The sequence below is a fragment of the Liolophura sinensis genome, chromosome 7 (genome assembly GCF_032854445.1).
Source record: "Liolophura sinensis isolate JHLJ2023 chromosome 7, CUHK_Ljap_v2, whole genome shotgun sequence".
NCBI classification, from domain to species: Eukaryota; Metazoa; Mollusca; class Polyplacophora; order Chitonida; family Chitonidae; genus Liolophura; species Liolophura sinensis.
In genome coordinates, this window is record NC_088301.1 from 16,359,103 (window position 1) to 16,503,281 (window position 144,179).

General features: G+C 38.5%; 6 protein-coding genes across 9 annotated transcripts; 3 read left to right on the forward strand and 3 right to left on the reverse strand.

Annotated features, from left to right (window-relative positions):
* The first annotated feature begins 1,313 nt into the window (after positions 1–1,313).
* On the forward strand, positions 1,314–11,840 carry LOC135471140 (very long chain fatty acid elongase 4-like). Of its 2 annotated transcripts, none has more exons than XM_064750229.1 (8): positions 1,314–1,387; positions 3,174–3,249; positions 3,696–3,883; positions 6,665–6,745; positions 7,512–7,568; positions 7,806–7,920; positions 10,816–10,943; positions 11,538–11,840. In XM_064750229.1, exons 2-8 carry the CDS (start codon positions 3,192–3,194, stop codon positions 11,709–11,711), a joined length of 801 nt encoding a protein of 266 aa, XP_064606299.1. In that variant the 5' UTR covers positions 1,314–1,387; positions 3,174–3,191; the 3' UTR covers positions 11,712–11,840. The 2 variants fall into 2 exon arrangements, with proteins under 2 accessions (XP_064606299.1, XP_064606301.1); XM_064750231.1 differs by lacking the exon at positions 1,314–1,387 and adding an exon at positions 2,046–2,157.
* A 6,872-nt stretch (positions 11,841–18,712) lies between these two features.
* Positions 18,713–31,463, forward strand: LOC135470690 (protein LTV1 homolog). The gene is made up of 11 exons (XM_064749724.1): positions 18,713–18,847; positions 21,104–21,238; positions 22,037–22,213; positions 23,107–23,194; positions 24,538–24,697; positions 26,187–26,430; positions 27,128–27,255; positions 27,661–27,794; positions 28,446–28,498; positions 29,402–29,593; positions 31,211–31,463. Exons 1-11 carry the CDS (start codon positions 18,845–18,847, stop codon positions 31,322–31,324), a joined length of 1,428 nt encoding a protein of 475 aa, XP_064605794.1. The 5' UTR covers positions 18,713–18,844; the 3' UTR covers positions 31,325–31,463.
* Positions 31,464–33,245: 1,782 nt separating this feature from the next.
* Positions 33,246–53,513, reverse strand: LOC135470519 (stromal membrane-associated protein 1-like). 2 transcript variants are annotated; one of them, XM_064749511.1, is made up of 11 exons: positions 53,339–53,513; positions 48,826–48,959; positions 48,232–48,317; positions 47,490–47,580; positions 42,923–42,991; positions 42,017–42,158; positions 41,194–41,460; positions 40,470–40,717; positions 39,881–39,952; positions 38,052–38,195; positions 33,246–36,516 (listed from the first exon to the last, which is right to left on the reverse strand). In XM_064749511.1, the coding sequence occupies exons 1-11, from the start codon at positions 53,454–53,456 to the stop codon at positions 36,379–36,381; spliced, it is 1,509 nt and encodes a 502-aa protein (XP_064605581.1). In that variant the 5' UTR covers positions 53,457–53,513; the 3' UTR covers positions 33,246–36,378. The 2 variants fall into 2 exon arrangements, with proteins under 2 accessions (XP_064605581.1, XP_064605582.1); XM_064749512.1 differs by lacking the exon at positions 39,881–39,952.
* Positions 53,514–60,684: 7,171 nt separating this feature from the next.
* Positions 60,685–64,042, reverse strand: LOC135471817 (MRG/MORF4L-binding protein-like). 2 transcript variants are annotated; one of them, XM_064751172.1, is made up of 4 exons: positions 63,958–64,042; positions 63,123–63,244; positions 62,733–62,874; positions 60,685–60,935 (listed from the first exon to the last, which is right to left on the reverse strand). In XM_064751172.1, exons 1-4 carry the CDS (start codon positions 64,040–64,042, stop codon positions 60,739–60,741), a joined length of 546 nt encoding a protein of 181 aa, XP_064607242.1. In that variant the 3' UTR covers positions 60,685–60,738. The 2 variants fall into 2 exon arrangements, with proteins under 2 accessions (XP_064607242.1, XP_064607243.1); XM_064751173.1 differs by having other exon boundaries at positions 63,123–63,224; positions 63,958–64,026.
* Positions 64,043–64,274: 232 nt separating this feature from the next.
* Positions 64,275–85,002, forward strand: LOC135470691 (probable ATP-dependent RNA helicase DDX43). The gene is made up of 20 exons (XM_064749725.1): positions 64,275–64,731; positions 66,626–66,681; positions 67,256–67,385; positions 69,407–69,507; positions 71,682–71,767; positions 72,640–72,740; positions 73,990–74,045; positions 74,484–74,537; positions 75,407–75,471; positions 76,429–76,539; positions 76,968–77,109; positions 78,096–78,196; positions 79,710–79,797; positions 80,174–80,233; positions 80,819–80,886; positions 81,687–81,752; positions 82,348–82,455; positions 83,224–83,298; positions 83,869–83,956; positions 84,751–85,002. The coding sequence occupies exons 1-20, from the start codon at positions 64,341–64,343 to the stop codon at positions 85,000–85,002; spliced, it is 2,199 nt and encodes a 732-aa protein (XP_064605795.1). The 5' UTR covers positions 64,275–64,340.
* Positions 85,003–89,438: 4,436 nt separating this feature from the next.
* Positions 89,439–101,792, reverse strand: LOC135471108 (N-acetyltransferase ESCO2-like). Its single transcript, XM_064750167.1, has 11 exons — positions 101,716–101,792; positions 100,431–100,495; positions 98,114–99,405; positions 97,255–97,351; positions 96,452–96,554; positions 95,270–95,401; positions 94,049–94,144; positions 92,486–92,563; positions 91,757–91,822; positions 90,498–90,670; positions 89,439–90,038 (listed from the first exon to the last, which is right to left on the reverse strand). The coding sequence occupies exons 2-11, from the start codon at positions 100,493–100,495 to the stop codon at positions 89,903–89,905; spliced, it is 2,238 nt and encodes a 745-aa protein (XP_064606237.1). The 5' UTR covers positions 101,716–101,792; the 3' UTR covers positions 89,439–89,902.
* Positions 101,793–144,179: the final 42,387 nt, after the last annotated feature.

The following is a 144,179-nucleotide window of genomic DNA, read 5'->3' on the forward strand; positions in this document are numbered from 1 at the left end:
TTTGTGCGGGATATGTATGCGTGATTCTGCCTACTATTTATTTCACCAAGTCCATGATTGGTGCGGGATATGTTTGTGTGATTCTGCCTACTATTTATTACACCAAGTCTATGATTGGTGCGTGATATGTATGTGTTATTCTGCTTACTATTTATTACACCAAGTCTATGATTGGTGCGGGATATGTATGCGTGATTCTGCTTACTATTTATTACACCAAGTCTATGATTGGTGCAGGATATGTATGCGTGATTCTGCTTACTATTTATTACACCAAGTCCATGATTGGTGCGGGATATGTATGTGTTATTCTGCTTACTCTTTATTACACCAAGATCATAATTGGAGGTCTGTCTGTCTGTCTGTCTGTCTGTCTGTCTGTCTGTCTGACTGTCTGTCTGTCTGTCTGTCTGTCTGTCTGTATGTCTGTCTGTCTGTCTGTATGTATGTATGTATGTATGTATGTATGTATGTATGTATGTATGTATGTATGTATCTATGTATCTATGTATCTATGTATCTATGTATGTGTAATGTATGTTTGCGGGAAGAAATATATGTGATATACATTGTTCATATTATCAGATATCACATATTATTTTTTAAATGAATGACAAATCGAATAAAAAAACATGATTTAAATTCAGTTTTGTATTTTATAGTTTAACCTTTTAGGAAATTATATATAAACTTTGCCTGGGTTTAACACGATATACGTATACATGTACATGTACTTTTTGATGGTTACCGATATTAAAATAAATTCCATGCCTTGAAATTGGGGTATACGGTCCTGCAGTGCTTGGGAACATATATGATGCGTAAAGAAGAAAATTTTAATGCTCACCCAGCGACAAGCCATATATTGCCAAGTTATGGTTAGACTTTCGGAATTTAGCTAGGGCAAGAGTCAGTTTCGGTGGAAACTCGAACAGACACTTTTCGAACACAACTTTTGTCTTTTGATTAACTTATAAAAAGCACAATCTGATGAAAAGTTAATTATATTGATTTACATATTCTGTAGGCCTTCTTGTCATTCAGAGATAGTTTTACAATTTAAGAGGCTGACCACTTCTATTAGGCATCAAACTTAACCATGTATAACTAAATCCACATTTATTAAGACTGTTTTTGATATCTTTTAACCTGATTGAATTACCTTCCAAAAAAGATATTTTATAAACCAGGTGGGACAACTTTGTACCACAAAAGGTCAATTTGCCCCTAAACCATATCAATTTTTCTGACCAGATAAAGATGATGCCGGCTTCAGTTGCGTCCCTTGAGACACTCTCGTTTACGCCGGTATACTTTGGACCCCGATTAGCAGCTTGAGCTCGCTTTTCAGCGTGGTTAGTTACATCTGTGTGGGAATATAAGAAAGGTACTAAATGTAGTTACATTATGTTCAGATTGAGTACATTCTACGTTATTGTTTTTGTGCTACCAAACGGACGAGTTCATTCATTTACGAGTTAATTATTGTCGTGAATTAGATATGTGTTGTTGTTGTTGTTCAGCGTGTTAGTGTGTATTAAAAGAAGTGTTGTTCAATTGAGTTTATCGGGGTCACGAAATATGTGTAACGCGTTCAAGGGCATAGTTATTTGATACTGCCAATGTTTTGATAAGGGATTTGGGTCAGGCTGCAGCTTAGGTTGGAAATCCGCAGTGATAGGTGACAGAATGTTACAGTGTTATATCTATATGTTATTGATGTTGGTGTATATTTGCTGCACGGTTCCACGGGATAGTTTTTAGGACTGAGCTTAGGTCCTTGTATTCGTTCAATGGGCTCGGTCATACTCCTATACCTGTACTGTACTTACAAAGAAGAAGAGGTTTTCTCCACTGTATTTATTTATTTGATTAGTGTTTTACGCCGTACTCAAGAATATTTCACTTATATGACGGTGGCCAGCATTATGGTGGGCGGAAACCAGGCAGAGCCCAGGGAAAACCCATGATCATCTGCAGGCTGCTGGAAGACCTTACTACGTACTTGCCGCTTATAGAAATAAAGTATTCCTCATTAGTTTTACATTCGTTTGTTTTTCATGGTGCCCTGTCAGTCTGTTGTAGCGAGTAGTTTGTTGAAAATATCAACATCGTGGTGAGGACTCGTCAAAATGGCAGCAGTAAAATACTAACAGAGTAATTCTTTATTTCTGAAATTGGTAAAACTTTGTTTACATCATTGTTTTTTTATATACAGTACACTACATATATAGTAGTTGGACCATTATAAGGGCCTCTGAACTAAGAACCGGTAGGCCGATTCAACTGTTCCACTGTGTGGATGTCCTTGCCACAAGTCTTTTCACAACAGCCCTGATTGCCTAAACTTATGCACTGTAGCTCTTGTGACATTAATTGCAAAAAATGTGTTATCGGTTTCCTAAACAATGTTGACGAAACCACTGAAGGCTTCTTCTTGACTCATCAGGACAGCTCAAACTTGTTCAGAAGTTCATGTATTGCATTTTCATGTAGATTAGAAGACACAATTTATGATTTACTTGTTTTATTTTTCTTAGTTTGTTGGAAGGGAGGGTGGGGGTTCTGTGAAATGAATCTGTTTCTTGCATTTTCTCTGTCATCAACTTTTTAAGAATTTTGCAGATTATGATGATCAATGGTTTCTGCTTGAGTCCCTTAATTTAGGACTTTATACACGCTATTAAACTTTCACATGTTAACAGAACAGAAAGAGAGCATGGGGAAAGAGAGACTGAGGGTGGGTGTGAAGGTGGAGGCATTGAAGTTGGAGAGGGGGTGGGGGTCATAGATTTAGCCTGAATTTGTAATCAGGCCATCTCGTTTCCAATTTTCTGTTATTTTCCGTATCACCTCCATGTTAATTCTATCATAATAGGGTCTCTCAAAGACACTGAGTACCCCCCCCCCCTCCCACCCAAGCCTAAAGCTATAGGGGGAGGTGACGGTTTGTGATTTGTCAAAATCAGCCTATCCTGACTTTTACTGGTGCCTTTAGTTTCACTGCATTTATTGCACAGTAAGATAACCAAAAGTGAACATGAAAACTGTAATAAATCTGTGAAACGTTCCCATATACATGTATCAGCAAGATACATTTCTCACTTTGGTTTGGTAATTTATCTGGAAATAATACAGTCATTTCACTCCTTGTTTTGTTCTTCTTCTTTCAGTTTGAGTACTTGTCATAGATGATGGCACTAGTGAAACAGGCTGAAGAGTTCTATGGGTGGATGATTGAAAAGGGGGGTAAGTCAGTTTTTTTTTCGTTTGCGGTTGGAGCTGCTTAGTTTACCCTAGTTTTAAAAAAAAAGGACCAAACTTACAGTATGTCAAAGGTTTTGCCCTATACATGTGTGCTGATAAGGTGTTGTATGAACAAGTCATAAGACAGATACATAGGAAGGAACTACTTCATGGCCTATGTGATAATGTATACCCTTATATGTACATACACAACATAAAACCTTCATTAATTGCCCTGAAGGTGGTTCTAACATGCTGATAATATATCTTGTCTCTCTGCATAGTTTGGAGAAATCAGAGCTGCGTAATCAAAATATTTAATCTTACATATACAAATGAAAAAGTTTGTACATTTTCCTTAAAACAGCATCTAGAGTAGACTTAAGCCGGTGTGTACATAAAATATTGGAGACCGTGATCATGTTGATTTAGGTGAGCTCTCTTTTCAGATCCACGTGTAGATGACTGGCTATTAATGAAAACTCCTTTTCCAATCATCGTTATATTTTTTGCCTACATCGGCCTGGTGATATTCGGACCAAAGATTATGAAGAATCAGAGCCCGTTCAATTTGAAATGGATTCTTGTGCCATACAATTTTTTCTGCGTGGGCTTATCTGCATATATGTTTTATGAGGTAATCATGGGTAAAAACACAATTATTGTACAACATTTAATACTAGCCCCCTGTTGGTGGTAACCGAGGGGACTACATACATATGTTCAGGGCTTGAAATGGGGGCCTGCGAATGGTGAAAAGCAGGCCGAAAATTTGCCATAGCATCCAAACTTAAAACCGGCCTGCCAAAAAAAAAAAAAAAAAAAAAAAAATCAACAAATAAAATCGCAGGTTAAGCATGAGATGTTAATATATGGACAACTGTAAGCTCTGCTGTCTAATTTATGGCGGCGTGATAAAGATACAACGAATTTATTACTGACCAAAAACGTAGGAAACACTGTTCATGGCTGTTGCAAACCACAGAGAGATGTTACAAGAGATAACTCTGCGCTGAAAGCTACTGTGCTTGTGTGCTCATGTGCACTCGTATTGCGGCATGTACTTCAGTTTTTGAGTCAACTAAAAGCGAAACCAGTGTTGACTTCTTGTTTGAATTGAAGATGAAAGGATCCTTTCAGTTACTAGTACACATTTAAATCCATTTCAGACTAGTTATATGCAGAAAATTTGTTAAAGTGTTAGCTTTTCTCTGTTCAAAGTCTGAATTGAATCTAAGGCCATGGCCAGAAAACATGGATAATGAGACCGCTGCGAAGACGATAAGCGATAGCCGCATGCCTTGACTGAAACATTTGGACTTGACCTTGCTCGTTCAACTGACTGAGCAAGTTGTTCTTTCTATTTCTAATCCATGATGACTGATGAAACCATCGCTAAACTGGTCATTGAGGACTACGTTGTCCTGTGAGGTTGATTTCCATGTCTTTTGGCAAACGGTTCTGAAATGTTAGTATACCGGACTTACCATGACTGCAAATAATTATTTCAACAAGTGAGAAGGACATATTTCTGTGGATTGCAAGAACATATCGACTTAGGATTGGATTTACACTTGCAGAAGTGATAATAAAGGTCCTATTCTCTTCTGCTGTAGAGTGAATTTACAAGCCCACTTAGTTATGAACGGACTGGATTTTGGAATTCAATGATTAAACATTGAGTCTGGCAAATATCAGAAAGTTGTTGAAAAGAGACCTCCACGTTTAATTTAATTGAGCTACTATATTGGCAGGCCATGTTTAAAAATTGTAGGTTTTCTGATAGTGTGCCTGCTAAAACTTTATGACTGGGAAAAAGCAACAGGCCAAAGGAGATTTTCTAATTCGAGGCCTGATGTGTTCCCGTCAGGTATCAGTCTATCTCACCTACAGTTTTCTGCATTATTTTGCGTTACCTTTTTGAACATGTTTATTACGACGAGATACAGGACAAGTTTACAGGACAATTTATAAATTTTTGGTCATATTTTTGGTGCTTGGCTTTTTTGGATTTTGTTGGACTTGGTCATTTTCACTTAATATATTACACAATTTGCCACAGTTCTTCTTGTAATCCTGTGATGCATTTCATTTCAAGTTGGTTTCAAGTACATCTTATCATAATAATGCACCTTTATGACGTGTGAGTTTGGTGATTATCTATGACTTTTTGTCAAGTTATACTACCCTAAGTCCTGAGCCTTTTTGCATATGACTTTCAGTGCAATTTATGCACATTTTTTATTAGATTTTGGAGACAAAACAACATTGGTTGGACTGGCCAGTTTCAGGGTTTCATAAAAAGGAAAATTGTATAAGTCTACACAGAATAATGCCTTCAAGATATGCTTGAATAAACAAAAGAGCAAACATGAGAAATGGTTGAAGAATTAGAGAGTAACAAAAACCACTGTTTTTCTTAATATGAGAACTGTTTTTATTAAAGATCCAAGCATTTATATGAAAATCTCCATATACATGTACATTTTAATTTTGGTTGGAAGTACACTACTGTAAGCTGTACTCTATCATTTGGAATAATGCTCCATACTTAGCTGTTACATGGGAACCAATAGGGCGAGTGTGTATTACGCAGTGATACTTTCAGAAAGCTTATTAGAGCAGGCAGTGGTTAAGGGTGTTTGCCCTCCAATTCCGACTCGAGGTGTGGGTCCAAATCTGGCCTCGGACAGAGAATTTGAAGATTACTGTGGTTTCCACCGGCCACTGTGGTTTCCGTTGGCCACTGTGGTTTCTGCCGGCCACTGGTTTATGCCGGCCACTGTGGTTTCCGTTGGCCACTGTGGTTTTCGCCGGCCACTGTGGTTTCCGTTGGCCACTGTGGTTTCCGCTGGCCACTGTGGTTTTCGCCGGCCACTGTGGTATCCCTTAAAACAGACCGCCATTGTATAAGTGAAAAATTCTTGAGCATGTCATTATAAAGAAACAATCAAATAGATTCAAAATGCTTGTTTCTTTATTTATATATTTTCTTATGTAATGGATTAGGGAAGATATCAATGGTTCCAGCGCTTAGTATTATTATTTAAGAAAACTGATGTTGAAATGTGAAAACGGTCACTTTATTTCATGCATTTGTCATATTGTAAGTGACAGTTTCCGCTTTATATTGGGGTGTTCAAGCTAAATGATCTCCCCGTTGGGTTGAAAATATTTACTGTATCTGATAAATCAGAACATTTTGGGATGATCATATACTAAGATCACTTGCTTACAGAATAATTTTAAAATGTGTTGAAATATGAATTTTCTAAGTTTTCCTGTATTCTTTGAAACTCTTGAGAATCACTGGGATGATTTGTGTGGCTTTCAATCCTTCTGATTTTTGTATTTTGTATCTTTACATGTATGTGAAATTTGCGACAGTAAGCCATGCGTATGCTCAATTTGCTTTCAGTTTGTGGTAACATCGGTGATGTCAGGGTACAGCTATATATGTCAACCAGTAGACTACTCACAGAGCCCTCTAGCACTCAGGGTAATATTGTGCACTAACCCAGCTGTTGTCTTCTTTGAAATGAAAGTGGATATACTCAGTGGTTTCTTGCTTAAAAGGCTTAATGCTTAGCTGTTCTGCCATACTAACTTAAAATAAGAAACACTTTTTTCACAATTACTGGATGATTCTAACCAAAGCTTTTTTGAAACTGGCGACCCAGCTTACATGTATGTCTTTACATTATCTATAATTGACTTGAAATTGATTTTTAGAATTTTTGTCTAGAAGTCACACGGTGAAGTGACTGCCATTAAAATGAGAAAAGAGGAATATTCTAATCCTTCAGCCTCTTGAACGGCATCTAAGGCCAATATTTTGAAACATTCAGAGAGAACTAGGTGGATAATGGTAATATGCACAATTTTATAAAGCTTCCATCTTAAATGACATAAAGAAACCATTTTATATAATACATAGTTTTATTTATCAACTTTTCCGTAATAATTGTATGCATAAATTCCAGTGCAAAAAGGTTGAAGATTTACAGTAAATGTAAGAGCTTACTAGAGCTCGTTTTACACAGCACAACTACTAACAGCAATTTGTCGAGGCATAAGTTACTCTAGCCGTAAGTCACTTTGTAAAATGCAAACAAAGCTTTAAATTCTCCTTTCTGCTGGATCCCAGTTTGCATATTGTATAACATTCTAAAAAAAACTAACTGCTTTATAGAAATGAGTTTGAAGTAGACAGATTTATGGAAGCTAAGTTAATTCAAGCTGTTTGTCTTCTTTGATATTTTTAGATGGCCAGTGTGTGTTGGTGGTTTTTCTTTTCCAAAGTAATAGAGCTTCTAGATACGGTAAGTTTCAATAGGTAGCCATTACAGAATCCAGAAACATTGAAAACTAAAACTGAAAGTAGCTTTGTTCTAAATATTTTAAGAGACTATCAGCTGAAATTGACTTTTTTCATTTTTCCACACCTACAGATACTTCGAAGTAAAACTTACCTGGATTTTTTTGGTTAGATGTTTTACTAGATTTTTTAGTTTAACTGGTAGTTTAGTTTTATTTACTATTCTGTTACATGTTTCCAGGCATTCTTTATACTGAGGAAGAAGACAGAGCAGATAAGCTTCTTGCATGTGTACCACCATTGTACAATGATCATGAACTGGTGGTTGGGAGTGAAGTATGTGGCAGGGGGACAGTGTAAGTCATCATAGCTTTTCTCCACTCAAGAATAAAATAGCTCTGGGAGTTAAATTAGAAAACAAAAGAATAATGCAAATATCAGAAAAAAGAGAATGAAACGTTATTTGTAATTATAGCCTTTAATGTTTTTTGGATTTTTTTTTTCGGGGGGAAAAGGGTACTGTAAATGCCTTTTTATTCACGGGCATAAACTTTCGCGGATTTGGTAAGAAGACACATTCGCGGGAATCAACTTTCGCGGATCTTAACAGAATTTTGGGTCAACTGATAAACAAATGTCAAACTTCAATACAGAAAGGTCAAGTAATAAAACATTTCAAGCATTCAAGTAGCAATGTTATCATTTAAACTTGTGTGTACCTGTAAAATATGACACAAATTCTATAGAATACAGTAACTTGATCAGACAAAGGAAGTTAATCCTCCTAAACTTTTAATCTTTTGAAGACAAAGCCCTTAGCTGCTGTGTGAGCAAATATTCGTGTCACTCACTACGGGAGATGACGAAGGATTACATGTGATATAAATAAATCCCACTGTTTAATTCTTATGCATGAGCACTTTGCATGAGTGAAACTTTGAGTGAACTATGTCAGTTGTGAGTAAATTTCTAAGAAGTCATCATTATGAAAAGGAAGTCTGAAGTGCTGAAACCCCCGAGCAATGTATCGGGCGCGTCGGAAAGGTGATCTGACTGGAAGGCAAGTATAGTCGATAAGAAAACAGCCTCTCTCATTGTATGTATATCATATCATGTACACACATCCAGTACAAATTATCAATTTGTTTGTCATTAACTGCGGCAATAAATCGACAACAACATGGCAGTGTGGCGATACTTAGACGGAGCTAAGCCTCCTTAAAAGAAAGCAAGATTAACTGACGATCAGTTCAGGTGGATTTGTGAAAGCCGGAATACATTCTGATTAGGTATTTTTAATTAACGCTTTTGAGAAAGTATTATAACTGTAGTGCTTGTTAACAAATTTATAACTGTAATGCATGCTACATTAATAAATTACTTTCATGTATTTTATATCCGATGGCACTTATTTTCGCGGAAATGTGTTTGCCGCGAAATCAGTGAGCATTAGTACCACGTGAATAAAAAGGCATTTACAGTATTTGAAAATATTTTTATTTGGTGGCTAGTTTGGACCACCTTTTGGTATGTATTGTCTCTGTAATAATGATCTAAGTAAGGATGTGATACATGTCTAATAATTTAACTGGAATGTAAATTTATTGTTAATATTTAAACACATGCATTTAATATGAATTATGGTAATATTTCAGAATGTATTAAAAATGTAAACATAATTAAAATTAAGGTTAAACACATTTGCTAGCTGAAAAGTCCAAATTCTAGCCCAGATATGTTTATTAATCATACCTTGCATCCTCATATAAAACATTAAGTATGTCACTGTTTACCAACAGGCGATCCCAAATATCTGCCAGTACAAAAAATATTTTCAAATGTGCTTTCTCCTAAAATGTGGAAAAATTTTGAAGACCATATTTACAAATAACTTCATACATTTTTTTATCTGAAGTTTACATTATTTTTATATTTTCTTTAAAGAATAGGGATTTGTGGATAAGAATTTATTCTGCTACATGAGTGACATTTTGGTTTGAATTAAATGAAAGCACCTGCAGGATGCAAAATGTTTGCATGTCCACCTGCCATGTACATATAAAATTTGCTTGTGACTGATTGAATGAATGAAATACATGCACAGTTTTCCTGTTGTGAGATAAGGGCATCATTTGAGAGCTAACAAAAGCGGCCAATAAAGGTTTTCTTCAATTTTGCAACTTAGACATACATGTGCGTTTTTTGGGTCGCTGTAGTCTTTTTAGCGAATAGAATAGAAGATGGTCATTAGGGGAAATGAATAATGCATCATTGATGCAAGTCTAAACCTCCAGACACAGCTGGTAATGGCATGATCTGGCGGACAATATTAGGCAAACAAAGACTGTTAATAGTCCAGCCATTTTTATTACGGACCTTACCAATGCTGATGTTTCAGTGATGATTTGCTGTTATTGCAGAGAATTTAAACTAAAGAATAAATTCATGAAAAATTCAAGAGGAGTTTTGCTAAAAACAGGTAAAGGTAACATTTGGGAAAGACAGATGACAGAAAGAAAGTGGAGTGTTAAGATATGGTAAACATCTCTTGTGGGATTAGAATTTAACAGTAAACAAGAGATTAAAGGATAAACCAGGAAAGATGAAAGGTGTGGAGATTTTGCAGAAAGTGAAAGGAATTACGTTTGCAGTCAAAAGAGTCAAAACAAATTGTCTTGCTTTTTCATTTCATAAACTAATATAGTGAGTTTCTTAAGTGGCAACAACTCATGCAGAGTTATCATCATGATTTTGCACATATGCGTGCAGTAGAAATATTGCTGAGCTTGACGAAAATCGTCAAGGGCATATATTTTCAGGTTCACAAATCATTTACATTGCATCAAAGTAGCTTTTTAGGTAAGCTTCATTGTGCAAGGTTAAACTACATCTGTACATGTACCATTGTACAAAGTACGTTGTGAGAAATCAGAAAAATAATATATAGCAGGTCCGTTTCCTTCTGAACACTTTCACGTGTAATTCTTGTGAAATGACCCTTGTGAACTTCATTGTCTCTTTTGTGCATTGGAACACGTTAAGAGAAATATTTTAGTCCTTACCTATTTCTGAAGTATAAGTCCTGAAGCTTTGCATTCATGTGTCTCCTAGAGGTAAGATCTTTGGGAGCCTTTGCCGCCAAATATAAGTTTGCAGAACTGATCACTAGAGTTCTTTTTTCGTGTCAAGACTTATGCAGTACTCTAGTAGACCCACGTTGATTAAGTTGTTTCTGTTGTTTTTTTTCCCAGCATTTTTCGTGGCCATGTTAAACTCTTTTGTTCACATCATCATGTACACATACTACGGCTGTGCCGCCATAGGACCGCACATGCAGAAGTATTTGTGGTGGAAAAGATACCTGACAAGGCTGCAGTTGGTGAGTTGATTACCTGTGCCTGACCGAGGAAATCTACATTAACATGTAATGGTGATTTGAAAGAAATAAAACTTAAAACAGGTAACCGACCTGCGTATAATTTGCAAAATTGCAGGCTTTATTATGAAACATAAATTGGTGCATCAATACTACTTAGGTACTTCATTTCTGGATAAAAAAAGGATAATAAAATGGTAGATCTACCATTTGTAAGCATATTTTTGGAGTTTTATAAAACTTCTGGATGCAAGAACAGTGCTTCCAGTCCTGGTAATGTTCTATCTAGATTCTGACTACATGTAGGCCTACTGTGTAGATCATCTTTCTGTCTAGTAATTTCTGGATTGTTGCTGACATAAGAGTCTACACTGAGTCATTACATACTACCAGCCCTTGACTTCTGACATCAAGAGTTCAAACCCAGCTCTGGCTGGTTCAGCAGGGTGATTATGCAAAAGAGTTATCTGTGAGTGCAGAGTGGTTCTTAGGCCAGCCGTTGTAAAACTTAAACTTTAAGTGAAATACATATTTTTATTTTAAGTACAATACCAATCAGTGAATGGAGTGAAGCAAATGTTACATTTTCTTTTTCAGCTCCAGTTCATCTTGTTCGTGGTACACACCACAACCAATCTACTGGTGGAATGTGACTACCCCCAAGGATACAATATAGCGGTCTTTATTTATGCAATATCTCTCATTATTTTATTTGGAAACTTTTACTACAAGTCCTATGTTGCCAAGAGAACACAGTCAAAGAAAGATTGATGAAGTGCTTTCAAATCTAGCATAATTCCATCAGATAGAACATTTTCTCAACCGCACATTAGTATTCACTTCCATCCTGTGAGTGCCTAACAGTTCAGATGTACATACGTTGTATGTATAGTTAAATGTCCGCCAAATGATGTCTAAATGTGGCATTTTTATTGATGCGTTTTACTTTTTTTAAGTCATTCATCACAACAGCATTTGGTTACTGTACTTGTTGTTGTTGTTGTTGTTTTTTTCTTAGTTGATATGTACTTTTAAGTTAATTTTTTATTTCAGTTGTTAGATTTTTATACTTTTTGGACCGCTCAGCGGGTGGCAGCATGCGGTAGAAGTACGTACCCATTGTCTATGATAAAACTGACATCATAATTTGTACAGAGGATGAATTATAAGGGTTTCTTCCTTGATCAAAGTCCCGTTCCATACTCTTCGTTATTGTCACGTTTGTCAATAGACGTGTAGTTGCATTGACTTTTGATTGACACCTTATTGCGTGTTATCCAGCAATACACTGAATAAAGTTACAGTGTATTCAGAAAAGTTGTAGAAATTTACCTTTGACTGTAAGTATGATACTCCTGTTTCCTTGTGCAATATTCTCCTAACACGTCACTGTGGTTTTTTACAACCACCTAAATTCAGGGGACAGTATTGAAATATGACTTCATAAATCATAGAATATGGGAACCTTTTCTGTCATGAGGTGATTTCTGGGCCCAGTTTTTCAAAACCGTTTGAGCTAATACTGTTATTAAGTCATATGTTAAAAAATTTTAGCAGAACTCTGCTTCGAATACAGTTGTTCAAATCCAAAGTATGACAGCAGCAGTTTTCCCTTAGTTCATGTTTAATATACTCTTACATAATTAATATTGGGCTGCAAATACTTACAAAATTGAATACTTGGCTTTAATCTGGTATTACTTTAATTCTTCAACGTTTTTTCATGTTTGCAATGTGTTTATTCAAGCATATTCTGAAGGCATAATTCTGTGCAGACTGATAAAAATTATACTTTTTTCTGAAGCCCTGAAATTAGCCAATCCAGCCAGTGTAGTTTGGTTTCCAAAGTCAAATTATATATGTGCATAAAATGCACAGAAAGTTGCTCTTTCACGTACAAAAAGGTTGAGGAATTAGGGTAAGTCTTAAGACAACGGGGTCCAGAACATGAAATACATGTTATTGTAAATGAAGTTTTCTAATATCATGTTGACTCTAGCCAAATTCGTGGCTCCCAAGAATTAAGATTTGGACAGAACCAGTTAAGAAGTGTAAAAATCTTCTACATAAACTGTAAGTAAAATGTTTCTCTCTTAAAGTTATGTGTAACATGGATGTCAATCTGTCTTCAGAAAAGTGAGTAGTTTAAGTGTAGCTTAATTAAGCTTCATGCACATGTGTCTTATAACCAATGAAAATTGGCCTTGAAGAACCAGTATTAGTATAAGAATAAAATCCAAATTGAACTTTTGAAAGTTTAATTTGTAGTAACGTTTATGATGGTATCCTGTATCTTCCATGAAATTAATTGCAATTTTATGCCTGAAATGTGCCAAAAACAAAAAAGAAAAAAATTCCAAAAGGTAAAGAGGACCAACCTGTGGAGATGTACAAAGTGGAGCTCTCCAGTGTCAGGAGGGTGGATTTTCCTATAAATTGCCTTCAATTTACACATTCTATCATCTTTTTTTTTTATTTAAAGCCATTTGATGCAGCTAGAAATCATTCAAGTAAATGAGATGTTTACTTTTAACAAACACTTTTTTTTTCTTACCTTTCAATAGAAGTGTAAACATTGTTGTAATTAATAAATATACATATTGTGATGTATTTTGTGGGGAGGGTGGGGGGATTTGGATGCACACATATGTATATTAGTTTGTTGATATTATTCCTGCCAACACCAGTCATAGATCCAGTTTATTTATTTATTTGATGGGCGTTTTACGTTGTACTCAAGAAGACTTTGTTTACACGAAGGCGGCCAGTATTACGGTCGAAGGAAACCAGGCAGAACCCAGGGGCAAGCCACAACCACCTGCAGGTTGCTGACAGACAAGTTAATTAATAGAGAAATTCATATGTATGTTGTACACATATTAAAAAGCAGTTTTGTGTATTTGTCAGTACTTGTGTTGAATTGTACCAAAAGGTTCCTGGGAATATTAACTAGTGCCAGGAATGATATTTGTTATGATCGAGAAACTGCTTGACGCTTTGTTTCAAGAGAAATAATTAATTAATATTATGATATTTTCATTTATGTACAATTTAGGGCGAAACAGTATTTTCTTTAATTGTGCAGCTGGACAAAAATTGTTTTGCACATAATAAAACCCTTTTGTAACAGTATAATGTCTGAAGTCATCACAACTAAGTAAGCTTGATATTTATCAGGTGAACTAGATACACTTTATTAATGGAGAACAAATTATGTACAGTTTATAGTTGAATAGTATTTTCACAACTGAACAAAAATTGTTCTGCACATATTAAAACCTTTTGTAACAGTACAATAGCTGGAGTCGTGGTTACAAGTAAATAAGCGTGTTATTTATTATGTGAACTAGAGACATTTTATTAATGGAGAACAAACTGGTACAATTTACTTCAGTGTGAACATTTTTTGTTTTCAGGAAATTGACATTTCAATAACTGTAGTTTTTGATGTGTATTTAAATGTATGTTTCTGTTTGATAGTCTTAGTCTTGTGCTACTTACTGTAATTCTGTCTTGTGCTACTTACTGTAAGTCTTAGTCTTGTGCTACTTACTGTAAGTCTTAGTCTTGTGCTACTTACTGTAAGTCTTAGTCTTGTGCTACTTACTGTAATTCTTCAACCTTGTCGCATGTTTGTAAGGTGTTTGTTCAAGCTCATTCTGAGGGTATTGTTGTATGTAGACTGATAAAATTACATTTTTTGTGAAAGTCTGAAATTGGTCAACCCAACCATTGTACATTTGTCTCCAAAATCAAATTAAACCATGCATAAATTGAACTGAAATTTCATAGTCAAAAAGGTTGAGGAATGAGGGTAGTTTATTTGGGCGGGGTGGGGGGAAGGAATATTCACAACAGTTCTTTTCGGTAAAATGACTAAGTAGAAAGTATAGTATAGTTGGCGTTGTGATCGTATTCTTTTCTTTGGAAAGTGTACAGGTGTAATATTGTTGTAATAATGTGTATCAAAATTGTGGAACAAAAGTTTACTGTTAAGTAAAAAAAACAATAATCCATGGTGATAATTTACATGCAGGTTCGATGTGAATTGACATGATATGTTCTTGTCTGTCCACCTTCCCTTATGGTTGAGATTTCTGTAGTTGGTTACAAAATGTGCTTTGCAACCAAAATTAAGCTTGGAGAAACTTTTTGTTGCTGACTAAAACGTTCTGCTGGTTGAATGCCTTGAAGTACTGCTGTACATTGAAACACTTGTAAGCCTTAGCCTTGACAAAAGCAGTAAAAATGAAACACATACACTCTGATCTGAGAAATTAAAGTTACAAAAGCTTTAATTTTCTTTTGTTAAGGAAACTCATGGAAAAGTAGAGCATTTGTGATTAAAAATGAATGTTGGCTCAGTGTTAGGCTGATATAACAAATTTATACATGTACAGATCATGTCTGCATGTTTAACGCGGTTGCAACAAAAAAATAGATACCAGTTTTAGTCGGTCTTCAGCACGATTAATTTAACTGCTGAATTTGAAAAATACATGTCTGTATCTGCTGAAAAAGATTCCATTTTATAATGATGACTGTAATTCTTGAACGTTTTCGCATGTTTGCAAGGTGTTTAAGCCTAATCTCAAGGCATGACTCTGTGTTTGATAAAAGTGCACTTTTTGTGAACTCTTGGAATTAACCATTCCAAGCAAAGTAGTCTCCAAATCAAATTTAAAATGTGCATAGATTGCACTGAAAGTTGATCTGTCATGTGCAAAAAAGTTGAGGAATTAGGGTAGCTCTCAAGCCTACTTTTACACCCCTAATTACTCAACCTTTTTGCAAATGGAAAATCAACTTTCAGTACAATTTATGCATACTTATAATTTAATTTTTAAGACAAAAATACATTGGTTGGATTGGCCAGTTTCAGGGCTTTACAAAAATTATAATTTTATCAGTCTACAAAGAATAATGTCTTCAAGTATGCAGGAATAAATACCTTGCAAACATGTGAAAAAGTAGAAGAATCAGAGCATATGTTTAAGAATATACCCGTTCAATTTGTTGAGAAACTGACTGAGAATCCCACTTCTGCATTTTGTTTGGAGAACCTGCTGATGGAGCAGAAGCAGTTTATATCAAAAAAAACTCTGACTGAATATTAAAATTTACCTTAGTAAGGTAAAAACAAAATGTGAAGACTGGTTTAAAGGATACATGAATAGGATCTCTGAAAGAAACATTATGGTTTTAAGGGAAATGAAGAAGGTTATATGTTTGAGTCTTATAATGACAACTCTATTTTACGCATTTTTTCGGAAATTTTTTTTACGCATTTTTTTTGAATTGAAAATCATGTATTTAATTGTCTTACGTTGTCAAATGAACAATAGTGGTTAATTCTTGTAACATATGGCCTACCAACAGCAGAAAATTTCATGTTTTTGAGTGTTCTGTTTATTTGATCAGTGTTTACCACCAAGTTGTTGACTTATATAATGGCTGTCAGGTTTATGGATGTGGGATTAAGATAGAGGTCATCTTAATCCTAGTATGGATATAGGAAACTGGAGTGCCCAGGGTAAACTATCGCCCTTCGGCAGGTAGGCCACTTGATTGACGAATGTTTGATAGGGTAAGGTGATAACACCTTCATGGATTTTAAATATATTTAATCTCGCATTCCTGGGACTGGTCCTAGAGGTTTATAGGAGTAGTATGTATTGAGTAGTAATTTTCTTTCATATTGTATTGTAATGATGTGATGTAATTGATAAACAGATTGCAACTGTCTGTAGCGCAACCTAGCATTATGTTCTAAATGTTAGCTTGTGCTTTTTCTCAGATGTCCACAAAGTTTCATTGTACTTAATTTAGATGTTGTAAAGCAATATTACTGACTCAGATTTACATTACAATATTTGATCACGTGTTAAGTTGTGGATATAAATTGTGCTGTGTATATTCATTTTTTATAACATGTATTTATTTACCAGATATGTTATATTGATGCTATGGCCTTATATCATTACATTTTTCACAGGAGATTTTATGCATATGCAAATGTTAAATATCCACCGTGAATTCCACATAGTATTAAAATGATTCTTATACACCCATGTGCTTGGATTTTGAAGTTTGTTATTTTGTTTATTTGTGTATTTGAATGATGTTTAACACCATCAAATGATTTTCTGTTTTTTTTGAATGAATAGATGAATGTTTAAAGGAGAAGAAAACATAAAAATGATGTCAAACTCAGTTGAAAAAGCATGAAAAGTTATATGCAGATATGGTGTTTCATATTTTTTATATTTTTTCTTTCAGGAGAAAAGGGTGTTTTGAAAATAGTTTTGTATTGGTTGGTATTTGTGACAACCTCTTGGTACACATTGTGTTTGCATAATAGTGTTCTAAATCGGGAGGGGCCTCCGTGGCTTAATCGGTTAACGTGCTAGCGCAGCGTAATGACCCAGGAGTCTCTCACCAATGTGGTCGCTGTGAGTTCAAGTCCAGCTTATGCTGACTTCCTCTCCAGCCGTACGTGGGAAGGTCTCTCAGCAACTTGCGGATGGTCATGGGCTTCCCCCGGGCTGTGCCCGGTTTCCACCCACCATAATGCTGGCCGCCGTCGTATAAGTGAAATATTCTTGAGTACGGCGTAAAACATCAATCAAATAAATAAATAAATAAACTAAATCGGGATATGATGCATGTAAAATTCCTTTGAATGTAAATTGTTTTGTTTATACCAAAACACATGCATTTAATCTAAATTATGATAATATCTTTGAACATATTATCCAAAGTATAAATATAATCAAAATCCAGATTGAACTCATTTGTTATATATTAACAAATATATTTATTGAGCATGTGGTACATCCTCATTTGTAACATTATTATGCATAGACAATGTATACATTATGCCCCAGACACCCACCATACATAAAATTAATTTCAAACATCTTTTCCTCTATAAAGAAGAAATTTGAATCTGAAAATTTTGGTTTTCTCAACTTTTAACGGTTAATAACACTTTTAGTTTGGCAGTATATTTTAGCAGTACTGTGGTGCGAACATGTTAGACCCAAAATCAGAACAAACAGGAAATGCTTACAAAACCAGCTAGAGTAAACAAAAAAAGTTAAAAGTCCCAATCCACATTAAATACAGTTTGTTCTTTATTTATTTTATTCCTTATTTACATATAACCTACCATAAACCTGCATTGTCTTTAGTGTGTTGGCAATTTTCATCTGATGAATGGATTGCTGCCAAATTACAGAGATGCAAATAATTTAAGATAATACACAAGTGAAGTAGGTGGTAAAAGGCCTATGCAGAACCACTAAGACCTGAACAGGCCTACCTTAAATGGCCTAAAATTTCGACCAACAAAATGCATGTTCCGAAGCAAATGAATGTCATGATTTATTACTTTTAGACCTGATACTTTTTCATGATGGGATATTATCCTACCATCCAAACAAACCTTAGAACACCTTTTTAAAATCAATAAAACTCTGAGAATCAGGAAACATGAACGGCATAGTCATGGACGAAATAATAGATCATTTAGGGTAAAAATCTTTTAAGAGATACCGGTACTGGGGTTTGGGTGTATTACTCTAAATTCTCAACCTTTTGGCATATGAAAGAACTTTCAAAGCAGTTTATGCACACTTTTAGTTTGATTTTGGAGACAAAATTTCATTTTTAAGCTTGACCAATTCGTGGGCTTCACAAAAAGTATGATTTTCTTAGTCTACACAGAATAATACCTTCAGAATATGCTCGAATAAACATCTTTCAAACATGCGAAAATTACAGTACTTATCTCCCCTTAAAAAGAGAAGTCTTTAGCTTTGTGAGTGGATTTGTGGATAGCATGTGCGGAGTTGTGACATACGAAAAATAACTGCGATTTTGAGAAGAAGTCCCGTCTTACAATGGTAAATATTGATATGTTGACATTAAATAGGCTTTAATTCCAGTCACCAGTGTTTCAAGAGTGGCCCCGGTTGTTTCTGATGATCAGTTCCGTCACTGTCAGTCTATACATCATCAACAACAACATAACCATTAACGATAACGTGTCACACATGGTTAATCTGCATGTCATTCTCACTTAGGACGTGTAACGCAGAATTTTGGGCGTATCACTGGGAGTGTCTGGCGACGGTTTTACCAGTGGAAGGGTTCTATTGCACGTTTGAGAAGCTATGCAAAGAATATCGTCCAAACACACATCCAAATACGGCCCTGGATGACTATTCATTGCTTTTGACTGTTAAACTCCGAGATGTCGATCATCCCAAAGGTAAATATTCATCCATATTTATTGAAGTTCAGCCTCTCCGCTCACTTCTCATGTATGGAATGGTTGCCATGTATGTGGTGGGCATGCACAGGTAGGCTGCTGGATACGAAACGTCTGACCCGTACTGGCCTCATTTCAAATGTCCTCATGTCAAAACAACAACACTTGCTCTAGTTTGCTTCCCTGTCACCCGAACCTTTATGGAATTTGTACCATTTGAAGCCAAGGGGACTAAAACCAGCCATTGCGTGATCGTATAACAACAAAAAGACATCCTAACCAGTTTGAAGGAAGGGATAGTTTCGTATCTACCTGCCTGGCTGTGCATGCGCGCCGTGTGGGGATGGCAGCCAATTCGTAAACGAGAAGTGAGCAGAGAGGTTGAACTTTAATAAATATGAATGGATATTTACCTTTGGGATGATCGACATATCAGGGCAGTCAGGTGCCCTAGAACCCTAAGCATTGTAAAGGAGTGCACCTGCATGGACTTGGTAAGTTATTTATCAACAGTTTTCCAAAATTTTACAGTTTATCCTTTAACAGTAAAGGGACTGATTCATGACTTTGCGAGCACCATATCAAATGTAAAAGAGCGAAGAAACGTCATCAAGGGCTACCAGAATATAAGCCTACTGGTTAGTTTGGGGTCAGATTGGTCACTCCAACCATATGACTCCTGAGGAGAGAAGTCATGCACAGATGCTTTTGTCTTCCCACAGAAGGAAATACACAGTATTTATCATTGCCTTAATAGTACACAAAATCATTAATCATCCATACACAATTCCTATTTTATTTACGGGGTTATTTTAAGAAATGTCGAATGGCCTGACTGCCTCGTGTTTTCACATTGTTCTCGCCAAGAAAGGGCTGAAATATTGCTGATGTGGCATTAAGCCATAATCCTTCATTCATTAATTCATTCTAGTGGCCTGGTATATTGAGTGATATTGAATGTGAGTTCAAGTTCAGCTCATGCTGGCTTCCTCTCGGGCCGTAAGTGGGAAGGTCTGCCAGCATCCCGCGGATGGTCGTGGGTTTCCCCTGGGCTGTGCCCGGTTTCCTCCCACCATAATGCTGGCCGCAGTCACATAAGTGAAATGTTCTTGAGTATGGCGTAAAACACTAATCAAATAAATAAATATATAATGGCCTGGTATATTGAATGATATTAAATTAAGCCGCATGTCTAACCTGAAATGACCTGCTACCTTTTTCATATGACATGCTGTTTTACCATAACACTCTAATGTCAAAGTGCTATGCGTATGTGTACATGTACATCCCCAAAAACATTACGTAGTGCACCAAGTGAATCGATACATTGCTATAAGCCGGATGGGCATTTCAGGAGTCTCGCGCAGCTTTAGATGAAACAGGGTGAGGGCTCTCACAAACTAATGCGACTAAAATGCATAATTTTACGCTATTTGCTAGACTGAATATACATCTTGCATGGTCAGGTGTGTCAGCTTAGTGGCTTCCTTAGCACGGCACCCTTAGCAGCTACAGTAATGTCTTTTCAGTTGCGTTAGTTTACGAGACCCCCATTCTTATCTCACCTACAACCGTACATTCCCATCTTCTTCGTTGCCCGTCCACATTTTGAATCAATCTCTTTTCCTTGTAAAGCTTCTTCATGATGTGCAGATTTTAGGCACAGGGTTGAATTTTCATTTGTTTGTCTGAACAGCTTCTCTTATAGCTCAGCTTGTATTTACAACTGCGAACACCTCTTTCTATTTATCTGCATGGCAAGATTGAGTAGTTTTGTTACTCTCACATTCTACATAAACACTGATATCTGATAATCTGATATACTTGCTTACTTACAGTATTTTGGATATTAATTTTCACATTTTTGTGTTTCATTTTTCACCCTTAGCCTGGAAGAAGGAAGAAGTTTATTGACAAGCAGAATGCGGTGACCTTTCACCTTGTACACAGAAGTCAGCGGGATCCCCTGCAAGCTGATGATGATGCCTCACAGAGAGTGTTACTGCCGGCCGCAAGCCAGAAGGTAAACCATCGAACAGATACCAGTGAAAGGAACATCATGGATCTGACATAGAAGTTCTCCACTACCCTAATTCCCCTCCGTTTTCGAACATGAAGAAAAGAACTTTCAATATGATTTTATGCACCTTTTTAATTTGATTCTGCATTGGTTAGTTGGCTAATTTCAGAGCAAAAATTCGAAAAAATTTATCTGTCTGCACTGAAAAAATGCTCTCAGATACTTGAATAAACACCTCGCAAACATGTGAAAAGGTTAAAGATGTAGAGTAGCGATGTTGATAAATATAGAGGGGCTTCTGTGGAATGCCAGGAGATGACATCATTTATAGAGTAAACTATCCAAGTCATGGTGTTTATCACGTACTACTCTGAATTGAAACTTGGTACATTGTTTCGCCTTGACAAATTGAAGATCATATTCGAGTGTTTGGTAGTCCATTTTCAACGAAATTTAATGTGTCTACTTTTGCGCTGTTTTGGACATTAACAACTGTCATTGGGTAGATGACATGTATTTTGAAAACAAATCTTTTAGAATGCTTGTTAAACTGCTCCATGTTTACAGTGATTGGAGACAAATGTGGCAAATTATGAAATTAAAATAAAACGTTTCTAAACAGTGAAATTTCTGAATTTCTAAACTGTGTGTTAAACGTGAAATCCAGAGCACAATGCTACAAGTTACACAACAATCAACAATGAGATCAGATATGTAAATAATAACTCTAGATACACATTAGCTATAAGTATAAATTGAGTTTCATCAAGTCAGTAACTTTTGCAGTGCTGTTAATTTCAGGAGCTTGCGGAACGCAAAGAAGAACAAAGAAAGTTTGGGGTATTTTACGATGATGATTACGATTACCTACAGCATTTGAGAGACATCAGTGAAATCAACAAGCTGCAGCCTGGAGAGTACATCCGGGCGAATGATGGAGAGCTTGCTTCAGATTCGGAGGTGGAAATTCCACAAGGAGTGAGTCAATTGAGTAAATCGGCTGTCTTCTTTGTGCTTAGGCCACACCAAATTTTTTTTTCTTGAAAATATTTTTTTCAGTGTTTCAAGTATGAAAATTAAAATTAATCTAAAAAATCGTGTGAAATGTGGACTGCTCCATCAATTGTTCCCGGTAAAGGCATATTTACCTGAATAAAAAAAATAGAAAAATAGAAAAATCACAATAGGTCAGATAAAGTAAAACGGTGGCATTTTTTTGTTTTAAATTTTTAATTTTCTTATTTTTATTTCATTTTTGGATTTTTTTAGTGTCAGCTCACCTGTAAAACACAAAATAAAATTGGTGTGGCCTGTTGAAGTGACGTTACTAAAATGATGACGTATTTGTATTTTGTGCTTTTTGAGTTATGTATTTTCAGCATCTTGTCCTTTCTCCATTTTTGTGAAATAGGGTGACTAGTAGATGTATTACTTCTTAAATATAAAACCAAATGTTAAACTGGGCTTTAATGCATAATTTTAGGTTGTACTCAGGTACCATTTATATGCCCCAAGAAAAAGCTGATACACTTCTTTATAGTTATATATGTTAAGCCACATTATATATTACATTTTGAGAAATAAAAACCCAGCATTTCATGGATCTTCAATGGACACAGCCATTAAATGTGAACCTTGTGTACCTGAAAATTAACTCTTCATGTTCTGCCTGTTGAAAGCTGAACCACGTATTATAAACATTGAAAATTTAAAGAAAACAAAACAAACTCACCACAGGCATAATAGACTCACATGGAGAATGACTTGATCCTTTTATGCTGATAATATGATGAAAATGTTGTGCCTCAGTGAATTTATTTGTTCACTGTATCCAGATAGTGATGATTTTAAACTTATTCTTTTACCTTCAGGAACCCAGTCTTCAGCTACCGTCATCAGTGTTTGCCTCAGAGGTGGAAACTGAAGTGGGTCTTCTCAATAAAGCAGTGGCAGTAAAAGGTGTGCGTGAAGTCAAAAATGGTGGCAGATTATTTTATAAGTGAAATACTCTTTTAGCGTAAAACTCCAATCAAATAAATAAATAAATTTGTCGGCTTTGTCTCAACATGGGAGGTCCTAGGGCGAATGCCTCATACATGTATGTTATGGTATTTCTTTGCGATGAACATACACAGGCGTTTTCCCTTGTAAGATTGTGAATAAACATAATGGTAAATTCAATCTTGGGATAGATCCATCAGTACAGTACAGGTCAGGTACATAATATCCCTGATTCTGTATTGAAATAACATGTATTTTTTTCAAGAATGATTCATAATGGATTCTCCTAATTGTCAGAGCAGGAGTTGTTCCCCTTGTCCATCATACTTTGTGCCATACATCCTAGCTTTGTGCCATACAAACATTTGGATGGAGCTGCATTTGAATGAGACAACTTTTGAGTCGGTCATCATTTGTGGATGAACAAACATTTGGATACGCCAACATTTGGGTGGGTCAGCAATAATGGGTCAAAATTTCAATGTCTCCGACCGTACGTGGGAAGGTCTGCCAGCAACCTGCGGATGGTTGGGGGAATATTCTTGAGTATGGCGTAAACAACACCAATCAGATAAATAAATAAATAAATCAAAATTTGGATGAGGTAACATTTGGGTTGGTCAACACTAGAATGTATCAAAATTTGGATGGGTTAACACTAAGATGGTCCAAAATTTGGATAAGACAACATTGGCATTGGTTAACACTAAGATGGACATAAATTTGGATAAGACAACATTGGCATTGGTTAACACTAAGATGGACATAAATTTGGATGAGACAACATTGGCATTGGTTAACACTAGGATGGGCTAAAATTTGGGTGAGACAGCAGTTGGATAGGTTAGCACTAGGATGGGCTAACATTTGGATAAGACCACATTGGTATTGGTTAACACTAAGATGGACATAAATTTGGATGAGACAGCAGTTGGATAGGTTAGCACTAGGATGGGCTAACATTTGGATAAGACCACATTGGCATTGGTTAACACTAAGATGGACATACATTTGGATGAGACAGCAGTTGGATAGGTTAGCATTAGGACAGGCTAACATTTGGATGAGACAGCAGTTGGATAGGTTAGCACTAGGATGGGCTAACATTTGGATGAGACAAAACTTGGAAGGATCAGCATTTGGAAGAGGAAATATTTAAATATTACATTAGGATGAGAAAACTTTTCAATGGCATGAAATGTGGTCCTTCCTATATTATTTTCCCGTATGGTCAAATTACTCCTTCCCTATGCACTTCTGGACAGGTATTTAGGGTTGTTTTGTTCTGATGTACATGACAGGGCCACAACCAGACTGGGATCCTGACATTGTAGCTGCACTCGATGAAGACTTTGACTACAATGATCCTGACAATCTGCTGGAGGATGACTTCATTCTGCAGGCCAATGCTGGCAGTTTGGATGCTGAGCCAGTGGATGAGAACATGGATGGCAGGAGAAGGTAAATTCATCGAGGAAAAGTCTCACAAACAAGATTGAAAACAGTTGGGTCATCCTTAATTAGTTCTTTCTTGCTGGTAACACAAGCTTGGTAGCAAAAATAGTATCGGTACTCTTTAGTTAAATACTTTTTTTTTTTTTCATTCTTGCTCATAAAACAGATAGAAAATTTAAGAAAGTTAAAGAGAAAAAATAAATGAAGAGTCTATCAAAAGATAAAATTAAAAATTGTTCTAAGAGTCTAAGAGTTGGTCGAGCTACCCCTAACAAACATATTTTTAATGTTGCCCTTGGGAATTGGGAAAATTGACAGATGCAAGAGAAATACAATTCCGTGAAAAATGCAGTCTGTTTGTGTTACTGTAATAGAAGTACATGTGACTCCACACAGAAAATTCTTGAGTAAGCCGGTACAGAGCAATCAAATAAGTTGTGAAATACTGATCAGTGAAAGATATACATGTAATCCTGTTCATTTGATGAAAAAAGTAGCTGTTCCAGTGAAGTGGAGCCCTTTTCATGCGTGTGATTTCAAATCAAGAACTCAATGTTGGGAGACCGGGATCAATCCCGGATCTGGTCATACCAAAGATTTTAAAAATTGTACTTGATGCTGCCTCTCTGGGTGCTCAGCATTGAGAGGTTAGAGCAAGGAAACAAGGACTGGTTGACTATGTTGGTGTCAGTATAATGTGACTGGGTGGGGTGTCATGCCTGGTGTCATCATCAAGATGCTACAGTAGCGCCAGCACTTTGGCGGCATGGACTGGCCCTGTCACAGGAAGACACATTATAAGGACACATACCTAATGATTACTCTTCGTTGTCATGTGACTGAGAAATTATTACGTACAGCATAAAATCCCAAGCATTCATTCATTCATTCATTCAAATCGAGAACCGAAATTTGAGACCTTATGGCTTCCTGTTTTACATCACAATGACTACATTGTTGATGTTGATTTGATGAAGTGTTACAGTTGTGGACCATGTACACAAGGTTCACGGAGATAGGAGCATGAAACAATTTTGCACATTTAATGGCTGTGTCTTAAAAAAGGATCCGTGAAATGCTGGATTTTTATTTGATGTGGCCTAACATATATAACTATAAAAGAAGTGTCTCAGCTTTTTTGGGGGGCATATAAATGGTTTTAAGCCACAGTTTTCAGAAGGCTCCAACGATCAGGCTGGAAATTGAGTACCCTAGTTCCTCAACCTTTTGGCTTATGGTAGAGAAACATTTAGGGGACTTTTTGCACATTTATAGTTTGATATTGGAGACAAAATTACGTGGGTTGGATTAGCCATTTTCAGGGCTACACAAAATGTATAATTTTATCAATCTACATAGAATAATGCCTTAAGAATATGCTTGAATAAACACCTTGCAAAAATGTGAAAAGGTTGAAGAATTACAGCAGCTGAAATGCACTGTACAGTGTAGGTTTTTGGAGATTTGTTTGTTATTGCTTGTGTTTTCTTTGCAGACCCGACTTTGATGATGATCAGTTGTTTGATTCTGATGATGACTACGAGGATGGAGATGGGGATGTGGCTTCTGATGAGGCTGATTTCTCAGGGGATGAGCAGTACAGAGGACCCATGGGGCTTGATGGGGAGGATCCATTCGGTGATATGGAAACGAAGTCACGCTTCACCGATTACTCGCTAAGCTCATCTGTGATGCATCGGAACAAAGGACTGACGTTACTGGATGACAGGTTTGAGAAGGTAAATTAGTATACATTCAAAAAATATATACCTATGTTTGTGTTTGTTCAAAGGATACATGATAAGGTACTACAAATGAAGGTATGGTTTTAAGAAAAATGAAGAAAGATATGCCCAAAAATGAGTTAAACTTTTTCCATCTTTAAGGCATATTTTGTATCTTAAAAACCGCTCAATTTTATGCATATTTTTTGGTCAGTGGTTGTATATATTCGAAAATGGTTCTATCTATGAGCATCCTGGGAACACAGTACCATTTTGGACTCTCCCTCCAACAAAGTTATTTTGACTGCTATCTCCATTTGAAGTCACCACAGCAGTCTTAACTGTTCTTGACTGACTGCTGGGGCGTGAGACAAGCTGTAGCTTGAAATATTTTTGGCCCCAAGAAGAAAGGTGAAAGCCTCATATATGCCATTTTAATGAATTAAAACAAAGAATTTCATGTATCGTTGAAAAACATTCATCATAGTGTTAATACTTAGTTCTGAACTTTTTACCAAGTGTTTTTCCACCTTTTAAAGTACATTTACCTGAAATGACATGTCTCAACTTGAAGACTGTCCCTTGTTGAATTTACAGACCTGTCATCATATCCACTCCTCCAAACAATTGTCTTGCCATTTTTCAAATGTTCTTTTCATATAATGAGGTTGTACGTGTGGTGAGGTCACCAGTGTCATTGTTTGTATTTCAGCTATATGAACAATATGACGACACAGAAATCGGGGCCCTCGATCACGAGGATCTAGAGGGGGGTGTTGACCAGGGGAGTCATCTGCTTAACACTATACTGGATCAGTTTGAAGACCAACAGAAACTTGTGTAAGATTTCTGTTTGTTATTATCAAAAATAAGGAAAATTAAGTTAAATAGTCTTTGATATTTACAGAATAACACTTCTAAAATTGTTCAAGAAAAACTCTTTCAACTTAAGGGATGCTGGTTTTGCCCATTGTGTACAATGTACTTTGAAGTATTTGTTCTTTCTCATTGTGCTTGTGATTCTGTAATCTATGGAACAAATCCTTTCTTAATCTAACATATAGTGTATGTACTATCTTTTACTTAATGTGACAGTTACTCATTTTGACCTTTTCTGAGAGATTTATTAATTATAATAAAGTTATAATATTTTATACCATTGATTTTTCTCAGGGTCTAAGGATGCCTTTTTTTGGGCACATTTTTAACGCATATAATTATGTACATACACCTTCTGTTCATCAGTGCATTAAAAGATGTGGTAGAGCCAGGGGAGACCATCAATGACAGTGGTGAAGACTCAGGCATGGACGATAATGGTCTTGTTACGGTTGTCTTGGAAGAGCCGGACAAAAAATGGGATTGTGAATCAATATTAAGTTAGTTCTCTTGTGTTGTATTTGTAAAAGAGTGAATGGTTGTGTAACATTATTTATTTGCCTGAAAGTTTATTCAAGAAGTGAGGTTTATGGGTGGGTTAAACTGTATTGCCTAGAGTAAAGTATCACATGGGTACAGAAACCTAAAAAGTTTTTAATAATAAAGTGCAGCGTATGTGATTCTTGCGAAAATTGTTGTGAATACAGGCTTCTCATGTTGTCGTACAATTTTCATTGTAAGAATAATTCATGAAGTATTTGTAATACACGTGTATGTGTATTCAATTGTCAAATGTAATATTGTTTAAAAAATATACGTTGCTTTTGTCTGTGTTTTTAGAACATTGCTGTTTCTACTGGGGGGTTTAAGCCAAGAAGTTTCTCGGGTACCTGGAGGGTACTGGTGTGCTCCAAATTTCTCCATCTATAAACCTGATCACCATTGCAGATATATAAATTCTGAATGATAATGATGAGTCATTGATCTGGATAAATTCTACTGGTCATGATTCATGATTTTATCCTGTTTTTACTTTGACTTCTTGTCTCTTTCTTTTCTTGCTTCATGGATTTTACACCCAAACCCGTCCAAATATACTGTACAGTTATATCCTCCTATCATTTGTAGAATTTTCTGTTTTCTTTTTTCAGGTACTTACTCAAATTTGTATAATCACCCCAGGTTGATAGATGAGCCAAAGAAGGTAAAAACTTAACATTTAAGACCTCAAAGAATTGACCCCAAGATAAAGTTCGCTTATTGCACATGAGGCAAACTTTGTTTTAAAAACTAGTTTTCCGGAATTTATTTATTTATTTATTTGATTGGTGTTTTACGCCGTACTCAAGAGAATTTCATGTATACGATGGTGGCCAGAATTATGGTGGGCAGTAAAGGGTAGAGCCCAGCGGAAACCCACAACCATCCACAGGTTGCTGGAAGACCTTATCATGAATGGCCGGAGAGGAAGCCTGCAAGAATTTTCCAGAATTAGTTTCTTCAGTATGATAGTCAACCAGAGTAAAATTTTCATTTCATATATCTTCTGTTTATTAGTTTGTATGTATCTGTTTTGGCATAGAAGCCCTGTAATGAAGAAAATGATGTGCAGAAATATACAGTTAAACGGCTTTTGAAATGCTGTAAATGACCTAAATTTCACCCAGAAAAGTTCACTTAGAGGCAAATAAATGCCATATAATACTACTTTTTGTTTGCTGAAGCTTACATGTCTCTAATACTCTATAATCTACATCCTACAAAAACTTTAAAACACTTTTGTAAGATCAGTAGAACTCTCAGAATCGGGCAAAATGTGCAGTTTTGTAATGGATGAAATAAAATAAGTCACTCACCATAAGTCGCTCATTTTCTATGGTTCTGAATGTTCTGTTAAGCATAGAAAGGTGTTTAGAGGGTGGTTTTTGGATGGTGGGATGACACACCTACTAGAGTCACAACACCAGCTGTAGTATATTATAACATTTATTTGCCCCTAGTTACATGTATGCATTTCTTGAGGCGAAATTTTGATCATTTATGGCATTTCATTTACAAAGTCATTTGCCCACTGAGTTACACATATCATTCCTTTATTATACTGCAGACCAAGATAAATTTGTCCTCCAAGTCTGGTTTACCCCTGGGTGTGTTACAACAACCTGGGTTAACACAGAAACAGATAGAGAAAGACAGGCGACAGGCACTGGTAGCTGATCGGGCGTCTACATACAGACCCAAGGATGAGACCACTGAGGAGAAAAAGTCACGGAAACAGGCGGTGAAAGCTGAGAGGAAGGTCAGTGGATCTTCATGTTGCTAATGTAACGATTCACTTTCAGAAGCACATGAAAACATTAAAATTCTACTTTTGATCCCAACACATGCAATTTTCGGATAAGATACTGATCAAACTTCAGTAAAATCTATTAAGTGGATCATGTGGATAAATAACTACACGCAAATTGTATCATGTTAAAAGTGTTAAAGTTGGGTGAAGTACAGTACTCATACAGTACAGCTCAGATGAAAAGTTGTTTACTGCTCGTATTGGGCTCCAAAATACTGAATAACACTCCACTGGCACATGACAAAACCTCTACTGGGCTGTGTCAGAGACCTGCTGAGGCTCACAGCATTATCGCCCAAAGGTGTGAGTATAGTTCCGTCTACAAACATAAGCCCTATCTTAATTTGCAAGCAAAGATGCAGCCCTCGTGTTTCAGCATATACATAGCCGTGAACAGCGGAAAGTTTATGTTGCGGTATGTAACCTACCCCCCCCCCCCCCCCCCCCACACACCCACCCCCCGCACAACAAATTCAACTTCATTAAGGGAGTAAATATGCGATCAAAAACTCTGATTGGTGTCGCCGGTCTCCGCACTAATTTTGATATACATTTATGTTATGCCCATGCAACAGATATTTTATAATCAACTGGCCAACAAATGTTTGCATAGATTTCACAAACCAACATGACTTTCTGGTGAATAAAGCAGGTGCAATAGCGCTCATAAGTAACCCGAATTGGCTAGTGTATTGTTTTTTCCAATCTGACTGGAGTGTTTATGAAGTTTTCAAGACTAGCCCACATCATTGATTTTCAATACAGACATGCTCAGTTGCTTACTGAATTGTCAACAGTAAAGTTGTACAGAAGAAGAACTTACACAGAAACGCAGAAATGAATCCATCCCCCAGCAGCCAGTTTTGAGATATATATTTATTCCTATTGTTTACGATTTTCAAAACCATACAGTGTGTGTCAGTTAATAAAGTTTGACACTTGTGAGTATTATTTACTTACTCCAGTACAACATGCCTGTTGTTCTTCAACTTTGGCAAAGTGTCACTGCTGGATACTATGTTTGCGTGAGTTCTTCTTCCAGGTCTCTGCACTTTTCGAATATTTCGACAGTTTCGAATATTTTATTTAAGCTTGAGATTAAGACAGATGTCTACCTTAAGCATACAGTAATCCACTCTGCTGTTAGTGCTTATTAAACACCCGTGATATTTTTTCACAAAGTGTAGTGAATACCAAAACATTACTCTCTGAGCTGAACCCCCCCCCCCCCAAAAAAACAAGCAACTCATCACCATATTTTTATTCTTAAACATATAAGGTATTCACATGCACTTTGCCTCAACTTTATTCATTCACCATGCCTGATAGCACAGTTGGTAGAGTGTCCCACAAGGAGTTACAGATTGCGTGCAAATATTTGTTTCATCCATTTTAAAGAAGATGAACCCAATTTTTGTAATGTTTTGGACCGCAAGGGCTTCACGGAAGAAAAGGTATTTTTTGATGGCCAATATTTTTTTCCAAGTAAAATGACACATGAAGTTGAAAATGTTATTTGGAAAAGCATCATCTTTGTAGTTTACAACGAATGTTCTTTTTTTGCAGGAAAGAAGAGCTGAGAAGAAAGCCAACAAAATCGCGTTTAAGGTGGAACAGAAGAGACAAGAGTCTGAAGTGCAGAATTTACAGAAAAATTTGCAAGGAGTGAAAATAACGTGATGCCTGTGAATTGGCAATCCAATGGACAACCGGCAGAGTTATGTAGCTTTACTGTGTATGTTGCAATACATTGACTAGCATGTATCGTTGTGTTACTGTATTGCCATATTTACAAATATATGGATTTGTATTAAATTATGCAGGAAACTTCAATACAAGCATATTGTAATTATTTGGAGAACAATTTTTATTATGTGGTAGGTTGCTTGGACAAGGTAAGCATAACTGTAGGCCCCTTTTATCAAGTCAATCCAAATGATGAGTCGTTTATAATGCTGCCAATGGACAGGAATGCTGTTGGACTCGAATTTAATACTCCACTCTAGAATTCTTCCACATTGACAAGAAGCTCAATTAAATCTGTGAAAATGCCGCACCTTACAAGATGTCAGACAAACCCTCTCGTTTTCATTGCTGTTTTAACGCCATGCTGAAAAATTTTCACTGGTATGATGGCGGTCAGTTTTAGGGATGGTGAAAAACAAGTGCAAAGGGACATTGTTGATGGCTGGGATCCTCAGTATATTTGATTATTGTTTTTAGTCCACACTCAGGAATTTTTCCTTTTAGCAGTGGTCGTCGTTGTTATATTCGGAGAAAACCACCAACCATTGGCAAGATGCTGATGACATTTCCTGCTTATGGTGTACAGATATGCACTCCTCATTGGGGGGTCAGTGAACCCTACACTGGTAAAAACAGCCACACGATTTACTGTCAGCAAAGGCACTACAAACTACTAGTGTGAGCAGAGGAATTCACAATTTCCATATTGAACCCACATCTTGTGTCTCCCTTGAAATATAAAAACAGGCATCTTCACCATCTACCCATAACCCGCTCCTGATTCCCTAGTAGGAGGAGGAGGGGCCGAATTCACGCACATTTCCTGCCAGGAGATACATGTAGCATCAAACAAGCTTTTTAATTGTGCAGTTTTGGAGTTACGTCATTACATCAACAGAAATGACAAGTCAGTGGAAGAAGACGTCTCTGCTTTACAGCCATGTTGGGCTACTATTTTTTTGGCATGTCTTTTACCATGGCAGTATTTGCACTTACAGAAAACAAGACAGCTTTTTTTGTTGCAACATTTGGCGCCCAAACCGACCCAAGATGTTAACATTGGCAGATTGATCGTACCATGCCATAGAGCAACAATGCTCACACTGTTGTTGTAAACTTCATTCTCGTAACCTGCATATTATTTGATTGTAGTTTTACATCATACTCAGTAATATTTCACTTATTGTATGGTGACTAACATTATAATGGGAGGAAACCAGGCACTGCCCTGGGGGAAACACATGACCATTCTCAGGTTGTTGGCAGACATTCCAACGTACCTCCAGAGACAAAGCCAGCATAATCTGGATTTGATCTCACAGCGATTGGTGAGAGGTTCTAGGGTCACTGTGCCACACTAGCACGCTAACCAATAAAATAATGTGAATAAATGGTTATTTTCATGTCGGCCTTGCAATATGTCCAGGGTCTGTCGTATTGGCCTGAGGTGAGCTGTACAGGCAATGCGACAAACCTTGGACCTACAACAAGCCCAATATGAAAACAACCCTTCAAAAACATAATAGTCCAGTATCTGGACCCTTGTTACTCCCACCTCTTCTGACAATATGTACCTGCTGTTGCTTGGACAAGACCTTTATTTTATTTCCACTTATACGATGGCGGCCAGCACTGTGGTGAGAGGAAACCCATGATCATTTGCAGGTTGTTGTCAGACCTTCCCACGTACATCCGGAGAGGAAGCCAGCAGGAGCTGGACTTGAACTCACAGTAACCGAAACCCTTCATACCCCATGCACATCAAAACTTTATCTGTGTATACCTGAACTTTTAAACTTTGCAGGTACATGCACTACATGTACCTTTATCTGCTATGAATGAAAGTACGAAAACCTAATTTAAATCCAATTTATTCTATAATACATTTTACATGAACATTTACATACTGAGACAAAATCATTAGAAACAATTCTTTGTACAAATCTGACTTTACAGACTGAGTTCAATCTGCCACTGCAGAAGCAAGTTTTCATTAGTCCAACTAAACAGTCATCATGAAGAACCATTATTATTTTATAGTGACAAAAGCTGATAACCCGAATTCATAAATATTTACAGGACATCTGGATGAGTCAAAATAACGTACTCTACACAAGTCTTCACATGTCTAAATCTACATTAACAGGATACTGTTATAATGAGTCCGGTTTGTCATTAAAATCAATGCTGACATTTCCTTTAATGACTTTTGCAGTCTATGAAATGACAGTATGATTTACGGCGTGCAAAGGATTTATTAAACCTTTCATTATTATAATAGGCCACAAAATAAAAATACTACACTGAAAATGTTTTACTAAATCGATCATCAAACTTAAATCTGTAATGGCACAGATATGCATACATAAGGATTCAACAAACAATACCAGACTGCAAGCAAGATGTGTAGCTAAGGACACCACCATAAGTACATATGTGTGTTATATTGTTACTTTGCAATAGCATATTGTGAATACGATGAGAAACCTGTACATGTGTTAGTGCGTTATCTGAAATGGACATCAACAGTATCTACAATGCACGCTTTCCATATTACATTGCAACAACAAAATGACGTCACATTATAAATGGACTTCATAACCCACTGGAATTCACAATTTCATAATTTTTCCAATGTGGAAAATTGTGTAATACATCGCCCCATTCTTGTGCGAAAGGGACGTCACTCTGAGGTGGTAATGCAATGGCAAAGGTCACATGCTTAATATGGAATTACAATTCAGTAAATGGGTAATGAAGGAAAATCAAGCATATTTACACACAGAAAGGAGATGACCTCTGTACAAGAAAAATCGAAGTTATCTCCCTTTGTCCAGCAAAGAGAAGGCCAGAAGTCGTAGAGGTCATCTAGTGCAAACAATTCGCAGAACATTGCAAATCATGCCCAGAATTTCATGACTATTTATTACCTGATATTCTTTTTGTAAACATTTGGATATTTTAACACATGCACATATTGCTGACTGTCACCGTGTGCACCTGCAAACACGCTGAAAACATACAAGTAAATGGGTGAGAATAAATACATACTGGTATTTAAATTTAAAGATAACATTGGTACTAACACTCAAACTGACACACCCCATGACTAACTGCTTCCCTGAAAGTGATGGCTTCTTGGGACACTTGCATTCCATGGATATGTACAAGTAAACAACAAAACTTATACAAACTCAACATACCACACTACTTTTCATAAGGTACCTGTGTATGACTAAGAATATTTATACACATAAGAAGCATACAATAATCCCAGCTATTTGGCGGTCTCCTTACAGCGCATGCGCCATTCTCTACATTCACTTTACATCACTGCCACCACTAGCAAACTCAGTACACAAATCTTGAACAATGTCACTGCGACACGTTGATAAGGCCGGAAGTGATGTCAAAAAATACAAGTACTTATTTTCAGCCTGTCTCTATACTTGAAACACATACATTCTCTTTATCTAGAGTATGCACAACAGGATTCCAATGGATACCTACAACAATTTTATCGATGAATATTGGTTACAGAGTGAGTGAGTGCTTGGGGTTTAAGATAGTACTTAACAATTTTTCAGTCATATGACGATGAAGGAGTCCTTAGGGTGCATGTACGTGTAATGTGAATCCTTGTTACAGGATGGATTTCCTCCGCTCTTTTATCTAGTGCTGCTTCACTGAGACGCCTTACCGAAGGCAAGTTAGTCGCCCCGCCCGAGCCATTATACTGATACAGGCCAACCAGTCGTTGCACTATCCCCTTAATGCTGAATGCCAAGCAAGGAAGCTACAAATTCCCCTTCTAAAATCTTAGGTCTTAACCCTGGATCTACCGCTCACTACCGCGAAGTGGGCGCTCTACCAACTGTGCTTTTGGGGCCAGTCATACTAGTTACAGATCAACGGCAACCTTTCAAACTTTTCTGGCTGTGGCGGTGATGAAAAGCGCAATAGAGCTGCACACCTGCTGCAAGGAGTGTGGCCATTTGGCTGATTTGCTCTTCACTCAAGCTTAAATCACGCATTGTTGCAAATTAAAACCATGATATGAACACTGGCACATCTCATAATCACTGGGGACAAATGCCGACAGGGCATCGATGGATGTTAAAACTATGAAATGATGAAGGTACATGGCCTGCCAAACCATTCTCGCATCCACTGACATCATCATAATGGAGATCAACACTAGACAATGACGCCCACTGGCACAAGCCTATCATTCTCTATACCACACTTCACATTCACCCCCACTTGTAAACAAAAAAGTGCACACATGTACTGGCAAATTCCATACATCAAACTATACATCAGTTTCTTGTCTCACCACCTCATGTACATATGTTAGTCACTATAACTATGTATTCTCTACTATCTATCTTGTCTACAGCCTCCCTCCATTTTACTGACATAAGTAGAACATTAGGTGTTGCTTATTCATCAACATAAAAATCGGTTTCTAGTCACGAGGTCAACACAATGACATACAAGACACCCCAAAATTATTCTCAGGGTTTTCACCTAAGGGAGATAGCCCTGGAGACCTCAAAAAGACTGAAGTGAGATATTTCAAATAATGCAACAAGGCTGTAAATCATTACATCATTTTTATCTCACTAGGAAAATTTGGCAACAACCCTGTCACATCGGCCTTGGTAGAAAGACCTGGTTAACAATGATCAAATAAGAAAAGGACCGAGGTTGTTGGGCTCCTGTGCTTTGGTTTGCAACAGTGAATGGCAGCAGTGAGATTATATGGATACATCTGTTAGAATGGAAAGACATATTCAGTTCCCATAAATAAAGCAAGCAAAATCACTTCAGCTATTTACCAGAATACTGAATGTACAAATTATAACATAAATGGTCTTTCCTTCACTGGTGCCATTCTCTCCATATGACATGTCCCCACGAACAAATAAGTTACAGTCCTAAGAATGATTTACTGGTTGTGAATGTGAGTCTAAGAGCTAGATTGGTCATTGCCATAAATTGTTGGAGAGAGTGGATGAGCCTCCACCCCAGTTGGTCATCCCTGAGCCTGAGCTGTTCTGAGCGGTCATGCCCATCCCTGGTGACGGGGTCCCTAGCTTCATCGAGGACATCTGCTGCTGCATCTGTGATAAGAAAACAGTAGATTTTCCCTGGTCACCAGAATCATCATCTATATACAGATAATGTATTTACTTACACATGTATTATATGTGATTGATGGTGTACTACACGTGTTTAAGTGCCCAGAGTAGTACAACTGACCTTTGCCAGGTGCCTGACAGGTTTCTAACATAAAGCTTCGGCCGAAACAAAGAGATCCACATGAAGATTTACACAGGCAGCCTCATTGGTTGATAGGCTGTTCCATTAACAACTCTAGTTTAACTAAGCAACTCTCACAAAACTTTGTAAATCAGTTTTTCAAAAATTTTCACATAATGTCTAATGTGGTGGAGTGTTGAATGTTCCCTGCTAAATAATGGCACATAACCATCAACTTTAAATATCATAATATACTTATTTTAAATGTAAGGTTTGTACATTGACAAATGACACCATAAGTTGCTGTGTATAAGCTGTCAGGAAAGACTGGCTTTATAGGCCAGGGTAGGTCTATACTCCAGCTGGGCCAGCTGGCATGCCAATAGCACCCGCTGTGTGAACTTCATGGGAGACTTTTGTGATTGACTCGCTTACTTTCAGTTTGCCTCAATTAGGGAGTGTCTGTAATTATGGAGAAGGTATGGCAATCCCCTCATGGTCCTAAAACCTAGAGAGTGTCTTTTTCAAGAAAGATACCAGAAATATGACTTTTTTTGGAGGAAGAGGTACTACGGATATGTAATTTTCAGTGACTTGATGAGTATTTTCAGCTGACCAGTCTCTTACTGTTTTTTTCGCCTAATCAGTGTTTTTCCTTGTACTGAAGAACACAGGTATTTTATCTAAACTAAAACAATAGACAGATTTAGGTCTGAATAAAACTTGACACAGACTTGTTGAAATTATTGCGCCCCAATAGGTGATGTTAAATTGTTACGTAACATAGTACACATTACATACAAGGCCACAGGCGACTAAATGACAACAAAAAAAAAAACATGACAAATGGTAAGGTAAATATACACACGTAGCATGCCACAATGGTCAGGGAAGTATCGTGGGATAAATCGCAGCCTTGACAATCCGCCGAATAAACTGAGTGTAGTAGATGTGTATATACACGCAAGGTCAACACAATACCAGCCTTGTTGAAACATTGCCAACTCTAGCACATAAATCATCCCTACAAGACCAGTAATGTACCAGCTCACAAAGCATTCACAGCAATTCACCCACTCATTCCCTCGTGTTAACTAGTGGGAAGGGGAGACTCGAGGATGAGCTACACACAAAGGTTCAAATCTCAGTGAGACACATGGTTTTCTGCTGGAACCTTGCATGTTTGTGTACTGCAAAGCTTTTTTATGAGCACACATACACCCATAATTGTGATGTAATGAGGAAAAGAACAAAAAGAGTTCATAGCTATGGACTGCTCTGTTTATGGCAGGAAGGAGTTTTACTAGTGGTAAATCATTTTGTTTTAATATAGCCCAATACAAACTATGTACGAGCTAGCCTTACATGCGAGTAGGCATTTTCCAACTGGCCTCACCTGTTGGTACTGCTGCATCTGAGGTTGCCCATACATGGCCATGTTGTTTACAGGCCCCATATTACCACCCACCATTCCCATGGCCCCTGGGTTTGTCTGATGCATCATCATCTGGCCACCTCCCATTCCATACATGTTGGCTGGCTGAAACGTACAGATACAATCAGTGGTAGCTTATTCTTCCATGGAATTCCTCATCAACTTCATGGCAAGTACACGAACATACAGTAGAGTACCAAAACACTATACAAACAGTAGAGTACCAAAACACTATACATACAGTAGAGTACCAAAACACTATATATACAGTACACTGGTGATACTAATATCAAATATATACAATGAAACACTTTAAAAACGCATATCTGACAAACAACCTGCGGAACTGAAAAAGGTTTTTATTATAAAAGAAAAACCTTTTTATCTGTGGACCAACCACATAAGAATATTTCACTGACCAGAATATGTCTTTGCCACTAACAAATGTTATATTTGTCCCAATTTTTTTGGTGCACCTGAATTACATTAACTTTCACCAACTGTTATGTTATGCGTTTTCAAGGTGTGTCTGTTTAAATGTACATCAGATGCGGATTGGAAAATCGTACAGACAACCTTTGATACATTAACTATGGAAAGCACATGTACTTGTAAACTATTAAGACGAATACACTCTATCTGTGAACTCTGAAACACATGCATCTGCACATTAGAGACAATGTGCCGCAAGATATGGAGTAAATTTCTACATTTCAGGTGCTTGTGTTGTAGAACAGATTGATAAAAGTGGCCCAGATCTGTGCTGGCTGTGTGTCTACATATACGTATACTAGGATGAGGGTTGGGGTTTCCCTAACCCTGCAGATGCCCATGCTCCAGCAAATCAAAACCTTATGTACTGAAAGTGTGACACCAAGTGCTTATGTGAGTAACTACATGTAGGTGATAATAGGTACTTTCAAATTCACAAAATCATATAAAGACTCTAGGCCAAAGGACAAAACAAAAACAGATGCTAAAATGCACCTTGCCGATGAAATCAAATCACAGGCAAACATTTACCAACACCAGAGCAGCAAACAACCTATATGAACATACACAGCAAAGCAGGAAAGGTGGGAAGATCCATTAACTGGCACTTTTTTACATACACATTTCAGTATTGCATTCAATGACCAATGATCCAGACAGACTAAGACTCATCTTATTAGCTTCATCCAGACATACAATCTGCAGATCGATGCTTTGGTACTAGAGCAAAACTTGCTTGTTGTTCATTAGGCAAAAACCAATTTTAATTGTTGCTTTACAGGCAGAATAAATAATTTTTCATCGTCAGAAGAGGGTATAAATATAAAAACTGGAAAATAATCTAATTTATGGAAAATGTTGATTATCCCGGGTATTTTTTCCTGTTGTGAAGACAACAGGATTTACATGATTTGAAAGCCTAGAAAAACAGGAAAATCATAAAAAATGGAGACTGGACAAAACAAAAAGGAGTAGTTTTAGTTTTACTCCATTTTGGGGATTTTTGAAGTCAACTCGCCCATAACACACAAAATGAAAATGAGTGATGCATTATAATACTGATGAAATTTCGCCACTGTGCTCTTTTGTACAATGTGTGGAGAATTGTACAAGTACAGCCGATTTTACAGAACGTGCCTCAATAGAAAAAATATGAATTGTGGAACACCATGCAGCAGAACCAAATCTGATTCAGGGAGGTAGATAAAAACAAAAAACAAAGACAAAAGGCAAAGAAAAATCAAACTCCACGTCCCCCTCAAAGTTGCTGAATTGAACACCTGACTCTTATACTACACCTGTTCATAGGGGAAATAGTCATAGTATTGGCCTGCCATTGGCTGATACATATAGAGCTGATCAGGGGAAAGCTGTATTCAGACAACAGAACCAGAATAATTACAACTCCTGAGCCGAACAAAATTTCAACAAAACGCTCAAATTCTCACTTGTTTTGCAAGACCAGGTTATAAAAGTAATACATGCCATGTTTATAGTTTTTCTTTTTTACTGAACATTTTGCTCATTATTATGTACTTTTGTACGGGGCAAAGAGACAGCGTTAGTCTATATGTCATTGAATAGTCAAAACACTTGATTAATATGTATGTACATTAACAGTGAGGACGAATGAGATTTACAGTTCATGACCTGTGAAGCATTTAAATGTTAGAAGCACTACTGCAGTTATTTTGTTACATTGAAAACTAAGGTTTAAACAAAAATCAAACTTCAGGATTAATATACTCTAAAGTTTGTTTTTTTTCGTAGGGCTTCTAGTAGTCTAGAATGAAATAAAATTAAATAAAAAAAAAAAAACATCACAGGACATAATAATGTTTATTTCGGGTTATTGACTTGCCGATTACATGTACTACTTCTGCGTACCTGTGCTCCCATCATGCCTGGCTGTCCCATCATCCCCGTTTGCTGTCCCATCATGCCTTGCTGATGCCCCATCATCCCAGCTTGCTGTCCCATCATACCAGGTTGCTGTCCCATCATCCCCGGCTGTTGTCCCATCAATCCCTGCTGATGTCCCATCATGCCTGCTTGCTGTCCCATGCCCATCATTGGCATACCACCATACATGCCCATTTGCTGCTGACCTCCTTGTTGTGGCATGTAAACTCCACCTTTAACAAACCAGAATTGACATTTACATGCTACAGGCAATCTGGTAGTGTTGCTTTTACTATATATGTTCCCTATAGGCTTGAGCTTTCAGAATAATAGCTTCATGTACATGTATGCTAAATTCCAAATTAGAAGAAAAACAATATGGAACAAACCACTGCCATGCAAGGATAAACGGGTCTGTTGAAAGCCTTCATGTAAGACTTTACCAATTCTTTCTTCTGTCTTTTTTTTTTCTGTACGGCAAAAGACCTAAAAATTGTGTGATCTAGACAGGGGTAAAGGTCATTGAGGCAACTACATGTATATCAAAACATAAATCAAGTGCTATTGCTATGGGCTTGACAAAACATCCTGAAAAGTGATTTTGATGGACTGAAAGGCTAAAATTTTATTCCGACAAATCAAACTAAATGTTTCTATATACAAATTAGCTATGAGCAGTGAAGAGATGAGCATCAGCACACCCATTTACCTGGTACACCAAATTGTTGCTGATTACTGCCTGAACCGTACAGAGCTAAGATGGACTCTTTTGTGGATTTGCTCTGGTTCTCGTTCATCAGCGATTCTTCTCCAGTGGTACCATTGGTAGACTGGTCAGGTGTGGTTTGGCCCTGTGGAGTTCCGGATTGCTGCTGGGTAGGGGTTGTGGTAGTAGCTGCTGTGGGCTGCGCAGGTGGAGCCCCACCAAGGAGATCACCCAACAGGTCAGCATTAGAGGAGTTTGGGGTAGGTGTATCTACAACAGAGGGAACATACTGACATATTGGCACAAAACAGAAGGTACACAGTGACATATTGGCACACATGTACAAGCTGGGGAACAAAGTGACATTTTGGCATGGAACAGAGGGAACAAAGTCACATATTCACACAGAGCAGAGGGAACAAAGTCACATATTCACATAGAGCAGAGGGAACAGAGTCACATACAGCAGAGGGAACAAAGTCATATTCATATACAACAGAGGGAACAGAGTGAAGAGGTAAAAATATTCACTTATTTTTCAAGAAATCAAAACAAAACCAATGATCACAAATTTAGTCTACGTCATCAAAATGAGAACTTTGTATCATGCAAATGATCATAATTTCAGGCGCATACGTGATATGCCCCCACAAGACTATGCCACACACTAAAATTGAACGAAGTATACATGAAGAATTGGTCCCTGAAATTTGATAAATAATCAACTGCTTTTCCATTGAAACATGTACTTACTTGGTCATCATGCTTGTTATACAGAGAATAGAGATTAACAATAGTGAAAGTCTCGAGTTTCACAGCACTGTACCTAGTCCCAAGAGATCCATTGCGGCACCACTCTCTTTGGTTTGGGTGGGTGCCGCCAGCTCCTGTTTAGGGGGCTTTGGGGCATCTGGAGAGCGTTTCAATTCACCATTTGTAGCACTGGAGGATGGTTTAGGTTTGGGAGTCTGTCAACAAGAACATATAAATGCATTTAGTTTTAAATTTGAATGCAAACAATATAATACTTTAAAAAAACAGTACAATGTTCCCTTTGAGTTCCACATAAGATACAACACATCATTATGCCAGTACACTGAAACTGTGCCCCTACAACCATGTACATTCCAGAGAAGACCTAACTGAAATGTCACCCAAGAAAACATCCCCTTTACCTGACCAATCATTAACAATCATGGGATGTTCCAGTAGTAAATAGTTACAAATGGGTTTAATACATTGTCATGAAAAGGGTGGTGGGGCATTCAGTGTTGGGGATTCACTGTAGTGATATGACTGAGCCGTAATTTATGACGACAAGCAATCATTAAGTGAGTAGCCAAATACTAAGTCTATGTCAGGGTGAGTCAACTGAAGCGCATGCCTGACAGTAGATATGACACCCACCCAGTCACATTGTACTGATACAGGGTCAACCAGTGTTGTTTCTTTGCTATAACCACTCAGTGCAGAGCACCAAGTGAGGCAGCAACAAGATTAATTTTTTGAAATCTCTGGAATGATTGGGGATATAGAGAACAAAGGGAAGGCAACAAAGAATACACAGAATTCATCTAAAGACCATTAATAAATTCTAAATACAAAGTGGCTGACAGTTTATTGAAACATTAAAGACCATTCCTTAACTATATTTCTTAATAATTATGATATTGTCCTTATCCTGATGAATATCAAATATCTATTTCAACTATTAACAAAGTCTCAAGCTTACCGAATTGAGCTGAATCATACCAGCTTTAGGCCTGGTTCGTTTCTTTTCCTTGGAATCATCCTCTAGAAACTGAAGACATACACACATGCAAATGTTGTCAATAAATGGAAGAAATAATAACACAGCCACACACATAACCTGCTTCTATCAACTGGGTTCCCTTAGATTTGTTCAACTAAATATTTTTAATGTACATAACATTCATGAAGAAAAAGCAGCTTTTCACATTCATAGGATTTCCCACTGCCCACAATAAAGGTATGCTATCGTATATGCAACTAACAACACGTATACATGTACACATAGACTTCTGGCCGTTAATTAAATATAGACGCAGGCATCCATTACTGGCTGTTATTACATGAAAAATTAGGTTCTTTCCTCTTGTTCAAGTTTTCACCACGCACCAAGAAACAATGAAATAAAGCATTCAAGTATGCACACCGTCGCAAACAGTCTTGCATAGGGCTTGTCTGCAAAACTCAGATAAGACTTGTTTCACCATCTCTAATTCAAAAAATGGTTTGTATGTAGATAGCGACATCTGACATACTACTTGGCAATATTTTGATGAACATTTGCTTAACACAAACTCATAAATCACAATTTTGAGTCCATATATAAAAAAACCTACATGGGCTGTTTATACTCTTATTTATACTAACTAAATATCTAATTTCATATAAATGTACATGTACAAATATCTCTATCCAGCAAACCTAACTGACACGGATAGATGTTAAACGTATCAACATATCCAACCATACAACACTGTACAAATACTACACTGTAGTATGAACAATGGCTGGAGAATTAAGGAGGATGTAGTCTGCCTGACACTCTGCTCATACATTTATCTAATTATTTACTTGATTGGTGTTTCACTCCATACTCAAGAATATTTTACTTATACCACGGCAGCCCGTATTACGGTAGGTGGAAACCGAGCAGAGCTCGGGGGAAACCCAAGACCATCCGCAGGTTGCCTCTGCTCATACAAAGCAGTGAATGGACACTATGATGTAGATGTAAAATTCACAACTGTTACAAATATACAGTAGATGTGTGACATATACATGTATAATTTCCATTTGATAAATTTATACATGTACTGGATCACGGGGCTGCAGAACACCATTAAAAAATTCTTTGTTGAGGTAACAGAAATGCCTCAGAAGAAATATGGTTGGTCGACAGGGAAATGATTGCTTTTTTTTTTTTAAACAAACAAGAAGAAATTCACAATGCTAGAAAAAGCAAAAGAGAAATTTCAATCCCAACAACAGACACATTTTCATTGATGGTCCAAAGCCATGCCACCACTGTTTATAATGCTGTGCTCTTTTCAAATAACTACTAACTTGGTAACTCAAATTTTATTACAAGACATTCTCCTAATTACTTACATGTATGTTCTCTACAAGTAAATGTCAAATCATGAAACGTACACATGCGCCAAGAGAGGATAAGTCACTTATCTACACTGATGATATATATAGACATGTAGATGGGACTGACAGACAGAACATGATGACATGCTTGATGTATATGCATGTACTTGTATTATCTAAACTCCACTCATTTTCCACAGAGAAAAGACATTTAATTCACTTCAAGACTTGCACCACATTTGCTCATCAACATTTTTGGTCTTGACCCATTTTTCACAGAGAAAAGACATTTTATTCATTTCAACACTTCCATCACATTTACTCATGAGCATTTTTGGTCAGGGCCAATTTTTCACAGACATAAGACATTCCATTCATTTCAACACATGCATCACATTCACTGATAAGTATATTTGACGAAGACGTAACCATGTGAAAACATGTACACTGTGCAGGTAGATGATCAGTGTAATACTGTCTGTAATCTTAATGCCAAGGACATCATACATGTGGGTTATTGGTGTATGAAACTAACATGCACATTATCTGACAGTTTTGTAACTCTACAGAGGACAATGAGCCCTTCCCATCATGCCCACCACCAACTTCAAGAACACATCAACATACATCACCGGTCACCCATGAGGAGAATTTACAATTCTGGGACAAAACACCAGGCGGAAGTACATGTATGCTTACCAAATTCTCTAACTGCAAATGGTAACAACGGAACAATGTTAGAAAACAGCTGACTGTACTTTTTTGCATGTTAGAAGAGTACAATATGGGCATTTTGTATTTGAGACTGCAGACATCTGGGCATTTGCCGTTATACTCCCACCCACATCCTTACCCACGCACGCACAATGTCAAAATAACATGGGAGGTAATACAAAACTCTGATTCACAGCCTCACAAGTCCAAAACTGATTCCTATATACTGTGCACACTGTTCTGTTGTCTTACATACTATAATTTCTGGTTATTATCAGCCGCACTTCTATGAATATCATCTCATGCTGTTCGTTTCCCTATACCTTCCCAAGTTATTTTTCACCTCGTCCTCTGCTTGCCGCAGCCTTATTTGAGTGAAGTGCCCCGAAGCGCCAGATGTCCGCAGTCTTGAACACTGGCAAAATAAATCTGCTTCAGCTCCTAACTTATTACAGGACTACACTAACATGCTGCAGTACACATGCAAATAACCGACTTACTTAAAGTTTGCTATATTGATTCCAAGGGAAATCTCAAAGTTTAATATTCCCACGAAGATCAAAATGATGTAATCCAAGTACATGTATTACCAATAGCCAAATAATTTTTTTACATGAACATTTTTGTACATTAGCTCAAATAATGATCATTATCACAGATTTTGGGGAAAAAAAGGGGGTGTGTAAGGTTGTTGTGAAAAGGTGCCAAATCAGCAGCCATGTGCATGAGATCAAATTTCTAATGCACAAAGCAAAACCGTCCCTTAAAACACTGCATGAACAGGACTTATATTCCACAGTGTACCTTTTAAAATCTTCATCTGACTGGTGTTTATAGCTGTTCTTAAAAAATACTTTTATGTCTTCTGTGCTCTTTTCCTTGTTAACATGTCAAAGAACTTAGTAAGTTTTGATATAACTTCAGTATTACTTTATTTTTATCTGTTGTGAATTTGTGTACCTAAACATACTTTTATCATATGTTTCAGAATAAATCCTCAATTTAGACAATTGTGAGCTAAAGGAAATACTACAGCACATCTAGAATCCATTGTAAAAACAAAACACATTCCAGCATGCAAATATTGAATTGAATTTCACAATTACACGTGGTATTACAGATGAACTGCAGAACAACACTGAACACGTCAGTAGCAACATACTGATGGAGATACATGTACATGTAATATCACGATCAACTATTCTGACAAAGCCACACAACCATGTACATTAGTGATATCACTTGACATCCTGATGAAGATGCATGTACATGTTATATCATGATCAGCTATCCTCTGACAACTCCACACAAACATGTACATGTACATGTAGTGATATCAGAAGCCATCCTGATGGAGGTACATATTACATACTGAACATGTACATGCAAACACACACCTGGCTTGTGAATAAGGATGGAGGCGTCCATGTGTTCAAGAACAAGGTTACAGAACTTGCCTTGTACTTAACCCAAAGTCCAACGTGTATGAGATCTTGCTTAAGTCATTAAAGTGCGTTGAGTGTTTCTCAGCTGAGCACAAAAGGAGGGCTTGAGCACGATTTCAGACACATTTCAGCTTTGGTGATAATTTATTTTAGTTCTAAGACACACTAATACCTATTTTTTTTTTTTTTTTAATTTTTACAAAAGTCAGAAATGGCTTTGTGGAATCGGCCTTTCAGAAAAACAAATTCCGACATGTTTCAAAATTTGAAACACAATTTCAGAGTTTATTTATGGACCCTGGAAACTAAAATTTTCACCACATCATCAATGTTATCTTGAGACTAATTTCAACTTCCATTACCGAAAAGTAAACACTGTGATGACACTAAGTTTTGATGTAAATCCAGACTTTTCTGGAATGCTGATTCCACAAAGCCATTTCTGACTTAAGTCTTTGTGAGACAATTGCTGAGCATTGTGAAGAGGTTATAAATGTTTGACAGACATGTAAGTCAAAAATAGCTGTTTAAAACGTCTGTTTCAATTAGTCCAAGGTAGTGCATGTGTTTTTCCACTAACCACAGAGTAATTTATTACTTTGCTTGAAAGTTGTGATTTGAATGTCACTTCTCCATGTACAAGCTTCAAACTTCATACTCTAAAACAGTGATGAATTTTTAAACCACCACCACGACTTCGCTAAATCATTTTGCATATTAACATAAATAGTTGTTAAATACACACGTCCAAGCTATAATGTTTAATACATTCAGGAACTTTGCTTGTGCTACAGAAAACATATTTTTTCCTGCAGACGTTGAGAATGAGTTTGTTGCATGAAAAATTGAATTTGATATTGAGGGAAGCCTAACAACCATCCCCACCAGATGACAAGGATGTGCTAATCATGCTCAGCTGCTATCGTGACATCTGATTAAATATACACACGCATACGCACCAGAAACCATGACCAACTGCAGCACACTGTAACCGATTATGACTTCAGAAGTTCTTACCTCTCTGGGAACTTTTGGGGTAGGAGGTATCCATTCTCTGGCTATATACTTCTTCTGCTCATACTTTGCTCTAATAAAAGATTCGAGAGGTCTGCAATATTTGCTAAGGAAGATCAGAATACAGACGGAAACCAATTAACAGCGGACTTTCAAAAATCTGTCACCAGCCTCATGCAATTTTGCATCTCAGAGCTCAACAATTTAAACATTTTCTTCATTCCAATGCTGGCCACAAGAGGTGGATGATCACTGGCTCTCACTTTATTCTTGCCCTAAGCCAAAGTTAATCTACATGTATGGATCTCATTTGTACATGTATGTAAATGTAACTGTAAGCCACTGTATTTACTCTCCTACTTGTCATCTGAAATGGCAAGACGGAGAGTGGAAAACTGTTGTTGGCTAATTCCTCATCACTTTGTCTGGGTTCAACCAATCAGATTGTTGTGGGGCTCCAAAATAAGTAACAAATAAGGCCAACTATTAGGGTCGATTTTGTGTAATGCTTCAGACACTTTTTGTCACATAACCTACTTTAGGTTGTTGGCTAAATGACACTTGACCGACTGACATTAGATAGTGACTGAAGTTTGTGAAACTCCCCCTTGACATGTATCAACTAAATGACAATTAAATCACAAACATTCTGTAAACATCAACCATGGCTGAGTTTGCCCGTCAACACCATATGAACCATTTGGTGGCAAAATAGGAAAACTTTAAGTCTTGAAGAAAAGGATACGAATCTGTCTGAGGTCTTCTGAAATTGTCTGGAATGTTTGCTTCATACACTGCTCTGGCGCGACTATTTCCAATCTCCATCATCATCTATAACAACAATACACAGAAGTCTACATAGTGTCAGGTTGTAGTTTTGAAGCGACGTCATAGCTCCTCTGAGCGAATCATTCAACTTTGGTCATGTGAGGAAACTACTGGAGGTATAAACAAAAGTGAATTTACCCTAGACCTTGATAAAGATTTTACTGCAAACAATGATAATTACAGCTTTCGGGTCAGACACTCTGACCTTCAAGCAGATTTGTCTTAGTGCTCTGTAAATAGTACACTAAAATCTTTAGAAATCTGCAAAAATTAATGTTCCATCCACATACATGTAGGCAAATGCTATTTTTTCACCTCCTGCTGCTTGTCAAGATCCAAGGTGCTCAAAAATATGAAAACCAAAAGTCAAAACCAAAAGCAATGTAATCAACCAACCCAACCAATGTAGTTTTGTCTCCTAAATTGCCCTTTCACAAATGGAAAGGTTGAGGAATTAGGTGTATGGTTTTGGTTGGATACGACAGTACTACATGTAGCTTTTCAAGCTTACACTGATCTGTTCTGGTGTCCAGGTATCAAGGTTAACAGACTTCACTTTACTGATATGAACGCCAAGATTTCTGTGGATACCAGCACATCTTATGCACAGGAAGATACCCAGGTTCCATGATGCCCAGCGGGGTCCTATAACAAAAACGTTTACGTTAAATCATTACATCAAAGAAATCAAAAAATGGTGTAAATATGTAAAATTACTGGACCCAAAACATACAGTTTTAACTAGGTTACAAGGTTTAAGGTCTACATGTATGTATACGTGTAATTTAGCTAATGGCCTTTTGAGATGGGGACAGACCTAGTTTTACTGAGCTACATTTGTCTCACTGAAAAGATGACCATTCTGCCATTTCAAAGTATTACAACAAAAATAAGTATCAGGAATGGAAAAAACATCAACTGAAATTTGGCCAGATGGGTCATCTTTTTTCATGTCTTTTCTTACTCCATCAGCCCCCAAAGTTGCAAGACACATGCACAATGGCAATTCATAATACCAATCCGGCAAACCATTCTTCATACATCTAACATTTGGTTTCTTCATGCCACACATGAAGTTTTGGCAGTTACGACAATGTCTTGAATGGTTTTACTATAGTCATAGGACGCTAATCAAGCTTTCATGCAAAATGCAAGGAAACCAAACAGCTCCTGAACGAAACATTACATGCACATTACACCAGGTAATATCAGTTACATGGTTGCTCAGTGATAAGATACGAAAATATATGGTGTCAGTAACTCTCATACTGGGCAAGGCATCAGTTGAGTACATTAAAAAACAAGCTATGCCAGCTACGAAATATGTCTTCCAATGACATGACATCAAAGTGTGTGCTAAAAATCCAGACACTAAACTTTGTATAAGAATGTGCTGCATGAATCGCAACTGCTGCTCATTGCAGACACAGGCAAGGAAAATACCTGCATCCTGACAGACAATATACATGTAGCTTCTTTAATACAGCCATGGTAGGTGCACAATTTTTTGACCAGTTTACTTGTTAACATGTAGGTGTATTCAATGAGTTCAAATCCAGCTCATGCTGGCTTCCTGTCAATGGTCATGGATTTCACCTGAGGTCTGCCCGGTTTCCTCCCCACCATAATACTGGCTGCTGTCATAATAAACGTGAATGGTTATTGAGTACGACACAAAGCGCTAATCAAATAAATACACAAATAAATCAATGATGTCAGACTGCACTGTGTGTGCACATCTGTCTTCAATTCTAGTCGGCAGCCATCCACACTTCCCTTCAGCCTGCGTAGTAGTCCAGAATGCATTCATTGTGACATTCTAAGTCATAAAGAGTGCCCTTCCAAAGTATCAGTATTTTTCATAAGCAAATGGAGCAATTACATGTAGGATTGTACTTAACAAGACATATGACGTGGAGTCCTCATTGACAGATGTGTGTTTTACGATGACGAGGAGTCATTAGATGTGTGTACATATACCGTATCTTCTTGTCATGCTCGTGGCAGGACGAGTCCATGCTGCCAAAGTACCGACGTCACTGAAGTATCAGACCGAAGACACCAGACATGACACTCCACTAAGTCACATTATACTAACAGAGGGCCAACAAGTCCTATTCCCTAGCTCTAAGATATGACTTTATGGCAACTGCTAATGGAGTTGTTGGGCCAACAGACCCGGTGAGATATAGGCAATATAGCACCCCACACATTTTTCATTAGATTAGTCATGCCTGCGCCCGGTGTCTGTCTCCAGCGCATTTCACTGGATGGTGCGGTGTCCTTTTCTGCAGTATAGACTAGGGTATACACAAAAGAAATGCGCAGTCTATATCATGACCATTAGATGCGAGGTGATTCCAACTCAAACATTCATCAATAGCCTTTCTGTGTGCTATTGTGGATCAAAAAGGGCCACGGCTACTTTTTCGGGGATAAAACTACAAAAGAAATCCACAATCTGTGTGTGTGTGTGTGTGTGTGTGTGTGTGTGTGTGTGTGTGTGTGTGTAAGGGGGGGCTATATCACGACTAATACATGGAAGCTGATTAAGTCTTAACGATGTGTAAGCATTCTGGAAGAGACTTCTTTTTGGGGCAATTGTGGATTGAAAAAGTGGCATGGTACATTTTTTCGAGGGGGAGGGTATGTACAAAAGAAATGCGCAGTTTGTGTGTGTGTGGGGGGGGGGGGGGGCAAAAGGGATTTGGGGGTGCGGGGGCTATTGCGAATCGAAAAAGAAGCATGGTTACCTTTTCAGGGGTAAAAACAAAAGAAATGCGCAGTCTGTGGGGGGCTTTATTACAGCTAATATACAGGTGATTCCCTCTCAATAACGCGCAAACCTTCATCAAAATGGACATTTGGGGGCAACTGTGGATCGAAAAGGGGGCATTAAATTGGATGGGGGGAAAGTGTATATACAAAAGAAATGCCCAATCTGGGGGGGGGGGGGGAATATCACTACTAATATATAGGTGATTCCATTTCACCCACGTGCAAACATTCTTGAAAGGGGTTGGGGGAGGGGGTGGATTGGAAAGGGGGCGTGGTTGATTTCTCAGGGAGAACATACAAAAGAAATGCTCAATCTGCGTGGGGCTATATCACGACTAATATATACCAGGTGATTCCGTCACAATGACATGCACACATTCTTCAAAAGGGTTCTTTTGAGACGGGGGGGGGGGGGGGGGGGTATTGTGGATCAAAAAGGGGGCATGGTTACTTATTCGAGGGCATATACAAAAGAAATGCGCAATCTGTGTTGGGCTATATCACAACTATTATATAGTAAGTGATTCCGTCTCGATGACATGCCCAGATATTTGCTCTTACATGTACAGCAAGTTAACGGGAAATGCCTCAAGTTTTTCACCAACATCCTGACTGACGGCAAGAGCTGTCTGCAAATACAGTGTACAAACAGAGATTTTTAATTTGTGCCCACGAGTGCTTTTCAGAGTTAATTCTTTGTATGGAAAGAAGACACACGCTAATACTAGCTAAAGATATTTTGACGCACAATGAACATTTCTTATGCTCTGGTACTTGAGCTTCGTGGTATGCTACACCACGTAAACGCATTGGTTTCGATACCGCAATTGTTATACATTAAATCTATATAAAACAACTCCAGCCAGGCTCTCCCATTTCGTTAGACCACACTCAGAAGGGGAGATGCAGAAATCTCTAAATGGTTGGCACCTCTTAAATGGTTGGCATCTCCAAAATGATTGTGATTTCTATTGTACAAAAAATGGAACGAACATGAGGCATGTAGGCCTACTTACATCTACTGTGCTTATGATGGAGTTTTGCTTTCCCTATTCAGCCACTTCAGTCCAGTCACAATGAGCACTGTACGTGTAGTACCGATGGCCATATCTGCCTTCATCGAACATTCTATGCAGATATTGGAAATGATGCAGGTCAGGTGTTAACTGCAGAAGTTGTATCCACTCCAGAAAAACAGCTGGATCTGCGTAGTTAATGTATACGAACACAGCTATGTGAAATCGCTGTTAATTTTTCAGCCCTTTCATCCAGAATAGCCTTCTGACATGTCAGATAGCAGGTTGTATAAGTGCTAAGTAGGCCCTTCTACGCAAACCCTACTGTTTTTGTGTGTATGGGTATATACCTGTATATCCGCATGCGTTATACCTGAGGCTAACTTTGTGTTTGCAACAAAAGACTGTTTATGCAATTTTGTACTTGTGTTTGTCGCCCAATGCAATAACCTGATTCCGCACAAGCCTTTCTGGTATATCAATATGCCACCAGCCCACACCATGACAGCATTTATTGACTGGCATGTATTGTGAGTTAGCAACGGAGTACTATTTCGCAAGTAATGCTAGTTCAACGTTATATTAGTCGTGTTATAGCACCTCTAAGCGGGTTTTAATCCACATACATTGTATCTCGAGTAGATTTGGGGTGCTATTTCAAGACTAATATATAACAGTGTAAATGCTCATTTTTCCTTGGGCCAGAGGGAAGGTGTGTGAAGTCTTCGCCATACACACAAGTTGGCCATTCATGTGCGCACACGGGTTTCCTCCTGTTCCTTAGGACACCATACAATATACAATACCAGGCAGAAGTAGTTGATAAAAAACAATGGTGGGGTCCTATAACACGATATTGCCAAGATTTGTATTCAGTTCAGCAAGTACCGTAACATCTCACCTTTTAGCTGTGTTAGTTTGCAAGAACACCCCAACCCTGTCTCGTTCACATCTGCGTGAACTCACCTGACTCATGAAATGCCGACTAGGCTAATTTACCTGCCTCAACGTTTGATATGTTTGATCACTGAACTGAAATATCAGTACATTCCACAAAGCACTTAGAACCCTTGTTTTACTGATTTTGAATATTTTTTTACAACAATACTACAGTTCCCTCTATTCGTAAAACTGTTCCATTTTACAAATGCTGTCACATTCAACATTTAAAGTGAAACCCCATGCTGTCCATTTGACAGGACACATACACGATTTAGATGACAAGCTCACCCTTTGCGTCGCAATCCACACAATATTTGTTGTCTTCGTCTTTGAGTAAAGCTGAAAGAATAGCCTGGGCTTTCTCCTGTGCGGCCTTAAACCGTTCCTTCTCTGCTCTTGTTGACATGTTTGTCTTAAAAGTTGGTATTAAAAACGTCTAAACGTGAAAGCACAATTTCTTGCTTAGTTGTCTTACGAGTCACCGTGCCGCACAACACCAATTATCACTTGACGCGTAGGAACAAATTCTAAACTTCCGCTTCTATAATTCTTTTAGCTAAGAAACTAAAAAATTAATTCGATTGATTTTGGTCATATACTGGCAAAGTTCATGTGAAAGCCGTAGGCTGCATCAAATATTTTTGACTAAACTAAGCAGAATTCTTCACAGAATTTGGAACTACATGGCAAGCGTTCGTACTTCCGACTACTTCTCAAATCCATCCGCAGGTAAATGAAAAGGGGAATTAACTCTGTAGTTCATTGATTCCGGATCCTCCCCTTCAATCAGGATACTGTCACATGACGTGACATGCTGTGCAGTCACACAGTATTATGATATGTTTGTATTGTGGGTGTGATTTAATGAGGCTACAGCGGGGACTTTTGTCAAAAAATCGATCAGCGCAAACCCAAGCGAATTAGTGCTATTCTTTTAGAATAGTCCAATACAAATTTCAGAGCCTGGAGCGGTGTTAGGCCTATACCGTTCAAGTCATTTGAACCCGTAATGCCAGTCGCATTATTTAATAGGCCTATAACTTTTATAAACTTTACAATCATATCAGATTTGAACCTGATATTTACTAAAAGGCAATCATCTGAGCTAATGGCAAATACAGTTGGAAATTAGGTCATATTATATAGAGATATATATACATCGAATATGGATTTTTTTTTCAGTGCTGCCAAAATTCTGAGATATCTAGCCTCACGAGGATCGAATGTGTTATCAAAAATGTCTAAAATTATTTAATTCTTAAGAAGTCATTTTCAAGGCTTTGAAAATACTTTTTTTTTTTTTGACACTTTGAAATTGATTTTAGGCCGGCTTATGAAAGTCTTGAAAATGACGTTTAAAAGCTTTAAAACTGATCTCCACCTATTTTGCAACCTTTTTCAAACATCTGAAAAAGTTCGTAAGGCAGTATATAGAAATATGGATAGGTGTAAATAGTCTGAGCAAAACCATACTATGCGGACTATATGGCCTATAAGCCGAGGCCTACAAGTGCGTAAATGTTTAGCCCTATAGGTAATATATTGGCGCATATGTGCATATGTAAATGTGTTTATTAGGCCTGGCTCAGTTGTAAATGTTGGGGCAGGTATTAGTAGTGTTGAAAGTAGAATATTACATTTGTTTACCAGCCTTTTGTGAAAGTAAAGATATGAGGATGTTGTTCATTAGATGGTCTAACCATGTGAGAAGAAAGAAACTCAATATTCCTGCCAGAATTACATATATATTGGTTAAAATGGGCAGACCAGGTGTCCCAAATTTAAGAAGGGTAGCTTGTACCAACGAGACACGTATCGTTTAATTCAGTTTAATTGTCCTGGGTGACTTAAAACTTCGCTCATAAAAGTGCATATTTACAGGCAAATAAATATCGCCAAATATTATTTTCGGTGCTGATCCTTAAAATTTTCCTCTACAATATCGCCCCATGTTCCAAGCAAACCTCAATACACCTTTCTAATCTTAACAGAAGTCTCAAAATCAGAAAAAATGGACAAGTTCGACATGGATGAAATGTATGGTGATTTAGGATACATTGCTTCTAAAGTACCGTAACTGTATATGTATGTATGTATGTATGTATGTATGTATACGAATAGGTTGACCGTAACGGAAGATCGAATCTTCAACGCTGTCATTATACGGTGCGTTTATATACGAGTGATAAGTGCGGTATTTGTGCATGATAAAAGCGTATAGCGATACACAGGTACCGGTACATGAACGTGGTGTCGATATATGCCTTCACCTAACGAAGATAGATAGGATTTCACAGAGATTCTCAGCAATACGGTACCTATATATTTAACCGCAAGTCTGTATTTTTGCACAATCACGTACAACATCCGTGGACAATAGGCCCATAGACCTAAGCATATAGGCCTATATAGTTGAAGTGATTTTTAATTACACATGCGAGTACATGTATATTATATCGATTTTATTGATGGAATAAAGCTGTGGGCCTAATTAATTAAGTTGAATTAACCTAGATATATGACCGACTATTATGGATATAGCTGATACCAAAAATGCATGCAATACATATGAATCGGTCACCATCATGGTAACAAGGGGATTTGCGACGAAAGTTATAATTGAATACACAGGCATATTTTATGGAAACCCATGCAACGCACGTGCATGTGTATAAAATGTGACATGGATTTGTTTAGTTGATAGCTGATTCTCCCTATAGTATAACTCAAGAAAGTTTTACTTATACCACGGCGCCGTCGATGTGCCATTACTACTCGATTTTTTTATTTCATTGGTATTTTACACCGTAATCAAGAATAACCATAGCTAATATGCATGCATATAGAAAGCAGTCACCACCAAAGCTCCAAACCATGTATACGTTCTACATGCATATTTGTGCTGGCAGAAAACCTTCATCCATGAAGCTTGCCGTCGAAGACGTTAAAGTCCGCTTAGATACGATTGGAGGAACCATTTTTGGAGTACCAGTGTGTATGAGGCCAGTTTTGAAACAAAACCACCTTTAAGCTAAAAAAAAAATGACCACCTGTGAAATAAGTTCCAATTTTTAAATCAAAACAAACCAATTTTGAAACAATCCTGCTTTTGAAATTAAAATTTACCAGTTTTGAAATCAAACGTGCAGTTTTATGAGTGTCGATTTTCTTGTATTTATTTTTTTTTTCTTCAAAATTGATAAATTTTTCAAAAGAACAATAGGTCAACAAGATTATCTTAAATCTGGCCCAAAAACTTTATTTCACAAGAGATTTTTATTTAAAACTGACATTTCACTTGAAAAATGGTGGGTTCTTACACTTGTGTAGTTTTACGCTCGACAATATTTGCGTCCTGCTCAATACGGATCAAACGGCAATTTAAATTACAAGATGGTAACACCATATATATATGCATATCAGGTAATGTACGTGATTTCAGCATGTTCAGTGTACACTACACTCACGGAGCGCTATAGTCTTGTTTAAGTTAAGAAAAATGCCAAACTAATTAAGATTAGGTCGTATAACGATGGAACCAGCGATCTCAGTATCGTATGATCTGATTTTAATTAGTCCAAGGTTTGTAAAACTCGGATCCGCGTGGAGTCTCCAGGGTGAAAAGGTGATAGGGCGTCGGTCTGCATATGTTGGCAAGATACAGCGTATAGGCCTATCTACATGCAGCATGGCGTCCTAAATAAGGCGACAGCACGCAATCCCCACGTATTGAGCTCTCTCGTGAGGGTTGTTTAATAAAAGTTTAAAAAATATTTTAACATTTCATTAAAATATTTTATAAATAAACAATATACATGCAATGTAACTTTCGGATTCTAAATAATTTCTCTTTTATTTGGACTGTTGATTAAAACAAAGCGCCTTAAATGATTCCTTCATGCAATGATTTTGGATATTAGCAAGAATTATTACAGGTATGGATGGAAATTTAATGACACAAATCAAGCTAGTAAAGGCATATATCTGAAAAGCCCTTAAATGACTTGATGAAACAAGACAAAAGTTTAAACCCCAACAATAAACCTTAAACATATATACACATTAACATAAATGTTTCGTTTATGAACCCATTTCAGTTACACTCCCAACACAAAACACGCTGTTACACAGAAATTTGTTCCTAGCTGAAAAATTCTAATTACCAGAGCTTTAAACGAACGTACATTTTTCTTCAGCAGTAACGAGTCATTGGGAACAAATCCATTGCAGACAATACATTTGAGTACACGCTATTAGCATGGATTACCTTTCTAATCCTAAATCACAGTCCTGTATATACATAGCGTTTTACTTTAATTCAGTTGACGATAGTTATATAATTGCCTTGTGCGCTCATTGCCAATTTGTGGACCTCTTACCCATGTTATCAATATATATTCTTCAGATCGGGACTTGACCCATGCATTGTCAAGGAGAAAAGCCCGAAATGTCCCAATTCCCAAAGTTGGAAAAAGCAATGAAGTTGGAAACTACATGTACATGCATGGAAGACTAATTACTCCTTTTCTAACTTTAATAAACAACATTACTGAAAAGTAATGCGTGCATTCACGCAGTCGTGTCGTTTGGTATCCAAAAAACATAATTTTATTTTGTCAACAAATGTGGATTTAGAAGTAGTCATTCTATATACGCTCTATGAAAGTGGCACGTCTCACAAGAAGCTGACCAAGTCTAAGGAAATAAACACTTCAATGTTAAATCTGCCACATCCAAGTAATAACAAATACAATTTTACAAGTTACATTTCTATGACATACAAGATCTATCCCCATCGGGTTTCGCAGATAACTTCCTGAAGGAAGTCAATGCTGCCTTTCTTTCTCTCCCATCATAAGGTATGCCACAGGGCTTCACTCTAGGTCATATACCTTTTCTTTTTATTCGTTAATTTGGCTGGTGTTTTACGCCATACTTTAGAATATTTCACTTACAGGACCACAGCCAACATTATGGTGGGAGGAAACCGGGTAAACTTTTCCTAAAATATATTAACGATATATAGTTTGTTCTCCGCTCTTGGCAGTTCTGTTTTTTACTGACGATGTATCAGCTCCAATTCTTTTTCTTCATGTTGATAAACAATAAACCAAAAATTGTACAAGTGAAGTGATATAGTGAAGAGTTCACGATTAAATGATTGTACGTAAATAAGCTCTTCTTAAATATTGTTTATTTATTTATTTGACTGGAGTTTTATATACTCAAGCATATTTCACTTAAACAACAGGACTAGCATTATGGTTAGAGGAAATCGGACGCAGCCCTTGGGAAGCCTAGGCTGAACAACTCGTCTCTGGATTGTTGTTTGCTTGCTGGCAATGCTCACAGGCAAGTCCAAACATCAAATTTATTGTGAGACAAGATTTCTCTAGTTGGAAACTTTGTGTCTTACAATCCTTCCCACGTACGACTGGAGGGGAAGCCATCATGAGCTGGACTTGAACTCACATCGATCGCACTGGTGAGAGGCACCTGGGTCATAGTGCTGCCCTAGCACACTAACCACTTTGCCCTGGAGGCCCCCAAATTTCCATTTAAGGAGGTATCTCCAAATACTACGGACACAACTGACCAAGGTACTCTTGGTGAACATCTCGCTGAGCGGCTGCTTGGTATATGTTGCCAGCAGATATTAATTTCGACCCAGGAGAGAACCAGCGTGCATATTTCTCCAATTGTGGACGACTGTAAAAGTGGTCGATTTGCTACATACATTGCGGTACACGAATAGAGTAATTTTTTTTTTTTTTTTTTTTGTGACTGATTAGGTTTGACAAACTGACACAACAGCACTGACGTTTATGGGTGGAGGAATCCAGAGCGACTCAAGTACACCACCTCCTTTTAAACAGTCCTTGACAAACCTCCTGACTCAAAGACACTGCCACACGACATGCAGAAAGAACTAGATTCAAGTCTTTGACCATATTACACATGCACAGCTTAATGAGTAAGCATTTGTTTTCACTTTTGTCACAACTGTTCCCAGTTAGTCAGCATATCTCTCCAGATATCTCCACTCATGAATGCATGCTCACGACCATGTACTTCCAATAATGGTTTCATCCAATACTTCACTCACACTGCATGACTACTGGGTGCTAGTTAAAATAATTACTCAACTCAAAAAGATCACACAACAAGGTCAAATGACAGAGCAGTTGTATATATCAATGAAAAATGTTCGCAGATGAATGTACAAACATTATCTAGATCTTCAGTCCAGGCAGAAATGCCAAGTGCAAAAGACGCAAACTTCACCCCACCCCAAAGAGCATTAGTGGCAAGTATATTAATGGTGCGGAAATTTGCATTTTTCCAGCAGGATATGATCCTACCTTCCAAACAAATTACAAAACTTTTCTAAGATCAACAAAACTCTCAGGATAGGGACAAATGAGCAACTTTGCCATGGATGAAATTTAAATAAAATCCAGGTGCTGCAAGACCAGCAGACAAAGGCATGGTTATGGGCCATTATTTATTTATTGATCTGATTGGTGTTTTACGCGTTACTCAAGAGTATATCGCATATACAACGGCAGCCAGCATTATAGTGGGAGGAAACTGAGCAGAGCCTGGAGGAAACCCACGACCATGCGCAGGTTGCTGCCAGACCTTTCCACGGCCATTATTTACTAATCTTTTCAATCGCTTCAGAAGACACTACATGTATACACACCCATGTTTTACTTTTGATTACCATATTTTTTTCTAATTAATGGGATATCTGGTCTGTTCCTTTTAGCCAATGTACATGTAAACTGTAACATGAATATATGGTTTCTCTTTTCTTACATAGTTAATCCATCTAATGAACAACATATACTTATCTTTTATGCTTTTCCCCAAAACTAAGAGAGATATGCCAATGTTTGCTTGGTCACAACATTGCTTGGTCACAATATTGTTTGGTCAGAGTATTGTTTGGTTACAATATTACTTGGCAACATAAGTTCTGGGTAAATTGTATTACAAGTTTCAGTTGATAAAAATAACAAATTTAACATCTGTAGTTTTAAGTCTCAGACTGCTTTTGTTACCTGTACAACAAATATGTCCCAAAAATTGCAGTATTTAAGCAATGCCTCAGAAAGTAATGGTGTCAATGTTGTCAGAATTGCATTGGTCTACCTTCATTTCACTGTTACGCTGTGGCAATCTGAATATAACATGTAATTCTGAAGTCAGGTGGATCAACAAAAAATGCCTATACCACCCACACTGTCTAGCGCTGGGATGCTTTCCAAACTCTTGCATTCACACACTCAACACCCAAATCTATGAATACAATATGTATATTGGGGTCATATACCACCAAAAATGTGAAAACAGGTACATCGGACAGCATGGTGGGCCCTTTAAAAATGAAGAAATCACTCTTATTTCACCACTTTGGCAGCGTTAATTTGTGACAATACGGTTCTCCAGCCCTCTACAAAGGGAAGCAAATCTTGTAACTGATAAAACAGCAGTGCCCTCTACCTACTTAAATAAAAATACCACTGATTTCAATACCAACACCAGTAATCATGAATAATCAAAGCTGACATTGTTTTTCTAACAGGTAGAGGGCACTGCTGTTTTATGAGTTACAAGATTTGCTTCTCTTTGTACAAGGCTGTTGAACCCATTAAAACTCAGTCCCCAACAAAACTGTGGTGTCATCTTCTCCTCTTTGTGGGCGGTGCGTCTGGAGTGGAGTTGGCGGATGATGGAGTGGACTGGGTGTTTCTTGTTCGCTTTCGTTTGGGTGAAGCCTCTGGGGTATTAGTGTTCAAAGATCCAGCCCCTAGTGTGCTTGCTGAGCCGGACTGATTCCCTCCTTTTCCACCCTGTTTCGGAGTAGGTGGGGCTAATTCTGAAACATATTTCAATGAATCATTTATTATTTATATAAAATGTATGAGATGAAATGTCACGAATTCCTTCACCAATAAAAGTAAAATTTAACACACTTAGATATCACATTAGTTATTACATTTCCACTTTTCACACCCATGCACCATCATGCCCATAAGAAATCCATTATTTCATGATGTTCCAATCTGATCTCAGAGAGATGACGTCATATCTGTTAAAGTAAATGTTCACATTCCTACATAACATAACACTGAGACACAGCCTGTCATGTAAGATGTCAGGGTACATATATGTACATACATGAGAGGGGGCCTCCGTGGCTCAGTTGGTTCGCGTTCTTGCGCAGCATAATGACACAGCAGCCCCTCACCATTGGGGTCGCTGTGAGTTCAAGTCAACCTGAAGCTGGCTTCCTCTCTGGCCATATGTGGGAAGGTCCGTCAGCAACCTGCGGATGATTGTGGGTTTGCCCGGGCTCTGCCTGGTTTCCACCCACCATAATGCTGGCAGCCGTCATATAAGTGCAATATTCTTGAGTACGGCGTAAAACACCAATCAAATAAATACATGTGTGTAACCAATACATGCCTACAGCTAAAAGAAAACTTTGCTGAACCTGTTCCAAAACACAAAATCTTGTACAAGATGGAAATGCTAACCCACAAAATGTAAGTGTGTTATCACTTCCACCTCCCATTTGAAAAATGTTCAGGGTATTCAACCTGCACTGTGTAATATGCTTTATGCATTCAACACATTTTACATGGCTACTTGAACATGTTATGTACATCACTTTAGTTACCTTCAAAGTTATACAAAAAATTTATGTGATTCAACAGTGTTTTAATATGGAGATTATTTATAACCAGAGATTACAACTGTAATTGGTTTTATCCACATTTTTAAGAAATAAAATTTATTTTTTTCACTTAAACAAAAACCTCAGGGTATTTCACATATATCCCTGGCTCTTACTATCATGGCTGGAGATTGCCAGAAGTTAACCTGTGGCAAGTTACTGACAACCTATCTGACAGTGATGTACAGACCTTCCTGCTATATTGGTGAAGGGCAAGTGTATTTATTCATTTGACTATTGTGTAATGCCATGCTCAGGAATTTTTCATTTACATGCAAGCTGTCGATTTTAGCAGAAAATGGATTGCCCCACATAAACCATCAACTTTTGGCAAGTTACTGACAACTTTTCCACAGATGACATGTAATATCCGTGGTCTTAAATGAATGTAAGACGTGCAAATGTGCACCAGTCTAGATGACATCTTGTTGTCACCAATGCCCTACAAGCAATGGAATGTTTAAATCCCAAGGCTGAGATTAAACCTGCAAAGCAAAAATAGGTTGATTTTTGATTTTATGTTTATTTCAGTTTTTGGTTTCTTAGTTTTGGCTTACCTGTAAAATGCACAAAAAAAATTGGCCTCACCTAATGTTTGTTTGTTTTATTGTAGTTTTACACATGTGGCCTGATATATAAATATTCCCTAAATGACCTAAGATTTCGTTCATGACTAAGTTGCTCATTTTTGAAGATTCTGGGAGTTCCCTTGATTATAGAAAGGTGCTTTGAGAGGTGTTTGGAAGGTAGGGTGATATCCTACTGGGGAAATGTAAATTTTAGCACCAGAGGTAAAACCTCATGACATTTATTTGCCTCCAAAAATGCTCTTTTGTGGTCAAATTTTTTGGTCATTCAGGGTACATTTTGATCCTGCACATATTACACCAATATGGGCAGGCAAAGACAACCTTGCTCACACTGGTTACCCCATACCTTGTTTTGCACTGTCTGTCGCAGGGCCTAGTGCATTCTTTGACATCCGTGGATAATCTTTCGACATCAGGTCACCAAAGTCTCCTTCTGGTAAACTAAAATCTGTTTTTTTGTTGGGGAATGGAATAATCTCAGACTCATTCTGTAAAGTAAGTATTACATAGTGAACAGTGTTTTAGAGTACCTTTTTTTTTCTTTCAAAGCAATATAACAATGCATTAAAAGTCACAGTGAATCAGAACTGATTCCACGGGACATTCCATTGAATTTCTTCACCAGTCATACATATGACATAAGCAAGCTTCAACTTCGTACGCCAAAAATAAAACACTCTTTACATACATTATATTCTTTAAACTAAATGTGCAGAAAAGCATATCCCTTTCTTACCAATGCTTGCAGGTCATACATTTTTGTTAGCTGTGTCCATATCTGCTGAGACGCTATCTTTTTGCTGAGGGAGCTATTCAGCTTTTCATGGATGAAGACCATCTGGAAAAAGCGGTTCACACCTAAAATAAATAAGAAATGGTCAAAATCAACACACCGGAATAAAGTTTCGATAGCTGAGGCAAACTGCTCTCAAATTGCTGCCTGCTTATTGGTCGGTCAGTCAAAGTTTCGACAAACAAAACTCTGCTTCGTAGTGCTTCAAACACGAAACTGTGTTTTGTCGGTGTCTGGGGCCCAGTTGAGCATATTACTCGTTTCCAATATATTGCAAGCCAAGGTTTCTATTTAAGGACAGGGCATACATATTTATCACGCACAGGTGAGGATTTTCCAATACATTCCCGAAGTAACCTCGATCTTGCTAAACTGAAGAACAGTTGGTGGTACTCAAATGTAATGTAGGCTAAAACTACCAGTGATAGTTGTTAATGAAGTGATCGAAGGCGTCGCGACAAAATCACGCACAAAAATGCCAAAATATCCTTCTCCAGGAACTACAAATGTATTTGAATTGAGGCTGCTGTCACGTGGCTTCATGAAAGAATCCTCAAAGATTTCACAATTAATATCTAAGAGGCGGGTTAGAGAACAACACAAGAATAAATGGTAAAACCACGCTGCTTTGTTGACGCTCACGAAAAGTGGACATTCTGTGACCTTATATATAGCGAGTACATGAATCATCTCACAGAACTACCTGTTGTCAAAACTTTTATTTTTATCTCAATATCTGTCATGTTCACTTCTACACACACAAACGCAAAATACCTACCCACGGGTTTGTGGCCACGCATCGCGTGGAACAAATTCACTTCCATATCGACTTGCCAGTTGTTTTGATCTGTATCTTCCGCCATTTTTATTCTGTAACAACCAGTGCCCATACTTTCGTAAACATCCTATGTTTTAAGTCACTGATTTTTTTTCATGAGGTCTCAGACGGTCACTCCAGACAAAACTGGGGTGTAGAATGAATTAATTTGAATTTCCACATTGTTTGCTGGACGATTAACTCTAGCGGATGAATAACAACGTGCGGCTTAAATAGCTTTGTGAGTGATGGTCGCATGGTGTTCTGCGAAATGGCTGTTGCGGGAAATTAAAATTGCTGAGTGAAGTTTTTTCAGCCTGTCTAACTTTGGCACGTTGAATGTCATGGAGGACTGGGACTTAGAGATCGAAACAGGAATAACACCTGCAAGGAACTATGACCAAACGCCGTACGAATTTCCACAACGGAGTGAAAGAACTGTGACAGCCAGGAGTTTTCAGACAAGTGAAACTGACAGATGGTCAGGAAGTCGGGGGTTTGCGTCCAGGGGCAGAGGGAGAGGGTTTGGGCGCGGGGGAGGAAGGAGGGCTCCAGAGGGTAACTGGAGGAATTCAGATAATGAAAACGATAGAAGGAACAGATCTGAACGTGTTGAAGGGAGCAGAGATAGAGGAGATGGATTTCGTGATAGAAATGGCCCTAGGAGGGGAAATTTCGGTAGTGGTGATTCCACCGAAATAAGTATACCCAGTTCAGATGTGGGGCGGATCATAGGTAATTTTGAGGCAAAGTTGTGAATGTATTGCTATATTTTTGTACAAACGGAAAGCTGTCTTCATTTGCCTAATCATTAGTCCTGTTGGTGTTCGACTCCCACGCCTCCTGCATGGTCATGATGGCCAGCTGCGACAAGTTTACATCTGGAGGTTTGCTGGAAGTTTTGAACTGAAGGTGACATTCCTGTCCAGTCTTTGCCATTGACTCTTCTCTCCGAAGGTCATTTTGAAAAGCAGATTCTTCATACCCTCTGCCAAATAATTTAAATTGCAAACCCTGCCTTGTACAACTCCACTTATTTAAACACTGTACCAGGAGAGATGCAGAAGACTAGTAAAGTTTAGCAGTCCAGGGGAAATTTTCCAGATGGGGTCACCATAAGTTTCCATAAGGTTCTTCACAGATTTTTCAAGTGAAAAATGAGCCTGCAGGCTTCTGCTGGACTTAACTTTCCCTGAGATGTGATAGTTAAATTCTGCAGGCTCTGACCAGTAATCTCCATACCATAAACCTGTAGGTGAAGTGGAATAATTAACACCAGTCATAAGAAATCAGAAGGTCAGTTCATTTACCTGATTACCTGGTTACGTTGCCAGTGCAGCGCAATTACCCAGGTAACCAATGCCGTCACTGTAAGTACAAGTCCAGCTCATGCTGGCAGTCAGATTAATTTAGTGAATGTAGTAAGAGGTTGCAGTACCACACTGACAGTTTAAAAACCAAGGTGCATTATGTTCAGCGTCTTGTAGTTCAAATGGTCATCTATAGTTCTGCATTGTGCTGAGGGAGTACCTACATATATTGAATGCGTTTACTTCAGAGCATTGTGTAGCTAGGACTAAAGATTTGAATAGTTTTCAACATGACTTCCTCACACATTTTTTATCAGCTAGTGCATAGAACTCTGTGTTTTGGGCCTTACTGATGCTTACTCCACAATAAAAAAGGTGTTTGTTAGGAGTAACCCAAACAACACTCCTAAAAAGGACCCACTCTTAACTTTTAATTGGTCCCTGATAGAATTTTTCTTTCTTATTTTTCTCTCTGTGTTAATTTCTTTAAAATCTGTACTTTTTTCCTTAAATCAAAAGAGTGCAAATGATACAACCTGTTATTCAGGAAGAGGGCTAGAAATAGACCTGAACACCCACAGCCATTTTTTTTTTCTGATTTGCCTGATAAGAATTCATGGGATGCACCATGATAAAGCAGGTGGAAACAAGATGTTCCGTGACTCGTACCCACAGGCAAGTGGGATTAACCTAGGCAAACCATGGTTTGTGTGACATAACGGAAAAGGATCTCTGCGTTCTCTGGATATACATGCACATGTAGAGGACCGCTCGCACCTGATTGATCAAAACTGATACATGGGGGTGCTTTTTTTTTTCAATATCTGCGATTTTACTTTGATTGCCCTTGTGTGGGACAGGCTTATACTGTACATGTAATGTCTGACAAAGTGTAATATATTGTTTTTTTTTTTGTTATTATGGTCTCTGGTTAGTTCATTGAAATTAAACTGTGATTTTGGTGATATTGGACAGCGTGATGCCATGTAGTGATTGGCCTCATCAGCGTCTACTATCCAGGGCCAAATTGCTTGAAAGTGTATTAGCTAATACCCATATTAAGTTATATTTTAAATTTTAAAATTTAGCCACACTCAGCTGCTAGTGCAGTGTCCAAATTCCAAGTATAAGAACAGCAGATTACTTCATATTTAATATACACATATGCAGGTATCTGTGAGCCAAGTGCAAAATTGAATTAAATTTGGTATTAATCTTAAAACATTGTTGAACAAACGGGCCCAGATCGTCAAATACATGTATCACCACAGTCAATTACATTGAACAATTCGTAGGTCTAATTTTATTTTGCCTTACAGGTAGAGGAGGATCAAAGATACGAGAACTGGAAGAAAATAGCCAAGCTAGAATAAAGGTACTGTATACAGAGGCCCATTTCCATGGAGCAGTTTTAAGTTTTAGTCTGAAATTGTAAGTCATGAATATATGCATCAAATCAGTTAAAAATATGATTGTTGACTCTATACTGTGGTAGTATAATTTCAGTGAAGCTCAGACATCCAGCTTCAAATATTTTGTTTTGTAAGGAAGTTAGTAAACTATATCCAAGAACTTAGTCCCAGAAAGTGAGGCCATCCTTAAAAAGTTCTTTGTCAGACTTTTCATGTATTTTGGCTTATGGAAAAAAGGTACACATAGGATTTTAAAGAATCTGACAAGGCGAGAAAATTAAACTCCTTCAAAAACCAAATAAAACTTCGTTAACTTATGCCAAAAGAACACCTTGTCGATGGCCTTGTGTGTTGTATACCATCAAGCAGACTCGGCTTCTTAAAACTCCTAATTCATTGTACTGAAAAGTGTTGTGACCTATAGGTTGAATTGCAGAGTTGCCATTTTTTATGTGCGAGTACTAAGCATATCATATGTGTATTATCAAATTCCTGGTTGTCTCGGTTGGTATATATTTATGTATTTTTTGTACTCAGGTGAACTCTGATAATTCCAGTTATGAAGCCACTGTGGTTTTGTCTGGCACGGCAGAGGCCATCAAGAAGGCTCAAGAACTGATAGAGGAGATTATCAATCCAGGGAGCAACCTGTCAGGCTCCTTTAACAGTAAGATTGGCCGCAGGACAGAATCCATTGATCGTTTTCACAAACAGATGATCATTTATATAATAAAAATGTCTACTGGATTTCAGTTTAGCGTTTTTTAAGTGATACATTTTCCCCGGGTTCTCGTCGTTTCATAAACCTTGTAAGGGCCACTTAAAGAAACATAATGGCCACTGGGAAAGAATTGTGCTGTTTTTTTAGGCGTCATCATCATCTACAAAACGTTGAGACTTCCGGTTGTCTAGTGACATGTATCTGACTTAGAGTGAATGATCAAATGGTCACTTTTATCCAGACTTTTCCTTTGACCATCAACTCACTCAAGTTGCTGTATTTCAAAAAACCCATTTTTTTGTGTCTGTTTCCTCCCCAGGTTGTCTAGATGACGTAAGATTTTTCATGAACTTGAAATGTCAGACACGATATTGTGCTGTAATTATGCAGTCTACCATGGAACTTCAGTTCTGCCGTACAAATCGTTGAGAATTACAGATCGATAGAAAGGAAGATCGTATTTGTTTAATATATTTCACTTTCGTTGTATTATTTACGTATGCAATCCGCGAACAAACGTTACATTGTGGTAATTTTTGCATTGCCTCCCTTGCATGTTATATCATAGTTTTTACAGTTTAGACCAGTGACAGATAGACCCAGGAGGTTTAGTTCAGGAGTCCAATTCAGCTCATTTTGTATTTACCTGAACCGACTCAAAAATTCTGAATTTCTTTCGGCCCTTCAAGAGTTTTGAGTGAAGTTTCATCAGTCTCTTAGAAAAACTTCCCATCAAAGGAATCTTTACACTCTAAACTTCATGTGAAATACAGTGTATTTTGTACTGTGTCATTTTATGCTGTGGTCTTTGCTGAGGTACAGTATGATTTATAGTATAATGTCAGTGAATTCTTTAATAGAGCACCGGCCCCGATAGCACAGGTGGTAGAGCATCCGCGTCGGGAGCGGTAGATCCAGAGTCAATCCTGGGTCGAGTCAACTAAGACCTTAAAAAAGGGGAAGTTGTAACTTCCTGGCTTGGCATTCAGCCTTAAGGGGATAGTGCAACGACTGGTTGACCCGTCTCAGTATAATGGCTTGGGTGGGGCAGCTTACTTGCATTCGGTAAGGTGTCTCATTGAAGCAGCACTAGATAAAAGAGCAGTGGAATCTGCCCTGCAACAAGGAGGCACATCACATACCCTCTTAAAACTTCTTCTTCGTCATATGACTGAAAAATTGTTAATCACAACATAAAACCCCAGGCACTCACTGACTCACTCCATAGAGGAAGCAGGTTGTATATTAGGAAGAGAGAATTTTGAACTATTGACCAGAATGTGGGGAAACAGGGTTGGCACACATCGGGGAAATCGGGAACATCAGATGAAACTTCACTTCCTGTGCCATACACTGGGGATGTTAACGAATTTAAGATTTTAATGTTTTTGTCCAGGAATGTCAGGGGATTTAATGTTAAGTCTGCTGTAACAATAAATAAAGTGATGACTGAAATGATGTACATAGCATAAAGAAACCAGTCACCATGTGCAACCATCCTGACTTGCTTGTTCCATCGACTGTATGGACTGCTAACATTCCCACATATTCGGCAATTTGAATTTAACTGTTGAACATCCTGGAATTTTAGTAATAATGGACTGGAAAATCCTGGAATGTCATGGAATTTTATAACCCCATTTCTGTACGAGCGATATTTAGAAATAATTTTTTTTACATATGTGTATCCTGTTATCAGGACTTTTCCCCAAACAAGTGTTGAACAAACAGTTGTCTCATACACATTTAACTATTTTCGATACATTCCTTGTTTACTCTGGTCAGTTTGATGTTCTACGTTTACCCTCGTCAAATATTTGTTTTCTCCCATAAACAAACATATCCCCAGATATGAAAAGTTGCATCTTGATCATTGTATATATGCTTTGGGTTTTATGTCGTACTTAAGAATTTGATCATTGTCATAGTTGAGAAAATGTTGCGAATACTGTTTGTTGTTTTTGTAGAGATGTCGGTGAATTCAACCCCAGCCCAGCCGGAGGCCCCCAAGTTCATTAATTGGGCCCAAATGAGAGCTGACCGTGCAGCCAATGAGGCCAAGAAGTGGAAGGTGAGAAACACTTTGAAGCAATGCTCTTCATGACAATGCTCTTCATGACAATGTTTCTCTTGTGAAGTTGGAAGGTGAGAAATACTGACAACCATTGCTCTTCATGACAATGCTCTTCATGACAATGCTCTTCATGACAATACTCTTCATGACAGTGTTTTTCTTGTGAAGTTGGAAGGTGAGAAACACTGACAACCAGTGCTCTTCATGACAATGCTCTTCATGACAATGCTTTTCATGACAATACTCTTCATGACAGTGTTTTTCTTGTGAAGTTGGAAGGTGAGAAACACTGACAACCAGTGCTCTTCATGACAATGCCCTTCATGACAATGCTTTTCATGACAATCCTCTTCACGACAGTGTTTTTCTTGTGAAGTTGGAAGGTGAGAAACACTGACAACCAGTGCTCTTCATGACAATGCCCTTCATAACAATGCTTTTCATGACAATCCTCTCATGACAGTGTTTTTCTTGTGAAGTTGGAAGGTGAGAAACACTGACAACCAGTGCTCTTCATGACAATGCTCTTCATAACAATGCTTGTCATGACAATGCTCTTCATGACAGTGTTTTTCTTGTGAAGTTGGAAGGTGAGAAACACTGACAACCAGTGCTCTTCATGACAATGCCCTTCATAACAATGCTTTTCATGACAATCCTCTTCACAACAGTGTTTTTCTTGTGAAGTTGGAAGGTGAGAAACACTGACAACCAGTGCTCTTCATGACAATGCTCTTCATGACAATGCTTTTCATGACAATACTCTTCATGACAGTGTTTTTCTTGTGAAGTTGGAAGGTGAGAAACACTGACAACCAGTGCTCTTCATGACAATGCCCTTCATGACAGTGCTTTTCATGACAATCCTCTTCACGACAGTGTTTTTCTTGTGAAGTTGGAAGGTGAGAAACACTGACAACCAGTGCTCTTCATGACAATGCCCTTCATAACAATGCTTTTCATGACAATCCTCTTCATGACAGTGTTTTTCTTGTGAAGTTGGAAGGTGAGAAACACTGACAACCAGTGCTCTTCATGACAATGCTCTTCATAACAATGCTTGTCATGACAATGCTCTTCATGACAGTGTTTTTCTTGTGAAGTTGGAAGGTGAGAAACACTGACAACCAGTGCTCTTCATGACAATGCCCTTCATAACAATGCTTTTCATGACAATCCTCTTCACAACAGTGTTTTTCTTGTGAAGTTGGAAGGTGAGAAACACTGACAACCAGTGCTCTTCATGACAATGCTCTTCATGACAATGCTTTTCATGACAATCCTCTTCACGACAGTGTTTTTCTTGTGAAGTTGGAAGGTGAGAAACACTGACAACCAGTGCTCTTCATGACAATGCCCTTCATAACAGTACTTTTCTTGATAATGTTTTTCTTAATAATGCTTTTCTTAAATACATACATTTACTGTCTTGGCCAAACACACTATCTTGATATGGGCACCCTTTCGTGTCACATCGGTTGGGTTACATGTAGTATAAGATTGGGTTGAAATATATAAATGTATATACCAGTATATGTATTATTTGCACTGTGCTTTGGACAAAATTTACAATCGATGCCGACACTGTTCCATTGATAGAGCTATTATAAATTGAGCAACAGCAACATGCCATTGCCAGTATTCCTGAAATGTCATAAAAGAGTCTTGAATTTTGTAAATTTTTGGAGCAAGTCTTAAAAAATTCATGAATTTTGTCTTTTCTGAGTATTGTAATGTGTACTAAAGTTTGCGTTACATTCATCGCATGAACCGTCATTCATAGATTTTTTTTTTATTCATTACTCCAGTCTCATTGTGCAACATTTGAGCTACATGTAAATTGTTGAATAGTGCAGTTCTTGTCCTCGTGCAGATAGTGCAGTTCTTGTCCTCGTGCAGATTTGGTATTGTACAGGTGATAAATATTTTGTCAAATGTGGACATTAAAGGTCATAAAAAGTTGAAATACACATATACATGTACATGTAACATCCCTGCTAACAGTAATTGAGTGATGTTATGTTATATTTATTCTCGTGTTATATTCTACCCTTTCATGTATTTGCATCAGTATCATATTTGATGTTTCTTCGCAGCATTTGAGTTTTGTTCTGCTCAGTTTCTGCATACATGTAGCTGGGTTCATGTGTATTTATTTGTCTTTTATTGAAGGTCTTCCTAGAATAGAGAAAAACTTTTACATAGAGGATCCTGAGGTTGCTAACATGTACCCAGAAGACGTGGCAAGGTTTAGGTATGTACCAACACTGTGCATCAGCAACGACGATAGGAAAGAGCATGTGACCTTACTACACATTTGCTTTCACACAACCTTTTACATGTAGTGTTTTGTCAAAATTAAGCGAACAACAGTACTGTATTTTTCAAATATGTATGAATGTATCTTTTAGCTGCATCAAATTTCTGTATCTTGTAGTTTGGTGAAATTTTTTGTGTTGAGTGAGTGAGTGCTTGGGGTTTAACAATTTTTCAGTCATATGACGACGAATTTTTGTGTTGAATTTCCTACAAACCTTTACCTGGGATGAATACAAAAGCTATGTTTATAAGTCTTCACACGTTCCTGTTGCAGACTTTAATCGCTTCTGTACACATTTCATCTTCGGTGGCTCTACATTTTGTGCAGTATTTCTTATGGTGACTAGATAAGCATATACCCTAATTCCTCAACCTTTTCGCATACGATAGAACAATTTTCAGTGAAATTTATACACATTTTTAATTTGATTTTGGAGACAAAACTACATAGGCCGGATTTGCCAATTTTAGGGCTTCACAAAAAACATGATTTTGTCGGTCTATACATAATAATGCCTGAGAAATATACGTGAAAAACACCTTGCAAACGTGCGAAAAGGTTGAATAAATACAGTAAGTGTAAAATTCTTAAATAAGGAAGATCAAGTTTTGAATGTTCGCTTGGTATTGCTTTATGAAGAATATTTTTGAAAGCATTTTTCTGCCTAGTTTAAAATTATTATAAGTACTGATGTAACAGCCCAAAAATTAATAATTTCCACAGGGAAAAAATTAATGTACATTGAAATTGTTGTCAATTATGGTAACAGTTGTTCTTTCTGCATAGTCATGTATTTTTGTCTTTAGAAAAGCCAACAACAATATTGTTGTGACAAACATGCACAAAGAAAGTGCAGGCCAGATACCAAATCCGGTGAAAACATTTGCTCAAGCCTTTAGACATTATCGTGAGTTATTGTTCTCTCCAATCTGATTTAGTTTTATTCTTGACATTTAATTTAATGCTTGATGGAAATAGTTAAATTATCCTTCTTGCCATTTATTTCTGTTTTATTATCTATATAAAGGTGAAATGTCAGGATTTCCTTCACTGATAAAGGGATATCTCACTGGCTAGGGTTAGATATCACTTTTATCAGTGAAGCTAATCCTTTTGTTATTGCACACCACGATGCCAACAGCGTCAAAAAGAAAGGTTTTGTTTTTGGACATTCCAAATTTGATCTCAGCGGAATGACAAAGTCATTATACAAGTTCAGTCAAACTGAATTTCTTATATCACGCAACAAGACATGTCATCGCACGAGACGTGGAACGTCACAATATATGCACAAGTCCGTGAAGGCCTACAGCTGAAAACATTGCTTAAACTTTCTCAAATAAAGATAATGACAAAATTGTCAAAATATAAATAATAAATAGAATATTGCCTAGTGAAGGTTGAAGATCATAAATGTTTTTCTTGTGAAAGGTAGAAATGATAAGTCACTCAACATTTTGCGTCTCTTGGGTTATCATTTTCACCTCTCACTCGAAAAATATTTATGACATTCAACCTTCAGTGTGCAGTGTCCTCTACTTATCTTTTCTGAAATCAGTGCACCCAGTTAACAGCACTTGTTTGCTGTGAGGGTTAACAGTCTAGGGTGTAGAAAACTACTGTTTGTCTTCAGTTGTTGTTTGGTGCTTTACATATGTCAAGATTGCGGTGGACTAATGATTAGAGGTGCTAGCCTTTCAAACACCATGTGAAATGCAGGTTTGAAAACAATATAGATTCCCCCGCTTTTAACAATGCTCGGGTGGCCTAGCTTTTGGACAGTCTAACATTTACTAAAGACCACTTGTTTTTTCAATATGGTGTGCATATCTGTATATAAAATTCCTGATCAACAATTATAAAGAAAGAAAAAATAAAATCCAGAATTTTTGCTGAGTACCTGATACTGGTGTTAAACTTTTTGGGTTTCAACAGATAAAGGAAGTAGATAAAGGAATGCTCATCCAAGTGTCTCGATACAAGCACATTACAGCCTGCATTGATGTAGCCTAACTTTCATGTAGCCCACACAGACAGCTGACTGTGTCCGTTTAAAGTCTTGTTCATTTTAACACTGTTTGCATACATGTATATGTTTGCTTAAATTTGCAGATATGGATTGCATGTCATCATGTCTTTTTCGTCTTTGATTTCAGCTGAAATTATGGAGCAGATTGAGAAGCAGGGATTTACATCTCCTAGTCCTATTCAGGTCAGTGGTGACCTGATGATACATTCTCATCTGATTTAAATGATCAAGGGGCTGAGCGGGTTAGCACGCCAGCAGGTCACAATGACCAACCAGTGCAGTAGCTGTGAGTTCAAATCCAGTTCCTGCTGGTTTCCATGTGGGAAGTCTGCCAACGACATGCACATGGTCGTGGGTTTCCCCTGGGCTCTGCTTGGTTTCCCTCCCACCATAATGCTGGTCACCGTCATATAAGTGAAACATTCTTGAGTACAGCGTAAAACACAAATCAAATAAATAAATACGCCAAATAAAGTGATCAAAACATATTTATGACCTATGCTGTATTATCATTATGCTTCGTACCACATCATACTTAATAGTGTAACTCAAATACAAGTAAGACAAATTAGGTAGGAGAAAACGTTGTTCAGCATGATAGTCTTTCATTTCTTTTTGCAGACACAGGCCTGGCCAATCCTACTGCAGGGTTTGGATTTGATTGGTATTGCCCAGGTATGGTGCACCATTGTAACGTATAATTCTTCTAATTTTTGGGACACCTGCACTGCTCTTTTAGCCAATAATATACATGTAATCGTTGCAGCAATATTTAATTTCTATTTTTCACATGGTCAATTGCTCTAATGAACAACATATTCATATCTCTGCTTTTCCCAAAAAAAAAAAAAAAAAAAATTGGAGGAGAAATGTTATTCTTTGCTTTCAGTCTTAGTAATATCTGTTATAAAAAATTAGAAGAATTAGGGTGCTTAAGGTGGTACTTCTTGTAGATTTATTTGTTTGATAACCATACACTTGTACCTTACCAAACACGGTTAGGCCACACCAATTTGTATGTCGTGTTTTACGAGAGAGACAGCATTAAAAAATCAAAAAAAATAGATAATCAAAAAATCAAAAATTTAAATCAACCTTTTTATTTTGTCTGATCTTGATGTTTTAAAGATTTTACTGGTTTTCAAGGCTTTCCAATCATTTATATACTTCATAAACAGGAAAAACTGCAGTGGCAGTCCAAGTTTCCCATGAATTAGGTGATTGTCGAAATCTTATTTATATATGTAATCCCTCTGAAGAAAAAAAATTTAAATCAATGTGGCCTGATGTATAAAACTTTATCAATAAAATTCACTTTATCAGGTATACTCTAAATATTGTCACTCTGCACTGTCATACTCTCTTGTCTCTCATTTCCATGAAACCACGCATCTTGTCATTTTATGGTACCTTTCCATGTATCCTTCAAGACCCTATTAACAATAGTCAGCAGTCAGAAAGTTTCTTTTATTGGTGACATGCTTGAGTTGATTTTGAATGTTTCCTGACGGTACATGCACATATATTTTGCTCAACTTTTGCAGACTGGGACGGGGAAAACATTAGCATTTTTGCTTCCAGCTTTGATACATATTGAAGGGCAACCAACGTAAGTTTCCAGTTTATTTGTCAGATGGAACTGGAAGACAAATCAATACAATACAAGATACTTTCTGAATTTCTTGGATACCATACCTTTTACAGCAGAGTAATAAAGTAAATTAAATAACCTTGGGTATGAATTCTGAAGAATGCTTGTCACCTCAACTTGATCATTTTAACAGCTGTAATTTGATAGAGGGGGTGGGGAGGGGGGCTTTGTGCTCGTGGGTTTGCATGCCAGCGCAGCTCAGTGACCCAGGAGCCTTCCACCATTGTGGCTGCTGTGAGTTCAAGTTTGGCTCATGCTGACTTCCTCTCTGGCCATACATGGGATCTGCCTGGGTACTCTGCTTGGTTTCCTTCCACCCTAATGCCGGCTGCGGTCGTATAAGTGAAATATTCTTGAGTACAGCGTAAACACCAATCAAATAAATAAATAAATTGATAGAAGGGAATAGTGTCCAGGTGATTAAGACACTTCACAAATCACAGTGGCAGAATGGGTGAGGAGTGGTTTCATTCCCTATCGAGGGCTGGAATTTGTGGATTCCCATGCTCTTACTACTTGTTGGTTCTTTTTGACAGCGAGAAATCGACAAAGCTTGTTTAGCAGTGTGCCTCAGTCTAGTGTAATTCTGCAATCTTTTGGCAAAAAAGTTAGCAAGGTGTTGATTTAAGCTTTTTCTGAAGGCATTTTTTCTGTGTGGAATGAAATTATGTTTGTTGTGATGCTCTGAAACTGGCCAACCCAACCAATGTAGTTTTGTGTCCAAAATTAAATTAAAACTGTGCGTAAATTGTGCTGAAAGTTGCTCTTTCGCATGTGAAAAGGTTGAAGAATTAGGGTAATGTTCTGTGAAGACCACCTGTCTTCCACAAATATGGTGTACATATCTGTACATGTATTTCTACAGAAGATGTATCTCTCCATCATATCTTATTTTATTATATGTCTTTCTGACAGCCCTCACTCCGAGAGAGGTGGTCCAAATGTACTGGTATTATCTCCCACTAGAGAACTCGCCTTACAAATTGAGACGGAGGTGAAAAAGTTCAACTACAAAGGGATCAAATGGTAACATGATCTGTTTTATTCTTTTATATTGTTGTTGCAGATAAAATTGGTTTAAAGATTACTCAACCAAGATATTGCCTTCATATGTACAACTGTAAAGGCATTATTTATCTAATTTATAAGTTGGTTGAAATATAATAGCTTTGCATGAAGATAAAGTTGTATTTATTAATTTATTTGATTAGTGTTTTACACCAGATAAAGTTATAAGCCACATGTTCTTTGACTCACTGGTATGTGTAAAGTGGAGCAGCCATGTGCTTACCTTTCAATATGAAATATTAATGAATGAAGAATAGTGAAAAGAATAGTGAACAAATCTGTTCAGATATATAATCTGATTTAAAATAAGAACATTTCTCATGTGACAATTTATGCTCTACCATAAATGTATTTAATGTGTTCCTGTACCCTCTCATTTCTGACAGTGTGTGTGTGTATGGAGGAGGGAACAGACGGGAGCAGATTAAGGTTGTGACGGCTGGGGTAGAGATCATCGTGGCCACCCCGGGACGGCTCAATGACCTGATCATGAACGACATCGTCAATGTGACCAGTGTCACATATCTGGTAGGATCTGAAAGTCAGGTCACGTTGTACATATTCTAGGTCATGATCCTGCAATCATGTGTTCGTAGTTGAACACTTGTCATCCATCAGATGGTGTGCATACGCATTGAACAGATTGTCAGTAACTTGCCAAAGTTTGGTGGTTTACCATGGTGAACTGGCCACCATCGGAAAGTGAGAAATTCTTGAGTATAGTTTTAGCAACAATCAAATAAATTTGAATTATACAGTATATATATGAAGAAGTTAGAAATCATACATTTTCTGTTCAGCCAAGTTCCCACTGCCCTTTTAGCTGTCGTACAATTTTTCTCTGGGATTTCGAACATGTTTTTTTGGTTGTAGTTTAAAGCTATACTCAAGAATTTTTGACATACGATAACGGTTGTAGCAGTAAAGTTACTAGATAAAATATGTAACAGTTTCATGCAAACAGATTGATTGGATGTAAACACCCCTTTATCTGTCTGCTTAACACATCCTTAGATACTTTCTATCTCGCTGTGTTTTGGGCTTTTTGTAAGAATAAGCATCAGCTGAGCTTGTTTGGCTTGTTTGATGGATCCAACACGTCCGATGTTCCATGATCCCTTCTCCTGACAGCGTTACTTTTCACACCACTCACAGGAGAAAGCAATCACAGAAAGATTGAGCATTTGTAACCTTTGTATGGGACATCCAGTTGACCTGTTTGCAACAATACTGCTTATTATTGGTCACTTGCTTGTTCTTGATTGACAGTTTGGAAAGGTCTGTTGACAAGCATGCCTGTGAGAAAGTTCATCTGTTAACACGTCGAGAACCGATGGTTTACCCAGTGCACCCATGTTTTTTTCCACTAACAAAACTGACTGTCATCGTAGAACTAAAAATTGCTCAAGTATGGCATTAAGCAACTGTCAATCATTCACTTAACATTTACCATTGTATGCGGCATATTGTCACTAAGGTTTGATGAGGTCTTGTACATTTATTTTTCTCTGAAGGTTTTGGATGAAGCAGACAGGATGTTAGACATGGGATTTGAACCACAGATAAAGAAGGTCCTACTGGACATCCGGCCTGACAGACAGACAGTCATGACAAGGTATGACATTCAGGCCTGTAGCCAGCATTTCCAGTGAGGGTGTGCATTTCCTTGAGCTACAGTTCAGCTGGTTAGAGCCAAAGACAGTTGACAAAGTGGGTCAAATGTATTAAAGGAGAAGAAAACTTAAAAACATGACACTATAGGCTGAAAAGAGCACATTTTTTCGTATCTGGTGGCACGTGCTGCATAATTTTGCGATTTTTCCTTGCCATGCACATAAAGCCTGAAAATGGCAAAGCTGGTGTAAATTGCGGAGTCCATCGCATCCTCCATCTTTAATACCCTGTAATTTATGCTGGGGGTGTGTTGCCTCTCATTAAAGTCGTTAAAAATACCAGCTTGTTCGTGTAAACTCGGAACCTACGTCCAACATTCCGGTTTCCCAATCGTCAAGCAGAAAACGAACTACTGTTTGCTACCTTCTGGGAAGAAGAGTCCTACTGGAAATGTACAAACTGCACTTCGGCGCCAATTCTCCTCCTAACACAGAAGACTTCAGGATTAGTTCTTAGGCAAAATGGAGTCGCCCACAGCGGATTTTGGCGCTGACTTTATTTATAATTTATCAACTTGAGGTACATATGAGAATTTTTTTTATGGCATGCACCTGCGAGGAAATGTACACTCTTTTCAATGGTATTTGACTGATATTTAAATTTTCTTCTCCTTTAAGTATCAGATGTTTCAGAAAATGGTGGTGACTTTGATATGAAAACATGTAGTGTGAAATATCAGCAATCATTTTTGATTTCTTAATTAAAATATAATATATTTTATTTATTATCTTATTTAGTTATTCCTAAGAATTAACGAATTGCATTAATAAAAAATTTATTATATATTTTATAAATATTTTATGATATCTTTTGTAGTATGCTAGTGGTAAAATTGTTTGTCTTGTACGATGGCGGTAAACTGGGCCTGAATGCTGCTGTATAGCTTTGCCATGTAGATTGACTGATAACTTCTGGTAACTTTGGGGAATGAAATTGGTTCGTGTGGACATCAAGAGGGTTCAATGAATGTTCATAAAAACTGGTGCAATTGGTCCATCTTAATCACTTGCATATTTAAGAGATAACATCAGAAGTAAAGGGAGTAAGAATCATGAATCCGAATCATGGGAGTAAAGCAATCTATCAGGAGCGTATGTCGGGCATAAAGTTATAAGATGTGGACTGGTGGTTAGTGTGCCTGTGCAGCACAAGGACCCAGGGCCCTATCACCAATGTGATTACTCTGAGTTCAAGTCCAGCTCATGCTGGCTTTCTTTCCTGTCATACATACATGTCGACAGGTCTTCCCAGTTTCCTCCCACCACAGTGCTGACCATCGTTGTCTAGTGGGAATGTTGTTGAGTAAAATTAGTCAGTTAAATAAATAAATAAATTTATTAAGACAAGATATTTCATGTAAACCTACCTACCTTCAGAATGTGTCGTTGGGATAATTGTTTTTTTTGTACTTGGCATGAGGAGGTATGATTGTATGTTGATGTGATTGATGATAGTGCTACCTGGCCAGAAAATGTCCGTAGACTGGGAGAATCCTACCTGACAAACCCCATGATGGTGTTCGTGGGAACCTTGGATTTGGCAGTGAGTAAGATTTGCCTCAACAGTGAAACACATCCTGCATTGTTTTCATATATGGTAAAGCTATTATCCCTGCTCTTTTTTGAAGTAACAGTTGAATTCATGGATGATTTTAATGTTATTGATGTCGCCTTAAAACTCATACATCACCAGTGCCATGGCTGTGAGTTCAACTCCAGCTCATACTGGCTTCATCTGAGGTCAGAATGTTGTAAGGCCTGCCATGCAATTGAAATATTTTTGAGTGAATTTAAAACACCAAACTTGTATATGTGTTTAACATTAGAATGAGAAATTTTGTCAGATATGTCTAACTTTTAGCAATTCATCTCTTTATTGATTTATATCTGCTGAAACCCATTTATGTTATGATTTACAGGCTGTACATAGTGTGACACAGCACATTGTGATTGTAGACGATGAGGACAAAAGGTCCTATGTGAGTAATGATCAATTTTCTGCAGTGTGGTTTTATGAGATAATGATGGCTTGTATTGCTGAATTGGGGCTAAGGCATGTTTTGTTACATTCCTGGTAAAGGTCAGTGGTTTGTGTTACAGTGGAACACTTTTATGATGGGGGAACTCTCATTTTGACATGAAGCAACAATCATACAAATAAATAAATGAGAAAGGGAAGATACATAAACCTGCCATCACCAACCCCTTTTCTAATTTTGGAAATAAGGAATTGAGGGTCAGTAGTCTAAGGCAGCTACTTTGCGTAACAGATTTATAAACTGTCTTTGTGACAAGTTCTGCATTTGACGGAAAATTTTGCCCAAAATGTGCTTTTTTTAGAGTTATATTTTTATAAGACCATAAAACACGTCAGAAAACACATTTCTGAGATCAGTAGAACTGCTAGAATTAGGCGAAATGTAGTATCTTTGAAATGAACTAAATTTTAGGTCAAATGTAGTGTATTGGTTATATGTGTGTGCTCTTTTGCATGCATTATTGTGATGTCAGTTCAAGTTAACAGCGTCTTTGTTCATTGATGAATAACATTAACACATTTTCAGTTGTATGACTTCATTGAGAGCATGCAGCCTGGAGAAAAAGTCTTGGTGTTTGTTGGACGGAAGACCATGTAAGTGAAGATGTTTTCTTTCATAATGTGACTAAGTGTTGATCATATGTATATAAGTGACCTCCTTTTTGTACAGCTGTACACAGAGCACTCTAGAAAGTCTGATGGCTTCAACTGAACAGTGAGACAGTGTCACGGTTTCAACTGAACAGTGAGACAGTGTGACAGTTTCAACTGAACAGTGAGACAGTGTGACAGTTTCAACTGAACAGTGAGACAGTGTCACGGTTTCAACTGAACAGTGAGACAGTGTAACGGTTTCAACTGAACAGTGAGACAGTGTCACCATTTCAACTGAACAGTGAGACAGTGTAATGGTTTCAACTGAACAGTGGGATAGTGTCACGGTTTCAACTGAACAGTGAGACAGTGTCACGGTTTCCACTGAACAGTGAGACAGTGTCACGGTTTCAACTGAACAGTGAGACAGTGTCACAGTTTCAACTGAACAGTGAGACAGTGTCACAGTTTAACTCTTGTTCTTGTCACTGCACATGTATGTCACTGTGACCGCCTCGGGTAATGAAACCATTAACAGATAAAACTACATCAACAAAATTGTTTTAAATCAATGAATTCAAGGATTTCGTTGTCTTAAACTTACTTGAGCTGTGTTGATATGTCTCTAGATTGAGCTTGCTTGCAGACGGCAATTAGCCAATCAAAGTTAAGTTGGTTACCTTTTGAAATGTTGCCTATTGCAGTTGTATTTCTTAAGTCTTAAAAGGGTTGTTTTATCAGATTATCTGTTAGAAAGTATGAAGTTTCATATGAGACAAATTTCTGTTTTTTTTTTTCAGGGCCGATGAGATTTCTAGTGAGTTTTCACTGGCCGACATCTCATGCCAGAGTATTCATGGAGACAGGTGAGTTTTGTGATGTCAGGGTATCGATGGAGGCAAGTGTCTGGTGAGTGTTGTATTGTCAGTGTCCATGAAGACACATGTGGGCTAGGTGTGTTGTATTGTCTAACTTAAAGTTTGTTTTAAGTTTGCAGTTTATCAATAACACGAGTGGGATGCGCCATCGTTGATTCCGTGTGGGTATATTAAATACCCTTATATTACAGAAAGTACTGTGTATTGAGCTGAGGTTTTACTTACATGTAATGCACAATGACGTGAGGGGGGTGTTCCCTTGTTGATATGCTGTGTGCATATTATTTGCCATAAATTACAAAATTCATGACTTTTCATAAGTGTGTTGTTGTATTAGAATCAAAGGGAAAGTAAATGATTGGGGTGGAATCTCAAAAAGTAAAGCACTGCCACCACATTAATGTTGTGACTTATGGGAATCTTCTTAGAGGAATTTACACAAATTTATTAGATACCCCTACTTTCTGTTTATGAATGTCATAATGATAATTGGATGACTGGATTCCTGTTTGCCCAGCATTGTCACTCTTGGCTTTGCTGTTGTTGTTGTGACCATTGTGTGATTAGTTTCAATTCTCCGCAGGGAGCAGTATGATAGGGAACAGGCTCTCGATGACTTCAAGACGGGTCGAGTCAGTATTCTAGTAGCTACAGATGTGGCCTCCAGAGGGTTGGATGTCAAAGATATAAGGTTAGCAGCAAAACAAAGAAATAAAAATCGCAAAGAATTTGGGTCAACCAATTAGGCCTCTGAAGATTATGTCTGACGTGGTGTTGTAGAATGTTAATTCTGAACCTGGAAATCCTGTTGGAAAAAAAGTTTTTTTCTTTCAGTTTTCCCTATACACATGTACTAGGGATATATTCCAAACAGATATGTAACTTGATAGTCCACGAAATATATGCTGTAATTCTTCAACCCTTTAACATGCTTGCAAGGTATTTGTTCAAGCATATTCTAAAGGCGTTATTCTGTGTACACTGATGAAGTTGTACTTGTTTGTGTAACCCTGGGATTGGAAATCCAACCAATGTAGTTTTGTCTCCAAACTTGAGTTTTGGAGATTCCTCTCTGGCTGCACGTGTGAAGGTCTGGCAGCAGCCTGCAGATGGTCGTGGGTTACCCCCAGGCTCAGTTTCCTCAAACCACAATGCTGGCCACCATGGTCTAAATGTAATATTCTTGAGTTCAGATTTAAGCACAAATTCAATAAATAAACAAATAAATCAAATTAAAAATGTGCCTAAATTGTACCGAAAGTTGCTCTCTCAAGTGTAAATAGGTTGAAGAATTAGGGTATGATGTTTTGTTCTACATTTTTTCCTGTTATTGATGAGTTCTTAAGCATATCAGTTGTCAAGTATATCAGTTGTCAAGCATATCAGTTCTTAAGAATATGAAAAAGCACTGTTTGTTTCTAAGGAATGTGTGTAAACTATACAAATCTTCCCTTGGCAGTCATGTCTTCAACTATGACTTCCCCCGTAACATGGAGGAGTATGTGCACAGAGTAGGGAGGACTGGCAGAGCTGGGTGAGTCTTTAATGTATTTGACTCACTTTTAGTGGGACTAAGATAAATCTTTTTTTCAGGCTCATTAAGGTCCCAGGCCAAAGAGATTGTGGACTTTGCAGTGATGGACATCTCTCCCATACCTGTTGTACCTCAGATAACAAAAAGAAAAAACAAAAGTGAAAATAGCCATAGGGTGTCATGTCTGGTGTTATTGCATTTCAGCGAAGCACCACTGCTTAAAATGTGTTTTTACTGACCAACAAGCATGTTAAATGGAGAAGATGCCATCCTGGTGTGACAAACGAACAATCACACACACAAAAAAATGATGTTCAGGAGAAAGACAGTTAAGTGAATCAATGTTGGAAATCCTTTGCTGAATTCAGACTGTCCTACACTGTATACCAATTTACCTAGTAAAAATTCTGTCCTTTTTGCTGATTTTTCTTGATTCTTAGGGTTTATTGATTTTAGAAAAGTGCTTGGAGGTTTACTTGGAAGTACATGTAACAAGAAGCATCATACTTGTTTCACATTAAGAATTTTATCAAACCAGCATCGTTACACACAGGTGACTTTTCATTTCAGCCGTACTGGCACGTCAGTGTCCTTGCTGACAAGGGATGATTGGAGGTCAGCGCGAGAACTCATTAACATACTAGCGGAGGCCAATCAGGTGAGAACAATGATGGGGCTAACAAATGAAGGCAATGGACGAGTCTTGTGTTGGGATATGGCAGGGATATGACTTAGGGATGCTTACATATAGCTTAGAGATGCTTACATGTAGCTTAGGGATGCTTACATGTAGCTTGGGGATGCCTACATGTAGCTTAGGGATGCTTATATGTAGCTTAGGGATGCCTACATGCAGCTTAGGGATGCCTACATGCAGCTTAGGGTTGCCTACCTGTAGCTTAGGGATGCTTATATGTAGCTTAGAGATGCTTACATGTAGCTTAGGGATGCTTATATGTAGCTTAGGTATGCCTGCATGTAGCTTAGGGATGCTGACATGTGGCTTAGGGATACTTAACACTAGGTATGCTTCATGAAAGTAACCCATCCGCCCATCGGATGGTGGTTTGCGGTGTGGGGATTAATGAAATATATGAGGCCAACGTGCTAAAATATTTTGCACTTATTATAACTTTGAAGGACTTTTCAATAGGTTGGCTGTTAAGATCAAGGTTTTTATAGAATCCACATATTTCTGCTGTATTTTTTGTAGACTTTCCTGCATATTTAGCATCATCAATCATTTCTGGGTGGAATGAGTTTCCAGTAATTCACTGAAATTACATGTAGATGGAAATTTATTCTGTTCTTCCACAGAAGTGAGCAGCATGTTTTATAATGTTCAGTGTTGGCTTGAGTATTGTTATTTTGAATGTGAGTATATGTACCTTCTTAGAGTTTCTTGTAGATTATTTTTCTGCCATTTTATTACAACCAAAGTTTTGTTCACAGGTAGTACCCGAGGAACTTGTGGAGATGGCAGAGAGATTTGAGGCACACCAGGCGCGGCGTGAGGCTGAAGGGGGTGGCAGGTTTGGTGACAGAAGGGGCGGGCGTGGAGGCCGTGGGCTCGGTGGACGAGGAGGCAGCAGAGATAGAGGATTTGATGACTTTGGGAGTTTTGGGGGTGGCTGGGGCAGTGGGGGAGGACGTAGGAGGAAGGATCGAGGAGGAGTTTTATTCCCAGCAGATGGAGTGGCCTGATGAAAACATACTGTGTAATCAGTAGTGACAGAGACCATGGAGAGTTGCATGCGCAGAACTGTATCAAGGAAATCTCCTCCATGGGTAAAGCTTTGTGAGAGGAAAATGAATCTGGGCCCAGTTTCACCAAGCGGTGGACTACATTTTTATATTGTATATTTGTGGTATGTTATTTTGTACGTCACAATTACCGTGCCAATGCCCTACATGTGCGACTATCACACATGTGCGACTTCTTTGTTAGACTGGGCCCAGTTGTGGGTTGGCGTAGTGGAAAATAATACCTGTATTGGCAAAATTTAGTGAAAAGTGATGTGAGCTGTACAGGAAAACTGAATTCTTTACAGCGTGGGAAAAGTAGTTATAGGTATTTTAAGGCAGAAGTTTTCTGCGTTTGAAGGGAGTTAGAAAGTGTTCACTTGGAAAAGTGAACTCTGATGGCCAAAGTTCTGTGACTGGAGCTGGGAATACACTACTTGAATCAGAAGTTTTCATTCTCTGTATGCGTGGTCTTGTTTAAAGGGAGGTAAAAGGTTCGACAGGAAAAGTGAACTTGATTGGCTAAGTTTTGTGACAGGAGCTGAGAGTACACTACTTGAATCAGAAGTTTTCATTCTCTATATGCATGGTCTTGTTTAAAGGGAGGTAAAAGGTTCAACAGGAAAAGTGAACTTGATTGGCTAAGTTCTGTGACAGGAGTTGTAAAAACTGTACTGCAGAAGTTTTTGGTGTTCAGACATGTGTAAAGGGAGGTGAAAAAAGGCTCGATGAGCACTGTGACAGGAGTTGCATGTACTGTTTAGACTGTGAAGAGAGATAAGATAATGTTCAACTTGAAATGTGAACTCTATGGACAAAGTTTTCTGACAGGAGTTTTGAGTGCACTACTTCAGAAGTTTTGATTCTGTATATGTGCAGACTTGTGTAAAGGGAGGTGAAAAAAGGTCAACAGGAAAAGTGAACTCTATTGACAAATTCTTCTGACAGGAGTTGTTAGTACATTACTTCGGGACTTTTGATTCTCATTGTGTGCAGACTTGTGGAAAGGGAGTTAAAAAAGGTTCAAAAGGGAAAGTGAACTCCATGAGCAAAGAACTGAACTGCAGAAGTTTTCTGTGGATGTTCAGACTTGTGGGAAGAGAGGTTAAAAATGTTCAACAGGAAAAGTGAACTCTGTGTGATCACAATTGTGATGTGTTGTAAAGAGTAGAAAAGTCATTCAGGCATAGTTTGCAAAGAGTAACATGTGAAGAACTGTAGTGGAAAGACTTCTCCCAGTACAAGATTTGCTAGAAGACCTAGTTACAGGCTTTACAAAGGAACACACAATATACAAGTTTGTGAAGAACTGTAGCAGAAAGGAATTTTCCAGAGAATTGCCTGAGTTTGAAAGTATAGCCAGTTGTGTATCAATTCTATCTGAGTGATGCTTTTCGCTGAACAAATGCCGTGCATAATTTTATGAAATTATTTGAGCTCAATCCTGTTAGATGTTTACAATGATGTACAGTTCATCCAGATGGTGTCTCACAAAATGTCACACGACTCATAAAGGCTGTATTAAAAGCAGAGAAAGACAACTGTTTGACAAATGTGGGTACTTTCAACCAAAACATGGTGAACAGTTTGGTATGCTGGGAAGTAGGGGTCAACACTAGTATCCTTGCAGTACACCTCTTGAAATTGTTATTTGTTTACTCCTGGTTATAAAAATGATAAACCATTGATTAGACTGGTCGCCATACGTTAATGTCTTTGTATTGATGCTTTGTGAAAGATTTTTCTTTGTTGATGGGGTCATCACTTGGAACGAGCTGTAAGACACAAATGGTGTAGATTTGCAAATAAGTTTCTGCATACAATATTTAATGAAAGCAGCCACAAAGCATCATCTTCAGGGGTCATTATTAATGTCTTTGACATGTACTTGCCAAAAGCTGTTGATTTTCAAACATTGGCCACCCATGTGTAAATATATCCTAAATAATTATAAATTTCGTCCATGACTGACTTGCCCATTTTTCCTGGCTGTGAGAGTTCTGTTGATTTTAGAACATGTAGATAGGTGTTTTCAGGCTTGTTTGGAACATAGAATGGCATACCAAAAATGCACTTTTGGAACATTTATTTTCCTCTAAAAATGCACTTTTGGGGACGAAATTTTAAGTCATTTAGGGTATTTTCCTGCACGAGCCAATTTGGGTTTCAGGTGAGAACTGATTTCATTCGATTATATCGTTCAGTTCTGTTCTGTGGCTTCAATCATGAAATAACTGTGGATGACTGTGCCTAACCTGGATGGAATGGCAAGTTCTTGGCAATATTTACTTATTTGCTGTTATTGAGAAATATTCTCACTTATTAGTGTTCTTCTTTTAAGACTAGCATGTCGAATAACATAGCTACATTATCATTCTCTGTAAATAAAGTGATAATAAATGTTTTATATTGTATTTTTTACGTACATAGTATGCAATTGTATAGAAATGTAATATTGAATTGAATATATTCATAGCACATTGTTTCAATCTGTTGCAGTTATTTGCTGGACTTTAGAAAATTTAATAGAAGTAAAGCCAAGTATTACTGCATTTCATTTGCATGTAAAGTTTGACCTGTAAAAATGCACATTCATAACCACATAATACCCATGACTGATTGCTTCCTATCGGATGGTCAGTTTTATTGGTTGTTCGTCTGTGTTATAAAACTGAGACACAACCCTATAAGCTGTCACATGGGATAGTGATGACCAGGTTTATGGGTGGAAGGGATTTGGTAGGGGCCAGAGAAAAAGCAGTAACATCTAACCAGGTTAACAAACCCAACTTGTGGGCTGGTCAACAGATATTAAGCTCCCAAGGATAATGCAGTAGACAACTGTCCACCTGGTGTCAGCCACAGCCTTCTTGTATGTGCGAGTTCCTCACCATGCTTATGTGACGTGTGCATTATATTTCATGTGGGCTTACATGTAGGTATGGTTTGCAGCATTACTTGAAACACATGCCTCTAGCAGTATGGAATATGGACTACGTATTAAATGAAATGGAATATGGACTCGCCTGAAGAATTTCGAGTACAGTTTAGCGAATTGTGTAATTCTGCTTAAGCCACGTTGCTAAAAGGGGCATAAAACGCTGTTTGACCAGAATAAATTGACAAGAGGCTGTGTAACCATTTGTCAACTTTCAAGCTGTCGTCGCTGCCCTGATTTTACTCTCCATACTGAAGTGTTTTATACAAGTGTTTGAAGCACCATTCTGCTTTGGGGGTGCAGGACACTGACTGACTAATATGACCTAAAGCATTGGTACACCAACTAATGTCAGCAGAGCTTTACACTTTTTAGTACAACATTATATTTGTTTGACAAAATTAAATCGATTTAAAAAGGAGGGAGGAGGAGCAGGCCCCAGTGAAAATCCTTACAAATCCCATATATGAAAAAACAGGGGCTGGAATTGAACTTGAACTCACTGTTCCAAGGTTTGAAATGAAAGATATCATATGTCAGGGAATGAGTGACTGACTGATAGTACATGAATTACCGTCACACAAAATTCTGAGTTAAGTAAGAGAAAAACAAACAAAAAGTTTAATTTTCAACAATTTATCACAAACCAAAGATCAGCCACTTGAAAAATTATAACTAAGCTATCATTTCCCAAGGATTGCGATAAGCAGCGACTGACTGATAGCACAGGAATTACTGTCACACAAAATTCATACAAACAATGGACAGAAGGTTTCATTTCCAAAGATTTATCATAAACCAAAGATCAGCCACTTGAAAAATTATAACTAAAACTGTCCTGACTGAGATACACGTGGCTAAATCCCAACAAGGCAGAAATGGGTACATAAGACAACCTGATTTTAATTCGAACATGTTTTTTAAGTACAGCATGAAGCAGGAAGTTCTGCTGGCCTAATTTTTGTCCACATACACAACACTGATTGGTCATTTTTTTTTTTTTTGGTGATTTTTGTTGTTGTTGATCTTCCTTATTATCATAATGTGTGGTTAAACATAGGTAAAATACAACCACATAAGGTCCATGTAACATCTTTGTTTTCCACCAGGTAGCCGAGTCCGAACAGGCAAATGAGTGAAACTAATACATGTACATCTAGGCTAAAAAATACATTGATGGATTATGACTAGGTAAACAATAACATCATCTGAGTTTACGTCTCAATATTCATGAACTGATCAACAACAACGTCAAGAATTACTGTACTCACTGTTTCGGAAGTACTGTAGAAACTTACTCGCACATGTTGAAAACATGTTGTTAAGTCTATACAAAGCGAACATTTCACCTATTCTGGAAATCTGAAAAGCCTAATAACACCAAACTTCTTCCATTCTCAACAGAAGTGAAATAACCACACCTGCTTGTACTGTAGACACATGACTGATTTTGTATATTTGCCATGCTGTAATAGCTCATGGACATGATTTCTTTCTGTATGACGAACATGTTACATACAGATAACAAATAAAAAGAAAAAATGCTTTTATTCATAGCTTTTCTTTTCTTCATGCTAATTTATGATTACTTTCAAGCTCAGATGAGCTCTTATTATAAAGGCTATAACCACAAGACTCCACAGGATAATCCACAGCACTTGGTATCTGGTATTATCAAAAAGCTGAACAAATTTAGTATGAATGCTTGAATATATTATATTAACAAGGCTGCTTTCAAATCAATAAGTTTTTCGCATCAAGAGGAGATAATCACTACCCATTCAAAACATACTACATTTGTAGAACTTGTTTCTATCTGCGAGTTGAATGAATGTGAATTTGACAGTCCAATGAAAGGGCATGAATCGTGCAAGACACAGTCCATGTTTTAGATATGGTTCTGAAGTTGTGCTCTGAAGAAACTCAGTTCCCGAGGTATTTGTAGACAAGGAAGGACTCCTTGCCAGTGTACCGCGCTCCAAGCTGTCGGCCATCTGGTGTGGGATCAGAGAAAGCCATCATATCTTTACTAATGATGACACCATACTCGAACCAATGCCTGGACAAAAAAAAAACAAAAAACAAAAAGCAAAGTTTTCAACAGCGTACACTGTATATACATTATAAATTCATTAACAACAAAAGTAGTTTTGGCAAATCAAATTGGTCTGAATGTTTTCATATGTCGCCTTATGGACATATAAACCAGCCAAGGTCATTTATAGAGAAATGTGATTCACAGAGTTTTGTGAAAGTGGATTCGGAATGATAACATTAATTATCCTGTATCACACAAAATACATTGCTTTTCATATATATATTCCTGTATCCTGCTGCCGACGTCACTGTGTCAGCTGACTAGGTCATCCCCCTTTGTTCGGCTGTGAAAACAATGACATCGGGGAAGTCATTCGTCTCCTGCACTAAAGTGATTTGTCTTTTGCAGGATAAATTTGTTACATGGTTACAGTGTAACATGTGTGTACATGTGGTTGTATATGTATGAGGGACTTTTTACCTAACACATTCCAGGAGTTTTGTGGCCACGCCCTGACGCCTCTTCTGACTGTACACCCAGATGCGACTGATGCCCACCATGGCAGGGGAGGGCGTAGTCTCTGAACACCATGGTCGATGCCCCGGCTGGCTGGATGCACTCCCAGGCTGCGAGTCGAGGATAACACGGTAACCCTGAGACGGTGAAAGAAAACAACACATTAGCTGACAGTGTTCATGCTGTGCTCAATACTGTCTTAATATCACATTTAACTTTAAGCCAAGTCTTCAGTTTTGTACTTGGCCCCAAAATACTTGTGTAACACAATATTAAATATGAACTAAATCTGTTGCTGTCCCATTTGGTTCCTGTACAAATGTATTGGTTCCAGGGTTTTGTTAAAATTGTAAATATACAACTGACTTACGACCGATGATAGCTAGTGCACTTCTGAACAACCAGGAAAACTGCCACTGTTTATTTTGGGTATCCTTTTAGTGGGCCAATTTGAGCTAAAATATTTTCAGACATTAAGACACCTTACCTGAACTGTTATATAACAAAATATCGTAACAATATAGGAATGTACTACATGTAATAAATTTGTGATTCTCTCTTCCCTCTAAAAGTTTCTCCTTTATAAGGATCAGTCAGGTTTGCAAACGAAGGAAAACATGAATACCCTGAGTTAAAACCAATGTCTCCTCCGCAGGTATGTAACCACACCTTCTAACTTACAACAGTTATAAAACTAGCAAGATCTGGATTTGAGACTGTGACCTCATAAATTCCATAAAAAGAAAATGATGACCTCAAATTGTGCCCAGGTCATCACAAAGATGACTGAGTCATGCATATTCATAATACTGACACATAAATGATTAATTGTTGTACATTATACACTTCGACTTCTTCGATATATTTCACACCATTGTATGAATTGATCATACCAAATGACCTCAAGTTATGTACAGGTCCCCACAGTGAATAGCCTAAACATTACTGTACCCTTATTCTTCAACCATTTCAACCACCTCTGAATTTTGAAACATTCTGAGAGAACTAAGGCGAGCAGGTGAATAATGTGCACAGTTTTATGAAGCTTGAATCTTTAGTGACACAAACAAAGCATTTTTCGAATCATTTTCATAACAAATGTATGCATAAGTTCCACTGAAAAGAATGCTTTGAAGGTTGAAAAGGTTGGGGATTTACAGTAACCATTTTGACCAATGAGTGCAAGGTAAATCAGACACTGTTGGTACATAACCACTGCTCACCTGGGAAATGGGCTCTGCCACACAACATCCCACCACTCTCTTCTCATCCGATATGTACAGAAATACCTGACAGGGAAAACCATTCCAACATTCATCTAAATTTGCCAGAGGATGCACAAAACTGTCCCTGCTTTTGACCGTATTTTACAATTTCTGATTTAACATGTAATATTTTGGGTTTCACATCACATCATGCTTGCACACTCAAAAAGTAACAATCCCTGGATTTTCGTTAACCTCACAGTACTTTAATCAGAAAATTGGTTCGTGTTAATGGTAAGTTACATCGAAATCAATATTTGACATGAAGTGTGAAAGCTTACTTAGAGTTTTTTTTGTATTATATACACAACCTTTAGCCTTAAACAAAAAATATGTATTTTGTCAAAAAAAATTACCATCTAACTTTTCACCCAATTTTTCAAATTTAACATTTAGCAAGTTATTTCAAAACAAAATCCCATTCATAGTTTTGACATAGGAGGCATGATTTTCAAACAACTAGCAGGCTCCAGACAGTGGTCTATTGCTGCCTTGTCTACAATGGTGGATGAACTTTTAGACAGTGTGACCATGTAACTCAATGTAATAATATGCTATACATGTAGTTAAATTAATTTCAACTGCATACTTCATTGTTCTGACCACCTTCTCTGTTAAATTCTGCCACTTATGTGAATGAGGACCAAGTGCCTAAGGATGCTGGGGTGAATGGAGAGACGTTCTCACCTTATATGAAGGATGTGATGAAATCATTGTATCAGAGAATCCCAATTCTTGAGCCATTATCTGATTGATATCTTCAACCTGACAAAAAATAATATAAACCAATGTAAACAAAGGCGTAAACACAAAGAACAATGTAAACAAAGGTGTAAACACAAAGAACAATGTAAACAAAGGCGTAAACACATAGAAAGAACATAGTGTAAAAGAGCATCTGATACCTTTGGCTTAAGACCTAAAATTTACAGATTCATGTAACAATGAAATTTATTTTAAAAAGTTCAGCATGCGAGGTTTCCCAGGGTAATATGCAAATATTTGAAAGCAACAAAATCTTCCACAAAAAAAAAGCAAAACAAAACAAATAGAGAAACACCTTGATTCTTCAACTTTTTCAACCACTGCTGCGAAAATATTATTAATAATTATTATAATATTTCGAAACCTTCAGAGAGCACTAGGGGTGTAGAGAAACAATCTCCATAGTTTCATAAAGCTTGTCGCATCTTCAGTGACAAATCATTTTTGGTGTCATTTTCATAATAATTGTATGCATATATTCCACTGAATAAAGTGCTCTGGAGGTTAAAAGGGTTGAAGATTTACAGCAATATCACCTACAGGAAGAGTAAAGGATAACTGTATTTCCATAACACAAAATTACACGACTGCTTTTTTGTAGTGTACAAAATGTGTAACATCTTACCTTTTTGTAAAGTAGGGGTTCATGTTATTTATTTATTTTTTTTAGATACATTGTAATCAACACTTACTTAAAACCCCATAATGCTGGGAGGAAATTTAATTTGCAGAGGTAGACAGTCCTACATGTACATGCATTTCTCAGTGAAATCATTATAACTCACAAGTATGACTTACAAAACTTGATTTAAGACTGGCTTTGGTAGGGTGCATCTTTTTCATTTTATATTAGAGTTCTAAAGTTTTAGAGGAATGAGCCAGCTCTCTTTTCATTTGTTCTTTTTTAGAAAATTTCATAAGGTCATAATGCTGGACATTTGTATCAAAAAGAAAATACATTCATGATGACTGATGTGTTAAATCTTTATCTACATATGCGAGTAACATGTTGAGTCAAGTTAAGAGATTCGTCATGCTTCATTAGTGTCTTTTTCATTACTGCCTTACACACAGTGAATTCAGTGTGTCGGCACACAAAATGTCACATTTAGAAATTATGATATTTAAATCTGACAAAAAAAGCTGAAGAGAGTCACACTTATTGAAGCGTAAAATACAGAAACAATCAACTCAGATTCAAAGTTACTAGTTTGCACAAGAATATTTTCCTTCTCATGAATCCAACCTTCATGATAGCAGAGTAAGGACCATTTGTGAACTACAGTGAGTGAACTACAGGTTAGCATGGCAGCATGGTGTATTGACAAAAAAGCCTTTCAGGGCTGCTGTGAGTTCAACTTTAGTTCATGCTGATTTCCTCTCCAGCTCAACATTGAAAGGTCTGCCAGCAACCTTACGGCTGATCGTGCGTAATACCCTAATGCTCGTAATACCCAAAATAAATAAACCAGTGTAATATCTCACCTTTCTCATGGCGTATTTAGGATCACCTGGCAGAACCATCAGCACACGTCCGCCATCATCATCATAGTCCTGTAACACTCGCTCCTTTTTCCAGCCCTGAATACAGGAACAGAACATACTTTCTCTTCTACTTGCTGACTCAGTAGATACCTTACGCTGGCATGGGAATTGACAGTCACAAAAAAGTCTGAAGCTTCTCAAAAAAACGTCTGAAAATACATGTGCTTTACCCACTCCCTCCCTCCAAATTACATTACCAATGTTACAAAATCAGTCACTTTTTGTTTTCAAATTTTATACAAAAAAAAAAAAAAAATTCTGAAATTGGCCAACTGTAGAAAACTCACATGCCTCATGCTAACCTCAGGATTCACCTGGAGTCCTGATTTAATCCAGCTGGAAGACTGTCTAACTCCATAATCTAACTGACTAATCTCTGTATCTAACAGGTCTTCCTTGTGCCTTAAGTCAAATCAGCGAGATTACACGGGGTTAGGCGGGAGAAAGAGGGGGCTCTCGCAAACTCATGTCGATAAAAGACATGATTTTACAAAAGCTGCTAACGTTGCCGTTGAGTGGACAGACAGGGCTCTAAAAGATTATATATATTACTGCAAAATCCCACTTTTTAGCTTGATCAGTTTGCGAGAGCCCCCACCTTGTCTCAACCAAACCTGTGTGAACTGGCAAACTCGGGAAATGCCTATGAGGCTAATAAACTACGCCTTGTTAACACAGTGTGACTTGTTGAACCTATATCTGAATGGCATTAAACAAATGAAAACACCACAAACTCTGTTTTGTATGATTTGCAGAATTCAACAAATGACACATCATTTTAACACTATACATAGTACAGGTGGGAGTCTGATATTTATCGAAAAGTAATAATTTGAACTAATCTTGGGAAATACAGAAAATTGGATTTGAGAAGCAATAACAAATTTTTTTGGCAAAAAATCTTGGGAATTGTAATTCTTCAGCCTTTTCGTACGTTTGCAAGCTGTTTATTCAAGCATATTCTGAAGGCACTGTTTTATGCTGACTGATAAAATTATACTTTTTGTAAAGCCCTGAAATTGGCCAATTCAACCAATGCAGTGTTGTCTCCAAAATGAAATTAAAAAGGTGCATAAATTGCACTGTAAGTTACTCTTTCACATGCGAAAAGGTTGAGGAATTAGGGTACAGCTGTTTTTAAAATCAGCTGGTACGACTTACAGGGAACCTGAGAGCCGTGATTAGGTTCTGGTGGAATTTGGCATGCATGGCTTCATCAGCTGATTCTCCTACTGTGTAAACCATACAGCAAACATCACACTGTGCAGCACCAAGTTTGGACTGACCAGCATCCTGCAAACAGTCACCACAAACATTTGGTACATGTGTCGCTCCAACTGCTGTTTACAAAATCACATAATGACCTCATTGTTGAGATTTACTAGTTTCTAAACCACAATCATAAGAGTTCACTTTTGGAAAGGCTAATTTTACATGTCTATTACAAAAAACATGCAGAATATAACTACTGTGAGAGAATTACAGAAAGCAATTTTCTGATTCATTAATCTGTTATCTAGTTTTTGGTCGCACCTCTTGTGTGTTTTACAGGCGAGTTGAGTCTATGAAATCCAAAAATGGAATACAAATAAAACTGAGAATACAACTTTTTATTTTGTTCAGGATAGTCCAGATTTAAATTAGATGACTTTCAAGTTTATATTCATTTCCTCCTCCAACATTAAAAAAACAAAAAACTGCAGCAATCAGAATTGGTATGGCTTTAACTGTATTTGACTTAAACATGTGTCCGTAAAGTACAGTTTAAATGACAAATAAATGTCATAAGATACAGCTTTTGGTCTCTAAACTTTTTTTCCAGCTGAAGATCACCTTACCTTCTAAACAATCTACAAAACATCTATCTAAGATCAACCGTGCTCTTAGAATCAGGCTAAATGGGTAACTTAGCTATGGAGTGAGTGAGTGCTTGGGGTTTAACGTCGTACTTACTTGCCTTACTGATACGGGTTGCACTCATACGGGTTGCACTATCCCCTTCATGCTGAACGCCAAGCGAAGAAGTTACTTCCTCTTTTAAAGTCTTAGGTGTGACTCGAGCCAGCATTAACCCTGGATCTACTGTTCCCTAAACGGACGCTTTACCATCTGTGCTATCCGGGCCGGTCTTAGCTATGGACAAAATTCTATGTCAAGTACAGTACATACTGTACCTGGATATACATTTAGAAATAATTACTGAAAAGGCTCTGGCAAATGCACGAGGTTCTGCCTAATGCACAAGGTTCTGGCTAGTGCATAAGGTTCTGACGAAAGCATAAGGTTCTTGATATAGGTCAACCAACTTTACACAACACTTATGTGAACTGCAACTTTACTTACTATGACAAGTTGGTCGGAGTTGTCTTTCCCTTTTTTCAATTTGTTCAGTCCTGGAGAGTTCACAGGTGAATGAGATGACCTTTGGGTGGGTGAATCACAGGGTCTACATTATCACAGAAAAAATATTTATTTATTTATTTATTCATCTGATTGGTGTTTTACGCCATACTCAAGAATATTTCTCTTAATACGACAGCGTCCAGCATTATGGTGGGAGGAAACCGGGCAGAGCCCAGTGGAAACCCATACCATCGACAGATTGCTGGCAGACCTTCCCACGTATGGCCGAAGGGCACAGAAAAAATAATAGCAACACATGTTAACAGTTATGATGCCTCTTAAATATTATCTACTGTATTTCGATTAAAGTTTAGCATTTTTTGTTCAGCTTAATAAATCTGTGATCAGAAAAACTAAGGTGTTCTCCTTAAAAGTACACTGTACCAATTTAAGTGATATATGTGCTTCTGAATGCGCATTTTTAATCTACCAAACTTTTGGTGAAATACAGTGCTTACATAACATGGCCTAAAATGTAGCCTAAAAATGGTCTTAAGTCATACTTCATATTAAAAATTTTAACCAAACTCAGCAGCCAATGAAATTGTCAAAGTACAGAGTGTAACAGTCACAGATTTGGTTCATATTCAATATACTGTTACACATTTATTTTGGGCAAAATCGAAGACTTGGCTTGGAGTTAAATCTTGTATTAACTCTTTAAACACTTCTGAACAAACAGGCCCTGGAATCATTTGGCACGTGCATTCAACAAGGATAACAAAATCCTGGCAAATGTTTACTTGAAAATCTTGGTGACTTTGGGCCTTCCGGGAGCAGATGAGCGTGTGAAAATCGGGAAGTACTTCTGATCATCTGATGGGGGCTTCAACCCTCCTCCTGTTAAAAGGCAACAAGTGAATCTGAAAGTTAAACTCCACACTAAAAACGTTTTCCATTTACAATACTGTGATCCCTTTTAGGACTATGGAAAACTGAAGCGGCCAGAGTAAACCTCCAACTTGACATGTCCAGCAAGTTACAGACCAACTTTTCCCACTGTTAATTAGATACATGTACTTATATCATACTTTCTGGATAATATGAAACAGTCTTCAAAGAAGGCTAAGATTGTGGAAGCTTCCATATGAGCATTGAAGGCCAATTATAGTCACAGAGGTCCAATGAACAATTGAATGCGAGGGAATCTAGAAATTCCCTGTCCAAAGCTGGAGTTGAACCCACACCTCATGTGTCTGCGTTTGCGAGACTTTTTAAAAACTTCCTACCCATATCACAGCCACAGCATTCCACATTTTCTAGTGAATAACCTTTCTTCTGAAATACATGTACAAGAGCTTTTATTCTGAAAACAAAATGCTGTTACTGGTAAATGATGCCTATGCAGTGCCCCCAGTACATGCTATGAAGAAATGCTTCTCAGCTTCTTCTTTATTTTCTTTTTTTAAATTAAAATCATGTAAAGAATTGTGCATACCAGTATAGATAAACTTACATGTATATATTCAAAACAGAATACTGTCAGTGGCCAATGATCATGCCTCACGAAGTGTTCGCAAATAAGTACGTTAGATTTAATATTTCTTGGTTAATTTTATCAAATCAAGAATTGTGCTTACTTGTAAGTATAGAAAAACTTACTAAGAGTCGGGCCTGATTTCCCAGAGGATGATGTGCTTTCAGACAATTCAGACAGGCACACACTGATATCCGATGAGACGGATGGGGAATTACGCCCACTGGAGCTGCCATCTTCAAACAGATCAGCAGAGTTGGTGTTGTCAGAATGACAGGCAGAATCTACTAATGGACTGTCCGTCTCAACCTTTCCCACAGCCTCTTGCTGTTTGTTCTTGACATCAGGTACGAGTAATGTGTTTGCCTTTTTCACAAATTGGTTTAATGGCATTAGTGGTTTGGGTGATTGAGAAAACAGATCAGGAGTTTGTTCTGCCGCACTCCCAATACTGTCTGAGACTTTGTTCTCTTTTACTGAAACAGGAGTTGAATTCTCGTCACTGGAGGATGCAAATTCAAACACATTGTCCCTCTTGGACTCGTTCATGAGCTCCTCTCTAAGCTTTCTCATCATGGCATCATCATCATTGTTTCTATTCCTGGAAGAATTCAGAGCCAGGTTCTTCTGTGCAGCAGTTGTTCTTGTCTTGGCTGACATCCACAGTTTTTTCCCTTTGTCAGCACTCCCCTTGCTGGGCATGTCCCCTGCTCTGTGGTGTACAAATTTCCAGCTGAAGCCCTGTTTGACGACTAGCGTTGTACTCTTTTCATTCTGAGCTTTATCAATGTCTGGAAGAGACCGACCCTTGAAGAATCTGTTGCTGTTTTTCTCCACATCCCAAGTTAATGGTTGATCAAACTCGTCCACCACAGCGTATGGGTCACCCTGGGCAGGTTTAGCCAGAACTGGGGAGGAAGACTTTATCCCGAGGTGGAAAACCAGAGCATCTTTCACCAATGGCTTTGCTACTTTACCAACACTTTCATTTTTCTCCTTTGTTTTTTGGAGGTTAGAAGATGAACGCTCTTTCAGAGGAAATCTGTTCCGTTTACTTTTTGTTTTCAGACGTCTGGCTGCGTTTATTTTAACACCTGAGCTATTCTCGCCAGTAATCTTTGGCACCACAGATTTTGACAGCTGTAGATTTATCCTTGGGGAAGCCTGGCTGGCCAGGCCTTTGTCTCGGCGTTGTATGGGAGACAAGTAAGGATGTCTGGTCGGGTTGTAGAAAGAGCGGATTTCAAACACTGGGCTGTCCTCATCCTCATCATTATCACGCTTGGCTGAGACCAGACTTCTGCGAATGGGCGTCATTGATGGCTTGGATTGCTCAGGGGGTTTCTCTTTCGGTACATCCGGCTCAGATAAACGGGGACGTTTGGAGGGACTGTTCTCCAACATGTCCAATACAGAACTGTTAAATGCAGAAGACAGAAAATATGTGACTCTCTTGTGAAACTCTCTTGTTACATATCGCACCACATATTATGTGAAAATTATGCTCATGACTGGGAGCATCAGCACATCTCAAAAAACAAACATGGATGGAATTTTCAATAGCACAATTTCTCCGATCTTTACTAAAAGGAGTACAGAGTCTTTTCTGATTAGCTGGTGTACTAGACAAGCGAGTCCAGACTATGCCGGACTATGTCAGATTTATTCAAGCCTGACCAAAGCTGTAGGGTTTGACCCAGGAAACCTTATCTCAACTGTGAGCCAATGAACGTTGATTCTGTGTCCCAAACAGTATACAATTTGTGTGTAAACAGGCTTTTGAAAAAATGGCAGAAAAAAGTAACAGTTTACTGAATGTGGTGATGCCTTTGGTACTAACAGGTGAAGACGTGATCTGCTGATTCGAACACGGGGAATTACATGTGTAATTTGTTACTTTGATTAAGTGAAAAGTTGACTGTAGCAGGTAACCTGACTGACCTGATAAAATTAGGCCATTTCAAACTTTTTTTTCAGAGTTTCTAAGAATTTTTTTTTGCCACTGTGCTGCTCCAACTTACCGAAATTGGGCACGGCATTACAGGTTTGCTCTCGTAATTTTGCTGCCAACTCAGGACAATGTGAAAGTACACGTAACTGATGGTGTCAGTAACAAGCTTTAAGGTATTTACCCTAATTAATAAAAATAAATGTTAATAAAAAACTAATATAATTGCTGAAAAACTGACCAAACCTTAAAAAAAAACCTTGACATGCTGCAAGAAACAACTTTTTATTGATGGCTTTATTAAACACAACACAAACCTGAAAATGGGCACCTGACATTTTTAAAAACACACCATTGAGGAAAATGTCATGTTACATAATATTGTACCCGGGTCAAACATATCAAGCAACCTTGGCCTAGTATATGTATATAACACAGGCAATTGATTTGGCACCCCTTTTCAGGCTAGCAAAATATCATCACAAGTTATGTACCTTAAAGGGACATTCTTCTTCCGTTTGGATGGAGTAATGCCAGTTGCCATTTTGGTCAGCTGCATCTGAAAACACAAATGTAAGAGCATCCATGATTCTCCTCTAATGCTAGCAGCTTCACTCCTGTATAGTTACATGTAACAAGGTCTAACAATGAGCCCACCTTTTTTTAGTGCAAGCCTGTCTAGAGTCTACATCAATGTTCCTACTGCAGAACATTCCCGTGTATTAAATCTTTTATGAGAAAAATATGCTTTGGCTGGTCATATAACATCCTCAGTAGAGGAGATGTGTGTCAAAATTGGCTGCAGGTTGCCATAGTTAGAGTCCACTCGGCGTAGCTGAGGTGGTGTTTGAAGGGCCAGTGCTTCTAAACTTTCCTTTTTAATATACAGTACAGCATGGCATAAGCAGGTAAGGACCTAATAAAAGTACAATCCCCTAGGCCAGGGATTGGGATTTGCAGACTGAGAAAATGTCATGCAGAAAAAGTTATGGTGGTTCCAAATGCAGATAGGAAAATACACATCGTTTTGGGAGGGGATCTCTGTCACTAGTGTTAGATGTTGGACCATTACCATACGTCTAATTCTTTTGGCTACTTTTCACCGTGGTTCCAGTGTGCACTGGACTAATGATGCCCGAAGGCATATTTTCATACTATAATACAGGCCATTTGGGGGATTCAACTCGCTAAAGAAAACATAACATGGCCAGATCAATGGCGATGTTTTGCAAGAACACAGGACTAAAATCAACCCAAATCGGCACGGTTACTGAGGAGCTAAGACAACAAATCGGGTTGGTATAAAAACTGGGGACAAGTTCCCTTAATTTCTGTTTCAGACACTTCTCAAACTCCGGGTGCTGAAAATTCTGTGCACTTTACTATGGCTTAAAGTAGCAAGTTATCTTTATGCGTCTCTACAATGGCTACATCATTCATCTAGAACCGATGTATGACGAAAACATGCAGTATGATGTACGAAAAACTATATCAACCTGCCAACTTTGGAATAAACATTAATAATTTGGATTCATACCATACTGCCAAGTAGTGTCCTTTCAAAATTATTATAGGTATGTTAAGTTAAATAACGCGAATCACGCTTGGTTGCTAATAGCGTTAAGCAGACGTTGACACATTGATGTTGTTGTTGTTAACAGCGACGTATTAGTTTTACAAGCGACGGACAAAGCAATCAAATCAAGCTTATATAAGCATTTGTCCTTACCATTTTTCATAACCAGAATGTACTTACACACAACCATAAAAGAAACGTACCTCGCAAACAGTGGGAAATGTCACAAAACCCTCAAATTTCCTAATGCTGAGCCAAACATCAATATACCGCCACAAGAAATTTGGCGCCAATTTGTTGACTCGGCTGGAGCGAAACACATTGATTGGTTCTTTATTCAAGGGAAGATAACTCTATCTTATTAACACACTCAGGTATTTACACATTGATAGTGCCCCCCTGAATCGAGTGTTAATCGTTTACCTAAATACCGGTATAAGATTTATATATCTGACTGGTGTTTAAAGCCGTATTGGTACTCAAAAATATTTCACTTATACGACGGCGGCCAGCATTATGGTGGGAGGAAACCAGGTAGAGCTCGGAGGGAAACCCACGACCATCTGCAGGTTGCTGGAAGACTGCCCCATAACCCACGATCAACCACAGATTGTACGTTGGAAGACCTTCTCACGTACAGCCGGAGAGGAAGTCAGGATGAGCTGAAATCAACCTCACAGCGACCGCATTGGTCGCTCGTGGGTCGCTCGCGCTGGGGTGATAACCCCATCCGCTACGGAGCGCCCCAACCAAGAAGATATTTATTTGTATTAAAAGAAAACCATTTATTACAGCATTAAACAACTAACACACACACACATTCAAAATGTTCCAATTTTTCATGTAGTTTGGACATGCTGGAATGAATGGAATATCCACTTTAATATGAACAATTGTTACACGGTGTACGGTGCATATATTGCCATTTCAAACGACGTACATGTAGAGTGTCTCTTTGATAAATAATCTGTATGAGTGTGAAAATACTGAATTTTCTACATCCGAACTATTATACACCCCACCCCCTTCCACCCCAACACATCTTTAACTGCTTATTAATAATATGAGCCTATTGCAAAGATCGTTTTAATATATTCCAAAATTGAATGCGGAACGACTTCAATAAATCCTAAAGCAAGATGAAAATTGTCTGCCTTTGTCTCCAATTGACATCAAGTACATCTCATTTATAATGTGTAAAAACAGTTACAAAAAAGCTTTACTGCTGTTCTGATGACAATTTGGACAGGAAATTGTGTTCAACATATAACTATCTATGCTACTATATATATCGGTAGTGAATAAATTTCCGGATAAATACATGTTCATGCATTTCGAGAACTTCAGCTAAGGCGTTTACAGATTTTATAGATCACACCCATTCTGATAAAAGCATATTTCAAAGATATTAGAAGTGGAGAGCAAGAGCAAATTATTATCAATAAAATCACTCATATATCACATGATTACAATTAGACTTAGATATTAAATGATTATACGTACAGGGGAACCCTTTCTGGTATTCATGGAATATCTTTTGTAGGCCTACATAGGTCTATGCATTCATTTTGAGCAGGGAGCGAGTGGTGCATTTCAACTGACAGGACACACCGGGTTCTGGTTCAAACCCGGTGTTGGACAGGAAATTTGATACACCTTCTCCTACACCAACTCTTTGTAGGACATGTATAATTAGTCCCGAGGAGGGCTGTTGATTAATCCCCAGAGAGGACTGTGTGATTAGTCCACGAGTTGATCGGGCTTTCTGATTGGTTCACGACCAGAGCTGTGTGATTGGTCCGCGAGGAGGATTGTGTGATTGGTCCATGAGGTGAGATTGGGATTGGTCCATGAGGTGGGCTGTGTGATTGGTTCCCAAGGTGAACTGCGTGACTGGCCTAGGAGGAGGGCTTTATATGATTAGTCCACGATGGAGGCTGTGTGACCGGTCTTAAAGTTTTAGCTAGCTAGGCCATTTAACAAATCTTTGTTGTGTAATTTTTTGTAACCTTGCGTGTAAGTTGCATCGCATTACGGCGTTTTACACTTAACAGACAAAATCATTGGAAATTGGATATACGGTACTTATACGATTGATTTGGCGTCTCTCTCCAGTCTGGTTATCAAATCCAATACAGCTCCCTCCCTATCGCCAACTAGATCTCCGGAAATAGGTAAATACTGTACTTCTTCCAGTCCAAGCTACCCCCGATATCACAGTTGGTAGAGTGTCCGCTTCGGAGGCGGTAGATCGAGGACCAGTCCTGGGTCGGCTTACATCTAACACCTTAAAATAAGAAGTTGTAACTTCCTCGCTTGGCGTTCAGCATGAAGGGGATAGTGCAATGACTGGTTGACCCGTCTCAGTATAATGACTCGGGCGGGGCAACTTACTTGCTTTCGGTAAGTCGTCTAAGTGAAGCAGCACTACATAAGTGGTGGAAATCCGTCCTGCAACAAGGAGGCACATTACCTACACTCTAAGGACTCCTTCGTCGTCATATGACTGAAAAATTGTTAAGTACGACGTTAAACCCCAAGCATTCACTCACTCTAAAAAGTATCATACTTTATTATTTTGATGAGATTCCACCAAATAACATGCATAAACAAAATAACACTACTGCACAAATGGCTGGTGTGAGTCGAGGCGGCCATCTTGAGAATTTTTTCAAATCAAACATGTTGCTATCAGATTGCGCGGCCTAAGCTGTGACGTAGCCTTTACCCGCTCATTCCATGAAATGAAATAAGATAACACAGAACTACAGCACAAGACATCATTTTGAGATCGTTTACGTGTGGCCGAGGGGCCATTTCACAAAGTGTGTGGCAAGTGTGTATCATTTACGGACCACTTCACGTAAAATCAGTTGCTTTTCAAGCCTTATAATATTCAACGACGGTATCACAAATTATGTCAAACAGTGGTATACCGTCTCCGCCAAAAAAAACCGCATTCATCTCACCAAATACATTTTTATCGTTCCTTTTAGCGTTTAGTTAGCAGTTTCGACTTAACAAATATCAGAATCAGTGCAAAATTCATCAGGGATGTCCAAGCTGGGAATGAAAAGAGGGCATCTCACCGGATAACGCTTAAAATTAATTAAATCTTAAGATATTGTTTTTTTTATCTCTCTCTGAATTTGATTACAACTTAAGAATTAAAATGTTGTGATGTTTTTTTCTGCTTTATTTTATAAAATACATCAAAATTATTGAAACGTCGTGTTCAAACTGAGGTGATTTCTCGGGCTTACCCGATAACTAGATCAGCACTGCTTTCATCTTAGTAGCGATCGCTACAAAATTGAGCATAAAATCCGGCGACAGTTAAATGCCTAGATCAAACTGAATGGTGCTTACATTTATTTCCATTTGTTTCAGAATTAAACATGAATGTAGCTGTACAAAAATCCTATTGTAATTTTGTAAACATTTAACAGGGGTCAAAATCAGCAGCACAACCTCTCCGGAGGATACGACATGAACCAGGCAGTGCATCTGTAGCTAGGCTATTTAAACTGGGTCGCTGGAGTTCCTAGTAAATGATACAGTAGGCCCTACAGTTCAAACAGTGGAAGAAGTATTTTTCCAGTATGTCCAATTTCCAAGAAAACTATATTTATCGACTGGGCCTTCCTCGCCGAAGTCCACAACTTCTATCTACCATACGCTACTGCTTAGACTATAATACGGAAAATACCTTCGACGTTAGACAGCTAGAGTAAAGGTGGCGTCACCTTGCTCTTGATAATGAAGATGCGCCGAAGCTGTGTCAAGATGAAGTTTCGCTAAACTTCTGGGTTGCGAAAAAAATCTAAAAAAATATTTAATGCCGGTTTAAGATACTTTGAATGGTGGTCTTTCACTTTAAACTTCTAGCATTACACTGTCTCAACTTGACGTCATATATATTCTTTCTTTTCTCATTAGACTTTCCCTCTTGTTGCACACTATTTTATAGAAAATGGAACTACTAATCCTCAATCGTAACATGAGCCATTCCCTGATTACCAAGCAGGGTGGGGTGATGGAGGGTTACCCGAGGTGGTGGGGGTGAGGAGGTACCGGAACAACGTGTCTGAGACTGCGGGGGGTCAAGGCGATGTGTCTACCGTCAGATACCCTCTGGGGACATATTTGAAAGCAACATCAAACGACACATTAATGGAGTTAGGTACACCACAAGATCTCACCGACCTGTATATGCCGTACGAAAAAATTTCAGTTTTGAGTAACAGATTTACTCATAGAACTAAGTGAAATAAATAAAATGTTTCTATATGTTTTTCTCTCTAGACAATCATATTTAGATAGGTACACATCATTTTTAGAGAAAGCTGTCGTTGATTTTCTTTTTCTTTTCTTTTTTTATGCAAAAAGAAGGTAAGTTTATAAATATACCCATGACATATGAAAAACTATTCTTCACGCTAGATAATTGCTCCCTTGGTGAAGCTGGAAAACCGACTCCAATTTTTCTTTTAATGAACTCTTTTCTTGGATGATTTAAACGTACGTACCCAGCATAGTAATCGATGCATCGACGTAAGCCGTATGTGTAATAAATGCTCAGCTGACACAAACTCATTTCACAATGCATTTTTGTCTTCGTCCATTTCAAATCTGAGATGCGAATATGACTTATGTGGCAGTAACTTTAGAGGCTTGTCGGACATTAATTTGCCTGCAGGAGATACATTTTGGAATCATTTCGATAGAAAAAAAATGGCATGACGAAACAGATCTATTATACAGAATTGCTCAGATAAGTCTGGTATATATCTGTGAGCAGCCTTTTACATCAGTGGCAGAAATGAAACCAACATGTATACTTTGCAGTGTATTGAAAGCTTCACAAAACACTCAGAAATGGCTGTTTAAATGGGTTTCGATATTTTTATGGTGCCCAATTTTTAAGCATCAAACGACCACGTGGTCGATTTTATAATCTTTTATGTTCCATGAAAAAATGGTAACAATGAAATATAACACATTTGGGATATGCATGAGGGTTCAATTAACGAATAATCGAGAATTAACAATATCACAAATAATTTCTCTATGGATATCGACAAATAAATTGACCAAATCGATAAACATTTGTCAATATTGGTAAATATTTATTGATATCGAAAATTTGATGAACGAGGTCAACTTTGGGATCCCAACAGCCCAGAAGTAAGTTATAGGCATGAGGCCATTTTTTTTCATTGTTTCCCCTGGACACTGGCCCATTTTCTCTGTTCGCAATGTGGTACACATTTATGATATAGTAATACAAGGCAAGGAGCTATGGTTTCCTCTGGACTCGGCGTTGTCTTTCCTCCGTTTGTAACCCGCTATAGTCATGTATATGGCAAGGGGCTATATTTTCCCCCGAACACTGACCCGTTTCTTCCGTTCGCAATTTGCCATGGCCAGGGAGACCTGCATGACAAGGATATATGACCACTGCTACGTTTTCCCTTTTTGTAAGATACATAGTAAAGAGCAACAGTTTCTCCTGGACATTGCATGATGCGTTCCCTCCGTTCGCAATTTGCTATATTCAGTTACATGTTTTATGGTTTCTTCTGGGGATCGTTGTGTTTCCTCCGTCCGTGTTTTGCTGCTGTTAAGCGCAAAGCAAGGGATTATGGTTTTCCCGGGCATTGTTGCGATTCCTATGTTCGTATAATTTGCTAAAGTCAAATACATGGCAGGAGGCTATTTCTTTACTTGGGATTGTTGCACTTCCTGCGTTAGTAATTTGCCATAGTCATTTGCATAGCAAGTGATAATAGTTTTACCAAGCCCCGACCAACAGGGAACAAGATTCTATCAGTTAGTGTGCAGTCGTCTATTGGGGTGACACGTTATCAAATTTGGCCAGCCCGTGTGATTGTTCATTTGCCTGGGAATCCATGCACCATGAATAATATAAAGGAGCTTGGTTTTATAGTATATGGGCATCAACAAGTACAAACACGTGAGTAGTTGTTATTCTCTTCAAAGATCTCCTCTATTCTGTAACACGATACTGTCAAAGAATAGTTACAACAATACACCGTTATATGTGCTTGTCATTAAGTGCCGTTATAACAATACAACCGAGTTAGGGCCATTTCACCGACACAAGCCGGAATAGAAGTGTGTATAACCATCGCTGCTACCTGGAACACGACTTCATATACGAAGATTTTACGTCCATCTTTTTTCTAGTCTCTGATTACACAGTTTATAGCTTTATATGGTTTTGTTTATCATGTATGGATAAACGTAACCTTTGGCTCAGAGAATTGGATTTCACATAAACCCTGGAGAAACTCATAGAGAGAAGATATTTTATTATACGGTCTTCTTTTCCAGGTTTTACGAAATAACAGTTCTGCAAGCGTTTTAGCTGCACGGCAAATGCTTCCGAAGTAATTCTTCATCAAACGAGAGGAATACACGATAACAAATTAGAGCGCCCTCTTCATTCTGCACGAGCATTGTATTTACATTTAGGCATGACCGTGTCGTTGGATCTTGCGATTCAAATTTTAAATTATGAAGCCCCTGCTTTGATTCCTCAAATTAATTAATTATTTAATCAAGCACAATGGCCATGTAGAATAAACGGATATTAATGTTGACAAAAGCAAAAGGGTTTACCCTATACCATGATTCGTTCGCTCGTATATTGCGGCGTTTTCAGTATGCGAATATTTGGGTCAAACCAGAGATAGAAGAACCTTTCCTTTAATTTGATATGAAGACATATGTACAGGATATCAACGACATATGACGTTATTTACATATATTTACGTTTTATAATTCCAAGGGGCCAGGCCCTAGGGATGCTCAGCCCACCTGTAAAGCCCTGAATTATTCAGGAATGCAATATAAGATACTAAAAGGCACAAGAAAATTTAGACATGATGAAAGTAAATGGTTTTCTACTGTCTCCACCCAAACACGCTCATTGTAGCATTTCCACCCAAATGCGTCAATTCTAGTGCTTCCACCAAAATACGTCAATTCTAGTGCTTGCACCCAAATATATCAATTCTAGTGCTTGCACCCAAATACGTCCGTTCTAGTGCTTCCACCCAAATACGTTAATTCTAGTGCTTTCATCCAAATAAGATATCACTGCACTTTGCAAACGTTGTATTTACTTAGTTTTAGTTCCTCGAGAAATTCTTGTTGCGCAGTAGACGTTCGGATTCATGGTGCATGGAGGAGATAGAAAGCCCGGGGTAACCCACTGACCTTTGGCAAGTTACTGACCACACTGGCTTAAGACGTGGTCCTGAACGAGAGTTATACCAGGGTTTAGTGTTACCAAAACCACGGGAACAATGGATGCGGGATAGTCTAATTTAGTAAAACCAATATTATAGCATACATTTATTCAGATTTTAATATGATGTCTTGTTTTACAATTTGTAGTGATTATGGGTTTCACGACAAAGCTACAAGCCCCAGTCCCATGTATATACGCTGTATACTTTCCTGTAAACTGGTTGGAGCCGAGATTTCTTCCGTCGACCCGTTTAAACTTCTTTGGGAAGATATGCTTTTGAGTGACATTTCTAATGATTAGGCTGATAGAGTAAAAGGCCGTCGAATCTAATACAGTGACTTAGAGAACATATTTTCAATTTGTTCCCGTCTGATACATGGTTAATCACCAAAGATTACAGTAATGGTTCATATTACTGTATATATGCGGGATGTGTTACAATTAGAGACTGGGGAAATCCTATGGCAATCGAGCGCAAAGGTCGATTGACAAGAGTAGAGTAAGCAGTGTCGCTTTAGCTAATAGTACAAACAGACAAAAGATATCCTTTTGTGGACAGGGGATCAGGTCATAATGACGCACACGGTCTATAGGTATGGTTTTCTTTTTATAATGCATTCTCTAGAAATAGTTATTGTAGTTTTGAAAAAGTTTCGATAACTTCGAATATCAAATCACGGACCTTGGGGTCAGATACAAACCATGCAGAGTATACCGAGCCTGAGTCTTAATAATGCTTAATAATGATCGACTTGTGTCCTGCCTTTTGTCTGACGAGTTACTGTTGTAAGAATTCCAGAGTAGAGTTTCAGATTTTACGACTACACGAGGACGCCGAGCAGATCATTTGATTATTTTTTGCCTAATAAACCCTAACAGTTCAATTGTTCTTCACATCGGGTTTCTTTCTGGATAATTAGTTAAATGTTCTCCGGTTTCCAGAGGCACTGTCGACTGCTGAAAGGTGGGTTAACTCCGTGCTAACACCAGAAAAAGCTTACGCGCAGTTTACTTGATGTGCGTAACCCAGAAAGCTCAGCTATTACATTGTCTATACATTTAGAAATATGTAAATATACGTGTCTTTATTATGTTAAAATTGGAGACGGTGATACAAATACATGTACACGTACCCATATAATCTCGAGGCTTGAATTGTCAATTAGTGACATAATATGCGCGATATACAAGCATATCAGATACGCGTAAACTTTCTTTCATGGCAACTCAACTTAAAATGCTGCATCAAATTTTCTTATAATCGATTATGCTTTTATTTTTATTTATTTATTTATTTTTTTTTGCTTTTACCATGGTTCATAAGGGCGTAGCAGGGATAAGGGCTGATACCTAGACAACCAAGGGATTGTACTCATGAGTTAAGGCTTTTATAGTCTTTAGTTTCCTTAAAACAACTTAATTGTATCGCCAGTGCAACTGGTCTGCAGGGAGGGCTCTGTGCTGTTTGGATGGATGCGCATGAAAAGGCCAATTTTGTTCTGGACATTGTCATTGTCTTGTTTGACATCTCTGTACAGCTATGCACAAAATGTATCTGTCACTAGAAAAGCAGTAACTTGCCCAAGGATTCTGGAGAAATCACTTTCCTTGAGTAACTGGATGAGATTCTAAATCCGAACATTGAAAAATAGGATTGAACTAAGCCGTAGTGTTTACGACAGAAATGTAACCATTAAACAGCTGCCCCCCCCCCCCCCCCCCCCGCGCAAAAAAAAACTAATCCTAAAAATCCTCTTAAAATAAATAAGTATCCAACGTGTCTTCTTTAGAGTTATCAACCAAGTTTTTTGTTATCACATGTGTTGCATTTGGCGTTATCAAGCAAGTTTTTTTTGTTATCACATGTGTTGTCTTTGGCGTTATCAAGCAAGTTTTTTGTTATCACATGTGTTGTCTTTGGCGTTATCAAGCAAGTTTTTTGTTGTCACATGTGTTGTCTTTGCCGTTATCAACCAAGTTATTTGTTATCACATGTGTTGTCTTGGCGTTATCAACCTTGATGACGTTGGATTTCTCAGTAACGTTAGCTCGGCGTTTTGTTTCACAACAACGAACTTGGCCTCCCCAAACATTATGTTTCAAACCGCATAGAAGACAGATTTACACCCTCAATCCAGTCAGTCAAGTTTGTATTACTGACTTCCGATAAGGTCGGTAGTCCACTTTGGCTGAAATCAGCTAAGCCAGGATAATTGATAATGTCCGGAAGAGTCAGGGACACTGTTACAAAAACTGTCGACGGAACGTTTCTCCAATCTTCTGATTACATCCGGGCACTAAAGGTTTGGTGTTTGATCGGCTGTGCTGTATGAGTCCAGAATTCAGAGGGAGAAAAGACTAGAGGGGGTTGTGCTCTGAAAACACCATGGAAAATTTCAGCTTGATTTATTTCTTTGTTAAGTCTCATCTGGGGCTTTTCCACATATAGTTTGGCTTTTTAAAGTCTTCTGCAGTTGGACAAAATGAAGCGATAACTGACCCCAGCCACAGAGTGTGATTTGAGTGTATTTCAATCTTTTCATTTAGTGACTGATCATTGAATGTTTTTGCATTGTAAGCAAGAAGTTGGTTTGCATCAGAATGCCATCATAACTTTATCAGTGTCTTAAAGAACACCTCGGACACGTACCGCCAGCAAGAACAGATTTCCAAACACACCATCGTAGTGGACAACGACTAATCGTGTACAAATAACGCATTTTACATGTTTTACTACTCGGCCAAAGAAACTCCTCGTTTCTATATTTATTTACGTTTTCGCTGTTTAACGTCGTACTCAACAATTTTTCAGTTATGTGATGATCATTAGCTTAATTTGTGGAAGAAACTCGAGTGCCCAGAGGAAAACATCGGTATTAGACAAGCTCTCCTACAGAGAATTTCGTCTGTGTGTAGTATTAAAAAAGAATATTCCTACCTTGTAAGCCAAATATCTCAGAATGTGATTTTTATAAAATAAATAAATCACCACACTAATCATTTTTATATGTTCCCAAACGACATATTGTGTTACAAAACACAAGTGTAAAATAATGGAATCAGTTGGGTGTCTCATCGTATAGGTCACATGACGGTAAGCCTTCTGACGGAGGCATATTGCAAGTCCACATATGTCAACTGTAGAAATGAAGAAGCATGTCAAATAATAATATTAAAAACCTCAAATTCCGTTAAAAATGTACCTTACAAATATTCAGCTTAAAATTTCAATCAATTTTGCGGTCGGCTAAATCATTACAAAATGCTCTTCATGTTTCCTCCCATACAGAGATGTCAATAATACATCGACATTTTCAGGATTAAAGAAAGTATGCCTTCCGCAGGAAAAGGTATTTAATATCACGACTTTATACTTTTTATGACAAATAATCTAGATATATCTGCAATATGGCAGTCAAAGTGTGCGTTTGCCACCTAACATCACATTTCTAATACATCTGCGATACTCACATGGAGACTATATAACTTCACTCAACCTGTTAGAATGTATACCAATTTTGAATCAGGCGGACGTGAGTTGAGATATGGTACTGTCTATTCACCCCCTGCAGCATGCCAGTGTCTTCTGTCGAAAGCTGACTACAGATCTGGTTAACGGATGAACCCGGGGTGAAATCCTGGGTATATGTAGACCAGTCCGTGGACGCAGCTGGGCAAGTTCTTACAGACGATATTTTCTCCCGCCAGCTGTCCCCCGAGCGACACACAGACGAGGAGTGTCGGATTGAGTTTCTTCATTTTCCTTGTCGACGCTTCATCATTGTCAGTATTTATATACACATATAATATAACAGCACACGCTCCGGGCATAAAATACACCCAGAGCACATTTAGCTTACTTATTAATCATACAAACACTACTCATACAGGTATTTATCGCTGAAGAAATTTGTTATACTGACTCTAAGATTAATCATCACTCTTGCTGGCTTCTGTCCTAACAGGTTAAACAAATGTGAATATGAATGCGCACATGCGCACATGTGCACACGCGCACATATCTGACCCTAGTATTACAAAATTTACATTTGGATGATTATGTTAGCTTTTCCTATTTTGATCTGAATTGCATGTGTAAGGAACAATTTCTTAAGGAAGAATTATTCCCCTTCCTTAAGCACGTCAACATGTATGAGTGTAAGTGTGTGTAACGTTTGAGAAAATAAAATGAAGAACATCGGCACATTATGCTGCTCACTATAAAGAAGAGTAATATTTCTTCATCCATTATAAATCTCAAATGGGCTCAATGATGAGATTCATCTCGTGGACAGTCCAGTGTCAACCCATTTACTTCTGAAGCTGTTCCATTGCGTATGAAGAGTTCGGCCAGATGCTTGGCAGTCTCAGAAGCTCAGGTGCCCAGGTGCTCAGGTGCTTCTGAATTATCGGATATGTGCGGGATTATATAAACCAGTCTGCATAAAATTCCTTCTATTTTATAGTAGTTTTGTACATTTGGACTACACTATATCACGCATTGAATTTCCAACATTAGCCATCTCCAGAGATACAATGCAAAGCAAAATTTCGTCATCATAACGTTAATGGGAAATGCTCAAATCGGTTTAACAAAACACCGGAAAGGCATTTTACCATCCATCTTGAAAACAATCAATTTTTGGACAACTTTCTCATGTACGTAAATGTAAACATGTATGTAAATGATGCTTATATTTTTAGTTCTCATAAGAAAGAACCCTTACCAGAAGTAATTACTTTATTTAAAAAAAATTTGTTCTAAGCCCAAGCTTATTATGCTACGAGGTTTGTCAAGTACCTGGCAAAGCTCGGTGGCTTACTCCTGGCACTCCGATTTGTGAGGGATTACTCCGGGCACCACGGTTCGTCAGGCACCTGGCGAAGGTTGGTGGTGTACTCAGAGCACTCCGGTTTGTGGTGGTTTACTCAGGGCACACCGGTTTGTTAAGTATCTGGCAAAGGTCGGTGGCATACTCAGGGCACTCCGATTTGTGGTGTTTTAGTCCGGGCACCCCAGTTTGTCAGTGGTTTACTCTGGATTGTAATGGTTTACTCAGGGTACTCCGGTTTGTCGGGTAGTTCGGTGGTTTACTCAGAGTTCTCCGGTTTGTCAGGTAGTTCGGTGGTTTACTCAGTTCACTCAAGATTGAGCGGAAGCTTGCCTAAGAAAACGGTTAACGGCAAATTAACCCGGCAAGCAAGCAGGGAATCCTGACAATTAAATATTTTTCACAGGAATATCAACACCCCCCTCCCCCTCCAGTATACATGCATACATATGAAAATTGCATCTGTTAAACATCCGAAAACTTGCTCTAATGAATATGAGCCACACAATCATTGCCGCTAAAAACTGACTGACAATGCCAAACATCTGCATAAAAATATTTAATAGCTCATACAAGACATGCGTTGAAACGTATGGAAGAAAAATGTATGCTTTTAGGCAGCTTGGATTAAATGTTGAACTGAATCGTCTTTTCCTCCAAAACGCACCATGACATCACACTTCTGTTTGCGTGATGGACAGGCATAAAAATACCGCCTATATTTTCCTCATTCAGGATTTTTTTACAAGACCATATGTGTTGGCGCTGACATTAATGCCCTCACCACCAAATTTTTATCTCTGGCTGCATAGACTCAGAAGTTAACTAGAAGCGTGGATGAAGATCAATGGTTTACTCCAGACACTCTAGTTTGTGGTGTACCTGGCAAAGGTCCGAGGTTTGCTAGGGGTGCTTCTGTTTGTAAGGCACCTGGCGAATGTCGGTGGTTTGCTACGGGCACTCCGATTTGTCAGGTACCTGGCAAAGTTCGGTGGTTTGCTATGGCGACTCTGCTCTGTAAGGCGCCTTTCGAAGGCTGATGGTTTACTCCGGCTTTGACAAGCATCTGGAGAAGGTTGGTGCTTTACTTCAGGCACTCCAGATTGTTAAGTACCTGGCGAAGGTCGTTGGTTTACCCCGGGCATTCTGGTTTGTCAGTTACCCGCCGAAAGTCGATGGTTTACTCAGGGCACTCCAATTTCCTACACCAATAAAGAGGACCATGGACATAATAATTCTTAGGCTTGGCGTTAAACACAATGTAGTTTAACAGAAAAATAAGTCCTTGTCACTCCGTAATCTACATCAGGCGAGCGCATAGTAAGTAAATAGAAAGTTAATTGTGGACTATTGTCAGAGACATTCACGGGTTAGTCAACATGATCGTTCACACAGCGATAAACTTCAAAGAGACATTCTTAACTCAGTGTTATCCTCCCTCAGCAGTGTGCTGTGTCTCCCGATGCTTGGCATATTTTTCTTCCACGCTACCGCCTACCATCCAATCATTGTATTTGTGCTCAACTGCTGCGAATATGTTTACAAAGGTACTGTAAATCCCTAAATGTCTCCATGGCAGACACGCGCTCTGCTCTACAACGCGGCATTTCCATTTTAATGACACCTTGAACTAATTGCGTGTCTTATACGTGTAGTTACTGTCGCAAAACATAAACAATATTTATTTGGAACGAGTCTGTGTAATTCGTAGTAGGAATTCTGGATTTGAACTCTTGAACTAAAGTTTTACGAGGATGAATTAGTGACTAGGATTAAGAACACAAAGTAAGGTAAGGTGGAAGGAAAGACTTTCCGCCCAGTTGGTTACTTTTACCTGGCAGTGATGAGCGCTGGATTTAAGCTGAATTGACCGTTGTTTATTTGTAACAAATACGTCAATCAGTTTAACATCAACAACAGAGTACACAGTTTACGCCCGAATTACTTCACGTGGGAAAAGTGTCCGCCGTTATGTTATTGTATACTGAGTGAGGGTTTAACGTCGTACTTAACAATGTTTCAGCGATATGACGACAAAGGAGTCCTGAGAGAGCTTTTAACTTCTTAGGTGTGACCCGACCCAGGATTGACCTTGGATCTAACACCCCCAAAGCGGACACTCTCATTTACATTTTCTTCTTCAGCGTTTGATGGTTAGACTACAGCTTTGATATGTTCACAATCAGATGTTTGCTTGCTATATTTGTGCTGCTTCCTGACCGGCTTACCTTTGATCTCCTCGGTGAATTAACCTTGGGGTAATCTAAATTTCTCCGTCATTTACTTTGTATTGTAGTGATATTATTGACTGATCATTTGTCGCCGGTCTACGAACTACTATGTCAGTTCTAAAAGTAGAGGAAATGCATCCACTAGCATTCGCACGAGCTATGATAGTACTATTTCTTTCACTTTTGAAGATGCTCTGTCGTGCTGGCAATTTGCTTCCACGAGATAACATGGATTACAGATCTCTGGTAATACAAGGAGCACGATTTTCAAAAATTACTGTAAAATACTTGTCAGAACTGACATAAGGATGATGTATTCCACCTGCTTACATTTATGTTTTAAAGCACTCTGAACCGGACCTCTGAGATGTGGCTATTGCCGTGAAGAGTCCATTTCATTCAGCATTACTGGGCTGACGTTATGCAGTCAACCGCTGACCAGGCATCCCTGGGGTATTTCGAACACATCCAGTCTCTATTTATTTGTCTGGTCACCCGGCTCTTGGGATATATCAGCAGTATTCGTCCACTTAGACTGGCTCATTCTGTATGAACGAAGATACTGTCACAGTCCCATTCTCAGTGTTAAAATATTTATACTAATCCTTCCCGCCTTTGTGACCAAGACATTATTCCACACTCTCCACCCCTCAATCCTGTTGTGCTTCTAACGCCCTCCAAAAGAGGATGTTTGTCTTCAGAGAGCATGGCTCAAATTTTGGTGCCGAGATCAATGCCTTCAAGACAAAATTGTCATCACTGACTGTATAGACTTTGAAGTTAACTAGGAGCGTGGATAAACGGAAGCCAACTCGTCTGCAAGGTGACAAGGGGGGTTTGTGAAGAAAAGCTGGACATCTGACCCTGAGACGACACTAGGTTGACCAATGCCTAGAAGGGCTGGTACAAGAGGCATTAAAGAAACCACATCTTTCCGGCGACACAAACAGATATATAGACTATATTGCCCTCTTAATAAGGGTTAACAACGTGCTAGACAACCCTGTGAGCCAGGCAGCCAGTCCTTTGACGTTATGACCCTAAGAGAAGAAAAAGTTTGTATTCTGGCGACGACACCCCAAGATTTGCTAGTCACAGCTTTTGTTACTCATAACGGACTTCTGCTTTGCGACAACGTCCTTTGTAACTTCCGTTCCCTCGCTCCTTGTAAGAAAGGTCACGTGGAAAAACCGTGATCCTTGAGCAGTACCGGGTGATTACACTCACGCACAACCACTGGTCTCACAGGAAACGATTCGCCTGGAGATAATCCGTAAATGGGTGGTTTCGATCATAACTGGGTACTTTTGTGTGAAAGAAAAATATTGGTCAGCAATGTGTGGTATATTTTTTCAGCATACATGTATACCTGATTATATCTACATCACCTTTTAAGCACACTCTGCCAAGAAATCTAACTTTCTAAGTGTAAATACTTTCCACAGCCATACTGGGGTTGTACAAAAAACAAAAAAACAAAAAAAAAACAAAAAAAAAACAAAAGATACAAAAAAATAACAAAAAAAAAAACAAAGAAGATAATTGGCATCTTGTTACATATGACCAGGAATGTTTCACCATTTATCTTGATTTCCTGAGTCAGTGATGCTGTTTACCACCTGCGCTTTAAAAGAAATCCGCAGCGGATACATGTCTTACGTAGTTGTAACTGGACGTCTTCTTAATAACGGCCGGAAAACGAATTGATGGAATAATAATAGTTCTTTCTCTGAATTGCCCAGGTTTCGTTGTTCTCATTGTTTGTAAATGCACTGCTCGAGTGTGAAGTTAGTTCGTCAGTAACTTGTGAAAGGCCGCAATTTCACTCTTGACACTCCGATTTCCTGCACCCATACAGCCATACTAATCTAGTGGTGGATAAACTGAAAGAAAATTAGGCAGAATGCAACCAACGCATTTATACAAACCAGTGTTTCAAATCAATTGTTATAAATACAGCGACAACATCTGTTCTTCTCATGCTCTACCAAGCCTACATCATCGACAGAGGGGGAACTGCATTTCATAGTCTGGCTAATTTCATAACGGTTTGTTTTGTTTTACACAAGATCATATTTCCATTTTTACAAATTGCTGGCGTCGATCTATACGAACAGCATGAATTATAAACTAGTACAAATGACACCTCCATACAGGCCATTTTCGGTGTCTTTTATTTTCTTGAGTGGAATCGAGAAGCAAGCTTCCAGAGATTCAACTGTGTTTGTACCAAATGTCTAAGTTCTTTATATTTTTTAGGAATTTAGAGATGCATTTCCTTGACAGTGATGAATGAATGCCAAGTGGTCGCACTTGACCAAATGCTAATTTATGCAAAAAGTATTTCGCCCTGGTTGTCAGTTTCGACTGGCGTCATATAAGAGAAATGTTTTTGAGAGCAACGTAAAACAAAGAAAAAACAACAGATAAATAGTGAATATTTGAAGAGTGAGATATTTCTGCGGAGACAGAAAAGTCTTCAGGATGTATAAATCGCTCTGCAAATCTCACAGTGATCACCATATTCATCTGATAAGCTGATTGTAACTACCATGGTTACACATGTAAAAACCATATGTTACTATAGTAGTTACAATTAGTTACTTTGTGCAGGGTCCTGGGTTAAATTTTAAGTCGTATCCACCACTTTGATTGAATGAGTGCTTAGGGTTTATCTTCATACTTAATGTGTCTCTGTGTTGCAGGACGGATTTCCACTGCTCTTTTATCTAGTGCTGCTTCCCAGAGATACTTATACGGGTCAACCAGTCGTAGTATGTTGAACTCGAAGCAAGAAAGCTACAACTTCTTCTTTTAAGGTGTTAGGTGTGACCCCACATAGGAATGACCACGGATCTACAGCTCCGGAAGAGAACACTCTACCAACTTAGCCATCGGGATCAGTCTCCAGCACTTTAAAAGTGATCAATAAATTTTTTAGGTTTTGCCATGCACCGGTTGGCTTGGTGTCGTGCTGTGGTTGAGAGGGCGTCATTTCTAGTGCTTTGGTCATGGTGTGTTCCAGTGAACATCGCTGTAAATATAACGGCAATGTTACGTTCTCCTACAACTGAGCGCCGTCATGAAGAGACCGAAAACCTGTTGATACGTTCATACTGCTCAAAAAAAAATAATAATAAAAGAACAAAATACAAATAAGCAATGAAGGTTGGGATAGAAAGTGAGAGGAGATAAAGTTGTGGGTTGTTCGTTAGTGCTATTGTAAAACATAATGTTTTTAAAAAAAGACCATGTAACAGGGACAGTAAAACACGAAGTGGCTTCGTGGAACCGAGTCTGGTTCGGTATATTTCTGTTTGGGGAATCTGAGAATCGTAACAGATTTTTCCATACCAATCGTGCAGCCTAAAGGACGTTGCCGCTAGCACACGTGCATCGTAGGCGTTAAGGGCAAGATCGTAGCCTTAGCTTACAATCGACACCCTATTGCACAAAGGGGCTATAAGCTACGATAGTTGTGATCTATAATAAAAAAACACAACCTGCTTGACCCTGTTGTAAGTACTTATAATCTCCCAATAATAACGAAAATATTGTCTTGGATAAACCGTAGTATTACAAAGATATGTAGTTTAAATATATCAAATATACAAATATATATACTCAAAAATATCCTACGAGAGATTGTCCCATGTTGTTATTGTTATATGATGAATCATTGTGATATAAATCTCCTTTGAAAATGATGACATTTGGTGAAATAGACCACCACTAAGCTAGAGTCAAGTATGACCTACGATTGCGATCGTAACTCAATTACTATCACCTGACAACTCCTTTGTGCAAGCAACGTAATTTTTTTTTACAATCGATTGTAATCGAAGTCAGTTGTAGAGTTTGTAACTGATTTTAAGGCACATATAGGGTTTACACTCAATAGTAGCTACGGTCCCTTTGTGCAAGCGAGCCCGGTTCAGTAGCGGAAGACCAATTTCCAAAACAACATCAAACACTAACCTCCAAGAAACTAATAAAGTACCGAATGTACCGAAAAGGAAGCAAAACAAAGTTTGTAAAAGTTTTTAACAATGTGGGAAAACGTCGGAAATGCAGCAGGCGTACAAACCCAATCGTTATTCAGCTTGTGAGCTATTCCTGTTGATATATATATATATATATATATATATATATATATATATATATATATATATATATATATATATATATATATATATATATAACGGATCCGCTATAATGGTAACTATCGATACAGCCTCCTGATTAGACACAACTACATGCATATCATAGACCACTGCAGATTCTAAAAAGTCGTATATATTTACTCGAAGGGCCTTCATGGCATGTCTACTTTCACAGTCTCAGTGCACACGACTGTTGTTTGATCGACAAGGTATAATTCTCCCATGCCACTATTATGGTAAGATGTATGTCAGTTACTTGACGAATGGTTGTGATTTCCTCAAGTTTCATTTTCACTGGTTGCTTTAAAAACAAAAGGCCTATAGTGTTTCCTTCTTACCTTCTTTACAAGATAACGCCAAACATCTAACTACAGGAACTGGAATCGTTTGGTTCAAAACAACAAAAGATCGTCTGGACTAGGAGCATGGATAAATGGAAGCCAGCGCCTTTTGCGAATTGAGGTGATTTACTTAAGTTTCTGCTCAGTTTCCTTGCGTAACAAGTCTTGTCACTGTCTTGTCATTTATTGGAATAAATATGTAAATACAGAGAAAGACATATTCAGCTCATGGATGTAGAAGAAACCTACGGAAGACGTTTTATTTTCACAGGTTGCTTTCAAACCTTTCAAAAAAGGGCCTGCAGCGTCTCCTTTTTACTTCTGGAAGTGGAATCATTTGACTCCATGGAATTGTACTTCAAGATTCTTTGTATACACTGTCGGAAACCTTTATAAAACTACCAAATTTGGCGAACTCGAGAAATATGGAAACTATGGGCTGAGTTAGATCATGCACAGTTTATTTCTACTCCATATGCATTCAATTTGTTATCTACAACAGTTATGTTCTGTCTGTTTCGGAAAATAGTATTTGACATTACAGAGCGATCGGGATTGAACGGAACAAAATGTAGTCTAGACTCTTCGGATTGTCTACAAATGTAGCCTTTGAATACAATATTCAGACAATTCACCAGTGTAATCGACAGCCTTTTTAGCAAATTTTCTTTGTAAAATACTTTCTAATATTGTGCTGCATGCATGCTTTATTTTATACATGTTGTGAAATAGATATTCTACAATACGCGTTAATATTTATTTATTTACTTCATTGGTGTTTTACCCTGAACTCAAGAATGTTGCAATTACACGACGGCGGCCAGCATTATGGTGGGAAGAAACTGGGCTGAACCGGGGGAAACCAACGGCCATCTGCAGGTTACTGCAATACCTTCCCACTTATAACCGGAGAGGAAGCCAGCATGAGCTGGAATTGAACTCATAGCGACCGCATTGGTGAGAGGCTCCTGGATCATTGCGCCGTACTGGCACGCTAACCACTTCGTTAACCTAAACCCAGAGTACACCATGACTTTATAGATCACTATCACATTGGGTTTTTCTGTTCTTTGAAGCAACAACCTGACTCTTCAGGCTATGTGTACCAGTATGTATAATATGCGCATGCCTGCAACGGAAACAGATAGCACAGATTTTTGTTTTAGATCGTATGGCGGGTTAGCGTACTGTATACGTTTGCATTGGAACCAGCCATTAAACTTGACTAGTCTTACATAGAGTCACCTGTTTTTTTCTGCTGTGACAAACATCCCGTGTGAACGGATCAGTAGATTACCGACAGCAGACTTTATTGCCAGTGAACCAAAAAGTGTCCATGCACATATTGCTGGAAGACTGTATAATATTGCCTCAGGTCACACATAGTTCACCTTCTTTCATGTTTGAGCTTCCCGCAGGGAAATTTTGCTGTTTTTTTTTTAGATATATGCATCTTGGACTTAAATTGGCTATATAGTAATAAACAAGCTAAAGTCTCTTCATATTGTATATGTGTACAGAGACCGTTGCCTCTGGAAAAGGGGAGTATATATAGGCAGCTTGAAAGGCGCTATTGTTACATGTCGGCAAAGCTACATATCTGCTTGATTTTTTTCTCACATACCCAACATGCAATGTTGGTACTATGGTAACTAAGGGGCTTCTAATTTCAAAATAACATTACAAACAATTTGTGATGCGGGTCCAGGGACTGAAGTGAGTACCACACACCACTAAATGGATGCGAATGACTTCGTCTGTGTATATTCAAATGTTAATGTTCGTTGTCCATTGTTTATGTGTCAAAAAAACGCGGATATTTCGCACTGCTGCGGTAAAATATAACAGCACTGTTGAATGTAGATACTACATACACAACCGTACACACCATTACGAGTAATGTTCTTAAAGGAAAGAAGAAAAAAAGCTTCATATACACAGATTTCGAAGTCAAAACAGGAAAAGCTCACACAGTTGTTAGTTACGTAATACTGCGGATAGATGTGTGCGCGTGAGTGTACATCTTCTAGGGAGCACACGTGTGCTGTGTGTGTGCATTCGTATACGTTTAACCCGTTAGAACAGAAGAAAATAAAAACGGTCATTAATCTTAGAGTCAGTATAATAAATATCTTCAGCGATAAATGCCTGTATGAGTAGTGTTTGTGTGATTAATAAGTAAGCTAAATGTGCTTTAGGTGTATTTTATGCCCGGAGCGTGTACTGTGATATTATATGTGTATATAAATACTGACAATGATGAAGCGTTGACAAGGGAAATGAAGAAACTCAGTCCGACACTCCTCGTCTGTGTGTCGCTCGGGGGACAGCTGGCGGGAGAAAATATCGTCTGTAAGAACTTGCCCAGCTGCGTCCACGGCCCTCGAATTTCACCAAGGCTTCATCCGTTGCTCAGATCTGTAGTCAATCCTTCGACAGAAGTGATTAGTGTACTAGGGGAGATGAATAGACAGTACCATATCTCAACTCACGTCCGCGCAGTTAAAATTGATATCCATTGTAATGAATGGATTTATATAAGCTATACTTTCTGCCTGAGGAAATCGGAGATGTATTATAAAGGTGATATCATGAGGCAAACAAACCTTAACTCCTATATTACGGATATATAACTTTAATAACGTGATATATTATATACTTTGTTTAATTTTGAAAACGAGCATGACTGTTTATCGCTGTCTTAATGGCATATGAGTTCCTCAGGTAATGTGATAATTAGTGGTAAATTGTGACGTAAAAGGTTGCCCTTTATTTCAGAGTGCCATAATGAAGATATGATCGAATTTTATAGCTCATAACCAGTCTCTGACAGATAGATAAATATTTTCGACAATGCATAAAATATTACTTGGCGAATGTCCACGTCAGATGGACTTTTAATGTAATCTACTTCTGATTTTACAGCTAAAAAAAATACGTCTGTTACCCACAAGACTTATCATACGGAACGTCTGTTACCCATTACAGATTTATCATACGGTACGTGGAATATAAAACTGTATGCATATGATATAAACTTATTGCGCTTCGCGCAATCGGTTGAATCTGACCATGCATGATTGTCATGGCATATAACCTGGTTGAGAATAAAATTTAAATAATAAACATAAATTGGCAATTTATGTTTTTTGTTGTTGTGTTATTCTTATAGTATGGCCTTTTTAAAGATACGCCCCTCCTGTACAACGGCTGACTTACGTATCTTTACGCAACCTGTGGGAAATATTATCAGTTACTTGGAAAGGCCGGTGGTATACTCTGTGCCCTCCAGTTACTCCTGTATCCAAAGCCGTCAGTAATAACTACTTGAGAACGGCGTTAAGCAACATCCATCTAAATAAATAAATAAATAAATAAAACCATTTCTTGAAATCCGGCTTGTCAACAGTATTCCATATAGGTTCGTCAAACACATGCAGAGTTCTCAAATACGGCGCAAGAAATAAATGATCAATCACTAATTTAAAAGATTGATTTCACTACCGACAATTTATATTCTAGCATGGAACTCATTCCCTAGAACATATCTAGCGCCTTTCTAACATCACTGAAAACTGTTGACTGCTTCTCTTTGCATGATACGGTGTTAATTTCGTACTGTATATATTTCCTAATTCATTGGTTTGTGCTAAACGACGTTTAGAAGATTGGCGATTAATGACCTTGGAAGTCAATACAGGTTTCCGGCTTGTACACGAATATCTGTTTCGACGCAAAGAAGTGAAGGCTTTCGGAAATGTTTTCACACTCTAGCTCCCCATACATCGCCTCTTCTTCTCCAAAATTCCAAAACAGACTCGACCTGGAAGTAAACCAACAGACTAAAATTTACATGAAAATACGAAAACACGATCTTCTGCACCCTTTCGTCCCTCTGAATTCATGACTCACTGTGCAGTCGATCAGTCATCAGACCGGATGTGTCCAGATGTAATCAACAAAGTGGAGAAGTGTTTCTTCGGCTGTTTTTTTTATAATACTGTCCCTGTCTCTTCCGGTCATTATCATTTACGCTGGCAATGCTGATTTTAGCCAAAGTGGACCACCAACCTTGACGGAAGCTGGTAAAGCAAACGTGACTGGAACGTGAGTGTAGACCTTTCTGCTATGTGGTCTTAAACTCGATGCTTTTTATGCGTGTTAGGAAGAAGGGAGCTATGAGACAAGTCAACTGATAAGCCTAAGCTGAGATTTCTGATAAAGCCAAGGATATCAATGTTGATAATTCAGAACATAGCTGATAACATCAAACATCATAACTGGGTCAGTAAATCCAACATTAACAAGATGGGTTATTTAAAAGATAACAATCTAAGTCGTATACTGCGTCAAAAACTTCTCCGATAGCGAAGAAAGAAGAGCAAGGGGAATCCCATAGATATACTTTGTGTCGTTGAGTCCGCGCTCTGTATGCTATAGTATAGTATAGTAGAGTATAGTATAGTATAGAAGAGTATAGTATAGTATAGTATAGTATAGTATAGTATAGTATAGTATAGTTTAGTAGAGTAGAGTAGAGTAGAGTAGAGTATGGTATAGTATTGTATAGTATAGTAGAGTATAGTACAGTATAGTAGAGAATAGTAGAGTATAGTATAGTATAGTGTCTGGTCGGCATGTGGAGTTGAGTGTTCAGATGTGGCGCGCCAAAACGGTCCAGTGAGTGGGTTGAATTGTCCCCGTCGGATTTCGTTGACGTCGTCAATTTCGGCTTCGTCCTTCAAAGGAAGGCGGGCGGACGGGCCAATGAGCGACCGGTGAGCGAAACGTGGGCTTGTAAAGTTGGGTAGAGTAGCTCCGTTGCACCACAACTGACGAGCAGATCAAGAAACGCCGATGCTGAGAAAAAAATCATCCTGCACTCGGTATTGGCGCGCGAATTTCGTTGACGTCAGCATTGACGGGATGAATACAGGGTTGAGAGATAGCTGGGCTCGGGCCACTACAACTAGACCGTGAGATTTTCTCCGATTCACCGTTCGCTGACCACTGAAGGGAGGGAGCACCCCGATCTGTCCAAGAACTTTTTGGATGAGAAGCTTGTACCCGTCTTGAAAAGTGTTAGCGGACGGGTATCTGTCCTCAAAACAAATCATGGCATACATGTTTGTCGCCTAGATAATTCAATGCGACATCAAGGCCAAGCACACGGAGCGTTTGCCGGAGGAGAGTCTTCAGAGAGGGGTGAGTTCGTTGCCAAACGTGCGCCGGCACATTTTCCAGACGGGACAACTGGCTCAAGTATAACACCCCACCAACAACACCCTACGGGAGGAACGTACATGTACCCGGACGTTTGTCCGACTGATGGACATTGTCCGGCAGCAGCAGACTCACAGGAAAAAAGAGTGCATTTGCACATGTGAAATGTGTCAGAAGACGTTTTACCGGTTGTGAACTTGACGAGTGCATCGACGTGTTCAACACGGAACGGTAAGTCACACACAGAGCGTATCGTTAAGATAGCGTTCGTCTTATGTAAGGGCGCTCCTTTCACACCTGGTGCGAAGTTCCCAACTCCTGCGGGCAAAACGTTTGCCATGTGTCGGGATCACCTGGTGCTCCTGACCGGGCATTGAAACGTCTACCGGATTTGCCTGGAGTACCACATCTACCCTGACAACAACCCAAACTTCTTCCGGGCAAGAAAGGGTTCTACGGTATATACGGCTGCTAACCGTAACGTAAAGACCATACCGCAGCAGGCGCACCCCAAGGTTTGCCGATCGCGTACGTGGTTGGGAAGTCCTTATTGGTGGGAAGTCATCCACTAACCTCAACAACCTGATAGCCCGTCGCTTATCCGGGGTCATACGTAGGATAACGCCCACACAACATCCATACCATGCTATACGAGAACTCGCCTGTTCTTTTTACCTCTCTCCCCTCTCTTCAGGTTTCTTTCTCTGATGGTGAGAGCCGTCTTTTCTCGGGCACCGTGCAGGTTGCTACATTTTTTACCTCATAGTTCAAACCTCACAGACATACCTGGCGAGCTCGGCACTCCCATGTTGTGGGGGAACTCATGGAACCTCCCCTAGCGGAGAGGCAATGCTTCGCCAGTCTCTAGCGTTGACCTACAGAAACTAGTCGGACCAAGTCCGATGGGTTTTCCAGATTTGTCGCTTCTTAGGACAAGCTACTTAGGAATCTGAGGTGCTAGTCTTGTCTGACCCCTACACCCCACAGGGGGATATCGATAAGGTTAACAAACAAACAAACCAACTAGTCTGAACAAGCGCGAGAGTTTATTCTAGGTTAGTCGCCTTTTACGACAAGCTGCTTAGAGGGCTGAGGTGCTATTTTTGATGCTAGGCCCCGGACACCCCACTGGGGATCTCACGCTAAACAAATTCACCATCGACACCGTTGCACGGTCACTGCTGCCATCTTTTCAACACAGTCCGGGGCATAACACTTTACACACGCTCCCGGGCCTGGCGCTCTCCAACTCATGCTTCTTGCCACACCAATATAATTTCCCCAGCTATAGAAAGATCCTACAATGTAGCCGCCTGGCCAGTAAGAAAACTATCACAAACTTCATCGGTGAGCCGCACGGATGCTGCTACCGTGTTTTCAACACGTCCCGGGGCATCACCCTTTACGCACGGTCCAGGGTCTGGCATTCTCCTTCTTCTCTTCTTGCCTACTGACGTTAAATTCGTGGCTCGCACTGCTCGCGGGACGTCACACCATCCCACACCCCTGCACCTGATCTTCAATGGTCCGTGCTTTGTTCCTCGGACGCACTATGTCTATGCTCGTCTAAGGACTCCATCGATCCCATTGCATGATCACTGCCGCCGTGCTTTGAACACGGCTCGTGGAATCGCGCTTAACGCACAGCCCTGAGTTTGGCATTCTTCAGTGTGATAAAGCCTACGACTGGACCGTCACCAAAGGCAAGTTTTGTTATAGCTACATAAACTCCCTCGCCCGGCTCTAGGAAACGGCGATCCCTCCCCGCCACGATTTCGATAACGATCTCACTCACTAACCGTGCACGGATGCCGAGTATGACACCCTGCAGGAGACGTAAATGAAGCACGACATGCGCACAGTAAAAGACTTGTTGCGGTGGTACAATAACCTGGACGTGATACCCTTCACTGAGGCCGCGGGGAAGACGATGGCCTTCTACCAAACCAAGAGCTATTTGTTTCACGATCTGCGCTCCGTGATCCCGTTCTTTGGTGAAAAAGACAAAGACATGCAACGACAGATCAAACACGTCTATTAAGACGATCACCCATTGTTGCCCGGTGCTGTGGTACTTGTCTGTGTTGATGACGCAGGCCCAGGATTCGTCAGTCACTTGGCGAGGGAAGTGGTCCGGAGCATAGACATCCCGCAGCACGACCCAGGTATACGCCTCCGCCTGCAGAACGCGTCCCAGTTGCACTGTGTCCATATTTTTTAACTGGCAAAGTCACAGAGCACGTTTCGGCTCTTGTCTACCTCTACGATATTGTCGAACTTGGCCTAGCACATCACGTTAATGGTTTTCGGCAGTGGTCTGGCAACCGCATCTCAAGGCACAAATCGCCTTTCTGGACCAGATTCAGTTGGTGATCGTCGTGGAGATTGGGTTCAAGTCTAAACAAAACAGCGTGTAGCCTTTGGCGAAGGTGGTCAGGAGGATGGCGTTCTCCTAGTCGTACACACTTTTCCTGTGTCAGTGAAGAGGTTCATGTACGTTCTGACGAAATTCCCTGTCTCAAACTTGGATTCCAGGAATTGGACGTCCGTCGACATGCAAGGCAACGGAGTTTGTCGTAGCTTCCGTCAAAAGCCGTCTTGCTCAAGCATCCAACCAGTAAAGCTGTCGGTAAGCTGCCCAGAAACAGGTTTTGTTCGTTGATAAGGGTGCGGCCATTGGGCACGGAGAAATACTTGGTCAGCACGCGGCGGGTGAGGTACTTGGCAGGGGCTTTGTCCAAAACTTACGCACCCTACCCACAACCACCGGGCGAGCTGAAGTTTGGTCACAGTCTTGCTGGGAGATGGCATGAACACCTTCTTTTCGGCAGGCTCTGGCATTATTGCCGTTGTAGCCACTATACGGCTCTCCACACTTCTATTCATCCCATCGGGGCGGAGGTCAATGAAATTCGCTCGCCAACAAGGTTTTTCCCCCAAGACTTATGTTTCTTTGTCTGTTCGTCATTGGTCAGTTTTGGCGCGATAGAGCTGGTCAACCCAACTTTACTAGATGTCGTTTCGCTCACCCTTCGCTCATTGGGGGACGTGACACGGACGACAACGAAACAAGCCGACCACTCTGCACTTTTTACCAAAACGGACCTCAACGAAATTCGCACGGAAAGATACACGTCCACCATTGATCCGTTTTAGCGGGACGGACCAGTCACCCCACAGTCTACTAGCCGACTTGTTTTGCCCATCCACCAGCCCATGTGCGTTTCAGTCCGCGCTATTGCAATATGGCATACCATAGTATAGTATATCTAACAGATTCCCCGTCCTCCTTCGCAATCGAACCCCTTTTTGACACAGTTTACTACTAACCTACTTCTTAAGATAACACTATAAAGATAACAGTGTTGAAAGTCCAGTAGATCCGTTGATAAGCTTTCACGTAATACACAAGTAGTGTAACGCCGAAAAACGAAAGCTTCATTTTGATTCAATATTTTGGCATTTTATTATGCCATCATCAGGATTGTTGAAAGCTCCAAAGACATCACTGGTGATACATAGTATAGATTTGATACAAATAAGAGGTATAGTTTTCTTGTTTTAAGGAGCCCATTTCTCCCTTCAAACTTTATATTCATTTTACTGGAGATTAAACCTGAACAAGTTTATGGGTTTCTAGTGTCCGTGGTACATAGATATATATATATATAGGTATCAAATAAGAGGACATTGTGCAATATTCAGAACAACAGTTTATGCGTATCGGTCAGTTTTGTGAGCTGCGAGCGACTCATGCTGGCTCAGGGATTTAAGTTGTCATCTTTAGAGACCACATGGATCTTGACCAGTTGGTCGCGAATGTTAACACAGCTCTCGCTGTATCGACTGCAGGTTTTAGTCATGAGATTTGTCAGATTTTTGTGTAGGTGCGGTGGTATTGTACTGTCAACTCATAGGCCTAATCAGTTATCATAAACCTACAGAACTGCTGTACACTACGTTACAGATTATAATGTCAATTAATACATAAATCATTTTATTTAACTTATTGATTAGAGTTACTTTCAAAGAGATTGTTACATTTATACGAACCTCTTATATATCGTGGTCAAACTATTGTATTTATTTGTTATTGATTAATTTTGAGAGTTAAATAAACACGTATTTGCAACACCGTATCTCGTTTTGCCACAATATTGACTTACACATTTAGATATTTATGAGTGTGTAGACAAGTAAACATTTGAATTTTCTGTTTAACTTATTTGAGGTTAACTCCGTTTGTAGTCTTCTGGAGTTAAAAAAGTATGACTGCATAGCGACATATAATTAACGGATGTAGTGTGCACATAAGATTCTTTTCTCAATGGAATTAAAAGCAAATTGCATTTTCAGCAGCCGACGGTGCGGAGGGAAACCTGAGAAGATTTAATTAATTATCCAGAAAGAATCCGGCTTTGACAAACAAGTTGCCTGTTATGGTTTATCGGGTAAAAATAATCTGATGACCTGAGGTCCGAGGTCCGTGTATATACATTAAACCTGAAGCTCTACTTCATCCAGAATTCTTACAACGATATGTCGTCCGGCAATAGACAAGGGGAGAAGTCGATTATTACAAACACAAGCACTGGCAAGGTCTTGATGTACACGGCATGGATTTAACCTGACTCCGAAGTCAGTGGTTTGAAAGTCGAAGTAGTCACAAGCAATTTTATTTATTTATTTGGTTGGTGTTTTACGCCGTAGTCAAAAATATTTCACTTATACGACGGCGGCCAGCATTACGGTGGGTGGAAAGCGGGCAGAGCCCGGGGGAAACCCACGACCATCGGCAGGCTGCTGGCAGACCTTCCCACATACGGCCGGAGAGGAAGCCAGCATGAGCTGGACTTGAACTCACAGCGACCGCATTGGTGAGAGGCTCCTGGGTCATCACCCTGCGCTAGCGCGCTAACCAAGTGAACCACAAGTAATTTACAACTCAAATATATTAATACTATTTCTAGAGACTACAATGTAAAAATGAACCGTACCGCAGATTCTAAAACTACATCCTACATCCCGCCACTAGGCCGCTATGTTTACCCAGTATGTCCTTTAAAGGAGAAGAAAATTTAAATATCAGACAAAGGCCATTGAAAAGAGTATTCATTTCCTCTCATGTGCATGCCATAAAATTTTTTAATATGTACCTCAAGTTGATAAATTATAAATAAATGCAGCGCCAAAATTTGCTGTGAGCGTCTCCATTTTGCCTAATTAATCCTCAAGTCTTCTGTGTTAGGAGGAGAATTTCTGTTGGAAACCGCCGATGTGTAGTTCGTACGTTTCCGGTAGAAAAAGGTTTGTGGACTGCCAACAGCCGGTAGTTCGCGTTGCTTCGGTGATTTCCGCTTGGCGATCGGGAAATCGGAATGTTTACACGAAAAGCCAGCAGTTTTAACGACTCTCATAGGCAAAATATCCCCAGCAGAGAGTTAAAGATGGAGGACTTGATGGACTCAGCGATTTATGACAGCACTGCCGTTTTCAGGCTTTACGTGTATGGCAGATAGAAAAAATGTGCTCTTTTTCTGCCTATAGTGCCATTTTAAAAATTTTCTTCTCTTTAATGTATTCTATCTATGTTCTGGGTCAAGTCCATTGATGCGTACTGCTATGATCAGCTTTACGATTGTTGACCCGGAACGTCTATTTTGGTTGTCGGCTGGTATACGAATGTATGAGGCATAGACTCATACTTTCTCCGGATGGCTGCTGATTACCTGTATTACCAATGTGCAACACTAAAATCTGCGCTGAACAGATACGATTTAGGGTAACGTTGCGTTTAGAACCGCTGTCCAAGTGAAGTGCAGTATCATGAAGCAATACTGTCATCATTAGCCATGCAGCCAATGGGATTATATGGAAAACATGATCGCAAAAATATTATGATGCTAAATTGTTTATTATCACAAAATTTCGGCTATCTGATACCCCCATGAGCGAAGTCAGTGGCCCTCAAAAGCATGTGTCGTGAGAGAAAGGATCCTATGCAACTAGATGGGAAATCGTCTCCCTGTGGCTCAGGCCGATTGCCAATCTGCTCACACTGACGGATCGCCTGCGAAATGACGCAAGGGTTTCCCAGGTATGCAGTTTAAGATGTAGTCGATGGAATAGGCCATGCTGAAATATTCGTTGCCAGCGTGCTGTATGCCGTTAAAGGCATAGGATAATATCCTTTTCCGTCTGATGTTGGTATTTGGCACAAGTTTTGTCTACGTAAAAATACGACAGTGTCATAAACACATATTTATCCCGTTTCTGGATGTATTTGTACGACATGTTATTAGCTGAGTTAAATGGCGTTGAGCTTTCACTGGAAGAATACTCTGCCTAATCTGTATAGATTTACAATAAAATATTTAAACTATTGTAACATACAGTTTGAAAATATATGAAGAAATATATAAAAACATGTCCTCACTTTGTTTAACACTGAAAAAAGTATGCAATTATTGGAATCGAACTCGTTAACCTATTCGACACAAGGGTTCCAAGGTCTTTTGATAAAACAAAAAGTATAAATCGAATCACTCCAATTTTCTCACACATTTCTTCAGTAATTGTGCTTCGTGTTCAAGTCAGTTTGACGTATTTTTCTACATCAAAAAGTTCACCCCACTGCTGCACCGAAGTGGGGCGATTTGATGTCTAGAGGCAAATTGCAAGAGGCCCTTTAAATGCCTCCGGACAAAAATTATCAGTATTGTAAGCAGTAGGCTAATGTACACGTGTATAAACATGGGACAGGCACCTAGGGCTTGTACCTTATTAAAACATATATTAACAAGCAGTGTTTTTGTCAATATTTTGTATGATTTTGATTTTTTGTATTGCAGAATACTCGAGTGCAACTGCAATACCTTTACAGCTCCCCTCCCCCCCCCCCGAAAACGGTTTCTGACTACCAAGAGTACACAGTGGAATCTGAAACTTTCATTTAGGAACTGGTTTTCCAAACATTGACTCATAACGGTCAATGTGTGACATGTTATTGGCGTGCGGCCTCACCATATTGATTCACCATACAGAAAGATGAGATATGTCCTTCGTATATTGGATATATGTGTTCATGTCAAAATATATGAAAGGACTCTGCAGTGTAGTATGTTTGATTTGACCCAGATGTTCGTACATCTTGAACATTACAATATATGAGCATGTACAGATCTGAAATATGTTTTGCGAAATAATTAATTCTGATGAAGAGGAAAAGCATGTGCTTCATAATTACAACTTTGAATCGCACCATTCATCATTGGATTGGCCAATGTTCAATCGTAAATACAAAGAAAATCCAAAGAAAATGAATAATTACTTCGATTACATTCACCTTGAAAGTGCAGGGCTTGATGAAATATTATTTTGTATAAAAAAGAGAGTCGTATAGTTAAACATCTTCCTCCTAAAGGGATAATTATGTTGTCCCTCAGCGCCAAGTTAAAATTTGGGCGAGCCCTATTTTGGCTGTTTTGTGATAACGGCACACGCAATGACAAACACATAAACTACGCTGGTACTGTTATAACCAGTCATTATCATACGGCAGAGGTGGGTCAGGCCATACCAAGCACTTTAAAAATGGTACTTGTTGCTGCCTCGCTTTGTGCTCAGCACTAACAGATTAGAGTAAACAAACAGTGCTGGTTGTCCCGATGTCAGTGTCATGTGACTGAATGGGGTGTCAGGTCTGATGTCTTCAACATGATACTTCAGTGGAAACAATATTTTGGCGGAATGCCATAAGAAGACTATATGAACATACGCTTAATAACTCCTCGTCATTTAACTATAAAATTGTTGAGCACGACGTTAAAACCCAAGCATACATGCATGTACACATGCATATAGCAGAAAAGAGAACATCTTCTAGGAGAATAACCACTCCGTACATGTACTTTTTTATGCTCAACTAAAATAGAGTATCTCCATTATTCATGGCGTATGGGGTTCCAGTCAGATGATGTTGACCATCACACAAGGGCGGGCCAAACTTTATAATGGGTTCTTCATTTCTCCAATCAAATGACGAGCAGAGCGTCGTTGAGATATCGAAGCCATAATCACCAGTCTACACCTCTTGGGCCTTCATTCCTCAAGGTGGGAACATTTCTACCTGTACTGTGTTTAACAGCTCATATATTTGAACATTATATATGTACCACCCCATCGGCGAGTTTGGCTGAATTATACATAGTTTAAAGCAACCTAAAATGTCGGCGTGATCGTCGTGAAATCTGAAAAAAAATCAGGAAAAAAGTTGTGTTTGTGTGTGTTTCTTGTGACATATGTGTTTAATCCATATCCTTATTAATCGCTGACAAAAGGCTAGGGTTAAAAGAAATCAAAGATTAATGTATATTCAGTGTGGTGGTATGCTAAGAGGCCGCCAGTACACTAACAAGAGGGAAGTATGCTAACAAACCGGCAGCAGGCTAACAGGTAGGAAGTAGGCTAACAGGCCGACAGTATGCCAACAAGCCGGCAGTAGGCTAACAGGCCGGCAGTAGGCCAACAAGCCGACAGTATGCCAACAGGTCGGCAGTAGGCTAACGGATCGGCAGCAGGCTAACAGGTCGGCAGTATGCCAACAGGCCGGCAGTAGGGTAACAGGCGTTGAAAAAATTCCCAACCCAGATTCAATAAGTATACATCATTCAATATTGTGTGACAATGAAAATTAAACCCCATAGGGCTTGAGTTATCCCTGATATTATTTACAAGGATGGGAAAAGATAGGAGATGAGACCTAAAATCCGAGTATAGGTTCCTTGCACAAAACCAAAGGCTGTTGTAAATATAGACGAACACACGCGGCACTGTTGGACTGTTGGCTAGAGGCTGACTCGCGAACTAAAATGTACCTTTACCTGTGTGTGTAATACTTATGAGCATGTTAATGGTGACACATAAAATGCTGTGGACTACCTCCTGAATTTTTAAGCATTAGTAATAACATAAGTATGTCTTCCCGACATTGCTTGAAATTCTTCAGTACTTTTACTTTCCGGTGTTCTGCATTAAAACTATGTATTTATTTTCTGAAAATTGCGATGCTACTTTTTTAGTAATTTAATTGGTCTTTGGGCATATCACTTTGTGATATTGTTGTGCCAATTGATGGTCTGATCTCTGATCTGGACATTCCCTGTGCTATAGACAGTCGTATCTCAAATAATATATGATGAACCAAAATAACCACACTTAACACGGAATCACGATATGAAGATTTGCAGACAGGGCCATCTATATGTCATCCTGTATACTGCTGTTGTACAGAGAGATATTTTACTACAGCGTTGTAAACAGTCCGTTGGAAACATCTCGCAAATAGTATGTAGGAATAAATGCTAGTTAGAAATTAGAAACGATTCCGGGCTTAATTAATTGGAGCCAAAGCTGTGTAGTCCATTGTTCATCAATGCTTTTCCGCTGGCGATTTGTTAGTATTCTGGTAACTGTATGCACAACGATATCTATCTAAATGGAACGTTGGTCACTCTGGTTTGGGCCCGGGTCGCCATTCTGCGGGAAAATGGTATCCTATAGGTCTATACGCTAACATAATTACGACGGCGGTATCATGTCTACAGCAATGAGTTGCCATGGTACCAACATTGCCCCTACCTTTGGTGAAAAAGAAATCAAATGTGTAATTTTTATAAGTACATCACCTTCTTGGAGCACCTGTACCATATGAAAACATCTTACCTTGTTTATTACGGTATAGCCAACATTGTTATACGTGGTGTCTATACATAAATCTACAAACAGAATTAAATCGTTTCTGGGTTGTTCAAACATGAACGAATGTGATTAAGTACGTGTGATCCCAGGCAGTATAATACAGTCCTGCAGCAACGTATACATGGGCAGTTTTTCAGTTCACTGACAATAAGGTCTGCTGCTGGTAATCTTACACCATCTGATCGGCTCACACGGGATGTTTGTCACAGTAGGAAAAAAAAAAACAGGTGACTGCCTGTAAGACTAGTCAAGCTTAATGACGTGTTCTAATTCAAGCGTATATAGTACGCTAACCCTCCTTACGATCTGAATCAAATGTCCATGCTATCTGTTAACGCTCTAGGCATGCGCATATTATACATACGGGTATCCATAACCTGGAGTCGGGTTGTTGCTTCAAAGAGAAAAACAAATATCACCACAGATCTATGAATTCATGATGTACTCAGTGAGCTTTCTCAAGAAGGGCATTCTGTAACTTATAGAATCGCTAAAGAACATTTTATCTTAAAATAATTTAATCATGCAAGAAAGAGTGATAAGATATCTAACCAATATTGACCGATGTACATATCGCTTAGGAGGGATACATAATTTATTAAGTTATTAGAAGGTTACCTATGTCATTGCCTTTTTATATTTGCTGGTGGTATGTTAGAAAAATAGAATTATATTTGGACAGCATTCAAGTTGACAATACTGACTAAAGTCAAAACTATCTCAATCATAAAAGCATAATTCTGAACATGTATTTTACAGCATGTATAAATATATGTTTTCAACAAACTGAAAGTATTTGTAAAGAAAGACAAATGAATAAAATGCTAGACAATATACATTGTCTAACCATTGGGTTAAAATACTATGTTTGTGAGTAAAGTACACTTAATCAGCTAAGAATGTCCAGTTATATGTTCCGAAAAAAGTAAAACATAAGAGTTTGGGATAATAAATGGAATGTATGTGAAGTAGAAACAAACGGGACCGCACCTGACATCGCCAATCGCTCTCAGACCTTTGTTACTTTGTCAGATGAATTGGAACACATATTCTATCCATTTTGGAAGAACTTGTCAAATTATTATTTATACCATTATGCTATAACTAAAACTTTGAATTGCATACACAAAATCTCTGAGGTAAACTTCCTCTGTTTTCCTTTCAGAGCAAAATGATTTCAGTTCCTGTCGTTATATATTTTATCGTAATCGTCAAAGAAAACTACAGGCCTTACCTTGTAAGAATGTTTTGGTTTATAAAAACATTTAATAATAATAAAAACGTGATGTTCTTTCTACTTCTTCGATCAGTAAGGCAATTTTTTTATCTTTAAGTATTTTTTTGGATGGTGTGACGGGACAAAATAAGAAGAGCATTTGTCGCGGAAGAAAGTTGAGCAGAAACCATAGGAAATCACTAGCAAATTCGTCAGGTAACTGACATACATCTTACCACAACAAGGTAGAGCGATATTATTGAAGACTTGCATCTGGACGATCAAGGTAGAATCAGTGAGGCGTATGGAGAGACAGGCCAGCAATGGCCTTCCAGTAAATAGGGACTGGGTTTTCAGAATTTCCGGCAGTCGGTTATAAATTCGATTTCTATGTGAGTTGTACTTATATATGCCTCGCAGTGGGTGAAAATAATGTGAACAGGTGCAGTGAAAGCGCAGTCGATATGCATATGCTATTAACGACAAGTTAATCATAGGTGATTCTCAGTTTGAATACAGAATGGCATTGTGCGCTTGGTCTGTTCCTTATTTATGAGTTTTCCCCGAAATGGTGAAAATTGACGACTGCAATATAGTCTTTACATAACTTTGTCTTAATTTTCATATTTCTGTACATTCTTGGTTCTCTTAGAAGATTGTGTTAAATGTATTTTTGCATAATGTTTTTGGGGTTACTGACATAATGGGCTTTAGTTACTGACTAAAACCCATTATGGCGTGCTGTATACTTGGGGTGCCACAATAATGTGCCGAACCAGAATACCTTCCTTTTCGTTTTGTTAATTTCTTTTACTGTCCACGTTACAAACGTTGTGTGATATTCGCCTTAAGCTAATTTTGGGTTATCCTCATGCTCCTTGGATTTGTTTCATTCGAGTAGCACAATGATCTCAAAATTATTTGAGTCACTTTTCGACGACAACGTACCAATGCCGCTATGCTTACAATGCGGGTTCACTGCAACACATCGTGACCGAATCACTAAACACATTGCTATCCTGTCGTAAACATGTACAACAGCCTATATCTTAACATTTGGTACAACCATTCCTTTATTTGAACTGTTAACAACTTTCTTTTGGGTTGGCTAAGGCATGCAATTAAATTGTATGAGGAAGATGTGACCAGAATGAAAGACTGTCATTTGCAACTCCTTTGGAAATAGGGGCAGGAAAAATTTACTGACGGGTGCAATGTCCGTTTACGTGGATCATCTTTACGAGTTAAATCTGACATACTATCAGGATAGTAAAATAACATTACCTTTACATTGCAGTTACAAACGGCGTAACCTACATTATTGGCGGTTGTAAACTTAAGTGTACGATTCACAACGGATTTTATATATAGCTACTGTCTCTTTGAACATGCGGATCCCTGAACATACGATAATAGAATGCCTTGAATACCAGTTGTTTCAGGAGATGCAAATTCATGTTTACTTTATCACAAAACTGCTTTGATGGCAGTCTTAGATGAGATGTGGGAATTGATATCACGCAGTAAAATGACCTTTTGATATTCTGAAAGCCGGCTTTAGCCCGTTTAATTTCTGTCGCTTGAAACCGCTGACCTTTGTTTGGGTAAGGTTTTAATGACTGGCTATATATAATACGATACGACACGTACGCCAAGCATAAGTGTGATATGTGGACTGAGGCGAAATATTTAACAGACACGAAGTCCGTCAGACTAACTGTGCTGAGACCTCGACAATGCCAAGAAGCTTTCTGTATCGAAGTGAAATATTGCGTAATAATCATTGCAGTTAATAGATCATAATAGCGTCTTAAGAACCCCCTGGGCGACATATGTCTGAGCGGTTTTATGCCCTGAATAATGCCTATGACAAGTGCTCTATGCTGCCGCCTCAGACTCATGATCAGAGTTTTCAAGTTAAAATTTCAAGGACGTAATTTTCATGCTTTGAATACTTGCACTCCCATGTATGTCATATCACTAGACAAAATGCGTAATCATATGGCGTGGGAGATAGAAATGATCTACCATTTCTGCAAATGTCATGACGGGTGTACAGATACCTCTACACATTCCACTTACAGTTCCGAGGCCCCACGCCCTTAAATTCTCACACTTTTATTTGCTAGGATGCGTTTTTCACACTTCAGTTCAGTCCGAAGTGGAGTCCATTCGAAGACTTTAGTAAGAGCCATTTTACGTCATAATAAGTGAATAGGGCAGGTACTGGTCAGTATTGTTTGACTCAGTAAATGTAGGTCAATGTGCTATGATATTAATTGATTGGTTAGTGTTTTGTGTACATCATGCTCAAGACATTTTTCACTTATACGGTGGCTTTCAGTTTTAAAAGTGGTACAAACCAGAGTGTTTGGAGAAAACCGCCGACCTTTGGCGAGTAACCAAGGAATTACATACAATATTTATGAAAGACAAATCGTCTTTAGCGACGCTAGGAAGGGGTTAACAGTCTCATGGGCACCGTCGACCACACATTGCGAATAATGGTCATAAGAAATGTGAATGCTAGAGAACCTAGAAACACTAGGTTCGAGTTGAACCTTCACGTTGTTTTTCAGCGATTAAATTTGTTTTTGTATTCATTTCATTCGTATTTTATACGCTGTATTCAAGATTATTTCACTTCTACGATGGAGGCAAGCATTATGGAGGGAGGAAACCGACTCATGGGGTTGTCTTGCACGACTGTTCGTGTCGCCGAAACCTTTTGATTTCTTTAATGGCTCTTGTACCAGCCCTTCTAGGCATTGGTCAGCCTCAGGGTCAGGTGTCCAGCAAACTTCTCTTCGAGAAACTGTTCGTATCGGTGTTCAGGAACATGTGATCAAATGGAGCACTTTAGATGATGTGTTATTAAACTTTTGTTTTCGATGACAATGTAGAAAAAATGAAGCAACATAGGATTATATGTTTAATGAAATTCGTTTTAGTGTCTTAACACCATACATGTATGTATTTGTCACCTTACAAATTGTGGCGCCTCTGTCGACGTGTTTAGCGTGCCAGCGGCGCAATGACCCAGGATCCTCTCATCAATGCGGTTGCTGTGAGTGAAGTCCAGCTCGTGCTGGTTTCCTCTCCGACTGTACGTAGTAAGGTTTGCAAGCAACCTGCGGATGGTCGCGGGTTTCTGTTAGGCTCTGTCTGGTTTCCTCCCAAGGTAATGCGTAATGCGTCGTAAAACATCAATCAAATAAATAAATAAATAAATAAATAAATAAATAAATAAATAAATAAATAAATAAATAAATAAATAAATAAATAAATAAATAAATAAATAAAAGGCATTGAGTTCTAAATACGTAACATGTATAAATGAAATAAGGAAATCCTCATTATTTCTTGGCATAAGACAGATTATTGAACCTTTTTCTGAACATACTTAGTACATTATAACATGTCACTAAATATAAAAATAATCCTTCGATGTTAAATATTTTGATATTTCTAACTAAATTAAACACATCAAGTGGCCGTACCTGTACGGTAATGTGTGAGAAGATGCCTACAATGACATCATCGACATGACTACAACCTTACTTGCCTGGATTTTGCAAGGGCTGATTCACAACTAACTAATGCAAAAAAAATCTTCTTAAAACGCTACCACCGTAAAGGTTAAATAACTCGAACGATCTAAGCAATTTCTACATACATGTGAAGCCTAAGGGATCGTAGTTACTATTTATGGAATAAAGCGTTCCAAAACATGGCTTTTTTGGATGTGTTACCTATCCGTGTTTATAGGTTATGCCGATTTCATTTGCGGTTACCGACAATGAGAGCAGGGATATCTAAAAGTTCCACGGCTAGGATTGAACCTCCACCTCGATTGCCAACAGTTAGAATCTGTCCAGTTACATAAAATAGCTTGCCATTACGGCTTTTTGCTTTACAGAACAGGTAGTAAATAACATCACTGACCAAGGAAATCATGATAAATGGCCAGACATTACTGGTGATACGCAACAAGATGCAAATTATCTTGCTTTTCTCGCTGAAAAGTCAACAAGGACTGATTTGAGAAGTTTTGTGAATTTGTGTTATTTATACCATCCCAGTATCACACATGGAAATTATTTATATTTAGAAAATGAGATTTCTTGACAGAGTGTGCGTAAAAAGACGAGGTAGAGAAAATCAGGTATGTGCTTAATATAGAGAGCAGACTGATATACACAAAAGTACTTAAGAAACCACCCATTTACGGATTATCTCCGGGCGAATGGTCTCCTGTAAGTCCAGTAGTTGTCAGTGAAGGTAATAATCCGAGTACTGCTTGTGGATCACCGTTTTTCCACGTAACCTTTATTACAAGGAACCTTTGAACGGAAGTTACAGGGGACTTGATCGGGAATCGGATGTCCGTTAGGAGTAACAAAAGCTGTGACTAGCAAATCTTGGGTGTCTTCACCAAAAACCATTTCTATCTCCTGGAAAGCTGTGAACTTCAAAGACTTGGCTGTCCGGCTCACGGGGTTGTCTAGTACGTTAATGTGTTAACCTTTGTCTAGCGGGCAATGTAGTCTATACATCTGTTGGTATCGCCAAAATGTTGTGGTCTCTTTAATGCCTTTTGTACCATCCCTTTTAAGCGTTAGCCAACCTATTGTCGTCTCAGGGTCAGATGTCCAGCAAACTTCTCGTCCATACACTCCTCGTTTCAGAGCTGGCTTTCGTTCATCGACGATCCCAGTTAACGCCTTAGTCTAGTCAGAGATGACTATTTGGTCGTGGGGATATGACTGTCAGCGCCAGGAACATATAGTCCTATTACAAAAACCCGAGTACCAAAAAACAGGCGGTATTTTTATGCTTGTTCGTGAAGCTAACGGAAGTGCCACGTCATGCTGTGTTTTGGAGGAAAAGGCGATTGAGTTTACAATTTAAGCCATGCTTTCCGAAAAAAAAATATTATCTCTCTTTAACATTTTAACGTTTTGTGCAAAACGTCTGGTTCTACTTTTAGATGTTTTACCCAATGTCTTATATCAGCTCTCAAATGTTCTCTCCATACATTTTTCTCGGATATTTGTGTGGCTCCTGTTGATTAGAACAAGTTTTCGTGTTTCCCATGTATACTATATTTGTGTTGTAGTGTGTTTAGTACGGTAGATCCATAAACTACTTGCCTTGACCAATCCTGATCAATGTTGCTCCATAAACTACTTGCCTTGACCAATCCTGATCAATGTTGCTCCATAAACTACTTGCCTTGACCAATCCTGATCAATGTTGCATTACAAATTGAAGAAACTTGTGGCAGTGATCGAATATGGAACTGAGACGGCTTAAACACGACAGCAGATCTAAAGTGAATTTGAAATAAGTGTCTGACAAGCCTGTAAGTTTAGTTGAAAGTAGACAGTCTTACTTAGAAACGAATAGGTTGATCCTCATTTGGACAGAGTTTTAAGCACAATAATGCCGAGACCACAAAAGCGGGCCTTAGTATCAATATTTTAACAGTCGGATTGAGACTGCCATAGTAGCTTCATTCATACAGAATGAAGCATCCCCGAAGTTACATTTGATGCACACCAAGAGTCGGACGGCCATACCAGTAAACATAGACTGGATGTGATCGGAATGCCCCAAGAATGCCTGGCCATTGGTTGACTACATAATTTCTATTCAATAATGCTCAATGAAATGGACTCTCCACGAGTGATTGAGTGAGTGTTTGGGGGTTTAACGTCGTTCTCCACAATTTTTCAGTCATATGACGACGAAGGAATCATTAGGGTGCATGTACGTGTAACGTGCCTCCTTGTTGCAGGACGGATTTCCACCGCTATTTTATTTAGTGCTGCCTCACTGAGACGACTTTCCGAAGGCAAGTAAGCCGCCCCGCCCGAACCATTATACTGATACGGGTAAACCAGTCGTTGCACTATCCCCTTCATGCTGAACGCCAAGCGAGGAAGTTACAACTTCCTCTTTTAAAGTCTTAGGTGTGACTCGATCAAGGATTGATCCTGGATCTACCGGTCCCGAAGCGGACGCTCTACCAACTGTGCTATCCGGGCCGGTCTGACTCTTCACGACAATGACCACATCTCAGTGCTCTAAAACATAAATGTAAGCAGACGCAATACATCATCGTCGTGTCAGTTCTGACAACTGCTTTAGGGTTATTTTTCACTAAGCTCACTTGGGCTGTCAGGGATGCTTAAATAAATGTTGAAAGCCAAACTCCAGCACGAAAGAGCATTTAGAGAGGTGATTGTAATGGTACTAATAGTTTATACGTTTGCAATGATCGTTAGACTGATCTTGCCTAGTTTTAGGTCTGATCACCATGAGGCAGCTACACGTGTGGAACTGATCAGTGGTTACTTCACCCTATATGTAGGATTTTCTTACTTATATGCTGACAATGAAAGTAAACTATTTATCCACTATACTGATATTAGCATCTAGGAAAAACCTTTCCATGCATTTACACATGCACAGTGAAGCTATCATATCAGAATTTTTATCACTAAAAACGGCTGTGGGTAATCATGTAACTCAACGCGAAGTACATAGGCCTACCCACGCATAAAACTTTGAGCGAATGTAAAATAGTCGACTAAATAGTTGCTTGTCACTATACTGTTACAGTCAGGTTATACTTTCAATTTTGACAATTATCCTTATTTGGACAGCAATATACCATAAGGTACTCTATATGGAGTGTACATATCTGGCCTTGTTGCATTTATTCGATCCCGTGTGTTATGTGGCGATTTCAATCAACTTTACAAGTTATCATTGTAAAAACTTGAGTGTCAAGGTTATTCCATGAAACGCCTTCACTCTGAGTTTCTTAAGTTTTACGATGAATATAACTCTCTTGTAAGTAAATATGGACAAAGCGTCGAGAATCTCTGGTTCTAATAGTGAACTCGGGGCTAGGGCGTACATTCATCGTGTTAAATTAGATCGCCGCTGTGGGTACATGAACAGATGCAATGAAAGAGCCAATGAGATATGTATCTTTTTATGGATAACCTACATTGTAGCATGGTTCACGTTTTGAATACTGATTCCCTGCAGTTGCCTGGAACATACTGTGCGTCTTTCCAACATCATTGCAAACTGTTGACGGCTTCTCTTTGTGTGATTCCGTCCTATTTTTGTACTTTATATTGCGTTGATCGTTGTTTTGGAAAATTGCACTACGATTATTGACTTGAAACGTCCACATTGGTTGACCGCTGGTATATAAATGTCTGTTTCGACGCATAGATTACAAGCCTCTCACTATTGCAGCCTGTATGAGTACAAGTCCAGCTCATTCTTCCTTCCCGATATCAATCTGGGGACATCTGTGAGTTTCCTTCCTCCTTCTCAATGTTCTTGAGCACGGAGTAAAACAACAGACTGAGCCAAATAAGTAAAGAAGTAAAACATAAATAAATTTAAGAATTGTTACTGTGATCGAAGCCAGAACTGAGACGACTTGAACATGACAAATAGGTCTAGAACGAGTTAGAAGTCCGTATCAATATTTTAAACATTCTGTATAGGACAGTCGAAGTATTTTTATTCATACGGACAGGGTCTTTCTAAGCTGACAAATACATATGCCAGGTATTGGGAAGCCAGGCAAAAAAT

What these genes read in the sequence shown, in the direction of transcription:
- LOC135471108 (XM_064750167.1), bottom strand. Translation starts at nt 100,495, where the DNA reads ATGCAGCTGACCAAAATGGCAACTGGCATTACTCCATCCAAACGGAAG. An exon ending in AAGAAGAATGTCCCTTTAAG is followed by an intron (nt 99,406 to 100,430) that starts GTACATAACTTG and finishes TGCATTTAACAG; the next exon opens with TTCTGTATTGGACATGTTGG. An exon ending in CTAAATACGCCATGAGAAAG is followed by an intron (nt 92,564 to 94,048) that starts GTGAGATATTAC and finishes ATTTTTTGTCAG; the next exon opens with GTTGAAGATATCAATCAGAT.
- LOC135471817 (XM_064751172.1), bottom strand. Translation starts at nt 64,042, where the DNA reads ATGGCGGAAGATACAGATCAAAACAACTGGCAAGTCGATATGGAAGTG. An exon ending in GCGTGGCCACAAACCCGTGG is followed by an intron (nt 63,245 to 63,957) that starts GTAGGTATTTTG and finishes TATTTATTTTAG; the next exon opens with GTGTGAACCGCTTTTTCCAG. An exon ending in GACAGACAGTGCAAAACAAG is followed by an intron (nt 60,936 to 62,732) that starts GTATGGGGTAAC and finishes AATATGTTTCAG; the next exon opens with AATTAGCCCCACCTACTCCG.
- LOC135471140 (XM_064750229.1), top strand. Translation starts at nt 3,192, where the DNA reads ATGATGGCACTAGTGAAACAGGCTGAAGAGTTCTATGGGTGGATGATT. An exon ending in GTGGATGATTGAAAAGGGGG is followed by an intron (nt 3,250 to 3,695) that starts GTAAGTCAGTTT and finishes CTCTCTTTTCAG; the next exon opens with ATCCACGTGTAGATGACTGG. An exon ending in ACCTGACAAGGCTGCAGTTG is followed by an intron (nt 10,944 to 11,537) that starts GTGAGTTGATTA and finishes TTTCTTTTTCAG; the next exon opens with CTCCAGTTCATCTTGTTCGT.
- LOC135470691 (XM_064749725.1), top strand. Translation starts at nt 64,341, where the DNA reads ATGGAGGACTGGGACTTAGAGATCGAAACAGGAATAACACCTGCAAGG. An exon ending in TGGGAACCTTGGATTTGGCA is followed by an intron (nt 79,798 to 80,173) that starts GTGAGTAAGATT and finishes TATGATTTACAG; the next exon opens with GCTGTACATAGTGTGACACA. An exon ending in TTGGATGTCAAAGATATAAG is followed by an intron (nt 82,456 to 83,223) that starts GTTAGCAGCAAA and finishes TTCCCTTGGCAG; the next exon opens with TCATGTCTTCAACTATGACT.
- LOC135470690 (XM_064749724.1), top strand. An exon ending in TGCCGGCCGCAAGCCAGAAG is followed by an intron (nt 21,239 to 22,036) that starts GTAAACCATCGA and finishes TGTTAATTTCAG; the next exon opens with GAGCTTGCGGAACGCAAAGA. An exon ending in TGGATGACAGGTTTGAGAAG is followed by an intron (nt 26,431 to 27,127) that starts GTAAATTAGTAT and finishes TTTGTATTTCAG; the next exon opens with CTATATGAACAATATGACGA.
- LOC135470519 (XM_064749511.1), bottom strand. Translation starts at nt 53,456, where the DNA reads ATGTCAACAAGAGCAGAGAAGGAACGGTTTAAGGCCGCACAGGAGAAA. An exon ending in GTATGATTCAGCTCAATTCG is followed by an intron (nt 42,159 to 42,922) that starts GTAAGCTTGAGA and finishes TCTTGTTGACAG; the next exon opens with ACTCCCAAACCTAAACCATC. An exon ending in ACTATTTCCCCTATGAACAG is followed by an intron (nt 38,196 to 39,880) that starts GTGTAGTATAAG and finishes TGTACGTTTCAG; the next exon opens with CCAGCCAACATGTATGGAAT.